This window comes from Cupressus sempervirens, chromosome 11, assembly GCF_028749045.1.
Source record: "Cupressus sempervirens isolate cs-2001-9-10 chromosome 11, ASM2874904v1, whole genome shotgun sequence".
NCBI lineage: Eukaryota > Viridiplantae > Streptophyta > Pinopsida > Cupressales > Cupressaceae > Cupressus > Cupressus sempervirens.
Window position 1 is genome coordinate 199,312,329 of NC_143128.1, and position 144,179 is coordinate 199,456,507.

A 144,179-nucleotide genomic window follows, 5' to 3' on the forward strand; every position below is an offset into this window, starting at 1 on the left:
TAACCTGTGGCCCCAGAAGAGAGTTTAGTTGGATTACCTTCCTCTTGGACCAAGTCCCCAAGAACATCAAACCTGTTAAAAGTATCATCAAGTTTGTCTATCCATCCAGATTCTCTTCTTACTTGTGCCATTGTTACAAAACTTAACCTAAATAAAACCCTCGCTATCAACAGGTCCATTAGATACAGGGACCTTCCCCTTGTCCACCCAAAGGGGGACTAGGGGTAGCCAAGGAAGGGGACTTATTCCTGGGACATCTGCGATTTAAATGACCATATTCATGGTAAATTCTGCATCTAAATGGAAGGGTCTTGTAATCTAACTATTGGATCCAAGAAGATGATCCCATGAAAATCTTCATAGAATCTAGCAATGGATTATTTAAATCAACTTCTACACAAATACAAGCAAAATAAATTACCTTACGATCTTGAGTCTAAGTAGCCAAACCCACATGTTTTCCAAGAAGCAATGATATTGAGTGAAGAATATCTTCCCTCGAAAATTCCAAAGGAAGCCTCAGCAAGTGAACCCACACCAGAACTCGCAAGGGGATCTCCTTAGTAGAATTGAAACCATGTGCCAAGGCTTGATGAAGAGCCCCACCTTGTTAAAGAAATAAGGGCCTCCTTCAAATGCCTTATTCCTATCTGTCATGCTTGAAAAGATGACCAGAAAGTAATTATTAGCCGTAAGCAGAATCTCCATATCTCCTTCCGGGTTCCACACCTGACATGCCTAGGATTCCAACACAGGCAAAGAAAGGTGAAGACTCAGAAGTTTGCAAATAAGAGCATGATTGCACTAGTATTTGACATCTTCCAAAACTTGTGCTAGTTGAATAACCAAGACTGGTCAGTCCTCGGTATTACTTCTTACTTCCATATAAGTCCAATTTTAATATTCAATTTTTATTGATCTCCTAGTTCAATTAGAAAAAAACTCAACTTAAATTATAATTATAACTAAATTATACACACACACACATATATTTCCACTCTATAAATCTACTAACCATAAATAAATGATTCTCTAGATAACTTTACTACAACTTCACTTAAAATATAATGTAGTGCCTGCCCCTAGTTCGCATTTCTGTTATCATTGTCAAATTCTTTAGGCTGATTTTATGCATTGATTAGTTTTAGAGATATTGGATTTACAATATTATGATATTATTTCATGTTTTGGATTAAATATATACTAGTTGATTTCATTTCACATGACATTAATGATGATCATGTTGTATTGATAGAGATGCATTATTATATGTACGCATTTGATATTAGACTTGTGATTTTTACGATACTTACCCCATACTTGCATGTGTATGGTGCGCGTGTTTATTTTATCTTTCTGTCTGAAGTGTTTGATGTGGTTAAGGGAGGGAGTCATAGTCACCTGCTAGTCGGGATCTACACGATGAACCACTCCCCGCCATTGTCTGTTTAGTTTAGATATATTATATACATGTACATGCTCGTCTTTTATGCAGGATGTAGGTACCGGGCATCGACTTCCCTGAATTGCCATGATGAGCGTGCCCTATTACAAATACTCAAATGGTGAGAATGGGAAGATAATGATCAGGTCCAATCCTAGCCATAGCCTATAATACTTGTCCTACAAGGAGGACTCGTAACAGACTGTCTACCCTTTTTAAACCCGTGATTATTTTGTGCGTATGTTATTTTGTGAGTCTTTGATGAATTTCTATTAATTAAGTCTAATTAATAGATTAAATTAATAATTTAATTTAATGGAAGATTATTATGATATTATGAATATTTAATTATATTTAATTAATTGAGAAATTAATTAAATATAAAGAATTAAATTGAAGATAAAAGTTTTAAGATTAAATTTAGAACGTGATAATATTAATTTAATTTAATAATAATATATTTAGAGTTCATTTTTAAATAAATGCTAAATATTATTGTTATTTAAGTTAATAAATATTTTATCAATTAAGTTTCTAAAAATGAAATTAAAAGTGAAAAGATATTTAATTATCATAAAGATTATAGTTCACATGATTTATGCATGAGATTTATAAGTTATAAATTGATTAAAATAGAAGTCAAGTGGATAGTTAAATAAAGTAATTTAACAATTCACTTAAAGTGAATGAAGGAATAATAAAAGAATATCTTAATTAAAAAGAAAATCAATTGTGCATGAAGAATTAATTAAATTAAGTAATTATTATTTTAGAGTTGTGGAGATAGAAACCCTAAAAGGTAATTAGATTCTATATTAGAGGGTTTTGGGGTCATTAAAAAAGACGAAAGTTTTCAGACACAAGTTTTTCACACACAGGTTTGAGGGAACACACTTTTGGAAGGGGAACAAGGAAATCTTTGGAAGCTTTGAAGGGTTTGGATTAGCAAGGGTTTCACCAAATTGTTAGCATCAAATCAAGGTAGGGTTTGTGAACCATTGTAAAAATATTTTCGGATCTCTGTCTTCTTTGTGCTTGTTGAAAATTGATTTCTCAAATTCCGTTGTATGAATCTTGCCACCCTTCGTTCTACATCTTTTGTTTTTTTTGGATTCCATCTGTGAATTCGGATTGAAAAACTATTTAGATAACCTCGTTCTTCAATTGAAAGAGATTAGTATTAAATCGAGATCTGAGTTTTGGATTAAGAAGAAATTAAGAAATTTAAATTTGGAAGGGTTTGTTTTTGGAAATGAAAATCTTAGGATTGAAAATTCAAAGGGTTCGATTTATTTTTCCTATTAGATTGAAGTTTCAATCATGGATTAAAAATATATACATATTTTATTATGAACTGGAAGAAGTATTGTGTAAAAATGATATATATATATATATATATATATATATATATATATATATATATATATATATATATAAGTGAGATAAAAGAAAGTTATATAATAAATTTTATATATACACAAAGCTTTTAATTATAATAATTATAATAATAATAATAAATGTTTTCCGAAATTTTATAAATTATAATAATTATAATAATTTTAAAAAAAACGTATTTCGAAATCATATAATTTTGAATTTTAAAATAATAATAATAATATTGATAGGGTGGGGATATACTCCCCCCCCGTACCTGCCGTCGGCAGAGACTACCGCGACAGCCGGTACCGCTGCTGCCGCAGGCAGCAGTACTGCAGGTACCAGGCCGACGGGCCTTTAAACACGTCGAATTATATACATTTTTATATATATATATATTTTTTTTATAAATTTTAATGCGTTTTAAAATATATTTAATAAATGTGATTTAATAATGTTTTATTAATGATCTTTATTAATATTTAATAATTTAAATATTAATATATTTTAATGTAGTTTTCATAATTATTAATAGTTTTTAGTTAAATATTAATAAATTGATAATCAATGAAGATTTTAATATAAGTATTTAAATGAACAATTATTGATTAATTTAATTAATATTAACTTAATTAAAGTTAATTAATAATGGACATTATTTGTTAAAATTGTAAAATTAGATTATTGATTTAATGGAAGATATTAATGAGGGTTTAATGATTTTAATAAAGTCGAATTTGTTTTATTTAAAATCATTAAGGATTGTTTTTATAACATAAATAAATAAATGATTATCCTTAGCTTAGTTATAAGGTAATTGAACAATCATTTAAATATAGAAATGGGTTAGTTAAAAGGAATGATTGTGAAAACTTATTACCTAGAACATATGTTTAACTGAAAATGAAACCTTATGTTCAACTTAACTACATGAGTTCGATTAAACCAAACATGAAACTTACTCTGGGTATCTGTATTGTTTTACTTGTACTTCCTATGCTTTGAGATTTTGGCATTAATTAGATGTCGACCAGTCTAGGGAGTACACCAGAGGTTTTGTGAGATTTATTTTATACTATTGATGTGATTGGATGTCATGATGTGTTTTGACATTCATATTGGAGATTATATTTATGAATTTTATTTGTGGAGCTTTTATGTGTACTTGGATGGGAGAACCATCTTGTTATCAGGTTGTCTGTTAAGGAACCAAGTTTGATCTTTATGGGTGTTGTGGTATGGGACACAACTGTGTTTTTATGTGCTTAGGAGAGGTTGTCTAGGTACGTGACTTGGGAGTGGCTTGCATAGGGGTCTGGGACCCAAAGTGGTCAGTACCAGGGTAACCTAATGCAAGTTATGTAATAAGTGATAATCTAGTAATTAAAATTTATGAGGGGGAAAACACACTAAAAAGATAAGTTAGAGATATTTGATCTACCCATGCCTTTAGTGCTTGTATAGACTAAGGATTGGAATGAGATGAGTGCCTCGTCTTCTTGAAAGGGCTTTCTAGTTTCCATATGTGTGATGTTGAGGGTCCGGGGTTCAAAGTAACCAGTCCAGGGTAACTCAACGCTTGAGGGTCCGGGGTCTTTTAAGAGATCAGTCCAGGGTAACTCAAGCAACCATGTGATGACACTCCCTAGTATGTAGCCTGAGTCTCCTCTGTAGATCTTTGTAGATTTGTGTACCTCTGGTGGTGTATTTATTGTTGGATGTGTTTATTGTGGTTATTACTTTCATTGATGATGATTGGTGATTCATGGATGATGTACTTTTGACATGTGGCTTTTGACTTGAGGTGATTGTCTTTTGTTGACTTTATCTTGTGATCTTGGTATTTGGTTTATACTTGGTTCGTGTATGATGTTTGGTTATGTGGAGTTGGTATTGGATTGAGTGTTCTTAATTTTGGATTATTCTATCTTCTTGAGCAGCATCTGTTACCTTTGAGGTAGTTTTGGCTATTAGGGGTACCTTGCCTAGGAATGTTTTATGTTTGATAGCCGTATGTGGATTGTTCATTATCTTCCCTGCACGGTGGGAGTGGAAGCCTGACTAGGTAACCACGCGGTCGGGAGGTAGTGCCTTCTTACCATTTGGGTTCCCCTTCACATTGCCAGTTGTTGGATGTTCGTTGCAGAAGATGTACCTTTATCATTCTTATTTCTTATCTTACAGACTTCTTTTCAGATTATGTATATATGTTATCATGTATTATGTTGTACAGTATCTATTTTCACATACCCTGCGACATGTGCAGTGGATGTTATTTAGTGGATGTACTTTTGTTGTATTGTTTATACTTATGCATTTGCTTATGCGATTATGTATCTGTTATTCCTTTATGATCTTGAGACATTGTACTTGGAACTTAAACTAATTAATTTAAAAACATTAAATGTGACTCAGTGTAAAGGAACTCTTGAGGAATTGAAACTATATCTGTAATTGCAAATGTGTATTTGTTGTGTATGTTCATATTGCTTCCGCATTAATGTTATCTTGATGTTGTTTAAACTTCAAAAAAAAAAACATAGTTCAGTAAACATTGTAACATGTTAGGTTTATTTCTCTTGGGTTCCCGAGCGGGGCGTTACTTATAATTAAATCATAAATATATATTTATTAACTTCCAGTTCCCTCTTGCATTAATAAATATAAAATTATTTAGATACAACTAATAGTTCAACAAAACTTAAAGAATCTTTAATACTAACATCCACTTTATAACTAAATGAGTAATTTTTATTTGATTTTCGATATTATTAAATAGATAAAATTATTTCAAATTTATTTTTTCTAATTTGCAGATTTAATAAATAATCCCAAAAAACATTTTTTATTTATTTTTAATAATCCTAAAATTAATATATAAATATTTAAAAAACTAAAAGAAGACTTACGTGCATTATTTTTTCATTGTATGCATATTCCTCATGTCTTTTTACTCTTTCATAAGAAAGGTTATTATATCCATTTTTCTAACTTGCATTTATTCATTTTTACATGCATAAATATATTTAATTATATTTATTCATTTACATGCATAAATACACTGACCTACATGCATATCTTTATACATATATTTTTAAAATATAATTCCTTTCATAATAAATAAATTCTACTTTATTTATAAAATATGTAAATATAATTGACATATAATGTTTCTCAATTTTATTTTTCTTTATTTTCTCAATATTAGATTTAACTTATTCCTTCCTACTTGTTTGATCAAAACAAAACTCTAACTATTGACCTTCCAAATTCGCAGGAAAAGTTGCCCAACAAAAATATTTGTTGAATGAGTAATGGAGTAGGAATGAGAGCAGAACAGGTGGGGGAATGCAACGACTACCTGCAAACTGGACATATAATGAAAGATGGCATCTAAATGCTAGATCTAGTTTTAGACAACACGAGGGACTGGCCTACAGACAACAAAGTCAAAATCGATGGCCTTTGAATTGATGAGATATGAGGAGGTTTCAATAACATTGCTCGGTGTGATACTTTTATCCCTCCACGCAGAAGTAACAAAGTCAAAGGGTGGAATGAGAGGAAATGGAAAAACCACCAAATGGGTCAGAAATAGAAGCCAACCTACATGAAGTTTGATTGGTTTGACTTCACAAAAATAGCACATAAAGTTTATAGGTCCAAACAATAGCCGAAGGGATAGAGAAGGAAGAAAACAACTCCCCAAAAATGGATGATCACATCAAATACGAGGTAACGTCATCCTTACAAATTAATAGCTCTCATTGCCAAGAAGCTAATGTTTCTTTGCAGGAGACGATTTTCTTTTTCAAATGGTTAGGACCATGGCCCTTGGTCACCACTGTTAGATACTGGTGCAAAGAAATATGGGGGAAGGAGTGCAGATTAAACACCCTCACAAATGGATTCTATATGGGGATTTGTTCTAGCAACGAAGAAAAAACTACTATTTTGAACAATGGGTCATATTTGATAGAAGTTAAGTGCCTTTACCTAAAAGACTAGGAGCCAAACTTTGATTCATGCAAAGAAAACTTGAAGGAATATCTGGTATGGATTGATCTTTACAATTTGCCAATGGAGTATTGGGGGGAGGAAACCCTAGCACAGATAGGGAATATGATTGGAACTTTTGTAAGGTGTGAAGAATTTATAAACTTAAAGGATGTCTCCTCTCATGCCATGATTCTTTTAAAGTTGGAAGAAGGAAACCCTATACTAGATCACATCATTCTGAGAATAGACAAAGGGGTTGTAGACACCTAAAATTGTCCAAAACCCAGTTCCTAGCCAATTAAATAGATATTTATTATGTATTTAATTACCCTACCTTTAATTAAATAAATTTACATTTATTTAATTATGTTCGCCTTTCCTTTATTTAAATAAACTAAGGTTTATTTAAATCCTAGCCTTTCACCCATTCCCCTTGCATACTAACCCATTCACTTTAATTAAGTACTTTGTTTACTTAATTAATCCATTTCCTAATCCCACTTGGAATTAAATATTACATTTAATCCTATTTGAGCACATGGCTCCTACTTTTAACCCTCACCTAACCTCACTACACTAACCTAACCCACGCTTCTAAACCTACCCACTTCCTTAATCATGCTTGCTTTTCCTAATCATCCTTGCTAATCACCTTTTAATCTTAAGTGTGTGCTCACACATGTGTGAGGAATCCTCACACATGTGTCAGAGATGTTCACACTTTCCTCATCCCTCATGTCTTCCATTCCTCTTGTACACTTGTCCTCTTGCATGAGAATCAAGTTGTCTCACACATGTGTGAGAAGCCATGCTTCTCGCACCTCTTGCACACTTGTCCCCTTGCATGAGAATCAAGTTGTCTCACACATGTGTGAGAAGCCATGCTTCTCACACCTCTTGCACACTTGTCCCCTTGCATGAGAATCAAGTTGTCTCACACATGTGTGAGAAGCCATGCTTCTCAAACCTCTCAGACATGTCACCATCAGAGGTTTCTCACACATGTGTGAGCATCTTGCCCCTTTTGAATGGTCAAAAACCCTAATCCACTTGGAGTCTACTTGGCCTCCACCTCATAGACACCTCATTGATCCTAAGAGATCCTAGCCTTTCATCTTGCCTTCAATCTCAACCATTCATTGCATCTCTTTCCCTATAAAAGGAGAGCCCTCTCCTCATTTCATCATCTACTATCTACCTCATTGTTATTTTGTTGGATTTGTGAGCAACCACATCCCATAATGTGAAATCATCAATCACTTGGTGATTTCATGAGGTTTGCATTAGTAGTTTGAGTCATTGTGATTCCATGTTATGCTTATTTACATGTTTATCTTGCATATTTTGAGGTTTTCATAATCATGTAGGAATAGATGTTATTTGCTTAGTGTTTATTCCATTTATTACATTTTTATGCAATACAAGGGTGTGGAAACAACTTATGGAAATCTAGGAAGGGAATGATTTTTCTCCAATGGAGGAAGCTAAAAAAAATAACAAGCACACTAAAGAGAAAGACTTAGAAGTAGATAAACTACTAGATGAATTAGAGAAATGGGCACAACAAAAAGACCTAGAAGTCTTAGAGAATTTAACCCTCCCCATTATGGAGCTAAATAAACAAAAGGACAAATCACCACCATAGATTGAAGAAAACATATTAGATGTATTAGAAGTGACCATAGAGGAAAGAATGCAAGAGAATAAGGAAGCTTTGACCCAAATGGTGATGGGAACCCCTTCAGTAAACCAGGGTGTGATCCAATAAAGGTGTGATGATGAGCTTCTAAATGATGCATGCGATCATGAAAATGTGGACAAACCCCCCCTAGAAAACATAAAAAGAAGGGCCCTTATTGATGACAGTCCTCTAGCCAAAAATGAACTACACTTTCAGTGTATTATAGGAAAAGATAAGGGTGAAATAGCACCACGTAGGAAGCAAGTGGATGGGGCAATGAATGTTGACTACAATATCATTTTTAAGGACATAAAAGTCTCCCCAAGAAGAAATTTATGTGATTCCTTTGGGGAAGCTATGGAAAGTAGTGTCAATGTGGAGGCAGAGGAGTCAGTCAATGAAGAAATGGAAGAGGCTGATAACTTGAATGATCTTGGTTTATTTGATAAACTAGGGATACTACAGGAACGATCTTTGGAATAGACATGCTCACCCATGCTCAAACCAAATGTGGGGGAAAAAAAGAAATGTGGTCCCAAATCCAATAGGACTAAGTTGGAAATGACATGCAATGCAGCTAGCCAATAAAAAAAATTAAGATAGGGAAAAGGGTTATCCTTTTCCCAGAAGCCATGAAAACCCTATTGTGGAATGTCAGGGGTTGCAATGCCCCTGACAATATTTGAATTATTATTCGAAACTAGATTTGGTGCTCTTACAAGAAAGAAAGATAATGAGGAGGATTTTGAGTTATTTAGGAAAATTTTTGGAAGATGGAAATGTATCTTGACAAGTGTACAAGGTGCATCAAGGGGTCTAGCTATTCTATGGTGTTTAGACTTTCTCGTGGTAACAGTTCAACATCTGGATTCAAACTGGAAATGGGTGAAGGTTTATGTTAAACAACTATATTTTTTTCTTGGTAGTGAACATTTATGGGCCAAATAGTAATGCTCAAAAAAGGATACTATGGCAGACTATAGCTAGAAAATTGCAAGTTTTGGGGAATGAGGTGGTAATTTTGGGAGGTGATTTTAATGCAATTATGAACCCTGAAGATAAAAAGGGGGACAGGGGTTGGTGCAAGGAAATCCAAAGAGACTTTAGTAATTTTGAAAATGATAGTGGGCTAGTGGAAATCCATTAAAAAAAGGTGAATTTAATTAAACCAATAGACAAGAAGGTTTTCTTAATATAGTAGAAAATATAGATAGGTTCTTTGTGATTAGGAATCGGGTAGAAGTAAGCTAGTCCTGTGATGCAAATATTCTACTCTTCAATGGATTTGATCACTTCCCTATCTGTTTGAGGATCTAAGATGAAAAACTCCAAACTGATGCCCATTCAAATTTGAGGCAATGTGGCTCAAATTGAATGGCTTTGCGGATATGATTTCTTAATGGTGGAACCAAGCCCCATGGAGGAAAGGTGATAAGGCTTTCATTTTTTTTCAAAAAGTTACAATATTTAAAAGAACAATTAAAATTTTGGAATAGGGAAAATTTTGGCAACATTTTTGAAAGGAAGGTAGCAATAAAGGAAAAAAAGTAATGACCTTCAGCCTAAAAGTAATTGAACATGGAATGTTTAATGCTAATTTTCAGGAAGAGAAATAGTTGAGGAAAGAATTGAATGAATGGCTAGCCAAAGAAGAGGTCTATTGGAGGCAAAAATCTAGGGAGGTATGGCTAAAAGATGGGGACAAGAATACAATTTTTTTTCATAATTTGTTAAAGACGAGAAGGGCTACAAATCATATTTTTAACATCCAAAACTAGGAAGGTGTATTGATATAGGACATGGAGGGAATCAATGAGGAGGTGATAAAAAATTTTTCTCAAAAGAAAGTAAATGTAGAACATAATTTGAATGACGTGGAGGAGGTTTTGGGGGTCATTCTGACTCTAATAACTGAGAATAAAAAAAAAAGATTAATGGCCCCTGTAACTGAAAATGAAGTAAGAGAGGCCTTAGGGGGTTTAGGCAGGGATAAAGCACTAGGACTAGATGGTCTCCCAACAATATTTTTTTAGAAATTATGGCATATTTTTCAAAAAAATATTTGGGAAGTAGTACATGAATCTATAGTTCGTGGTTTTGTCTTAAAGGATTTCAATAATACCTTTATTGCCTTGGTCCCAAATAAGGAAACCCAATTAACTCTTGAGGACTTTAGACCAATCTCCCTCTACAATAAAATGTATAAGATTATATCAAAGGTGATGGCAAATAGGTTGAAATAGGTTATGGGGTCGATCATTTCAAAAGAACAAATTGGTTTCTTACCAGGCAGGCTTATCTTCGAGGGGGTGGTGGTGGCACACAAAGCATTCCATTCAATAAGATTTTCAATGATGGTAAAGCTTGACAATAAATGAGCTTATGATGAAGTCAAAAAAAGATTTATGCTTAGTGTTTTAAGTAGGTTTGGATTTGAGAAGGTATGGGTGCAGTGGGTTGAAAGTTGTATCTACACACCCCATTTCTCGATGTTCGTAAATGGAAGCCCTCAGGGCTTCTTTGAACAAAATAAAGGTATTTTCCAAAGGGGACCCTCTCTCCTCTTTCCTATTTATTATCATGGTTGAAGTTCTAGGGCATTTAATAAAGAAACAAAGACAAAACAAATCATGGAAAGGGATTCAATTAACAGAGGAGATGGAGGCTCTTTCCCATATGCAATTTGTAGATGACACTTTCTTAGCTGGAGCAAATCATGAATCTGAAGCCAAAGTGATGAAACAAACATTGGAGCTTTATGGAAGAATATCAAGGAAACTCATTAACTAGAATAAATTGGAGAGTTTTTCTTTTTTTGATACCCCACAAATGGTAAAGGTAAGAATATGTAGGATCCTAAATATGAAAATAGGAATGATGCCAAGCAAGTATTTAGGTATCCCTTTCTTTGAGGGAAGAAATAAATTAGAGCTATGGAACAATCGAATAGAAAAATGCCTTAAAAAATGGAAGGATGGAAATGAAAATGGCTATCCTCTGTAGGGAGAATTTTGGTGCTCTAAACTATGATCTCAACAATGCTAGTGTTTGCAATGATGTGTTTAGATATTCCTAAGAAAGTCTTAAAAATCTTGCAACAGAAAATGAGGAAGTTTTTTTGGAATGGATCAAATGAAGAAGACAAAATTCCTTTAATGGCATGGGAAAAAAAATGTAGACCAAAGGATAAAGGTGGGGTGGGGATCAAAAAATGGCAAATAATGAATCAAGCCCTAGGAGAAAAACTAATATGGGCCATGTATGAAAACTCACATCTTTACTGGGTTAGAATATTAAAAGGTAAATATCTAGACTCGAGCGAAAACCACATAATCTTAATAGTGAGACACCCTCTAAAAGGTTCAACAATATGGAACTTTATGCTCTCATGTAGGAAAGTTATAGTAAACCATATCTCATGGAAAGTTGGTGATGGGAAGCAAGCAAAATTCTACCAAGATTCTTGGGATGGCCACATGATCCTAAATTATGATATGCACCTCAGATCACTTAAGGACAAATTACTTAAGGATTACTTCAAACACAGATGGGGGGAACATATTTATGATCATGTGGAATTGAAAGAGGGACAAGAAGGAAAGGTGTGGTAATGGAAAGACCTTTCTATGGAAGCTCTAAGTGAACAATAAAGACAAGTAATGCAACAAATCTTCTCTAAAAGAAGAGTGAATCTAACTACAAAGAGTGACAGTATTATATGGTGTGGATCACAATCAGGCAAATACTCAGTTAAATTGGGATTCAACATGCTGGAAGTGATAAATGGGGAGATTTTTGCATCTAAAGATCTATGTTGGGAAAAGGAAATCCTACCAAAGGCAGAAGAGTTTGCATGGCTAGCCTACAATGATAGAATTCTAACAACATAAAGGAGAAATAGATTAGGCATTGTAGGCCTAAAAAGATGCCCTTTATGTGAAAGAGATGAGGAAATGATAGACCATATGTTAGTTAAATGCCATTATGCTAAGAAATGTTGGGACTTTGTGCAATACAAATTAGGATGGCAAGGCCCAAGGGCCCAAACAATGAAAAAGTTTTTGATGGCCAAGGACAAAAAACCTATCCACTTTATCAAGCATATGGAAAGTCACCCAATCATTGGTCATATGGGAATTATGGAAGGAAAGAAATAAAAGGATTTTCAAGGGAGATAAAGAATCCCTACGAGGATGTCTAGGTAGAATCACAAATGCTATAGAGGAGACAATAAGTGCCTTAGCTACAAAAAGATAAGCAATGTTAATACCCTACATGTAAGAAGATAAAACTATACAAAATGAATGGTTGAGTGTTAAGTTTAAATCACCTCTAGGAGCTTTAGTCACAAGAAAGCATAAGATAAAACCATCACAAATAGAGTGGAAGGCTTCAAGGGAAGGCTGAGTTAAAGCCAATTTCGATGGAGTTTCATTTGGGAACCCTAGAATTTTAGGGGTAGGGGTCATTTTGAGAGATGATAGAGGAAACACACTTATGATGACAGCAAAATGGTTACCTTTTGGAACCAACAACATAAAAAAATGTATGGTGGCACTATTAGCAATAAGACTAGCCAGGGAGAAAGGCATTAAAAAATTACACTTAGAGAGAGACTCACTCATTATGGTGCAGGCAATATAAAAACTTCAAATAAACACCTAGCAACTTCATAATCTAATTGATTTAATTATAAATGAATCAAATAAATTTGAAGCATTCATGATTTCCCACATTAGACTTGAAGTAAGGAAGTTGACATTTTATCAAAACAGGCGACATCATTCACAAACAAAAAGTTGTGGGTAAAACATTTTGAAAAGGGTGCAGAATGGTGTCAAGTGGAATGATCATTAAAATTCATAGGACCGAATTAAATCAAATGACTCCCAATGATGGTGGTAACCTTTTGGGAGAAGGATGCGAGAACGTCAAGGGTGTAAGAATGAAGACCTTTAAGACTAGAGGCATCTATATTTATTCCTAGTAAGAAAATGTAATGTGAAGGATTACATGTGTGGCTATAAAAAGGATATAAGGTGACGCTATTTGAGAAGGCTCTCATCCCCAATTTAGAGTCTATGCTTGAGTGGGTGCACCTGAAATGGGCCTTCGATTATAGCGAGGGTTTTGAGGATGAAGAAGATGGATGGGTGGAAAGCATTATCCAATTCATGAATTGGACAATAAAAAGGATGGAAAAAAAAGCCTACATAATGGAAAAAAAAGCCTACATAGGGGAGAGGCATGTGGCATGGGAGGAGTTGAAGGAAGCAATAAAGAACTTCTAAATTGGGCAACGGGCAGCCATAGTGCCAATGATTTTTTCAAAGAGGAAAAGATCAGAGAGGAAGAACATAGGTCATTGAGTCTAGGTGATGGAGTCACTTTTTTGTAGGGTGCATGAGAGCCCATTTTGGAAAAGCAAAGGGAAGGGCTAGACTGAAACTACAAGATTAGAGCGGTGTCACTAGCTGAGGGAAGGAAGTTGTAAAGCGTAAATGGAAGCTTAGGGTTGCGGGTGACAAAAAAAATGAAATAGGTAATGGTGTAATGCTTGGGAAGCTAGTTTTTGTGTTTTAGAAATGCAAATATGACAAAATCATAATGTCATTTAATGTAATCAGCTTTTTTGTTAGTCTTTTAAGGAAAGATGGGTATTGTAATCCATGGAGATGGAATTGTAAGGGATTTTTTTTTGGGGTTTTCTAAGCGAGATTGTAAGGAGTTATGTGGAAGCTCTCATATGGGAGAGACTTGTTATCTTAATGTAAGGCTTTTAATATCAATAAAAATAAACCTATTATCAACAAAAAATAAATTAATTAACTTCTAATTTACACGATAATACCTAAATTATTTTTTACTTTCAATTTGTCTAAGTTTTATAAATTATTTGTAAAAACATTTAATCAGACCTTAAATTGGATCAATATTCATATTTTGTATTTATTTTGCCTGTAAATTTTATCAAGAACAACATAGGGTTTTTACAATTTAAAAAAAAAAAAAAAAATAGTAAATCCAAAAATTATATTTCCTAAAAAGAATAGAAGTATGCAATTTTCCATTTTCACATAGCCAAGATCTTCTAAAACATGCAATCATAAAACCTTATTAACTTTCTATTTTAAATGCATTTGTTTTTTAGAAAGATTTTCAATCAATAGTTTTGTTTAAACTGAGGCAAATATACGTTTTGCTTGATGGATCTCTATGAGGGTTTCTGTTGAAGTTTTTGGATAATTTTTCTTTCAAAATCCAACTGATAATAATCATTGTTCTCTAAAATTTAATGTTGAATTTTCTCTCGTTGCTCATATCTAGGTTTTCTAAATCATTTTTCAATAGCATGATTCTACAATTTACATTTGGCTTCAGTTTTCCAAACAATGCATGAATCAATTCAATTTCTTAATTTCAAATCGAAATCTTTTCTTCATATTTTATTACATAAATTTCAATAATATGACTGACACAATGTAGAGAAATATTTTAAAATAATTTTAACAAACAAGTTCTTAGACCCTACCTCAATCTGACAACTGAAATTCTGTATAGTCTAATGAATAGATGCAATCCAAATACTAGCTTTTAAGAAATTCTTTAACTTTGCTTCCCACAATTGCTCTCTTGAAACCTAAATCTGATGCTTACAATCTAGACAATTTGGTGTGAGTTTGGAAATCTAATTCTCCTAAACTTTTGATAATTCCTCTTTCATCAACTGTAAAAAATTCCTCCTCCCCCAAAATCTCCAACTAATTACTCTCCCAAAACCTGTCTCCCTCTAAAATGACCAAAAAACTTCTAATAGAGAGCCCTAACCCTAACTAGGGTTTCCTAATTTTTAGTTTAATAAAAATCCATTTATTTTTAATTAAATATTAGATAACTTAATTTATTAAAGCTTATCATGTACACCCAAAGCACTTTTAATTTAAAATATTCTTTTCTTTTCTCCACTTTATTTATTTTGCATGATACTTTTAAAATCATAATTTATTATTTTAATTATTAATAATAATTAAAGTCCACTATTTAAATGCAACTCTAATTTAATTATTATTAATTAAATACTTATAATAAATTAATGTTTACTCTTAAATATTTTAATTCTCCTTTTTACTCAATTTTCTAATTTAAACTTTTAAATTAAGTCTTTAAATTAAATTAAGGCATATATTTAATTAAATCTTTAATTAATTAAACATCAATATACTTTAATATTTCCCTTTTAAAATTACTAATAAAAAAAAATTCCTTTTAAAATCAAATAATGTTTAATAATAACAAGAAAGTAATTTCTTACTCTTTACTAACAAGACTAATGATTTCTTCTTAAGTGGTCTTCTATTCAGTAGATTAGTAAAGTATGGAGTTTCAGACAAAACAACAAAGAAGGGATGCCTATTAAGAACCTAAAGCCCGATAGAGTGGTTCTTTTGGATCAAAATTATATTGGGCTAGTTTAGGCTTCCTCAGAACTGCCAAAATACAGATTAGGACTCTTGTCCCCTCCTTTTGTAATAAATATTTAATCTGAAACTGGGGTATGCCCCTTTTATAATGTAATAATAAAGGACTAAGGTCTCGAGCGAGATTGGAGGTTTTCTTCTCCGTTCCTTCCTACCAATGCCCATTTGAATGGAGAGACTTATGATGTATCTTTATTTGTTTATATATGTAATCAAAGGCTTCGGTCGTTTACCAATAAAAAAAATTAATAATGTTTAATAATTCTAATATCATATAATTATTTCAAACATCATAATTAAATCATTTATCAAGCAAATCACATAGTCAAACCCACATAGAAGCAACATAAGCAAAACTGACCAAAGTAAAAATCAAACGACATGTAAAAAGAAACATTCATGGGTTTAAAAAAGGTTAGTCAATCGGATAAATGTCCTCCTTCTTAGGATAAGTATTAAGGCTTTGGCTGAGATTGGACTTGAGCATTATCTCCTCATTCTTACCATTGAGTTATTGTGATAGCGCACACTTATCCTGACAATTCAAGGAAGTCGATGCCCAATACTTGCAACCTACATAAAAGATGAGCATGTACATGTGCATATATATATCTCTAAGCTAAACATGTAATGGCAAGGAGTGATACATCATGTAGATCTCAACCACATCAGACGTATCAAATAGAAATGTAAAACAAACACAACACCATACACATGCAAGTATGGAGTAAGTATGATTAATAAAACATGACTATAAATATGATCAAATTCGAAAATGTACAACTCATCACTATGAAGATATGGTAAATATCATTCAAAGACACATCACATGAAATTTTTATGGAAGTAGTTATATTCACAAATTAAGAGCAATTAAAGCATCATCTTTGCAAGTAAGTGACCATTGTTATATGATATAATCAATTATTCTACATAGCAAAGTTTTTCATTTCAAATTTTAGTTAAGGGCTAACATGTCCATAGAAGAGTTAGAAAGAACTTTAACAATGAAGTCAACAATGATAATAATGGAGGGGTGTTACATTTATTGACATTAAAATACAAGGTTGACACAACTTTCCCAATAAAACCATCTTGAAAAAATGAAAGAATCCCTTCAAAAGATAGGATATACAAGGCACCTATATATTTCTAGCCACATAAATTCCCTCTACTTATGGAGTTTTACTTCATCTCAATTTCTTCCCATATATATACCCATAAAGAAGCTTTCATTCTACAAAGACATTTCTACCATACATTTGTTTGAAGGGAAAAAACTAAAGGGAGCATTGTCACTAAAAGGGGAATATCTCTTGAAAAGTATCCAAAAAACTTACACGTATCCACAAGCTCTTCAACTAAACATTTAGAACTAGATTGTTCTTCCTTCAAAATTTTCATAAATATAAAATACACTCAATATCGAATTAAAATAAATACATTTCTACCATATAGTTGTTTGGGAGGGTAATAATTCAGGGGAGTGTTGTCACTAAAAGGGGAATACCTCTTGAAAAGTATCCAAAAACCCTACACATATCCACAAGCTCTTCAACTAAACATTTTGAACTAAATGTTTCTTCCTTCAGTGCTCTCACAAATATAAAATACACTCAATATCAAATTAAAAAATAATATTTATAAGAGTGGAAAGAATTGCTTTTGATCTACACACACCAAACCTTAGATAAATCTATTTGTTGATTAGGAGCACATATATCTTTTTGCACTTCATATCCTTGTAATAGATCACATTAAGAACATTCTTAAGTTGAGTCACTCAAGTAGTAGAAATGCCACTAATAACCACTAGAAATTCAAAGGTAATAAGGGATGCATGAGAGATATATAAACCACACCTAAACTAAACAAGATCAAGCAAAAAAAATTCCTTTATAAGTATAATCATCATCCTCCAAATTTTTTTCCTCCACATAAACTCCCATGATACCATAAATTTCTTCCTAACACATACTATTTTCTATCAAATTGCCATCTTTCCATAATTTTAAATGTAGTGCCTACCCCTAGTTTACTTTTCATGTTATTGATAAATTCTTTTAGGCCAACTTTATGTTTATATTTTATGATTTAGTGGTACTTGGTTACCTAATTCGATTGGATGTTATTTCATACTCCATTTATATATTTGATGAGCTACTTAATACTCAACTATTTCATGTGGTTATGTTTATCCTTTCGATGATTATGCTTCGTATGTTCATATAGTGATTTTAATTATCTCATGGTGATAGTTAGATGGATGATTTATATGCAGTTTTCTGTGGTTACTTACCCCATACTTGCATGTGTATGGTGTACATGTATGTTTTACTTTATGTTTGACATTTTTGATGTGGTTGAGGGAGGGAGTCGTAGTCACCCGCTCATCGAGATCTACATGATGCACCACTCCCCACCATTGCTTGTTTAGTTTATATTTATATGTATATGTGCATGCTCAACTTTAATGCAGATTTTAGGTATCGGGCATCAACTTCCCTGAATTGCTAGGTTGAGTGTGCCCTATTGCAGTATCTCAATGGTAAAGAGGGGAGATAATTCCTGAGTACAAATCCTAAACCCAAGCCAATTGTCCTAGAAAATAGGACAAGTATCTAAGTTTTTTACCCTTTCGAATTCATTAAGTGATGTGAATTCGAGATTTTGACCCTTAAGTTTGATTTAGCACTCTATCTTTAAAATGAATTTTCTTATTTAGGTTTGTGGGTTTGTTGTGCTTTTCAATTAAAAATAAATTAAACTAAGAGAATATTAAATGATTTAATTTAACAAAAGTTTATAAAAAAAATTCAAATTTTAATTATATTTAATTAATTGAGAAATAAATTAAATAGAAGAATTAGATTTAAAAGATTTAATTAAAGTTTTAATTTGGTGCAATAAGATTTATTTAATTTAATAATATTTAATTTAGGAGTTTCATTTTAATTAATGAACTCTAAATATTATTATTATTTAAATAAATAGATATACTATTAAATATGTCTTGTGATTTAATAAAAAAGAGAGAGAATAAATTAAATCAAGTTTATTTTAATTAAAACACAAAAAGTTTGCACACGATATTAAAATAAATTATAATAATAAAGAAAAAGGTTTGTGTGTTTGTCGAACCAAAACCCTAAAGGGAGAAAGCTCTTTATTAAGAAATTAGAGCTCATTTCTCCACACACAAGTTTGGAGGAGCAAATTTTGAGGAAAATAATTTTCAAGAAGATGAGAATTCTTACAATCTTCAAGCATTTTTCTAGTTAGCATCAGATTGAGGTAGAATCTTTGTTGAGATTATCACAGTAATTTCCCTTCGAATTCCTCTTTGTCTTCTTTGTGTTTGATTATGGATATGTTTTTAGAAATAGTTTTGGTTGAAATCCTTGTTGATAAATATATTAATTCTTCATTGTTAAAATGTCTGTGAACAAAAATAAGATTTGAAACCTTTGTTTGAGAAACTCTTGTTGGAAAATTGGATTAATTTAGTAAATTATGAATTGAGACGAGGTTTGGAAAAGAAAACTAGATTTAATTATTAAATTTGGTTATTTCAATTTTGTTGCCCTACCAGATCTGTCATGGAATTATATATATATATGCTATCACCCCCCACCCTTCTCTTCTTCCTCCTCTGTTTTGCTTTGTCGGCGACCTTTTTTGTAAGGTCTGCACTGTTAGAGTAATTATTTGTTCAAACTTATTAATTAAATCATTTTGATTTAATTAATTAAGTTGCCTATTACTCTAGTTTGCTTAAGCTATCTTGTAGGTGCATATATTTAATATTTTATTAATTATATTGTGCAACCTAGCTTTTTTAGGCTTTAAGTTACCCTTTTCAGGTTTCGATCTCCTTTATAAGGATTGATCTATTTGTAAATTTATGAAGAATCCATTGAATGATATTTTTCTTCTTCATCTAAGTTTTTTAGATCAAACCCTTGCCTCTTCTTGTCTTTTTCTTCTCCGTGACAGGTTTTCTGCATGCAAGTTTTCTTGGGTTGCATGGATTTGTTATGCACTTTTGCTCAAATCCTATATGGTATAAGAGCTAGATCTATTGTAGCTTGTTTGTTGTTTTAAGGAAAAGGGAGAACAAGGGTTTGGTGGATTAGATCTAAGGTTTTTTCGAGTTTTTTTGAGAAAACAAGGGGGTCACTGATTTTTGAAGTAGTTTAAGGCCAAACAGACCTCACAGATGGATTCAAAAGGTGTCAAAACCCTCATTTTGATATAAAATTTGTCTGATTTGGACAACGTTGATCTGGGAGGCAAAAAAAAATAGTCCAACAGGGCCATATGACCCCTAGCGCACACTTTGAGGCAAAATTTTCAAGAAAATTGCAAAAAAATTTAAAAACGTGATTTTAAAAGCGCGACAGTTAGCAAGCCGCAGCGGAGCTGCTAGCAGTCACTGCTAGTGGCCACCGCTAGTGGCTACTGAGGCAACTCCACCAGTGGCCCTCGCTGTTGCTCCACCCGAGGCGGCCCTCCGACCTCCCGCCACCCTGGCCACTGCTCCACCGGTGGTGCAGGGGTGGCCGCTTTTTTTTGTTTTGTTTTTTTTTTAAATTTTTTTTTTAAATTAAAAAAAATACTTTTTCATGCATTCTGGAGGCCCTGTAGGTTTTTTTTTCATAACTTGAGCAGACAGACATATTTTTTTGATCCAAAACATGTGTCGAAAAGCTGGTTCCGAGACGAAGATGATGGTATAGGTGTTTTTGGGTTTTGATGCAATTTGGTTGCCTAGTTTGGTAATCAAAGCCAGATGTTCTATTTTGCACTTTGGGAGGTGTATCTTGAGCATCCGATCTCCATTTTTGGACTTCTTTATATCGCTGGAAAGCTCTTTCTGTGCTCTTTCCATCGATTCTAGTTGTTGTTCTAGATTCTATTCCAAGAACATCCTATTTAGTCTTTTTCATTTTAGTATTCTGGTGGATATCCTAATTGTTTCAAGTCTAGGGATCGATTTTGTTGCTTCAAATGCTTCGTTTTGGGCTCTACCTTCTATTGTATCAGCCTTATGCCTTTTCTGATCATTGTTGACATTCATTGTAAGCATATTTATGCAATGCACTAAGATAAAGTGCCACTCTTGCGTTTCGAGATCCTTTTCATCATTGTGATTCATTGTACTCACACTATTTTATAAAGTGCCATGGGGGGGATAGTTGTTTGCCGCTTGTAGGCCCTCTTTCTCTTTTGCCTCATGTAGTGTCGATGACACGTGCCTTTATTAGTGTTTGTACCTCACTCTCGATGTGTCTGGTTCCTGTGTTGTAGGAGTTTTTTGGCCCACCTTTTCAGTTGCCTGTTGCCTCACTTGCCTTAAGGAGGGGTTATATTGTTGTTCTATGCTTCCTTGGTTGATGGTTCGTTAACGTGAGCTATGTATTTAGTACCTGATCCTACATACTAAGCGATTGTAGTGGCTGGCTACCTATTCATTTCGGTGAGATGGATCATCTACCATATAGATAGGCTCAATTTGTGCCTTCTATTTTCGTGGAGGTTCTACAGATCAGCACCTTTTGATAGAGTTTTGCCGCTTTTCATGCTTCAGTGGTTCTCTTCATGATCTCTCTTTGTTCCTTCTTCTGGAACATTCTTTGCTATCTCTTTTTGGAGTAAAGTTTTTCCCATGTGGTTTTCTCTATTTCTCCAGTTTACAAAGATTTCCTTGTATTGGGTACTTGATCAGGCCTTGTTGCCAAGACCCATTTTCTGCTTTCATAGTTGTGCTAGGTTAGCTTACCTCCTGAGCTTCGCTTAAGGGGGGTGTTAGAGTAATTATTTGTTCGCACTTATTAATTAAATCACTTTGATTTAATTAATTAAGTTTCATATTAGTCTAGTTTTCTTAAGCTATCTTGTAGGTGCATATAATTAATATTTTATTAATTATATTGTGCAACCTAGCTTTTTTAGGCTTTAGGTTACCCTTTTTAGGTTTCGATCTCCTTTATAAGAATTGATCTCTTTGTAAATTTATGAAGAATCCATTGAATAATATTTTTCTTCTTCATCTGAGTTTTTCAGATCAAAACCTTGCCTCTTCTTGTCTTTTTCTTCTCTGTGACAAGTTTTCTGCATGCAGGTTTTCTTGAGCTTTGTGGATTTGTTATGCACTTTTGCTCAAATCCTACGTGCACATGACAAACCTATTGTCGTAGTAGCAACAATTGTTGATGTAGTACCCCTGTTATTGTGACAAAAGGGCTACCATGATAGTTGTATAGCCCACGAGCTTTAAACTAAGGTAAGGGTTGTTTTAAATTTTGTTTTTTATTAGTATTTTAAAATATATTAATTTTTAAATATGTTTTTTAAAATAAAAATTAATATTAATTATTATTAAATAAATATTATTTATTAATAATTTAATAATTATTAATAATAATTAATAATTTAATAATTATTAATAATAATTAATAATTATTATTAGTTATCAATTTAAAATATATTGATCAAGAAATTAAAGATATAAAAGCCTGCCCTACAGCTCGATCTTGAGAACTGGAATGCACATCTGGATCTGCAGGAGAAGTCCAACGCAAAACCCAAGTGCAAGGTGGAATTTTGAAGACAAAGTTGCTTGGTGGAGAGAGCTGTCCCACATTCATTTTTGCCTACTGGATAGAATGATTGGAAAGAAAGGAAAACCAAGTTCCTCTTATTTTTATTTTCACTATGTTTTATATGACTCTTCCATGCTCTGCTTCTTTATCGATATGTTATTAAGAGTGTGATAATTTTATTTGTTTAAAATCTATTGTGAGTTGAACAAACTATTATAATAACAATAGAAGCTAATTTTTATTAAAACCACAACATCAATATTTAGCAATTTCTTTGGAAACTGAGGAATAGTTAGACGTGAGATTCCAAAAAGTGCATGTCTTAGCAAATTAACGACAGGCTCCCAAATACCATGCATTGCCTTAGCCACATATCATAGGTGCTCTAACTCGATTGCAGGGCTTGGAAAATACACTCGCAGGCCTCTAGAACAATAATTCAAACCAATTTAATGCTCTGCCATATGCAAGAATACATTTTCGTAAGGAACTTAAGGCTTACAGAGCCTCAATTCATACACATGTAAAGTATTCAAGGACCATTAATTTGTGCATTTGTTGGAACTTCCTACATCCTCAAATTTTGCATCTACATTTTCTCAGGTTATGAAATTTTGAATTGTATATGCCATTGAAATAAATCTTTATTGTTTTCAAAGTTACTGAGGTTTTTGCTTTGATTCTTTAAGATATACATATTTTATACTATTTTATGCTAATAGTTTTAGGTTCTTGCCTGTAGGGATTAGTGGTGAAATAAAGGATTAGCTTAAACACATATGTTGCATAATTACATCTTCTAGTTTTGGGTAATGTTTAGTAATGGTGGGTGACAAGCGAAAAAATATGGCAAGCAGAGCAATTTTAAGTTTTGTGAAACCCTCGAACTTAGAAAATAATGACATACACCATGATTTTATTAAAGGTCATGAAAAGAATCCAAGGTTTTTGGGGAAATCTCAAAACCCTAAATTTATTTCGCATTGCAAGTAGTCGATGAAACATCCTTTGCCTTCTTCGCAAAGAACTAGAGGAGAAACGAACAAGCCTGAGAAACTTTGCATCAGCAACCCTCCTGCAAAGTTGAGGTATGCAGTGAAGATGTCAAATGCATTTTTGGCTCTTAATGAGCCCATTTGTTTGGAACATGCTAATATCCAATAGATGAATTTCAATCATAAGAGCAATGTTAAAAATCCAGGCATGACTATTTCAAATAATCCAGAGAAATCCTCAAAAAGGCTAGGGTTGAGCCCTGTGGTAAAATCGAAAAGAAATATATGTGCTAGGGTGACTCTAGATTCGAACCAAAACATTCTGGCCCAAATCTCACTAGTTCGGTACAAGGCAAGTAAGCATCTAGCAAACCCTCAAACATTTAAAAGTGATGATTTCCCCCATTTAGTAAATTTTTCTACCAGGAAAGGATTTTGACCTAATATCGTATTTTCCACCGAAATTCTTGACAAACAATTTTTCTTTTTTAATCATACAAAATATGCTACCCATAATAGATTTCCAACGTATCCTCAACAACTAGGTTCTCTAACTGAACCCAGTGCAATTTCCCACAATACCCATGAAGCACATTTTTTGTAAGTATGATACCTCAATTTCCAACCCATCAGATAACCCCCTAATACATATATCCCACCTCACGAAAGGAATATTTTTCCCGAATCTCCTTGGCAACCCCTCTCTCATCTCCAAACAACTCCTCACTCCAATATTAATATAATGAAGGAAAAGGTCCTAATTATTAGTAAGCAGGACAATGAAGATCATTGACAAGATTGCTAGAAAGTTGGTGTATTTGCATTTTGGAACGGGCCAAAACATGAATTGATCAATCTCATTAAATGTTAGAATCAATAGTCCACCAAGATAACTGGGGGGGAGAGGTGGGGGGTGGGGGGTGGGGTGTGAATCAGTTATCCAACAATTAAAACATTTATCTTGCTTAAACAAACTTAACCATTCAACCAAAGCAAACAACAACAATACAAAGATGCACATAGTCAATTACACTAGATATGTTGACTAGGGAAACCCTTGATCAGAGGGAAAACCCTGATGGGAGTGATGCCCACAAGATGATGTACTAATATAAATATTCCTTATTAGAGGATAGACCCTATTAGGAGTCTGTTACAACATTTAGTACAATGAGTCTCTATTAGGAGACTTTGAATCCCTATTAGGAGTTGTGGTATAATGTATGCAAGAAGAGGCCACTGCCCAAACATGCAATTTCAACTACAAGAAGAGCTCACTGCTCAAACAAGTAATTTACTAGTATCTTCTTCTTTCCTTTGTCCTTTCCTTTGTCCTGTCAACTAGACCAATCATTGTTAGACCTTGTAGACTAGATCATGAACCTTGAATCCAAATACTAAACCTCAAATCACTCAGCAAAACCTTGGCAATGAAGTTTCCTTCACTTCTGCACTACTCTACTTAACTTTACGTTTCACACTCTCTGCTACTTTCCAAACATTCTCAATTTGCATTCATTTATAACAATATATTTCATGATAAAGGAAAATGTCCTTCCTCTATATCAAGTCCATAATACAATTCCTTGGGTTGGTTGTTAGTCCTTCTCAATTAATTATTATAGGACCTCACTAAGAACACGTTACACTTAGCGATAACCCAAATCTTCCACTTGCAACTTGAATAACTTTTCGAAAACGCATTATTATGATGAGCAACCTTAGCTATGTCATCCTCAATATGTATTCTTCATGTCCTCAACCTTAATCCTCAAGATATCAAGTCTGATAGGAGATATAACAAGTTTACCAGAACATGCCTCTGTAAAAATTATCTCATAATAGAGATCAAAAAACTTACATAACTTCTTCTAGACTTATCCTTTCTACTTCCAATGTTAATTGCATATACCAAATACTCCAAAGTATCTCCCATAACCTCAGGTGGCTATCGTACTCAATTAGCCATCTATACCAACTTAATCTTTATGTTGTTCTTCTGTTAGATAGCACAAAAGACATAAAAAATGCTATGTTGACATCAATGACAAACTCAATCATGAATGTAACATACCATCATCAAACTAATCTCTCCAATATTCCAACATTAAATGGTTAAAGGAATTATGCCAAAATCAGGTAAGTATCTCTCACAATTTGAATAGACTAGTATACATTCACTGTAGTGATGAATATGTCAAAAAAGATTTCCTATTTGTCTCTATATGCTATTTTAAAGGTTATGCTTTTAAATTATTAGAATGGACCCCAGATTGTAAGGAAGAACGGTTAAATTTCTCCATCCCAACCTAGATCTCAATTCAATCCATCCCTTCGAAACTTATGCATGTAGAGATTCTCAGGAATATAGGTGCATCAATTGGTAATCTGATAGGAATAAACACTTCATATAAATATTGTAATAATATTAAATTTCTTATCAACTTAGAGACTAATTATCCAAAAATCCAATCTATTAAGGTCATAACAAATAGATCTATCTATAACTTAAATTTTGATAGATTTGAAGGCAAAATTTGGAAATAATCAGATTAGAGGATGAAAGAAAGATTACTTTCAAAACTTTTTGACCAACTTCGGACCTTAAAGACACCTTCCCTTTGATGAATATAAGAAACAATAAGAATTTCAGGGGAAGTGCATTCATGTTACAGCAGTAAAAGAAATTTCAAATTTAGAAGAGGGTGAAATAAGAAATGGAAAACCAATAGTCATATCTCCAATTTCAGAAACCAAATATAGTTCTACTTCTATCCTCAAAGATTAGAAGAAAGTGTCAAAGCTATTGCAAGTAGTAAAAGAAAAAGAATCTCATAGCATAGAAAAAAGAAAATCTTCAAAACTTGAGAACACTAAAGAAATTATTGATCTATTAGATAGGGAAGAAAAAAAAGGCATTGGCTCACAATTGAAATTTGAACCTACATGTGAAGCTCAAAATTCTGATGTTGACAACAGAAGAGAAGGAACAAAAACAAATCTCTATTTAGCCAACACTAGGATACAAAAGACAACAAACAATTGCAAGAGGCTGAAAAAGAAACCAAAAAAAACACAAGCTAAGGCTGCAATAGAAATGAGTGGGAAAGAAAATGAGTCAGAAAAGGATACTAAATCTCAGGACAAAAATATCATGGTTGATACTAATAGTACTCTTGAAGAAACTGAAAACAAATGTCTCTTCTCTGGTACATCTCTTGAACAAAGCAAGGCTAAATACACAAATGAATTAATGGAAACTCCATTGTAATAGAAATGAGAGTCTATGAAGGACACAATACACTCCAATAAAGAGGTAGTCAAGATGTTCACCAAATTTTGGCAGACACTAAATACCTCACAGGAATCCCCTATGCATAACCTAAGTGGGCACAATGTATGGGAGAAGGAACAAAGTAAGAATAAGGGAACATTAACACAAGATTTTCAGGACTCCTTGAATAATGATATGTCAAAAATTGATGATTTAGAAAGGTTATCTTTAGATGAGGTTGAAAAAGAGAATTTGGAACTACTAATAGATGAACTAATCCAAGTTTTTAACCTCGACAATATTGACAAAAGTAGTGACTTACAAAAAGAAGAACTAATGTTGCAAGTTCTAAAACTAGGGGGAGATAACTACACCTTTGAAGATTTAAGAAAAGATCTATTAATCATTGAGGATGAAGATAAGAGAAGTAAAACTTTACAAACAGTCGAAGATAGAATAGGTACAAGATAATGTGAGGCTAATAATTGGGACACAACATGGAGTACTCTAGATTGTTGTGATGTGGAGCCTAATCAGACTCAAAGGTTTGTTTGGTGCAGTTTCCCTCCAGATTATTTCTATGGGGGTTTGGGGGGTAGTGCCTTCAAGACGAGGTCAAGGGGCAGTGCCCTTGCGAGGTCATGAGGTAGCACCCCAGGTGTGATCCCTATCGTAGTATAGGGTGGGGTCGAGGGGCAACGCCCCTACGAAGGTTTTCAGGGGCAGCGCCCCTAAAGCCAAAAATACCCTTATATTGTAAAAGGCATCAACTACTATTTTTTTCTATTATTGTAGCCCTAATTTTGTAAGTGGCAAAATATTATATAAAAAGGCTTAGGGTTATGGATTTCATAATGTAATGGTGATATTGTAGCTTCTTGTGGTGATATTGAGTTGTAAGGGATTACAGATTGTAATCAGGTTGTAATAACTGGATAATAACAATATTAGACTTGTTGTTGGTGGATGTAGCTCAGGGATTGGGTGAACCATGTTAAATCTTGGTGTCTTGTGTTCTCTTTTATACGATCTACTATTTTTTGGTATTGGTTATATTTGCATGTAACTGTTATTTCTGTTTGAGGTTAATTCTAACACAAATGTAGCATATATTATTCACACAAATGTTTAGATAACCCTCGTAGATCAAATAATGAAAGAATTAGAAATCAAAGAAAGAGATGTGAACGAAGGTCAGCAATTGGAAAGTGTTGTAATGCATAAGAGAAAATAGAACAAATGGGTATTTTGATGAACCGAGAAGGAATAACTACTCCCAAATATGGCATACAGAAAGCTAAGAGAGGAAGGAAGTCCCTTAAAGAACTTAGAGAAGTAGATGGGTAGGCAAAAGAATAGCAAAAGATAAGCCAGTTACTTAATCCTAGGAAAGTGAAGATCCTTCCCAAAGCAGCATGAAGATCACTACCTGGAATGCTAGGGGCTTAAATGCACCTAGCAAGAAATGTTTACTAAAGCATAATTTAAAGCAATTTGAATATGAAGTTATTATATTTCAAGAAACAAAATTAAATAAAGAAGAAGGAATTAAGCTAGAAAAGAAACTAGGTAGTTGGAACATTAACCTACATGAATCTAGAGGAGCCTTAGGGGGATTACGAATGATTTGGAATCCCAGGAAAGTAAATTTAAATATACTTAATTCAAACAATTCATGGATGAGCAATGGAATTAAAAGCATAAAGACTAATTTACAACTAATTCTAATAAACATCTATGTACTAACCCATAACATAGATAAAAAAAATTGCTATGGGAAGAAGTAAGTCTTTTTATTAAAAATCACATCAATGAACTCATTCTAATAGCTGGTGATTTTAATACTATTACGAGTATAGATGAAAAAATCAGAGGTATCCAACAAATTTCCCAAGCATCATTAGAATTTTAAAAATGGATAGATTAACAACCTATTTGATATTCCTATTAATAATGGTAAGTTCACATGGAATAATAGACGAAAGGACTTTGCATTTATTGCTAAGAAACTAGACAAGTTCTTTCTCAAAGGAGAACTAAGTGGATTAGATTTAGATATTCAAGCTTCAATTCTACCTATAGTAGGATCAGACCACTATCTAGTTAGAATTGATTTTTTTGAACCTATTAAACTATTAGAAATCCTTTTAAGTGTGGAAAAATGTGGTTTTTAGACAAAAAATTCATGGAGCTCTTAGAGAATGGTGGAATCAAGGAAAATTTGGAGCTCTTAGAGAATGGTGGAATCAAGGAAAATTTAAACGTTCCAAAATGTTTATATTTGTCTCTAAGATGAAAAAGATTACAGAAAATATACTTAAGTGGAATAAAGAACATTTCAACAATATATTTAAAGAAAAACTAGACAATGAAGAAAGCTTAAAAAAATTAAACATAGTAGTAATTAAAGAAGGTATGAATAATGAGAACTTCCTTTTAGAACAAGAACTACTCGCCAAGTAGGAATTCATCCTAGCAAAGGAAGAAGTTTTTTGGAGGCAAAAATCAAGAGAAAAATGGCTAGAAGAGGGAGATCGTAATACAATTGTTTTTCATCACAACACTTTTTATAACAGACCTAAAAGCAAAATTACTAAAATTAAAGATGCCTCAAGCTCTATCATTGAAAACCCTGATAGTATAGCAAAGACTTTTGTAGATCATTTTAATAACTTATTAAATAATTTTGGTAGCTCGAATTTAATTGCACAAGCAAAAATGCATGAAGCCATACCAAATGTGGTTTCTAGAGAAGATAATAGAGCATTAAACTCACCTTTATCTCTGGAAGAAGTCAAATCTATGGTATTCAACATAATCCCTTATAGCTCTCCAGGTCCAGATGGATTCCAAGCTTTCTTCTACCAATGATGTTGGGATATTATCGAAATTGATCTTTGGAAAGCCATTGAAGCATCAAGAAATGGAGGGTCCTTGCTATCAGAAATTAATAATACCTTTCTTACTTTAATCCCTAAAAAAAATGATCTTGTAAATCTGGAGGATTTCAAACCTACAACTCTTTGCAATGCCATTTATAAAATCATATCCAAAATTTTAGCTAATTGAATGAAATTGCTTCTTCCTAAGCTTATATCAGAAGAACAAACTAGTTTTGTACCTGAAAGATCGATTCTAAATGGGATAATCATTGTACAAGAAACATTACACTAAGCCAATAAGAAAAAAATGGTAAGCATATTCATGAAATTGGACATTCAGAAAGCATACGATGTGGTTGATTGGAGGTTTTTATGCAAAACCTTAGAAGCCTTTAGATTTTCTCACCAATGGATTAATTTTATATATCAATGCATTTCAACAACTAAAATTTTAGTTCTTATTAATGGGTCTCTTGAAGGCTTCTTTGATTCATTAAGAGGTATAAGACAAGGAGATCCCCTATCTCCTTTCTTATACATTATCATGGTAGAAGCCTTTGGGAGAGCAGTTACCAAAGCTCACAATGACGACAAAATAAGTGGAATTACTATAACTAAAAATGTCCCCAATATTACCCATCAACAATATGCAAATGATACCATTCTGCTAGGTGAAAGCACAACAAAAGAGGCCCTAAGCATCAAGTCTATCATTCTACAGTATATGGAAGCTTCTGGTCAAAGAGTGAATGTTGATAAATTAGAAATCTTTTTCATTAACACCAAACCTAAAATTGAAAAACAAATTAGTAATATTATGGGATATAAAAGAGTCACATTCCTGTGTAAATACTTAGGAATAGAGTTAGAAAAAAGGCAATAAAACGAACAAGGGTTGGCATAGTATTCTTGATAGAATGGATACTAGGATAGGAGGTTGGAAAGATAAATGGCTTACAAAAGCTGGTAAAGTTACCAAGATCAAAATAGTGTTGTTCGCTCTTCCAACATACCCTCTTTCCTACCTACCTTTATCTAAACATATTAATAAGAAGTTTGAGGCAAAACTTAGAAGCTTCCTTTGGAATAAATTTGATGACAAGAAAAAATTGGCTCTCATAAAATGAGATAATATATGTAAACCAAAGGAATTTGGAGGCCTAGGTATTAAAACTTAAGCTGGAAAAATGAAGCTCTAGGGGCCATGGCGACTTTTTTTAGAAAGAGAACAAAAATGGGCAAAAATTATGTATAACAAATATCTAAATGTTGCTGACCCTTACTCCTTGTTTAGAATGCAAACCTTTCCTAAAGAATCTGAAAGTTGGAATTTTATAGTTAAAAGCAGGGCCCTGATTAGTAATTATCTCACTTGGGATGTTGGTAATGGTGATGAAGCTCTCTTCTGGGAGGATTTGTGGGATGGGCAACTCCCAATTGATAGCATGGATATTCATTCTATCCTTAAGGAACAATTAGTCAAACTTTGGGGGTGTAAGGTTATAATTATAAAACTAAAAAAAGACATTAATGACATTATTAACTAGGAATGGAAAACCCTAAACAAGATTGAACTTTATCCAACAGTTAAAAAGGTCTATGAAAAAAAAATCATAAGAGGAAAATTAAGCAATTAGAGAGAAATGACAAAATCATATGGGCAACATCAAAAGATGGCAGATATATTGTTAAATCTGGATATAGAGTAATCACTAACTCCCAAAGGTGGGAAGAAGTAAATATCCCCCTTAAACTTTGTTGGGACTCTTCCTATACACCAAAGGCAGGATTCTTTATGTTGATTACCTCACAAAATAGGATTTTATCTATTGACAGACTCAGAAAGTTTGGCATTGAGGGTCCTTCTAGATGCATGCTTTGTAAACATGACAATGAAGATATTGGCCATCTCTTATTTAAATGGCCATATTCTCAATATTGTTGGGAATGACTCCGTCATATGCTACTTTGGACAACTCCTCTGCCAGAATCTCTGGATGACCTTCTTAGGGGTTGGCCAACTATTAATTACGAAAGTATATACAGGAAACTCTAGAATATCTATCCATCCATCCTTGTCTGGGAAATATGGAAAGAAAGAAAGAAAATAATATTTCATGATCAAGACATGAGTACTCTTGAGCTTACTAATAAAATGAAGGCCTGTAATGTGGAAACCTTAAACTCTCACCTTAAGAAAACTTTGAAAGAGGAAGGAACATGTTTAGAATGGGATGGTCTAATGAAAAAGCGCTGGGAAAATCTAATTAATCCTCCACTTATGTATAAAAAAAGAAGAAGATGCGAGGGATAGTTGTAGATGGATTCCTCCCCCCAGTGGGTGGGCCAAATTAAATTTTGATGGGGCCTTGAGAGGCAATCCTAGTAATGTGAGAATAGGATGCATCATTAATAATGACTAGCAAGTGAATAGCTAAAAGAGCCAACTTTATTGGATCGGCCACTAATAACCTTGTTGAACTCTTAGCTCTTCAAGAAGGCCTCTAAATGTGCTGAAATTTAAGTATCTCTAAACTCATCATTGACGGAGATTCACAGATCATTCTAAATGCCATTAGAAAAATGGAAACACCAAACTAGGTTTTAAATTCTAAATTGGAAGAAATCTTAAAACTCATGGACCTCTCTGAAGATATTCAGATTTTCCATATTTTCCAGGGAAGGTAATAAATCAGTAGATAAGTTAGCAAATTTAGGTGCTAATGGTGAAAATATCCTAATCTATAATCATAATTAACTTAAGAATAAATTGGAGAGTCTAAGTATTAACCGAAACTAGATAATGCAACTTTCATTTGTAATAACTTAATTAGATCTGACAAATAATTTAGTCAATAAGGGCTTTATCAATTATCCCTTGTAGCTGCATCATAACTTTTAGATATCTTTGTACACACACACACACACACACACACACACACACACACACACATGTCATATGTCTACAGATTACTCATGTATATATATGTGTTTATAGACTTATTCATGTATGTGTGTGTGTGTGTGTTTGTGTGTACAACTTTATACACACACACACACACATATAGTTTTTCAGTTTTATACATATGTTTTCAGAACTCTCATTTGGAAATTTTTATTTTTTATTTTTTTTGTTTGTCACTGTAGGTTTTCATGTGTCAAATGGGTGTTTTAGTAATTATCTTCAATCTATACTTTATGGTTGCAGGACATGTCTATATTAGCACGTGTACCAATTTCTTTACATATTTGTCCTATTCCTTTTATTATGGTTAGATAGGTAAATGTGGTTTATTTTCCCCTTTCTCACGATTGGCACGTATGCCTCTTTCAGTGAATAGAATTTTAATTTCTTAATGCTCTCGGTTCAAAGTCTGAGGGTCCTTTCAGTCAGGAGTAATCTAATTTACACAAGGTAGAATAATTTTAAATTAAGTCACTTCTAACCTCCAAGTGCTTAAATGATGAATTATAATCTTAGTATTTCATAAGCTATGTCGGTCTTGTATCTTTTTTTAGTACTGTGCATTATATATTAATAGTCTTAGTTGTTGGTTGGGTGGCCTAATCAAGATACGTTATAGTGGAAGTCTATGATGCTATTCTGATTTAGAATTACTCTGATTCAATTCCTATGATTTTAGTCTTATGCTACTAACCCTGCTAGAAGCAAAAGATTTGTTTTGGTTCTGTTTGGCAACCTAGTGTTGTACAGGACAAAGATTTTTCAATGGAACAAAGAGGAGGCTAGGATCTTCTCTCCCCTTTCTCCACTTTGATTGGCCTCAATATTGAATTTGTGTTACTTGTGGAAATCCATAATGTAATCAATGTAAAACATTAACATACTGATGAGCCCAAGCTCACAGAGATATTCTAAGTTGCAAGCAATAAACTAGGGAATGCCCCTTTAAATTCCTTTATAATAAAGGACTATGTCCCGGGCAAGACTTGAGGTTTTCTTTTCTCGTTCTTTCCTACCAGTGCTCGTTTGAACGAAAGAGTTGTAATTTATTTTATTTATTTAATAATATAATGAAAGGCTTCAGTCGTTTACTAATAAAAAAAGATTTAAAAAAAAAAAAATATTATTAGTTAATAATATTGTATTAAAGAATTTTGTTGTTTAGTTTATTGTAAAATAAAAATATTTTAGATTTATAATTGTACTTTCAATTTGTAATTAAGAAAAAATCATTTATAATATTTTGATTTTTTTTTTTAAGGAGAATTTTGTTTTATATGAAATGGTATTATGTACTTAGGTGATTCAAACGGATTGTTGAGTTGTTGAGATATTTGTGAACTCAAAAAGTTTATCAAATGTGACACTCGAAAATGAAAATTTAAACCCATTTGTAAAATCAAACTCTTATGTTTTCAAACCAAATGAACTATGAAACTATATTTAGTGTGGTGTATGGTTTATTTTATTAGGGTTGGGTTTGACTTAGTATGTTGACTAGTTTTGGATGTTTACCAGAGGCTTGGGAGTTATTGCTTTATGATGTTATATGTGATGTCATGGTTATGTGATTTGATCTTTGAGATATGGATTAGTTATTTGCTAGTGCTTTCCAATTGCTTGTATAGGACTGAGGTGAATATTGTAATTTTCTTGATGTAACCCATGAGTTTTCGATCAGTTATCTTTTGGTGCTTTCCAGTTGCTTATATAGGATTGAGGTGAATATTGTGATTTTATGAGTTGTACTTTTTATGAGCTTACGGTAGGTTATCTACATGTATACTAGGAAGTGACTTGCAATGGAGGCTAAAGCCCTAAAGGGGCTGCTTGGGTAACCCATTGTAGGTTGTATTAATAAGTGATAACATTTCATTAAATGGGTTAAAATGAATTAACAAGAGTTAGTGTTTTACCTTGCCCATGCCTCGAGTGCTAGGACAAACTAGGATGAGAGTAGAGAGGATGCTTGGTTGCGACCTTGCCTCGTTAGTACGGTCTGTCTGTAAGAAAGGATATTGATGTTGCATAGAGTGACTAGGGGGCCAGAGTCTAGAGAGGCTGCTAGGGTAACCTTAGAGTTGACTCATGTGATGACACTTGCCCACTTACATAGTGGATTTCCTACATGTCTTTGTTGCCTCTGGGATTAGATGTTATTGGTGTCTTAGTACCTTTGAGATAGATTGCTATCAGGATTTCCTTGACCTAGATGATGGTTATGAATGTTGGATTTGATATTTGTATAGAACTTGAGATTATCTCCTTAGCACGGTGGGAGTGGTCCATTTAGGTTCCACAAGGTCAAGTGATCGTGTTTATAATACCATTGAGATCCGGCAATTGGATGTCATTGTTGGATGTACTCGTGCAGTTGTTCCTTTCATTTTGATCTTGTGTTTATGTTCAGTGGTTATTTTTTGATGCACTATACTTGATTATTGAGAGATCTTTTGAGATGTTATATTTATTCATGATGTATATTCTTTAAGCTTTTCATATCTTGTGACTTGTACAACGAATGATTATGCATTTTGGTTATGTTGTGTGGCATCTTATGTAATTGTATATTATTTGATTTGATTTGTACTTATGGTTATTCTATGATATGGACTTTGTTATGTATCAGATATAGTTTTAATAAAACGTGTGTGTGTGTGTGTGTGTGTGTGTGTGTGTGTGTGTGTGTGTGATTTAATGTCATGGAATCCTTAAGAGATGTAATTTGTTTATGGATTGTTTGTATGAATGTGAGTTATTGCTTCCGCTATATTATCTCTTGTTATTTTAATCGTTAAAAGAAAAATTTGACAAACTTAATGACACTTTAGATTAATTTCTTTTGGGTTCCCTAATGAAGTTACATTAAAAATACCCTCACAAAATGATTACTATTGTACCTAATTCATATTAATTAATTTTAAAAAACAATGCTTTATTGGATTCTTCCCAAAATATGTGAAGTGACCAACATTGGTGAATGAAAGTGAACATTTCATGTGACACCAAGAACATTTTTACTACACTTTAAAAAATACTATATTTATTTATACATATTAATTTAAAATATTATATATTTAATTTAAAAAAAAATATCATACAATACTCTTTTTCCTCAATGTAGCATTGAATATAGAAATAAAACCTCTTTCAACTTAAACCAAGATTCGGGGTCTATCTATGTATTTAACATTCATTTTCTTTTGATGTACAAGCCGCATTACATTATTTGTTTTGGGAAAAAAAAAAAAAATTTCTTTTTTAAAGTACTGAACACAATCTCGCCTCCTCGTATTTTTCAAGTGCTAGAGCACATAGAGATTCGGGTATCTCTTAAAATAATTTGAGCCACAACTTGGCCCAAAGATTTTTCGTACTATAATTATAATCATCATTTTTGGTATAGAAGATCCCCATATATATATATGGAAGTCATTAGGATAAATCTTAAAAATCTTACGATATCGAAATGCACTGATTGGAGGTTGTGTAGGTTTTGTATGCAAAGCAATCTTCTGCTATTGGCTGATTTGGATCTTGTTGCGGCCTTTGGAGCACCAATTTTGTTGCAAAGGTTAGCCAAATTCCTATTCTTTCCTCCAGTCTTTAAATACCCATAGGATTAGCTGTCAACTGGAAAATTTAGAGGATAATTTGAAAGAGATCTTTTAACTATTTTAACAGATTTAGACGTTTAGATGAAAATTTTTGGCCGAATTCTCTGTAGAAAATCAAGCTGTTCTGTGAACTGAAGCATTGGTAGAAGATGCTATTCTTTCCGGTTGAGTGAATGATATTCTATTGAGGACTTTGTCTACACATTTTGTTGAAATTGCGTGGTTTATTAAGTTGTTTGTTATTATATTTTGAATGAAGAAATTGATAATAATGATGATTTTTTTTGGATTGATTAGACTAGCCACTCCTTGCCTTGCGGGTTTTGCCTGTTTAGAGTGTGATTTGGTCGGAAACGGAATTTTTGAAGTTTTTATTTGTAAATATTAGTCCGTTCGAGGGTTTGGAAGTGATATTTGTGTCGTCCAGTGTAATCTTGCGGCAAAAGGCAATTTAGAGGAAAAAATCTAATTCCATGTTTAAGGAACAATTTTTTTTTTCTTGGGGTGATATTTGATGTCTTTTGTAGTTCAAGGGTTTCGGTGGTTGAATTAGTGCTTTTGACTGTAAATTTGGGAGACGTGGTTTCTGTGAGGCTTCAGACATTATTTCCTATGCAAGAAATTCGTTTGCTTGAGGATTTAACTTGAAGTCTTTTGTAGTGAACTCTGGATAGTTGAATTGGTGCTTGACTTCAAATATGGGAGAATTGGTTTCTGCGAGGCTTTGGATATTAGTTTGTATGGAACAAATCCATTTGCATGAGAGTTAAATTTGAAAGCCTGTGCAATGCAAGGGTTTTGGCTTTTGAATTGGTACTTTTAAGCGTAAATTTAAGATAACTGTTTTTTTTAACACTTACGATGTCAAGTGGTAATGCAACAATTTTGTTTGCATCAGGGTAAAAGTTTATGTGTTATGCATTTCAAGGTTTCGGGTGGTTGTATTTATGTTTTTGAATGACTTTTGAGAGACTTGGTTTTTGTTAGGCTTTAGACAGATTTGCGAGGTGACTCTGATACAGCAGCTTTTTAAATTTTTTATGTTTACAATGTCAGAGGATTTGTATTTGGAAATATAATTGAATAGTAAATTTGATGATAATGGTTTTCAATCATGTTTTCACTCTCTTGTCTATCTACAGCAGTGCTTGGGTTATTAACTTATTTGCCATTTGAATTGGGGTTTATGATTGTTAGCTTGATGGAAATATTTTCTCCTACGAAGGATTTATGCATTCAAACTTATTTTATGTTTTTCTTCCACAAAAATGGCTTCTATGAGTGTTACGCTTAATCAGTATAAGAGTTTTGTAGCTTAGAGTTAAGATTTTTTTATGTAAATTTGATGTAAACTGTCTTTATATGGTGTCTTAATCTAAAATTTTCAGCAATCCATGTGTTTTAATAGTTGAAGGGGTGTCTGTGGGTGTGTAAAATTTAAACTTCGGCAAAGGATTCTTCAAAAATGAGAATCTGCTCTGACAGACAAATTTTCTTTTACATTTTCCATGAATCTGATGGAAATAGTCACTTTACAGGGCATCTGGTGTGTATTCTTTTATTGAAATGTTTTTTTTAAATGAAAGTTGTGCTCCAGCAGACATTTTTAGTTTTCTTGTGGTACGGATTTGATAGAAATAATTTCTGAAGAGTTTCTGATATGTAGTGTTTATTGTTCCAAGGGTTTATTGAGTTAGATTTTGGCTATGGTTTATAAACCTGGACTGAAATTCTGTTTTATGTAATATTCACATAGGTAAGGGTCTTGTAGGTATATTTATTATTTTTATTTTTGATGTATATAGAGGGCAACTCTGATTGAAAAATTATTTTTATGGGCCATGAATTTAACTTTTATGCATCCCAAGGATTTCAATTATTGGATTGTCCATTTGTATAGTCATATAGATATGGGAACCAGCACAAGGGCAATTAACTAAAAAACTTTGGTGCTACCAAATATATAAATACAGTACATCATTGGTAATTTTCACAATTTTAGTGTTAGAGGTGACATAGGTAGGACAGTGTTCCTGCGCAAGGTTCTATTATCATGAATGGATAGATCCTTGGCAACTAGTTTAAGAATACATTCAAAACCCTCAAAAATTTAATCTGGATACAAGTTTAAATCTGTGACAGTACCACTTTATGATGTTCAATTTATTTAAGTGATGCAGTTGTTGAAATGATGGTGTTTATTATAAACTGGTCACAAATGAATTTTGCACGATTCTTTATTCTGAATCTTCTGCAATCCAACATACATATTTGAATTTGAGTGCAAATAGAAGGCAACTTTGATTGAAAAATCATTTGTATGGGGCATGAACTTAACTTATATGCTTCCTAAGGATTTCAATTATTGGATTGTCCATTTGCATAGTCATATGGAGATGGGAACCAGGACAAGGGCAATTAATTAAAAAACTTTAGTACTACCAATTATATGAATACAATATATTATTATTATTTTTCACAATTTAGTGTCAAAGGTTAAATATGTAGGATTGTGTTTCTGCGCAAGGTTTTTATTTAATCATGAATGGAATAGATCATTGGCAACTAGTTTAAGGTGGAATACATTGAAGGTCAATTTTTTTAAATGTGGATACAAGTTTAATTGTGACAGTACCTCTTTATAGTGTTCAATTTATTTAAGTGTTAACAATTTTTTAAAATATGGATACAAGTTTAATTGTGACAGTACCTCTTTATAGTATTCAATTTATTATAGTGTTCAATTAATTTAAGTGTTATGCATTTGTTGAAATGATGGTGTTGATTATAAACTTGTCACAAATGGATTTTGCACGATTCTTTATTCTGAATCTTCTTCAATCCAACATATATATTTGAATTTGAGTGCAAATGCTGAGAGGCAGTCTTACATTTTTTAGCATAAACTTGATGGGAAGGCTTCTTTTTTCTCATCGGATGATAGGAAGGCTTCTTGTATGAAGTTTTACCGTGAAAATTTATGCAGTCTGAGCTATTCTATGCATTTATTCTAATCAGTAAATGTTATGGTTCTCTTGGTGGCTTAACATTTCCATTTGATGGTATTTTTTGGTCTGTTATATGAAGGTCAAATCTATAGATTCCTGATAATTCCAGGATTCTGTATATTCAAACAAGACAAAAGTGGATTATGCATCATGCAATCCCTGACTCCATGTTTGAATTTGATTAACAAATTCAGGGAAAAGTCTCATGTATTTGAGTGTTAACTTGATGGGAAGGCTTTTTGTATCAGGTTTTTTACCAAGATCTATGCAGCATGAGGATTCCTGCTATTTTTTTTGCCACTAAGTAAATTTAGGATTTGTCTTCTGTACATTTCTAGTGAGTAAATTTTGTGATTGCATTGGTGACTTCAAGTTTCAGTTTGATAGTATTTTTTGGCATGTTATATGAATGTTCATATCTGTGAATTTTTAATAAATCCAGTCTTGTGGATACTCAACAAAGATGGAAATAATGTTTTTTCGTTTGTCTGGAATAGTTGGTATATGAGATTTCAATAGACAAGTTTTCAGAGTAGAAGGGTTGCCATCTTTGTATTGGTATTAATTGATTCAACCAGTCAGAATTATCAACATTTGGTTTCACGGTGGGGGGTGTTGTGCTGTAAACACACACGCCCCATTGCAAATGGGACCCCCCCCCCCCCTTTTTTTTTGCTTAGTGGGTTAGTGTTGGCTTAGTTTTCTGTAGGTGTTTGTAAGTTTTGGTCTAGCTTGACTGTAGTTTGAGTCTTCTGATCTTGTAAGCGTTAAATTTTGAACCAGAATAGCATAAACAAAGATCAGATAACTTAAAGACACAAAAACACCTGAGATACCCTGGGAAAACCATCCTCCTCGAGGGAAAAACCCAGCCATACCAAGAAATATCAGTTTTTGGAATAATGAATGAGGTCTGGATACAATATTCAAAATACTTAGACAGCAGAACACTTTATAAATGCTACACTATCTTTCTCTTTACAAAAAATGACTCACATGGGATAATGATGATATCTTTAGCACATAGAAGAATGAATGTATTCACACAAGTATCACCTACAGAAAACACACCCAAGACTTAGCACTATGCACGATAACTACATATACACTAATAACAATGCACAATACACACTAATCATCATCTTCTGTAGATACAGATTCTAAACAACACCATATACGATGCCTCAACAATCCAGCCACGATTGCTGAATGACAAGAAATACATACAAGCTCTCATCATGGAGTCGTTGAATGTGATGTCGTCATGGAGTCTCTCAACATTACATCCACTATGGCTACTCCCATGAGTTGAAAGAGCAATACCTCTGTCTCAGAGGCAAACAATGGCTTTGACCTCAAATTTCTTTGGCTCAGAAAAACATGCATTATAAGGGCTTTCACCTCACATTTCTCTGCTACAGAAAAATATGCATTAATAGCAAGTAGCAAGGATCACTGATGCTGGGATTCACTCTCTCAGCAGAAGTAACATTCTCCACAATACCAAGCTTATTTGGAAGATTTGAAAACTTCAATCTAGAAAGTGGCTTGCTGAAAATGTCAGTTGTTTGCCCATCAATGCAAATGTACTTGAGTTGAATTGCTTTCTTTTGAACCATATCTCTTAAATAATAATATTTAACCTCCACATGTTTTGTTCTATCATGAAATGCTGGATTAACAGAAAGTTACACACAACTTTGATTATCACAATGAGTCATAGTTGGTTCTAAAGTTTGCCCAAACATTTCCACAAGAAACTTCTGAAGCCACACTACTTCTCGAGCTGCCACACAGGCTACGATATATTCATCTTCCCCAATACCTAGTGCCACACAAGACTTTCCTGCTGCACGAAGAAATCATGGCAGATCCCAAGTTGAAACAGCAACCATAAGTACTCTTCCTGTTGTTTACATTCCTACTCAATCAAAATTAGAGTAAACTTGCAATATCAAATCTTCCAAGAAAGTATTTTTCAGACCATATGTCACTATACCACACCAATATCTCAATATATGCTATGCTGCGACAAAATGTATTTGTCTAGGCTCACACATGAACTGATTGACAGTGTTTACAACATAACAAATATCTGGTCTAGCATTGACTAGATACGTCAATGATCCAATCAATTGTTTACACATGGTGGGTTCTACTATATTTGAATTGACTGCACAATCATTGAACTTTTTCAAATTTGCTTCCATAAGTGTTGACATGAACTTGCAATTTAGCATACCAAATCTCTTCAAAATGTCTATAGAGTAATCTCATTAGGCCTTTGCCACACTTAGAATAATCACATTAGACATTTGCCACACTTCTAGTCCTAGAGAATAATGCATAAAACCAAGATCCTTCATCTCAAACTTAGAAGCTAAATCTTTCTTACATTGACAATGAGATTATCCATCCCACTAAGAAACAAGCCATCAACAAAAAGAGCTAAAATTAAAACTTTATCATCATATACCTTGAAGTAAAGATTTGGCTCTGCATCATTCTTGTAGAATCCCAAGCTCAATAAGTATTGAGCTATTCTTTCATACTGTGCACACAGTGCTTGCTTAAGGCCATACAAGGCCTTTTTCAATCTGCATACTTGAGATATCTTCTCATGAATCACAAAGCCATCTATAAACACCTCTTCTTCAATCGCACCATAATGAAATGTAGTCTGCACATCCATTTGATGTAACTTCCAGCCTTTAATTTCTGCAATAGCAATGATAGGTCTGAAAGAAGTATACCGAACTATAGGAGCAGATGTCTCCTCATAATCCATACCTTCCTTTAAGAGAAATCTCATCTCAAATCTTGCTTTATACTTTCCAACACTTTCATCAACTGGCTGCTTGATTTTGAATGACCACTTGGAAGACACAAGTGATTTTTCTTTAGGCATAGGATCAACATCCCAAACATCATTCTTGACAATAGACTGATATTCATTTGTCATAACATCTCTCCATACATGCTGATTTGATGCCTCTTCAAAACTTGAAGGCTCAGACTCAATGACATGCCTTATTAATGCATTATAACTTGTAAATTTATGTAGTCTTCTTGCTTTCGAGGAGCTGCATGCTTTTCAGCCTCTTGCATGATATGTCTAGCTAATGAAACATTACTTGGTCCATTGGTTAGTTCTATAAGATCAACTGGAACAATAAATTATTGTAACTAAATAGACTCCTATTGTGAGGTTTTCATACCATCATCCCAATGGAAATGGGGACCCCCTCTTTTATTTTCTGCTTGGGCTATTGTAGTAGTTTGGTTTTAGAGATTTGGTGTTTGGCTTAAGGGTAATAAAATGAGTTTTTTGTTTGGAATGAAACAGGAAGTTGCTTAAATTTGGGAGATAGAACAAAATTTGGGAGTGATGCTAGAAGAAGAGCTAAATTTGGCCAAGTATAAAATTCATCTTGAGCTGAGACATATTTCGTTACCCAAGTAAAAGTTGTCTTAGCTTGGTCGAGACATATTTCACTACCCAAGTAAAAGTTGTCTCACCTTGGACGAGACGTGTTTCTCTACCCAAGTAAAAGTTGTCTCAACTTGGCCAAGATGTGCTTCGCTACTCAGGTAAAAGTTGTCTTAGCATGGCCGAGACGTGACGTGTTTTGCTACCCAAGTAAATGTTGTCTCGACGTGGTCAAGGTGTGTTTCGCTACCCCAGTAAAAGTTGTCTCAACTTGGTTGAGGTGTATTTCACTACCCAAGTAAATTTGTCTCTGCTTGGTTGAGGCGTGTTTCACTACTCAAGTAAATGTTGTCTCAACTTGTTTGAGATGTGTTTCACTACCCAAGCAAATGTTGTTTCCTCGAGTTGAGACTTGATTTTCTACCTATGTTAATTTCGTCTCATCTTAGAGGTGAGCCTAAAAGTTTGTTGCAAATGCATGTGGCCTTTTTATATACGACATTGGGCCCCAAATTTGAGTTAAAACAACCTTAGAAAATAATGTATGAGCATGGGGGGATTAAAATGACTTGGATTAAATTTTTATAAAGAAATTAATTTCAAATTGAGGTAAGACCCATTTGTTTAAAATAAAAATATTAAAAATAAAAAATTTAAAAAAAGAATTGAGGTGACAAAAAATGACAAAAATTAGAAATAGAATAAAATAAATAAAACAAAATGGGCTTTTTTAGGCAAGAGCCTACAACACAATGGTAACTTGTGAGCCTCTCATGTGGGAGGTCTTGTGTTCGAATTCCCTTAACACATAAACATAATTAATTACAACAAATAACAATAATTAATCTAGTCTTTGGTTGTTTATCGAAAAAAGAAAAGAAAAACAAAATGGTTTTAAATTGAGAGGTGATTTAAATTTGCCTCAATTTTGCAAAATATGGATTAATTTAAAAATGAATTAATTAATTCATTGATTGGTGCATTGAAATTATCCAAATGGCATCGATTTTAATAAATGGAAAATTAATCACAAATGGTAATAATTAAATATTTTCTTATCAAATTTACATTCCCATTAAATTTTTCCTTTCATTTAATGAAAATTAAATGACAAGGTTTGTGATAATTATCAAAGTCTTATTGCAATTATTATTTAAAATTTGATAATTATTTACAAGTGGTTGTTTGCTTTGCAGGTTAAGGAGCACATTTCCCAAAGTAAGGAGGTGGCGTTGTCTATAATGGGCTCTTTTCTCATTGCTCTATGTGTCATTGATCCTTATCATTTTGTTATGGATTTGAGTGTTCTCATTTGCCCGTGAGGGTAGTGTAATTTTTTCATTGGCCCACAAGGTAGTGCTTAATTGTAATTGGGGTAAGGAACACATTTCTCAAAGTGATGAGGTGGCGTTGTCTACAATGGGCTCTCTTCTCATTGCTCCACATGCCAATGATCCTTAATCAAGTTGTTATGGATTTGAATATTCTCATTGGCCCATAAGGGCAATCTAATTTTTTCATTGGCCCACAAGGTGGTGCTTACTTGTAATTGGGGTAAGGAACACATTTCTCAAAGTGAGGAGGTGGCGATGTCTACAATGAGCTCTCTCCTCATTGGTCCACATGTCATTCAACCTTCTTAAGTTGTTTTGGATTTGAATTTTCTCATTTGCCAATGAGAGTAGTGTAATTTTTTCATTGGCCCAAATTGGGTGAGCATTTAATGCTTGTAGCAGGTGGTTATGAAGCCTTAAATAGGGCTGATGTGGATTTATCTTGGCTCTTGATTTTAAATCAATCTTGGCCATTCATTGTAATTAGGGTTCCTATATAAATCCCACCTCTCTCATTTGTAAGGGGGGAGACTTTTTGTAGAATTGTTGCTATTATAATGCCAAATTTTCTCTACTTTACATTGTTGTGTATTACATGGTGAATTGTTGTGATCAAGTTTGTATTATTGCATGGTGATCCATATTTTCTCACTTAGCTTAGGATTTCATTTCATGTTGCTAGAAGTAGTTAGTTGGTTGGAAGTTTTTGTGGATGTTCACTTGATTGACTCGAACAATTCTGCCCACTAGCCTCTTGCTGATGGTAAAATGCCTCGTGTGGTAAGTCAATGATTGAAAATACTTAACTTCAATTTATATCCAACCTTTATTTTGCATCCATTGATGGGATTGAAGAGGGTAGACATTGATTTGAAAACCAATCGAGTGTTCTTTAGAAGCTTGCACTAGGTGGGTGGAGCCGCTGGTGAGATTACATTTAGTAGAGTCCAAGTCATCCATGATTTCTTTCATCCTAGTTAGAGGTAGATTTGGTAGTGGAAGCTAAGTTTAATTTGAAGTGGAAGTTAGAAAATCAAACTATATTTTCATTGCACATTGTAGAGTCAAATCCTTAAAAGTGCAAGAGTTGATATCCATTAAATGAATAGCATAAGTCCCTTTGTGTTAACCAATATATCACATCATAAAATTGAGTGAACTCTATGATTAAGAAGGAACCTTGAAGTCATTTCATGATCTTACTTTGCAAGCTTAGCATGAGAGATGACCTTATATCAAGAGAGGATTAAATATTTGGTGTTTCATCTTGAATCATTAAGTATTTGATTTTGCATGTTAGAGTGGAACAAAACTCACATCAACAATTCCATCTGAATCTTAGAAGGAGAATTAGGAGTAGCAATGTCCATATCTTGAGATGTCTCTTGTTCGTCTCTATCTGTCTCCATGGAAGACCCTTTTGATCTTTTAAAGGCTACTTCATCTTCAAATGATACATCCTTGCTGATTTCTTAACTGTTTTTGTCTTGAACTGTAGATCCCATAGGCCTTAGAAGGTTCTAACTTAGATCTTTTATCTTTAGACACATGAATATAAATCAGGCACCCAAAAATTCTGTAATGACTAACTCTAGGTTTAATACTGGTGGATACCTCTTCAGGAGTCATATTTTCCAAAATTTGATGAGGACTTTGATTTAAACATAAACAACTGTTTTACAAGCTTCTGCCCAAAAAAATGTTTGCAGATTTTGATCGTGAATCATAGCTTTCGCTACCTCAACAATGGATCTATTCTTTCTTTTTGTAATTCCATTTTATTGTGAGTTGCATGGAAACAAAACTCCCTCTTGAACCTTGTCTCAATATAGATATGTTGAAAAATTCCAAAAGTATTCCATTATCTTAAAACTTTGGTCTTGTTTTAGACATGTTTTCAACTTGAGCTTTGAACAATTAAATCTAGAAAATGGTTCATCAAACTCCTTAGATTTCAAGAAATTAATAAAGGTCTTACAAAAAAAGTTATCAATAAAAGTCACATAATACCCTAAACTACTCAAAGATGCAACTAACATAGGTCCGCATAAATATGAATGCATCAGATTTAAAATTTCTTTTGCTCAACTTTCAGTATTTTGAAAACGAGCTTTAATATTCTTACCTAGAGCACAACCTTTGGAAATACCATCATGCTCTTGATTAAGCTTTGGAAGATCAACAACTTGTTAGCATGAATGTTGATGATATTCCTATGGGGGACTATACTAGCATTGTTGGAGACATGATTTAGTGGTTATGGGTTGCATTCATGATAGTGTTTGTCATTGATGTCAACATACTTTTTATTCTGTGAAGATTGACGAAGTTTTAGAGGAAGAAGTGTTTAGTGCAGTTTGGGGAGTGAAGCTTAGCTTATTTGTAGTTGAGGATATGTTCGCCTGTATGTCTAGATGCTACAGTTATGAGTGTGTACAAAGCTATGAAGATTGGTAGCTTTCAAACAACATTTCTAAAAAGTGGGTGTTGTTGTTTTGATTCTATCTCCTCATAGGGATGGACTTGGCTTAAGCGGACTAAGACAAAGGTTTAAGACATCACAGAGATGCCTTGGTTAAGAAGGCATAATTAGAAGATCATTGTGTGAAAAGTTATGAAGATTGTGAGCTAACAGTTTGTTGGTAATCTTGAAAAGCGTAAAATCATAAAGTAATGTGTGTTGTAATCATAGTAATGAGAATCACCATGAAATTGCTTGAATCATTGGTTTGGCGACTCGATTCATGGTTCCCGATTTTTTTTTTGGAACCGATGAATCAGTTCAACAATTTCATGGCATGAATTGCTGATTCATGCCAAAAATCACAGGAATCACCTTTGTGAATCGTGCAAAATCGGCCGTGTAGTTAGGAAAAAAGTTAAGTCAAATTTTAATAAAAACACATCTTTTTTTAATGTGTTTTTTTGCCTTTCCTCTTTGTTTCAACCCTAAAAGGCCTTCTAATTAATTGTTTAGCATGAGTAGAAGAGAGGAAAAATGAAGAGCACCAAAAAAGGATACGTTTACAGAGACTAATAGACATACATTTACAGATATTGATAGACTTACATTTCATGGATCTTGATTCTTCATCTTACATACATTATATGATTTGACTCATTATGATCCTATGATTTCTATTTACTTCAGCTACAACTTACATTTTACGTGTAACGTATTTACGTATGTGATGGATTTATCATTTATGTTCCATGTTTATGTATGTTAGCTTCTATTTGATGATTTTATAGTGTGTTTAAGTTATATTCAATAAAGGGTGCATGAAATAAGTTTTAAATTGTTAAAATCTCTAAATTTCAAGGGTTTTTAAAATTTGCCGATTCGATTTTTGATTCATGGCCGATTCACAATTCGGTTTGTCCTTGCTGATTTCGATCCGATTGTGATTCTTGTTACTTTGGTTGTAATACATTATTATTGTAAATTGGAAGAGCCTCAAAGCTGAATCAATAATATACTTTCGGACTTAGTATAAAGGAAAGGTTATTTCCTTGTGGTAGTGTGTGGTTTTTGATCAGTGAAGATCATCGTGCAAACTTCAATGCAAATATCTTTTGAGCAAAGTAGAGATTGATGTACTGTGGGCTTCAAAGGAACTATAATGGCAAAGGAGTTGATGTTTAGTCGGTTTAGAATTCTTGGATATGGTTATCTGGAAGATTGTCTAGTAAAGACTGTTTTTGAGGCTATTTGGACAATGGGTTCAGTTGTCCTCCTTTCAACTCCTAACAAGGTTGGCACAACTCCAAACAGGGTTGAAATCTCCTAAGAGGGATTCAAAATCTCCTAACAGGGACTCATATGTAACTCCTAACAAGGTCTATCCTTTCACAAGGAACTTTTATATTAGTACATCATCTTGTGGGCATCATTCCTACCGAAATGTGAAAATTGGTTCTTGCGGTGGTATTGAGCTATAAGGAATTACAGATTGTAATCAGGTTGTAATCATTGGATCGTAATAATATCAGAGTTGTTGTTTGGTGGACGTAACCCAGGGATTGGGTGAACCACGTGAAATCTTGGTGTCTTGTGTTCTTTTCTGTGTGATCTATTATTTTTTGATATTGTTTATATTTGCATGTAATTGTTATTTCTGTCCGTAGTTTAATCCTAACAAATCTTACCTCTGATCAAGGGATTCCCTAGATAACATATCTAGTGTTATTGTGCATGGTTATCTTTCTATAGTTGTTGCATCTATTGTTTACATACTTTGGAATTAGTAAAGATATTGAATATTGTTTTAAGTTCATAAATGATTCACCCCTCGTCTTAGTTATCTTGGTCGACATTACTTTCTAACAATTGGCATTAGAGCATCAGGTCCTTGAAAGAAAAGTTTAATAGCTTGAGGAGATCCATGGCACATTTTAGAAAAGAAAGTCCGAAGTTTAATGGAGTTAACTATGATTAATGGAGTTTACATAATCTTTTAAGTGTTGGACAACTTGTTGACAAGGGATATTAGTTGCAGTTCATTCAAAAGACTTGCATTATCAAGGATAAAGATGGTAATTTGATTGGTACTAGTACAAGGACAAGAGGTAATGTATTTCAGTTGAACCCTTTTGAAATGACATGTTTAGTCGCTAAAGTGAATGACGGTTATAAGAGATTTTTGTCATATCAACTTTGATAACATTGTGAAGGTCAGTAATACATTTGCAGTAAGAGATTTGCCTAAGATTGTGGAACCTACCAACATGATTTGTAAAGAATGCATATTGGCAAAGCAGAGGAAAAGTTCATTTCTTAGCAAGACATTTACTACTTAAGCGAAATTGGAGATTATACACACATCTGAGTGGTCCTAGAAGAACAAGAGCATTGTATGGTGAAAGGTATTTCATGCTTCTTATTGATGCTTTCACTAGAATAATGTGAGTTGCATTTCTTAGAGATAAATCTCAAGCTTTTGAGAAATTCAAGATATTCAAGAGTAGAGTTGAGAATGAGTCTGGTTTGAAAATTAAATGCTTGAGATCTGATAGAAGAGAAGAATTTATTTCAAATGAGTTTAAGAATTTTTGTGAAGATAATGGCTTAAAGAGAGAGCTTTCAGCCTGTAATACACTACAACATAATAGAGTAGTAGAGATAAGAAACAAATCAGTAGTAGAGGCAACAAGAGCAATGATGTTTGAGAACAATGTATTGCATGTATTTTGGAGAGAGGTAGTGAATACAATAGTATACACTATGAATAGAGTACATAAGAAGGCATTGGTAAAGACACCTTATGAACTTTGGTTTGGTCATGCACCTTCTATGAAGTTCTTTAGAATCTTTGGAAGTAAATGCTATTTTAAAAGAGATGATGATATTGAAAAGTTTGATTCAAGAAGTGATGAAACAATGTTTCTTGGTTATTCATTAAAAAACAAAGTATACTAATGTTTTAATCATAGATCAAAGACTATTGTTGAAAGTGCTAATGTAAGAGTTGATGAAAAGTTTAGAATTCAGGAAAGGATACTTGACTATGATTCTGATGGAGAGAATAATCAAAGAGCCAACAAGCAGAATGTTGAGTAGGAATTGTTTTATGAAATTGACTTTGATTTACAGGTTGAATTACAAGGAAAATACAGAGAGAAGAACCTAGATCTTAGCCTAGAGCAGAAATCGGAATTGAAATTGTTAACAAAGGAGTTATGACAAGGAACAAGGTAAGTGAAGAGTTGTGTTTGATTTCTCAAGTTGAACCTAATAATGCTGATGAAGCTTGCAAAGATGATTATTGGATTAAAGCTTAGTTATTGATTTGGGATACGAATCTGGTTCGGGCATGTGAATCGGATCTGTAGATTCGCAATTTTTTTTCCCAATTAGGATTTGTGGAGGATTCATGAATATATATATATATATATATATATATATATATATATATATATATATATATATATATTTCTCTCAGTTTTTAGAATATATAATGCATAAAAGGGTCATTTTAGGACTAGAAAGCAAAAAAAATATTAAAAAAAGTCATTAAATATCTTAGATCCACTTAAACCCGTCGATCCTTGAGGATTCGTGTAGATCCGGGTGGGATCCTTGTTTTACATAGTGGATTTGTTCGGATTCGTGGTCCACGAATCTAGATGAATCCACTATGTAAAACAAGGACCTTGCCTAGATTTGCACGAATCTGGACCTGAATTGGACCCAAATTCGGATCCAGCCTCTAGGTCCACGAATCCAGATGAATCCACTATGTAAAACAAGGACCTTACCTAGATTTGCACGAATCTGGATCCAAATTGGACTTGAATTCGGATCCAGCCTCTAGGGCACGAATTCGGTAAATAAGGATTAAAGCTATGAAAGCAAAATTAGAGCAGATTGAAAAGAACTAGACTTGGGAATTGGTTCCTAGACATAAAGATAAGAATGTTGTTGGAACTAAATGGGTGTTTAGAAACAAAATGAATGAACAAGGCGAGGTTGTGAGAAACAAAGCAAGATTGGTATGTAAAGTTTATTCACAACAAGAAGGCATTGATTTAAAATAAACTTTTGCACCTATTGCTAGATTAGTAGTAAGAATGTTTTTGGCATATGCAACTAACAAGAACTTTACAATTTATCAAATGGATGTCAATCATCTTTTCTAAATGGAGAACTTGAAGAAGAGGTATACATTAAATGACCTGATGGTTTTCCTTTGACAAATATAGAAGCTATGGGTTGCAGATTGAAAAAGGCACTGTATGGATTGAAACAAGCACTTGTCTAGTATGCAAGATTGGACAAATATTTGACAAGTTTGGGATTTCTGAAAGGTAATGTTGATAGTAACTTATATTTGAGAAAGTATGATAATGGCTTACCGATTGTTGACATATTTGTAAATGACATTATTTTTGGAGGTAATGATGAAACAAGATATATTCATAAGAAATGAAGAAGTAATTTGAGATGAGTATGATTGCAAAGACAAAATACTTCTTGGAATTGTAGATTGCACAAAACAAAGATGAAATTCTAACATCACAAGCTAAGTATCTTAAAGATTTGTTGAAAAGATCTAGATTGGAAAGTTGTAAACCTATTGGAACGCCTACGCTAATTGGTTGTAAATTGTCTAGCAAAGATGAATCCCCTAGTGTTGAATAGAAAAAACACAGATTTATAATTGATGGATTACAATATTTGACACATACTAGACTTGATATAGCTAATGCAGTTGGAATAGTGACAAGATTTCAAGCAGATCCTAAAGGGACACGCTATGCAACAGTAAAAAGAATTTTTAGATATTTGAAAGGCACACCTAATTATGGCTTATGGTATGATAGATCACATGATTTTACATTATGTGCGTACACTAATGCTGATTGGGCAGGAAGTGTTGATGACAGAAACAACACTAGTGGTGGAGCATTCTTCTTAGGAGGAAGATTGTTTTCTTCGCTAAGCAAGAAACAAGATTGCATTTCACAAATCACAACAAAAGCAGAGTATGTAGGAGCAACAAATAGTTGTAATTAGATTAGTTGGATGAAGCAGATGTCGAAGGATATTGGAATAGAGTTTATAGAACCTATTATCATACATTGTGATAATACAAGTATGGTATGTCAAAGGATCTAGTTTTACATTTAAAGACAAAGCATACTTCTATCAAGTATCACTTTTCAAGAGAGAAAGTTGCAGAGCAAGAAATCAGATTGGAATATGCTAGCACAAAGGAGCAAATAGCAGACATATTTACAAACCCTTTGGCTAAGAACACATTCGAGTACTTGAGAGGTATGCTTGGGGTTACTTCCCAACCTACTTCAAAGTAGTTGATGCAGAGATTGCATCAGTTCAACTTGTAGCACATCACTATTACTTTATCTAAATTGGATGCTTGATGCTTCTCCTATGGGGGAGTATCTGTGTTTGAGTTGAGTCCATTAAGGACTCTGGGTTTTGGAATTTCATAGTGTCTTTGGACAGTTGAGCTTGAACATATTATTTTGGAAATGATTGAATTCCGAATTGACATAATGATACCTTTGTCATTGATGTCAATGGAGGAGAGATGTGTACATGAAAAACAACTTTTGGGGGAGAGTGTTGATTGATAGGGAAGAATGGTTGGAAATTTTAATGTATGAGAGAGGTTTGCTGATTACTTGTATGGTTGTGATTTAAACATGAAAAACTCTTTACAACATGTCTGAGATTGAGATGTATGTTTACATTAATGGGCAACATGAATGGGGGAGTAAAGGTAGATGAGAAAGATTGCTATCAATGCCAAAGGGGGAGATTGTTAACATGAATGTTGATGATATTCCTATAGGGGAGTATATTAGCATTGTTGGAGACATGATTCAATGATTATGTGTTGCATTCGTGACAATGTTTGTTATTGATGTCAATATGCTTGTTATTCAGTGAAGACTGGCAAAGTTATAGAGGAAGAAGTGTTCAGCATGGTTGAAGGAGTGAAGATCAGCTTATGTGCACTTGAGGATATGTTCAGCAGTATGTCTAGATGCTACCATTATGAGTGCGTACGGAAATATGAAGAGTGGCTTGAGTAATGAGGATTTTAGTGAAGGTAGCTTTCAAACAACTTTTCTAGAAAGCGGGTATTGTTGTTTTGATTTTGTCTCCTCATAGGGATGGAATTGGTTTAGGCGAACTGAGACAAAGGTTTAGGATGTGACAGAGATGCCTTGGTTAAGAGGGCATAATCAGAAGATCATTGTGTGAAAAGTTATGAAGACTATGAGCCGACAGTTTGTTGGAAATCTTGAGAAGTGTAAAATCATAATGTAACGTGTGTTGTAGTATCTTAAGATTGTCCTATATTAATATTTTAAGTTGGGAAGCCTCAAGGCCGACTCAATAATTCACTTTAACAGTTGGTATAAAGGAAGGTTATTTCCTTGTGGCAAAGTGTGGTTTTTGATCAGTGAGATCACTGTGCAAACTTCAATGTGAATATCTTTTGATCAGAGCAAAGATTGATGTGGATTGATGTACTGTGAGCTTCAAAAGAACTGCATTGGTAAAGGAGTTGTTGTTTAGTCAGTTCAGAAATCTTGGATATGCTTATTCGGAAGATTGTCTAGTGAAGACCATTTCTAAGGCTATTTGAACAATGGCTTCAGTTGTCCTCCTTTCAACTCTTAACAGGGATTCAAAGTCTCCTAATAGGGACTCATGTGTATTGATTGTAATTCATCGGCTCTTAACAAGGTCTATCATTTCACAAGGAACTTTTATATAAGTACATCATCTTGTGGGCATCACCATCGGGTTTTCCCTTTGATTTAGGGTTTCCTTAGTTAACATATCTGGTGTTATTGTGCATGGTTATCTTTCTCTGGTTTTTGAACCTACTATTTACATACTTTGGAATTAATAAAGATATTGAGAGTTGTTTTAATTGCACAACTGATTCACCCCCCCCAATCCCTCCCCCTTTGTCGCCCCTCTCATTTTTTTTGGTGGACTTTATTTTCTAACACAATCATCTTCTCCACGGAAGAAAGCCCTGAAATTTAAGTGAGGAAGTCTTCTATGCCACAACTCACTTGTATTGATGGAGTCATCTGCTAAAGCTTGAATAGGACAAACAAAAAGTGTATGTAGACTCTATTTACAAACACCAATTTTATGAGCTATCTTAATGCTAGTGTTTTTCTTCCATGCAAGCACTTTACCTTCAACAAATGTAACTTGATACCCTTTGTCCTTCAATGCTGAAATTGAAATCAGATTTTTCTTGATTCTTAGAACAAAAGAGTTATTTCTCTGTATCAAGAAGCACATATTTGCTTATCAAGAGCTAAATCTATTTGAGAAGATGATGATTAAATTTATGTATTAGCTTTGACAAAAGGATGGATAAATTACTAAATTCTAGAAGAGGATTATATGCAACAATATAGCTGTACAGTGGCTGACTTAAGTTTTGAAATTTTCAGGCATCAGGTCTGCTATCATTTATGATTAAAGTTTTATATACAATTGGCAGGAACTAGCATGCTTGAAGATTTGTTATATTGCCAACCAAACTATATTGTCGTAGACAATCTTCATCAAGATGCAGCAGTTTATTTAAATTAGCTATCGCATCAAAGCTGGACACTAGGATTACCACAAAGCACTCTCTCTGATATGCTTGTTAGCTGGTTGAGAAATTCTTCACTTAATTGATTGAAGAAGGATTTGAAATCAGATTAATTTTTGATCTTTCAATTTTTGTTTGTGAACAGAGAAAACACCATAATGGCTGCATTTGTTGATTAAATTCATGAGGCCAGAGGCATGTGTGGATTATCTTATGTTGACATAAACTGAATTATACCATCTTTCAGGAGATGGAGAATTTGATCTTTGTAGGCCTCGAATATTGACATCTCATCTACCTATTGATGTTGCTATATTGTTGGGTTTGTTTTATGTTGGCAACAGAATTGCTGTTTTTTTCAAATTTTGTGATTGTCTTAGTTCAAGTATATTCATTTGGAATTATGATTGTTTGGCCAGGTAGTGTTACTAAATTTGTAGTCACATTATGACCTGATTTAAAAGTTTTGAGCTTCTACACATTATCCAGACTGATATCTTTTACAGCCAGAATACTGACTTGTCCATTATTGAATATATTCCTAATGGCTTATTTGTGAGTTGCTTGTACTTTATCACTGAGGCTCATCATGTTGGGATTTCAAATGCTAGGGCTAGGTTTTGAATTTCTTTCATTAATTGTTCATTTAAAATCTATTGATATGACTTAAGATATCTCTCTTATTGCTGTTCTGAATAATAGACTTCCACATGGAATAACTGAAGTCTGAAGGCATTCTATTAGTCTAATAGTTTAGAGTGTAGAAGATCAAGATGCCTATCCACTAGTTCCACTTTTACAGTTTACCTAAGAGCTTACAATTGCCATAAGGCTACTAGAGCATCGTTTTGCATTGCAAATCATTTGACAATTTGTCCTTGGATCTGATCTATGTTTTGATGGATTGTTCATTGACCTCAACTTTGTTATGAATGCTTTTGAGCTATCCCAGGAACATGTCAATGGGTTTTGACCTATCCCAGGAAACAGTGATAGTTCTGGAACTCAAGGTTGGGGACATAATTTCTCTGCTCACTTCCCAAAAAGAAGTGAAAAAATGGGGATGTCTTCTCAATTTAGGGGATTTTATAGAGATCACACCCCATGGAATGCCAAGGGGAAGCCCTAGTGCTCTGGGGAATGTTCGGACATCCCAGATGACCTGCAGTTCAAGAAATAGCCTTCTGACATACATTTGAAAATTTGCCTGTTCGTCGCTCAGGAAAAATGCAATAAGTAGAGTTTAAGCTTATTATGGCAGACATTTTAGCTTTCTTAATTCTGCATCTGTTCTCATTTATTGTTTTTCACTATCACTCTATGCCTGTTTAATGTCTGTGTATTGTGTGTCTTCTGTGTTGGGTCATAGTCAGTGTCTTATGTTTTAACAAATATAATGATTACTGTCAGTAGGTGGTATCTGATGTATCTGCCATGTGGTTGGTGTAATTGTGAGTTCGACTGAATCATTTTGAGTTTTTCTTTTTTAAATTTAGATAGAAATTTCTACATATAGCCATCCCCCACTTTCCACAAACTCATGAATTTTTTGGTCATGTTTACCCATGTTGACCCCTTACCAAAACTGTGTACCTTCATCTCTCCTTCCCTGTTTCCAAAACTCAAAAACACTTAATAAGAACTTTATTCTCTTTTCCAATCTCACATAGTTGAGAGTGATGACTGGGTATAGCAGCCACACATGATATGGTCTACCACTTTTTTTTTCCAAATAATTGTAAATTATTATTCTAGTTAGTTTGTTCGAAGTGGATCGGGGGAGATTTCAAGCTTTTTTTCAGTCAGTCTATTATATGTTTTAATTCCTATGACCGTGTTTCAAATATTTTGATCAGAGTTGCATTTGTGATTCCTTACGAATCGTCATTTACTTTATTGTGTGACTTGAGAGTTTTTTTGAGTGTAACATGAGATATTTGCCCCTTTAAATAACTCAATTTTTGATGACGGAGAGGACAAATTTAATGCTATTATGGACCATGCCATTTTCAGTGGGGCTGCACACAACAACATACAAAGGCTTAGAAAGAATTAGCGGAATTAAAGAAAGAAATTCTAGAGGTTAGTTTGATGGATGAGCATAACTGAACCATTACCCAAAGGTGGATGTCCCTTGTCATTCTTTTTTGAGAAGGCATCACTAATTTAGTACTGTAATCAACCTGTCTCATCATTAATTCAGCATTGCTCCTCAATATATCATATGATAAACAAACACTACTGAGTCTATACTTAAAAGCTTGTTACAAAGCCAAGGCTTGAAGAACTCCAACCACAGCTCACTAAAGTGGCAGGCTTGAAGGACTCCAATCATGTCTCATATCGAGATTAAACAGACTAAAATTGTTAGGCTAACAGCTGGGGAAGTACAAAATTTGATTTCCTTTACAGCTCCGCAGCAACATTCAATACAATGAACCACAAATTTTTGAAACGGCTATATAAGCCAACCTACATGAAGCCAAGTCAACAATATCTCTGAATATTTACTAGAACTAACCCTATTAGGTACATGTTACAGGCATCACAACATTCAAATCTACACTCAATGTACCTTGTCAACACGATCTGTTTTTCTGATGCCATGATCATGTTAATCAGTATTGAACTCTTTCAAAATTGTTATTTACCTGCTTTACTTATGTTGGCAGACATTGGGGTCAAGCAGCTGTCAAATAAGCACTCACTAAATGCATTAAACTACTTGCTTTCATGATACTAATATTATGATGGCAGATTCTCTCTCCGCTTCTACTCCCTTCTGCTGATCTCAAGGCAAAAAAATTATGACTGCCTTAGATGAAGTCACAAGTGTTTTTAGTTTAAGTCAAAAGTGTTATATTTATGCTTCTTCCTATTGATTTTAATGTTTCTTGTGGCTTATGATTTGGCTTATAAAAGCGAAATAAGTAGAAAAATCTTCTTTTCTTGTCTTTTGCAAGGAGCGTGTGTTTGATTTATTGTCGGAGAGCCTTGATTGCATATTTTCACATGGAGTAGGTTTTGTTCTTGAACTTTATCTGGGTTGAGATTGCTTCTGTATTTAACTGTCCAGGAATCTTGTTAATCTGGATTTTTGGTTATTCAAGATGAAATTTTCAAATGATTTCATCCCATTCGTGAATTGTAATATTATAACAAAATCTTTAATGGCTTCTTCATACGGTCCACCTGGAGTTTCCTGATTATGCATAAGTGATGTGTGGTATTGATCAGGTCTGTAACATTCTTAGACCTTGTAAGAAGCCATCAGGGATTGGACAACCCCTTGGATGCTGTTTTATTTTACATAATTAATTTCTGGGAATTAGAAATTAATTTGCGAAGAGGGCTGAGAGGAGGAATGAAGGACATATTTTTAATGCATTCTATTTGACAATTTTATTCCAATTGGGAAAGTTATGCTATTCCCATTAACAAATTATAAATTATACCTCAATGAGCTTAACTCACGGATTGCCTTTTTATGTTAACTGTCAAATACTGTAAGTTATATTACTATCATTTGATGAAATTTAAACTTCTGGATCAATGAATATTAATGAATATGAATGCCACTCATGGTGGAAGGCCCTTGATAGAAGTCTAGTTGGTTTTGTGACTGTTGTGGTCTATGCATAGTGCATTCATTAGGAGATTTTATCATCAGCATTTTTTGTCAATTATTGTTGGCAATATGGCCAATCAGTCAAATTAGGTGAGATATATGGTTGTCATTTATGGCAACATATGTTTTGCTGTTTAATTGTGAAGGAAAATTGTCTAAGTATTAGACAATGTTACAGCAGCATGACAAGATTTGTTGATAGCGGAATATTCCCTTGGAATGTTCCCTTGCGCAGTTAACCATAGATGCATGACATCATTTTGATGATGCATACCAGTGCGCATGTCCGTACGAGCAACCAAGTTCAAGTTATGAAGGAGATACCTATGCAGTTACTTCACAATGCAAAACAGAGCATGTCAGCAAATTGACTTGTACGACTTACAAAATCGTTTTGTTTACTAAATCTTGATGAGCCAACTCTAAGGATGATATGTGAGCCAACTAAGGAAGAATTTATTGATATGATTGATATAAGTAAAGAACTTCAATTGCGAAGTGAGATGTGTATGCAATATTGTGATATGTGATGCAAAGCAATGTTATGCAAGATATAATGCAAATTGATATATGCGCAGTCACTTTTTGTATGAAAAACTGACAATTAGAAGAATTGCGAAGTACAACAAGTGAACCAATATTGTATGTATCTTTATTCTCTTGGAGAACTTACTGTATAGTTGCATGTTAGGGTAGTGGGCTCTTCTTGCACACATTTGTATGTGATCCACCAACTCCTAACAGGGTTGAGGCTTCTAACAGGGCCTAGTCCCCTAACAGGGACTCGAGACACTATACATTCTTCATAGACTCCTAATAGGGTCAATATCCTTAACCGGATTTTTATATATGGTGAATCATCTTGTGGGTTTCATCCCCATCGGGGTTTTCCCTTGGCCAGGGTTTCTCTAGTTAACAAAGTATGGTATTATGAGCTCTCTTTGTGCATGGTTGTTTATATTGTTCAACATTATTGGTTTACTTCCTTATGCATGTATTAAAGTAGTTAATAATATCTAGTCGTGGGCAAAAAAATTGAAAATACTGATTCACCCCCCCTTCAATATTATCTATTTCTAACAGTTGGTATCAGAGCTTAGTTATTCAGAAGAGGCTTAACAACTTGAATAAGATCCCTATGGATATGGAACAGTTGAAGAAGAATCTTCAAGAAGCTCTTGAACAAATTGATCTCCTTATTGATGAAAGAGATGGCCTAAAAGACAGATACAAAGACGCAAAAGCTTATATTGGTGAACTAAAGGACAAGATAAATGACCTGAAGCAAAAAGGACCTAGTGAGCAAACTAGTGATGATTATATTGAAGATGTAAAGAAAGAAAATGAGATTTTGAAACATGAGTTAAAAATAGTTGAACTCAAGCTAAGTCTTAAGAAAAATGGAGGAAAGAATGACTCTAAAATAGAAGTCGAAAATGCAGATCTAAGATCCCAGTTCAGCAAATTAACATTTGAATTGGAATCTATCAAGTTGGAGCATGTAGAATTAGAGAAATACAACACTATTGTGGAAGGTGAATTGGTGCAAACCAAACAACAACTTGAGAAATTATATACCAGTAGTGAAAAGATTGAAGAACAAATATTTGTACAGAGACCTAGTTATGACAAGACTAGACTTGGATTCTTCCTTGGACAATCCACCAAGAAATCTATTGAGAGAAAAGAACCTCATACTCCTGAAGTCAAAAACGATCTACGCATAAGCAAAATAGATGATACATCTAAAGACAAGGAGAATGTTACTCACTCTGAGATATCTAAAGAATCTGATCAAGATGAGGATAATAGAAGAAAGGAATCTCATGCCAAATGTAATGAACTTGACCATACTGGAGACGATTGCAAAGGTAAGTCTTTTAAACCTATTTCAATTTTTTATTGTCATAATTGTCATGGATATGGACATTATGCAGTAGATTGTAAGAAACCTAAATTTGATAATGATAATGCAAATAGTAGAATGTTTAGGAATACTAACCGTGCGGGCAATAGAAGAAGATCTCATAGCAATGAAAGTGGAGAAAGAAGACAAATTGTTTGTTACAAATGCAACAATCTTGGACACATAGCAAGGAATTGCAGAGCACTTGACAACCAGAATAATGACCAAAGAAGGAATGTACCTATATGTCAATTATGTAATAACTTTGGACACATAACTTTGGTCACAGACAATAAGTGACTTTATTGTTTTATTAGGTACATTAGGAAGTTCTCATATAGTTCAGGAAGAAGCACATCCTAATGTACCTGATAAAACAGTAAAGTCACTTATTGTCTGTGACCCAACCTACTTGCATTAAGCATTTTCAGTAAAACAGTGCGTCAATTAACAATAACAGATGTTAGAGAGAATATCACAAGTTGCGCAGTTAACAGGACATACTAGACTTTGAGAGGAGTCTACAGTGAAGTGCGCATTGCTTAATACGACCAATATAAGGTTGTGTAAGAAAAAATAACCTCTGTTATACAAAGACAGTATTTTGGACTAGTGGCAGATACACATTTAATGCAAAGTACAGAGTGCAAAAGATTTAAAGGATGCAAATTGATTTACGAACATCATTTGCTTGTGTGAAATCTTAAACTGCAAGATTGAAGAAAGATTTGAAGTCCTAAAGAAGTTTGCAGATACGTGTGATTGCTGAAAATCGTGAAACACAAAATTAAGGTATTTTTCGAATTCGTTGAGCATATTTTTAGTAATGGAAACACAAGGAGTGTTCAATATCAGTGATAGATCTAGATATAACTTCAAGAAACACCCATTTGTTTCCTTACTTGATGATCCCATTGGAGCATTTTTGAAAGTACCGGAAAATGTGCTTCATGTTGAAGACATAAGAAGTTGCATTCACTGTAAAATAGAAAGCTTAGGAGATACTGAGATTCATAAGGAATCGGAGAGAATGTGCAACAATGATTTGTCATTGAAACCAGAATATGCATACCTAGAACAACTTAACCTAGTGAAGCATATGTTCTATACCAACTTTGATAACTACAAATGGACAAGAATCATTTTGAGGAGAGCTCATGATGACCTTATATGGTTGGGAGATTCAATTATATGCATCGATAATGACCTAATTCACAAGGTCACAGGTTTGAGTAATGAAGGATGCAATCCCGTGAACATAAAGAATGTGCGCAAGTTAGTTGAAACAAATCTCAACACAAGTTTTGATGGCAGAAACATGAAGATCAACACCATTCAAGATGATGGAGTCTGACTTATCAATAAAATTTTAGGGTATAAGTTCAACCATGGATCTAGGATAGATTCAGTCACTGCCAGATTTCTTCATGCAGCTTATGTGATGGCAGTAAAGGGTAAAAAGGTTAATCTATGTGATATTATCCAAAATCAGTTGTTGGATAACATAGCAAAAATTAAGAAGACTAGGAGCCCAGTCTTTAGGTTTGAATCCCTACTAACTCATATATTCTTCTACGCAGCTAAGAAGTTTCCTAGTATCTCAAATTGGGATGGAAATGAGTGCGCAATGCAAACTATCATTCGTGCTTACAGATCTAAGTCAGAAGCAATCAGGGACAATGATATTGACAGAATGATTAAATCATTCCAAGCTGAAATGAAGCAAAGGTATAGGATACCTCCTACGTTGATAGAAAAATATAAGGATGAACTATGTTTCATGGTAGAAACGGATTTCACATGCATGGAGGCAGTAGTTCCTTGAGTGAAGTCTATTGAATCAATGGGTTATGAAATGAGTGCTGAACTAATTGAAGGCTATGCGCAAATGATTCTACACTCTGAAGTTGATTTTGGATGCCCTAGATAAGGTACATATGTTGAAAAGATGAAAGAAGTCAAAACAAATCTAATGGACAAGGATATCAAGAAGAAAGTAGACAAAGTGATTGATTCCATCTTGAAAGATTCAGGGATGTCTAGAAAGGAATTTGAAGACGTAAAAGGGATAGCCTTAGAAATGAGGGCTAGTGGTCAAACTAAACTATTGACCCCTACACCTATTGAAATGGCCGGATCTACTGAAGAGGTCACAGTTGCACAGACAAGTGCCCAAGCACTTGCAGTGCCATATACAGCAGTTGCGTAGCAACAACCCTTGAGGAAACCAAAGAAAACAGGGGAAGCATCAGCACCAAGAAAGTCCACAAGGGTTGAGAAAACTCCTTCTGAGAAGAGAGTCCAGCAAACAACAAGTGGACCAAGTAAGAGGAGGAGAACCTTGCAAATCAGTTCTTCTGAATCTGAAGAAGAATTTGGTGACAGACCAGTAGAGCCAGCAGATCAGGAAGCAAAAACTTCAGCAGGAAGAAAAGCATGGAAGCCAAAGGTAGAAAATCTCAATATGCAAATTATTAATGACAACAACTTTGTGCAATTAAATAAGTATTATGATTTGTAAAATAATATGGATAGGAGACAGCTAGAAAATGATGTAGTTAGAAATATGATTTTGAAAGATAAAAGGTTTGATAGCATAAAAGGTCAAATACTTGAAGATTTGTACAATAGACTAAGAAGTAGAAAAAGTAGAGTAATTGAAGAGGATAAACAAATAAGGATGAATATGGTGAAAAAGCTATGTATAGAAAATAATGAGGAAGAGATGAAGGAAATTCTGAAAGGAATAGCACCATTTTTGAGAAATAAGAAGAGATCTATTCTTCTTATGGGAGGAAATTATGAAGAAGTGAATGTGGAAACTCAAAAGGCAATAGTCACATACATGTCTACTATGCCTAAGGAGTCTAAGGAGAGTGCGCAGTCAGAGAAGACAAGCCCTACTATGGCAACAATCAGTCCACCTCACAGTTCTGAGTAACCAGCTGAAACTTCAATTCCAAGTGATTCACCACACATTACTATTGACAGTGAATCAATGCAAGTGGATAACACCAAGGTAACAGTGGATAGAATTGAAGATCCATTCAAAGATTTTGGCTCTGCCATTGTTGGCAATATTCTTGATTATAGCAGCTCTTCTGATGAAGAAGAAAAATAGGAGTAGAAGAAAGAAGATGCATCTTCTGAAAAGAAATTGGAAACTATGACTGAGGCAGCTACTACAAGTGCGCCCTAAGCTTTAGTTTTGTCAATGGAGAAGACTTTGACTTTAGTTTTGGATAGATTGGAGAAGATAGTAAGCTATGTTGATACATCTGCAGACATTCAGTAGAGAGCAACAAGTGTGTGCAAAACCTTTGATAATGAGTTTACAACGGTTACCAATGTTGCTACAATTCAAGCACATACTAAGCATGATGGTAAACTTCTCAATACCATGTGTACAAATATAAGAAATGATATAGAAACATTAAATGTATGCATTAAGGCATTGAGGTAGAGTATGGAATAAGGGAAATAGATATATGCTAAGTACAATTTAGCATACCTTCACCTTCACAATTTTGATGAGCAAATCAAAGAGAAAGTAACTGAGCTTCAAACGCTCACTGATAACTTTCTGAAACAGAATCAGAAATTAGAAACCTTTGAGCACACAATGCAAGCACTTCATGATAGCATCTGGGATATACAAGCAAAAAAGGAGAAAGCTCTAAAGAGATTTACTCTTTTGAGGGACCATTTATCCCCATATATTACATTGTTACAAAATCAGTTGGAGGAATGCTTGGCAGCTAAGAGCTCATATGACAAGTTTGTGGCTACAGACTTGAATGCAGCAGAGTTAGCAGCATATGCTTTATGTGCGCTAATAAGTGTGTCAGATGCATTAAAGGAAAGTTGGAAAAAACATCTTGCATAGTTGAAGACTAACTTCAGTGATTGTTTTTCCAAATTTTGATGTAGTTTTCAGATTTTGACAGGTTTTTCTTTTTGTTGACACCTTTGTCATTGATGTCAAAGGGGGAGAAATAAGAAAAATTGTAATTGTAAGTTATATAGTTGTACTTTGACATATAGTAGTAAGCTTTGCCTTAAGCAAACCTGGTAATCGGAGTTATAAGGGATGTAATCTTTTTAAAACATGAATATAATTTTTTCTTTATTGTGTTATGTATGGTTATTTACTTTGATTGGTACGACAACATTTTTGGAACTTAGCCAATTTTCCCACAATGTTACCATTAATGCCAAAGGGGGAGACTGTTGGCAATATGGCCAATCAATCAAATTAGGTGAGATATGTGGTTGTCATTTATGGCAACATATGTTTTGTAGTTTAATTGTGAAGGAAATTTTTTTAAGTATTGGACAATGTTACAACAGCATGACATGATTTGTTGATAGCAGAATATTCTCTTGCACAGTTAACCATAGATGTATGATGTAATTCTGATGATGCATACCAGTGCACGTCCCTATGAGCAACCAAGTTCAAGTTATGAAGAAAATACCTATGCAGTTACTTCATAGTGCAAAACAGAGCATGTCAGCAAATTGACTTGTACGACATACAAAATTGTTTTGTTTACTAAATCTTGATGAGCTGACTCTAAGGATGATATGTGAGCCAACTAAGGAAGAATTTATTGATATGAGTGATATAAGTAAAGAACTTCAATTGCGAAGTGAGATGTGTATGCAATATTGTGATATGTGATGCAAAGCAATGTTATGCAAGATATGATGCAAATTGATATATGCGCAATCACTCTTTGTATGAAGAACTAACAATCAGAAGAATTACAAAGTATAGCAAGTGATCTAGTATTGTATGTATATCTATTCTCTTGAAGAACTTATTGTATAGTTGCATGTTAGGGAAGTGGGCTCTTCTTGCACACATTTGTATGTGATCACCAACTCCTGACAGGGTTGAAGCAACTCCTAACAGGGTTGAGGCTTCTAATTCTAACAAGGCCTAGTCTCCTAACAGGGACTCAAGACACTATACATTCTTCATAGACATCTAACAGGGTCAATATCCTTAACCGGATTCTTATATAGTGAATCATCTTGTGGGTTTCATCCCTATCAGGATTTTTCCTTGGCCAGGGTTTCCCTAGTTAACAAAATATGGTGTTATGAGCTCTCTTTGTGCATGGTTGTTTATACTGTTCAGCATTATTGATTTACTTCCTTATGCATGTATTAAAGTAGTTAATAATATCCAGTTGTAGGCAAAAAGATTGAAATACTGATTCACCCCCCCTCTCAGTATTATCTATTTCTAACAAATATTTCAAGGCAATTTATATATCAATTAATATGGATATCGGATGAATCAAATTAGAATGTATATTGTCTGGATTAGAGCTCAAATAAAATGTTCTATATGATTCCTGGAGAACAAGGCAAATGAAAAGAAAGCCACCTTCTTTTTTTCCATGGGTGCTTGATCAATAATTTATTTTAGATGATTCCCTTTGCATTGTCTGGATATTAGGTTAATCAAATTAGAATGTATATTGTCTGGATTAGAGCTTAAATGAAATATTTTCTCTGATTCCTGGAAAATAAGGCAAAAGAAAAGAAAACCAGCTTCTTTTTCACTGTAGTAGCTTGATCAATAATTTATTTTAGATTATTCACTTTGCATTAGTGGAATAAAAATTGTGTAGAGTTCAAATTAAACCAGTTTTTGTATCAATTACGGCAATCTTAGTTTTCTACTTGTCCAGATCAAGTAAATTGCAACTGCAAGTCTGGACAAGATCCAAAAGGTGTTTGGTTCTACCTGATAAAATCGTAAAATTTACCAACTTATATTATTTTTTCTCTTCACAATCATTTTTTGATTGAAGGTGTGCATTGCATCAGCATGATGTGGTCTTCCTGGCTGTAAGATTTGTTTTTTTCATATTATAATATATGCTTGTTAATAGAATAAATATAAATCAGTATTCAGCCTCATGCTTAACATGCACTGATTGACCGATAAAAGGTTGGAAAAATCAAGATCAGAGATGCATTTGATCAGTTGAATTTTCTATTCATCACAAGAGTAAAGTTATGATTAAATTCTATTTTTGTTTAAATTTTGCATGTTTGACAGTTAAGTAAATACGATTGAAACATCATCATTAGAGGAATATGATTGAAATAAGGGACCTAAGCTTCACATGTCTTTCATTTTTTACAATTTGAAACTCCAGTAGAACTGGAGTCTGGAACTCATGTTCATGTATTTATACATTTGCTAGTTGTCATTCCAGCAGGGCTTAAATCCACTTGATCAGTGACATATGATTTGAATGGAGCCACTACCTGCAGCGGAGCTTCATGAGATCATACAACCAGATTGAAGTTGCTAGGTTCTTATCTAGAGATTTCAGTATGGTGGCTGGGAACTAATCCAAGTTCTTCTATGTTCATTTTTGTAAAGGCTGGAGGATACTTGGCAGCGTTGCAGTACCTGTCTGTCCTAAATCTTTTCTCTCTCTCGAAAAGGACCAGTGTCCTAGCTAGCAGCGTAAAATACAATGGCGAATCAACCAAGTCAACTTGGTAATCTAGAACTATCCTAGTTTCTCATTTACAAGCATCAACTTATATATGGAATGTTGATTGATTAAATAGAGTTTCTCTGAACATTTTGTTTACTATTGTGCTTTTTTGGTAAAATAATAGCACGGTAACGTGTAATGCTTTCCTTCACTAAGGAGAAGTTGACATTACTTAAAAGGTTATGTTGCTGAGTTGTTGTTGAAAGTGTTCCACAGGGACCTAGAGAATCGAGAGCTTTGTACTCAGTAATTTTGATTTTGTACCTGGGTTTCTTTTAGGATCTTTCTGCAGAAAAGAGTATTTTTTACAGAGATGGTTAATTTTTCTATTGATTATAATCTGTAAGCATACATTGAAAGGTACATCAGAGAGCTTTCAAACTCATTAACCTCCATGAGAGGTACACACCAAAATATGCATTCAGTATATAATGAAGTAAATGCAATTTAAGACTTAAAAGATGAAATACCACCCCTTATTGGTGGCGGGAGGTTTGCCCACTATTGGAGCATTAAAAATCCCTGCATCTGGGTCCTCTGTGTATGGGGACTCCAGATGATGGAAGCTTCTGCAGCTGGTTCAGTTGAGGTGCCTGTGTCAGAAATGCCAGTTTCAGCTCTGTTGACTGCTATTGGAGGGCTGTTGAGGGAGAAGAAGGTGGGACCCTTGATTGAACCTGTGCCTTGGTGCCTGGTGGTGCAGATGAAGATTGCCCACCCTGCTTCCCTTTCCCCTTACTTTCTTTGATCTGTTCCAGAAAATCTCTGATCGTGATGTCAAATTTATCTCCAGGAGCTTGTGGTTTAATGCCGGTATAACTACAATCAAAATCTTTTTTATATACTTCTGCTCTTCCTTCATTCAACAGCTGAAGAAATTTTCTTCCCACTTAAGCTTTAAAATGGCTGTAACCTGTGAAGCAATGTTAAAATAAACGAGTCTTTGTAGAGACTTAGTAAGGTACCTACCCTTCCCACTGAATAAGCCATCATTCCTAAGTTACTGAAAAAGAATAGACCAAAAGAAATCACTGCATTTATTATTACTCAAGATAGTGCCAGATATCACATGAATAATATTAAAGTTGCCATTAGGAGAAAGCCAAACAAGTTCCAGATCTCTTTAGCAATGAAACAATTGAAAAAAACATGGAGCATGGATTCACAACATCTACAAATTGAGCAGATATTGGGTTCCCCATTAGGCTTCATAAATGGTAGTCTGTGCAGAAGGAGGCACCAGATGAAACTAGTAATTTTAGGTTCAAGGGGCTGGTGCCAAAGGCTAAGAAGATGTTTTCTCCAGGTGGGGTTTGTAAGGTTAAGATTCCACCTAGCATTAAGATGGTCAAGAATGTCAAATTTGTGGGTGAGGAGGTTATAAATGTATTTGGCTTTCACTAAGGGAAGAGGAGTACCATCTGGCCGCCTATAGGAAGCAACTCTGTTTGCCATAATAGCACTGCAATCTTTGGGGAGGTTTAGACAACTCGAGGAGTCTTTCAATACTGAGTAGGTTCCCCTTTGAGATTGAAGGATCCCACACCTTTCCACAAGGACTTACCAACTAATCAGGTTGCCATCCACGATGATATCTTGTAGACAATTGATCCCTTTGGATGCCCATTTTGTGGCTGAACATCCTTGCAGTAATGCACAAGGTTTTGATCAAACAGTTTGTTGTCTGAAATTAGACTTTTCACCCAACTCCAGCCTTTCCAAATAGATTTGAAGACATTGGAGCCTTCCACCTTCAGGTCTTAATTTGCTCCATACAAGTCATTAAGGTGAAGATTCTTCCATAATTTGGCATGAGAGGGGGTGTCTTTGCTGATATTGTTTCCGATCAGATTCTTCCATGGTTCATTCCCCTCCGACGCCTTGGCAATCCATTTCACGGCAAGTGCTATTCCTTGAATTCTCAGATATTTCAGCCTTAGACCACCCAATTTTTTTGCTTCTGCTACACCATTCCCAGCTAACTGCATGGTTTCTTCATTTCTTTTGTCATCTGAGCAGAAGAAAACTTTCACAATTTTATGAATATAGATAATCTGCCCAATGTTAATGGTCAGGCAGAAGAGTAATAGATAGTGTATGATGAAAAGATCTTCTAACATACCAGGTGTAAGGAAGCAAAGGTGAGGGGAATTGCTTCCTACACTAATCTTGAGAGGACAATTATGCAATATCTTAACTATTACAAAACATTCAAGATACAAACAAGTGTACAAATGAAACAACAATGAACATATAATGTAATGATTGATCATGGGGAAAGCCTTACAAGAGAGAAACCCCACAGTGTAAGCCCTGTATAATGCATTATCAAATCAATAGAGATTATAATACACTTGCAATGCAAGTTCTTACAAGAGTATCATCTTAACTTAATTTAGGAGGAACTTCACAAGCGGTCTTCTAGCACCCGATCTTGCAAACAAAACTAAATGCTCAAACTTCTCCCCACGCCCTCCTTTTAGAGGCTTCTCACAACCTGGAAACCACTCGTGGTTTTACAATACCATGTGCAAAACCTCCTTGACACGTCTTGCACATGCATGATTTGTGTTGCCCAGGATAGGCATGAACCAGGTTAAAAATAGTGTCTCACGTCCAAATTCTTATCCCCTATTTTTGACCTTGTTAATTGTCATGACAAGTGTCATATAACATCTAAAAATGGTCCTCCTGTATTATACTATAGATAGGGCATCTTTTAACAACGCATTTTTACATTTTCCAAGGCCTCGACATGTGGAAAACTTCACAACTACTTTTGGGACTAACTAGAAAATATCGTAAGGTTGAGACACATGTTTTCTTAATATTCTCCCACTTGTCGAATATCTTGCAAGAGTCAGGGGATCTATACTATCATTGACTTAGTTGCTAGGGGCTAAAAGACTCGTAGACTCCAAACACCATCTGAAGTCCTTTGTGCTAATGGGCTTAGCTAAAGAATCAACAATATTTGCCAAACTTTCTACCTTCTCCAACTGCACCTTGCCATCCTCAACCATATCTCACACAAAATGCTTTTGCACATCTATGTGCTTGGTCTTGGCATGGAATAGTGGGTTCTTTGCTAGGCAAATTGCACTCTGACAGTTACTATAAATTGTCATTGCACCTTGTTTGAACTCTATATCTAAATACAATCTCTTGCTCATTTGATTGATTGCACCACCAAATAATGTAAACACATATGCATTGGTGGACCTTCTTCTATTAAGATCTCCAACCTAGATTGAATCCACTTAGCTTCGAATATCCAACAAATGCTTATTTCCTATTCCATGAAAACATATAAAGGGAGGTACCCCACAAGTATCTAAACACTCTTTGTACTTCATCCCAATGTGCTATTCCTAGATTAGACATGTAACTGGAGAGAGCTTCCATTGCTTGGGTAATTTCTGGTCTTGTACAGACCATAGCATAAATCAAACTTCCAAAAACAATTTGATGTGGTACTCAACTCATGTCTTCCACCTTTGATGGAGATGTAGGACATTTTGAACTAGTAAGCTTCTTTCCAATTGTGATAGGAACACACAATGGTCTAGAATCTTGTATTCTAATTTTTTTCAGTTTAGTGTCAACGTACTTTGGCCTAGCCAAAGCTTTCTATTTTGTCTATCTCTTACAATCTCCATCCCCAAAATGTGCCTTGCTGCATCAAGATCTTTCATTTCATACTTCACTGAGAGTTGAGATTTTAATTCTACAATCAAACTTTTTCCTTTGCTAATAAATAACATGTCATCAACATATACGGCAATAACCACAAAATGATCACCATCTGCCTTGCTGCATCAAGATCTTTCATTTCATACATCACTGAGAGTTGAGATTTTAATTCTACAATCAAACTTTTTCCTTTGCTAATAAATAACATGTCATCAACATATAAGGCAATAACCACAAAATGATCACCATCAGATTTGGACTACACAAATCCCAAACTCAACGAATATGTATCAACCTTTTGGCACCGCATTCTAGGACTTTGTTTTAAATCATACAAGGATTTCTTCAAATTATGGGACAAATGACTTTTAAAAATGGTCTATGATAGATTTAAGTTATGGTGTTCGGCAAGATCTGGCCCGAGGAACGATATCAAATTGATTTTCATGGTGTTCGGCAAAATCTGGTCCGAAAAACCATGAGGAGTTGGTTATTATGGTGTCCGGCAAGATTTGGCCCCAAGAACCATGATAACACTTGCTCCAACACATTTTAATGTTAGGAGATAGGTTAACTATTGATAAGGTTGTCACCTTACAATGGTTGCCTTCTGGTTGATACGTTCGTTATCATGACTTCCAGCACTCTGGGACAACAACTTAATGAAGTCTGTCATGATAACAAGTCTACCATTTATAAGATCATCACCTTACAATGGTTACCTTCTGTTTATATATGCCAATGAAAGGTCGTCACCTTTCATTACATATCATATGTGAAATAGTAACCACCATGAACCTAGTCAGAGGGTGTTGCAAAGGCTTTCACCTTAGTTTTCTCTCATAGAGAAGAATGTAATACAAAGGAGTTTCACTTAGAACTTCTCCTCATAGAGAAGATATCATTCACAAAGGATTGCACCTCAAAAATTCTCCCTCTGAATAATGATCTTGAGAAGTCAAGTCCTCTAGTTACTCCATTAGAAGCTCTCTTCACCCAAGGATGCCTTTCGAACTCCCTTTATATTTGATATCAATCTTTCGATTTTCTATTGATAAGTCAATACTTCCTCATGATGCACTCAAGAGTAGCCCCATCAAAATTATATAGTCATACACATGTATTTCTAGACTCCCTTTGAGTATTAATCTTCTAAACTCCCATGTTGCCTTAGAAGAAGTGTCATACTCCCTCTTACTGTAGAAGAATCTCATAATCTCAATCATTAAAGATGTTTGCTTCAAGAGCCTCACTTTATCCATCTTGATCATCAAGGTCTTTGGAGCTACTGTCATTAGATTGAGACTGCGCAATATTTGGTAGCATATGTAAAGTACCAACCTTCTTTTCTTGTAAGAATATCTTCAAACACAGAGGAAAAATCAAGGCAAATAACCCTTATAGTATTTATAGAATTACAAATAAAGAGAGAATATAGTGAATAGATAAATATAGTACTCAAAGACAACAAATACTTATTTGTACATGAATGGAACATCTTCCCTTTAATGATGGTTCAAGTGGAAATAGAACATTATTTATCATATTCCTCGACAATGTGAAGTTCTCGCTCAATTAAGAGACTGATTGATTTGACTACTCTTTCTTCGAGTATTTGTCTTCATTCAAGCTCTAGTTTTTTTCCTTCATAATAAAGAGACCTATAGATGATTCAAATTCATCGTCCTCTCATCTCAACCTCAGAGGCGTGGGAAGATTCTGATATGAACATTTGAGCTTAATTTCCTAGTTCAACAATGTTACTGGTCCAACAATGTGTCCTCAACATCTTCGACTATCATATTCTTTGTTGATTGTGTACACACTTATATCATTGACTTATCAATGTCAATCAGGCAATCGTAGTAATCTCAGCTTTGTTTTTATTATTTTATCCATACAATTATGCTCCCAACCATATTTTGTTTGATTTGTAGGTTTTCCAATTAAATTTACCTTTATTCCACTTATGTGGTGACTTTAAATATTCAACACACTCCTATGAGCAAATTAGATCGACTACAATTTGACTTCCATCTTTAATGGAAACATACAAGCTCCTTTCTGTGTGTGTATTCCTTTACTCATTTGGGCACCACTGCCATGTGAATGGGGCTCCCCTTGGTGATATATATATGTGGCTCCACATTATTATTTCAATGAAAGACCGTTAGTCTTGTATGGTATATGATGTCTAACTTTATCTCAATGAGTGCTCTCTAATCTAGCTAAGATATTTTGATACTAATAGAACTAGCTATCTGATCTATTAGTTTCCAAATAGTTGTGGTTCGATGCCTTTGCTGATAGTATCATTGACTAGCCATAGAAGCCAAGACTTTTCTTAATCATTTGCTATCATGTATGTCTCTCTAATTTATAAATTCTTTCTATGGTACAATGGTAGTACACATTTAATGGATTACACAGTCTCCTTTTTTGTTCGATGGCCTTCTTATGATTTTATTGGTTGTTTTTATCAATAATTTATCATTGGTCCTTAGTGGCAATGTTATTAATCCTTCAACCATGCACGTGAACTAGACATATGATGAATATATTTCCAAATATTTCACTCAAGCTATATAAATATTGCAAGTTAAAACTCAAAATGTTAAGGCTATAATGCTTTCCCTGCCAAATATGAAAACAAGTGACCTAAGGATTTGCCAAACCAGACAGATGTTGTTATGCTAACATCGAATAATATTCTACATGCAAACAAGTTTTCGGTTTGAAATTCTCAGGTAACAACTTCTAGTAGTTCACGATCTCTGGAAACAATATCGTATTCTTGAATCCAAATTTGTGCTTCTTCTAATTGTAGAACTTGAAATTAGGCATTCAACGCCAAAGAGGTTATTGATCAAAGTATATCTTCTTTGTGAATTTACTGTGTCATTGTACTAGTATAATGCTGTGATAATTATCCCTCGATAACCATTTCTGTCATTGGCAAAGGGGCCATGACAAGGCTCCAATAAGGAGTAAATGCCCATTGTAGCGGAGCAAACGAAATAAATGAAAGGTGGTCTTTACCATCTTTTTCCAGGATGTTTAAGTTATTCTTGAACAACCACTTTCAAGCATGAAGATTTGGAACTAACGATTTTTCTAGTTACATGTCACTCTTCAATTTGCAATACATTAATGTTGCTCATCAATTTGCAAGGCATCATAATAATTATTTTTTAATTCCTAACAAAAAGTGTACATTGCTTTCTTCCTGATCTTAGCCAATCATCAATAACCCGGTTCCTCATGCAAATTTCAGTTGAGACTACTATTCACAATACTTGCTAGTACTCGCTCTTGAGTGAAGTATGGTCAATAACATTATAATTTTATTCCATTTAAATATTTATTCTTTACCCTTAGGTTTTGTGAGGCTAGGGGTCTTCAGTTAATCTCCTACTGGTCTCTAATATATATTGTAATCTTAGAATGTTTTCCAATATATATTGTGCTTGATCGTATACGCCATTATTCAGAGTATAAACCTTTCAGTGTGTAGTCAAGATGCCTTTCAATTCGCTTCACTCTCTTACATGAATGACTTGTTTGCTTTGATAAAGATAATTGTTGACCATGCAGATCAGAACATCCAGTAGAAGTTTCATGTAACTATCCACCTGGAATATCCTTGTGTTGTGGATCATGTACCATGTGACCTAAGTACAAATCACTAACATCTTGTGCACAGGGTGGCACCAATCTGGAGTATTAAATCAAAATGCACAGGCTTGCTACTAATTCTTCTCTCTTTCAACTAGATAATACGACACCTATTCACTAAGTGCTTGCAGATTAGTTTAACAAGACATGGATGTGGCAAGTGAATTGTTTGACAAAGTTCGATACATGGAATGTGATGATTAAAGGAACTTTCAAAAAAATTTCCAATTTCCTTGATTGTTTGACATACATGCATAATGTGGAAGCATTGATGGAACATTAATATTTGACCGAATAATGAAGATGTGTAATCTTATTGAACGCAATGATTGTTGGGTATGTGCAAATTGTATGCATTGTGGCAGATTGTATGATTACATAGTATAGGCATGAAATCTTTCTACAATGTTTTTGACAGCTTTTCTTACATTTCCAATTTGGCTCTGATACCATGTTAAATAACATGGATCTTTGCTGCAAATGTAATAATATGACCATTGTAATTGATATTTTCCAAATGCAGATTTGGATCTTATATAAATATGAGAGGAAACATGTCTCCTCCAAGGTTTAATCATCATTTAATTAATATATATATATTTCCTAATAATAATTTGTATAAAATATATATGTATAATATGTGTGTGTGTGTGTGTGTGTGTGTGTTATAATATAATATATATATACTATATTATAATATATATTATTATTACATGAATATGTATATATAGAAAATCATGTTTTACCAATAACAACAATGTATCTTAGATTGAATTTATCTGATTGAATTTACAACTTCAACATTTTACCTTTTACCACATTGTGCTCTGGCTGTGTCAAAAATTTCTTCCTCCAAATATCCATTAAGAAAAGTTGTTTAAAAATCCATTTGCTCGATCTCTAGATCATAAGTAGCTGCAATAGAAAACAAAAACTGAATGGATTGCATTTTTGCTATGGGAGAAAAAATTTCACCATAATCAACTCTCACAACCTGGGAGTAACCTTTTGCAACCAGTCGTGCTTTGTGCTTATCAATGCTTTCATCATAACCTATTTTCTTTTGAACACCCATCTACATCCAATAGGCTTTCGTCCCTCAGGCGATGGTACAAGGTCACATATATCTTCTAGGACTGTAAATCATTTATACCAAGACCCTCTTCTACATATCTCAATTCATCAATACTATTATTAAAAGAAAATATGCATCTCCAATCATTAGGTGAACAACCATACCTTTCAGGCAGTTTTCTTTGTCTAGCAGACCTTCGAACAATCTCAGGTTCAAGTTCAAGCTCAGGTTTAGGTTCCTCTTCTTCCTCTGATGATTTTGAACTCGTAGAGCTCTCCTCAACTTCTTGTCTTTTTAAGGGCTTAGATTCAACTTTCTCAAGTGTAGTAGGCAGTTGAATCACATCTTTCTTTTGTTCCATTTGTTTTGGCTGCATTGGAACAAAAAAAGGCTTAATTTCTCTTAAAATAACACTTCTTGAATGAAATACCTTTTGTGCAACAGGTTCTCAAAGCTTGTGTCCTTTCACACCATAATTGTATCCAATGAATATACATTTTGCATCTTTCTTATCCAATTTTGTCTGCTTCTTTGGCACATGAGCATATGCCTCACAACCGAAAACTCTCAGATGTCTAAGTGAAGGTTTGTGACCTGGCCATGCTTCCTTTGGTGTCTTATCAACAAGAGCTGAAGTAGGAAACTTGTTTATCAAGTAGTAGGAAGTGGTTATAGCTTCAGCCTAGAATTTTTGTTCTAGTTCAGCACCACTCAACATACTCCTAGCTTTCTCCATCAATGTCCTATTCATTCTTTTTGCAACTCCATGTTGTTGCAGAGAATACAATCTTATTAACTGTAATGACCCTGCTCAAATCTGATTGAAAACTTTTGATTTTTGGCCTTGGAATATTTTGTCAAACACTTCACTTACAACTTACAAGGGTCATATGACTGATGTAACATTTCAGTTTGCTTTAATGACTCTTTCCTTCACTTAACATCAACAAGAATGCTTGCAAGAAGACTGTAAATTGACTAAACAATGTTCTAACATGAATGTGCAATTGACTTTGACAATATTGAATGCATATACGAGTTCTAATCATGAAAAAATGATCACCTACAGCCAACTGGTAATTTTAACAAACAGTTGGTATGCAACCTATATGCTGATAAGAACATCTATAGCCATTGATATTATGTCAAACAGGTGGCATGCATAAGCTGATGACTACTACTGAAAGTAAATGCCGAACGTAGGAAATTGCTCAAAACCATATGACATTCATATATCAACAATTTGCAACAATGCCATACATATTTCAGCCAATAATATGATCATCAAACCCTAGGTTGGCAATATAGATAGTCTAAAAAATTACAATACCCTTTCACTTGCAAAATCCTAGCCTTCCTTTGATATCAATAATGCCAAATGGCAAACAAAGACAAGTACAATGTAAAATAGTGAAGTGCTGAAGCTATATTTTGTACTCAGCTGAAAACATACATTTCTCAGAAAATATGTCAAATGCCAAATTGTCATATTTGGCATATTTGGCTGAAGAACTTGATTGTAGATGGCTGTAATAATTTTTACCAATGATGAAGATGCCAACACCCAAGCCAAAGTCACCCCAGATCTGAAAATGTATTTCCTTGCAAATTTTTGAAAATGTCTATGAGTTTTGAAAAATTCCTAAAAAATAAATCATGGCATTTTGGAACTCCAAAATGCCCCTATCTTTATCTCCTTGACGATAGAAATCCGATGCAAAAATACCCAGAATGATATGCTGAGTAATGAGGAAGATATGAACAAAAATGTGGTTCCAAAGCCCTATCCTGAAATTCTGAAAATTGGATCAGACTTGTAGCAAAAACGAACCAGCAGCTATAAATCTTTCCTCCACCACAATTAAGCCTTCTAAAGATGTCCTGCAATCAATTCGTGACTAAAAATGAATAGTCCTTAGAAAATGCCCTTCTATAATTTTGGGTCTGGTGAAAGAAGCCTCCTAAAATTTTGGATCTGCTAAAAATGACTTCCTATAATTTCGGACCTACTAAAAACAACCTCCTATAATTTCAGCCCTGCTAAAAATGTTAGAAAAAATAAATTATTAATTATTAATTATTTATTCTATTTACTTTAGCTTACTTAGGTAAATGCATTTATTTAATATTTTGTATTTAATGCATGTAGTGGTTAGTTGTTGACAATACGAGAGTTTGTTCCCTTCTAGCATGTTCCACCTTTTGTGAATGTGTGCTGAGTTGTCATCCTTATCTTCTACCACCTTCTAGCTTGTTCTACAAGCTTGCATGAGCTCTTTATAAGCGAGTTCCCTCTTTGTATTTTCATATCACATCACTTGTTGTATATTGTAAATACATTTTTCTCTTGTGTTTGCATACTTGTGGTCTCTCATGTCCGTTTAGGGTTTTTCCCTTGCTCCATGCTTTTCCTCTCCTTGGCTTCTCTTTGACAGGTTTTCGCATGCAGGTGATCTTGGGTGTCTTCGGAGTTGTTTTTCATCAACTCCAACATAGTATCAGAGCCTTCCTGTTGCTGCTTCGTTGAAGAAATTTTGAAACCATGATTTGAAGTCACAAACCCTAGTTTGTTTGTGCATTTTTTCTTCAAATCGGGGGATCAACGAATTTTCGGAGCACTTTCAGCCCAAACGGACATCACCATTGAATCTAGAAGGCCGTTTCCAGGTAGGATTGATATAAAGCTTTTCAATTTTGGAGACAGAGCTCTGGGAGACAAATTATTTTTGCCCATAGGCCTTCCGTATGGTCGTACGAACGATTTTTTGTAAGAAAAATTAAAAAAATATAATTTTTGTGCGCATCGCTGGGCGGCCATTGCCGCACCACCCAGCGGCCGCCGTCGCGCAGCTCGCTGGCTGCTGCCATTGACAGCGCCGCCGCAGAGCCGTTGCGGCTCGGCCGTTGCCCGTGGGCCACCCTGGTGCTGCCCCTCCTGCTCCTCCATCGGTGCTCCTTTGGAAGTCTTCGCTCCGCTGCCGCCTCCCCGTCAGCCTGCCTTGCTCCGCCTGCGTGTCTGCTTCGTTAGCACCTGCGTTGACAGATTTCGCTGACACAGTGCACAGTTAGTGCGACCAGCGAGCGACACGTGGCCCCTGCTACGTGGCCCCTGCTACGTCTGCCATACCGCCACGTGGCCTCTTTTTTTGCGGCTACGGCCACGTGGCCGTTAAATTTAATCGCGGGTTCTGTTGACATCAGCATGACGTCATCCTTGTATCATCAGACCTTCTTGCACCTCTCCTTCAGGGTCATTTTGGACCTACTCTCGGTTTTTTGGCCATAACTTGAGCATACTGAGGTATTTTTCCGATCCGAAAGAAGCGCTGGAAAGATGGTTCCGAGACGGAGACATTGGTGCAGATATTTTTAGGTTTTGATGCTTTTTTATTGCCTATTTTTTCAGTCAAAGTCCGAAGTTCTATTTTTGACTCCAGCAAGCATATCTTTTGCGTCCCATGCCTGTTTTTTGAAAACTTTATATTTTTGGAAAGCTGGTTCTGTCACCTTTTCAGAATTGTGGTCCTTTTTCTTAGTTTTTGGCTCATGCTCTTTCTATCATAGTTTTGGCATTTTTGCTATATGGTGGATATCTTGAGTGTTCTAGGCCCGAGGATCGTTTTCTTGGCTTGGTTCCCTTTGTTTTGAGCTGTACTTTGTTTTGTTGCAGCTTGTTTTCAGTTTTGATCATTATAGCTATCATTTTGAAGCATTTTTATGTATCGCACTGAGATAAAGTGCCACTTTTGCATTCTGGGGGTCATGAACATTGTTTTGAGTCAGTTGTACATGCACTATTTTCATAAAGCACCATGGGAGGGATAGTTGTTTGCTGTTTTAGGCATTCTCCCTTTGTCAAGTGAGTGTCCCTTCCACGACATTAGCCCCATGCAGAGTCAGTTTGACCGTGTCTTTATGGGTGTTTTGTACCTCTTTCCCTCTCTCGTCGTTCTTGGTTTGTCTGCAGGAGACTTTGGCCCACCTTCTCAATTGCCTGTCATCACACCCCGTCTGCATTAAGGGGGGGTTATGCTGTTGTTCTAATGCATTCGTGGTTCGATGGTTCGATAGTGTGAACTATGTATTCAGTGGTTGATCCTATATACAAGGCGATTGCAGTGGCTGACTACCTATGCATTTCGGTGAGATGGATCATCTAACATATAGACATGCTCGGTTTGTGCCTTCTTCCATGGAGGTTCTTCAGATCAATAGTTTTCTTTCTTGTTGACAGAATTGCGGCTTCTTCTTGCTTCAGTGATGCTTCTACATGATCACTCTTTGTTCTTGTTTTAGGGGACACTTCCTTGGTTGGAGGCTTCTTCAGTTCTTCACTAGGTTCTTACCTCTTTTTGGGGGAGGGTTTTTACCATGTGGTTTTCTCTTTTTCTCCGTTTTACAGAGGTTGTATTTTGTTGCATTGTACATGGGTACCTAACATGGCCTCGTTGCCGGGACCTATTCTGCATTCATCTTAGTTTTGTGAGCTTAAGGCATTTCCTTAAGTTGCACTTAAGGGGGGGTGTTAGAGTAAATAATTAATTAATTATTAATTATTTATTCTATTTACTTAAGCTTACTTAGGTAAATGCATTTATTTAATATTTTGTATTTAATGCATGTAGTGGTTAGTTGTTGACAACACGAGAGTTTGTTCCCTTCTAGCATGTTCCACCTTTTGTGGATGTGTGCTGAGTTGTCATCCTTATCTTCTACCACCTTCTAGCTTGTTCTACAAGCTTCCATGAGCTCTTTATAAGCGGGCTCCCTCTTTGTATTTTCATATCACATCACTTCTTGTATATTGTAAATACATTTTTCTCTTGTGTTTGCATACTTGTGGTCTCTCATGTCCGTTTAGGGTTTTTCCCTTGCTCCATGCTCTTCCTCTCCTTGGCTTCTCTTTGACAGGTTTTCGCATGCAGGTGATCTTGGGCGTCTTCAGAGTTGTCTTTCATCAACTCCAACAAAAAATGCCTCCCGAAATGCTGAAATGCTGAAAATGGCTTTAGGCCCAATGATGCCCTAGCTGAAGTGATTGAAGTATCACCTCCAAATGTGCAACCCTTCAAAGGATATTTCACCTCCTCAGTTATGCAAAATCCTTAGGAGTCTCCTTTCCCAAAGATCAACTAACTATCTGAAGACCAGCTTGGCTCCACAATAGACTATGCGACTGAATCACAATTTGATGTCTCACAATTTGATGTCAAGGGAGAAAATACAAAACTGGATGATCAAATGCAAAACCCATAGGGTCTATTTATTCACTTTTCAGTAGCTTCCTCTAGAAGTCACTTAAAGATTCTAGAAGCATCCAAATATTCTTATGAAATAAAGTGCACTTTTATAAAATATTACTTTATAATAAAAAGTGCATCTCAACATCAAATTATAAAACTAGGCCCGAATAAAGTAACTTTACTTTATGACAAACGTAGGCCCAAATCACTAATCAACTATAAGGACAAAATATTGCCAAATAGTCGATGGTCGACTCTCTCCACATCACCACTAGTCTACGAGAGCCTGTGATAGACTAATCTGGCACGCTAAACGATGTCAGCCAAAATGGGGACATGACATTAACACGATCTTTACAAAATGCATCAGAATAATTGGAGCAATATATTATATATTCTTAAACGTTTGATCTTCTTTCCAAATTGCAACTCAACCATTTCTTTAGATTCTTTGAAACGGTTGAAAACTTCAGCTTTACTCTTAAGAAAATAAACCCATGTTCTTCTATTGAAATCATCAATGAAAGAAACATGATAAAGTGATCCACCATTAGAAGGAACATTAACTAGACCAAATACATCCGAATGGATTAGATCCAAAATACATGAATTACTTATGAAAACTTGAGTAAAATTGAATGCAGTTTTGTTTGTCATAGATATAATGCTCACAAAAATCAAAATCAAGATTGCAATCATTCAACCCATGAACCAAGTTCTTATTTTTTAAGGTTCACAGAACCTTCTCACCTATATGATCGAGTCTCTGGTGCCATAACATTGTCTTCACTGCAGGCAACTTTGATTCACTAGAGAGAGCACCCTTGGGTACCCAAAATCCATGACCGTCTACTGAAATCCTTTTCCAAGGTAGTATTTTTTCGTATACTCTTATTAGAAGTACTATTGCACTTAACATTTGACATTAACACTTACCCAATCAAAAATATCAAGAAAGGAGTTATCATCCAAATACACCTTACCACCATCAAACTTTTCATACTTGCTAAACTAGTTTCTATTTGGAGTAATGTGGAAAGATGCACCTGAGTACATCAACCATGTATTGTCACCTGCACTAGTATCTAAGGCTGCAATAAAGGCATCTCTGTCTTCCTTCTCGGACTCAGAATTGGAATCTTGCTACTTTTTCTTCTTTTCTTCTTATAATCCTTTTGGAAGTGACTAGGTTTTCAATAGTTCAAACAAATTTCCTTGGGCATACTAGGGGATTTTGATCTTCCTTTATTCTTGGACTTAGAATGATCGAGATGCTTTTCGTTCCTGCCTCTTTCTCTTGATCTTCCTTGATCACTCAAAGTCTCTTTGGCATTCAAAGAGACGTTCCTTCTCATCTTCTCAAGTAGAGAACCAATGACATTCTCTATCTTCAAGATAACTGCAGTGCTCCCTATGGCCATGACAAGGCTATCCCATGAGTTTGGCAACGAACATATCAAGATTTGGCACCTTTTGTCTTCATCCATTGGCACCCTATTGAGGTCAACGAAGTCACCACCATATGAAAACTTTCCCGATGCTTAAATATTCGTCCACCTTCCATTCTCAAGGAATACAATTTCCTCAAGAATGTTACAAGTGATTTTGCTTGATATATCTCTCTTAGCTTCTTTCAAAGCTTCTTTGAAGTAGATTCTTCATGGACATTTATCATAATTCAGTTTGCAAGACACAATCTTAGGAGACCTTTAACTTTTCTATCCATTACATCATACCATGCAACTAAAGTTGAATTTGTAGGCCTCTAGATATTTTCATCCATTGCTTCCCGTAAATCCCAATCAATCGACAAATCTTCCATCTTCAACTTCCACATTTTAAAGTTCGTGCCATAAAAATTCTCCACATTAATCCTCTCTAACAAGCTTGCTAGCTTTACTGTCCTACAATATAGAAATTGAAATACTCTGCACAAGCTCCCACTCAAACCTTGATTAGCTCAAAAAACCTTGTGCCCAACAAATAGAACCAAAATTGGCCAGGCTCTGATACCACTTGTAAAGAAGCAAAGGTGAGCGAAATCGCTTCCTATGATAATCTTGAGAGGATGATCATGCAAATAACAACTTAACCATTACAAAGATTTGAAGATACAAACAACTACATAAATGAAACAACAATGAGCACATAACACAATGATTTATCATGTGGAAACCTTACCGGAGAAAATATCCACACTGTAAGCCCTGGGCAATGTATTATCAAATTAATAGAGATTACAACACACTTGCAATGCAAGTTCTTACAAGAGTATCACCTCAACTCAATCCGGGAGGAATTTCACCAACACCCTTTGTTAGTGAATAGATTGTCTTTTCCTACTACAACAACAATTTATTCCATGCCCAAGGCTCGATAAATCCAATAAAGTTCATAACAGTTGGGTAAACGTTGAGTTATTCGTTTCCCTTTGAAATTTCATAGGTACAGCTCCCTTTACAAAAGATTTAGCAATAAATTCAAAGATTGAAATTAAGTAAAGACACAATTTTTCCAAAAAATGCATAAGGAACACTCATGTACTCTTGGGTACTGAGGTAATAACTTGCATATTCAAAGATTCAATGGATGAAAAGCTCATAGTCTTTTCACAAATAAGCAGGATTATTCAAGAGATTGAACTCTACCATGAATTTAAACTGAAACTAGGAAAAGATAAATGAGAGAAGACAACAAGAAACAACAATAGATGTCATACAAAATCGATCACCATAGCTCACAAAGTAACTATGATTGAACCACTTTAAACACTAAGTTTTATAGCATGGCAAAATGTGATAGAGATATATTCAAAAAAACTTCTTTAGCACCAAGTATTTTAATAAAGTATTCTCAAACGTATGACTATTTGTCTATCGCTACTTCCAGATTATTGACTTTAAACAGTACTAGTTTTATCAGAGTATAATTTTGGCTACTTAAAATCTAACCCCTAACTAGCTAAATGCTCTAGCATTTATAGTTTATTACAAATCCGAAAAGGCCTCCATTAAAGCCTAGCCTTTCAGTTAGAAACAGTTGCAAAAACAAGAAACAGTTTTAAAAACAACTTGGAAAATAAAATAGAAAATAACTGCTCCTAACTAAACACTGTGGCCGATATTCCCTCCATTTGCCATAGTCTGCTTCACCAGCTTCTGGCTCTTGAACGCATTCGTAAACTCCTGCATTGCATGGGAGTGAGGATTCTTCAAACTTAGTAACTTCAATTTGCAAGCATCCTTTTGCCATTTTAGCTCCTTGATTCTTCGGCTTTGCCTCGGCATGTGATTCTTGTTTAGATATAACATCAATTTGATGTTTGCCAGGGTAATGAAGTCTCCAGGAGTAGGAGTGTCATTTTCTTTGATTTTTGTCACCGCATCATTGAAGTTCTTGATCAAGACCTCAAAGTCCATATTGCCATCTTCGAACTACAAGATTTTGGTAGGATTGACAACCTGCATGTCCTCTAGGAGTTCTTTGTGCATTCCTATGATTTCGGCTTCTACTAATCGCATTTCTTCAATGACCCCTTTATAAATTGACCACTTCCATCTCATATTATTCTTAAGAATAAAAAGCATGCATGAATCCATGGTCTTCATGGGATTTTCGTTTAGAAACTCCAATACCCCGTATCTCTCAACTTCATGAGCCTGGAATACAATGGCTTGGTAGCGATTCTAGTCGGCTTCCCAAACTAGCACGAGGGTTTGAATTTCACCCAATAACACTTCTCCTTCAGCGAATGTGGTGGTAAAATCTAAAATGAATTTATTGCCTTCCCTCACAATGGACGCCACCCCTTCCTGAACTACATCTGAGAGCAGTTTACCCCTTTGTATCTATTTAACTAATTGCTAGCTGTCGGAGGAATTGGGATTGAAAGACTATGGGGTCTGGACCAAGGGAAGGGCGCCTAAATTCATTAGTGAATATATATAGGCCTCCATGGTGATTACCAGTCCTTTAATTCCTTTTTCTCCTTGTCCCTTTCTGATTGAGTTAGCATATGGTCAGCAAAGAATCTAAAGAAATGATTACCAGTGTCTCTGGTAATAGCCCCTAATTCCATAGCGATGACGTTAAAGCCCTCGGCATCAATTTCCCTCGATTCCTCTTTCTGTTTGTATGTGGTCACTTCTGCTATTACCCTTCCGGTCACTGGATCCTTGATCAGTCGAGTGTCAGTCTTCATCTTTTTACTTTTAGAACCACAAGCCGCATACTTGGTGACAATATCCTTAATAGGCGTATACACAGACTGCAGGGTTCGCTTCTTATTGACACAACTAGATAGCCATGATGGTATAGAAGGAGTAGCAGTCATCCCCTGACTTTCTCTTGGAGGAGTCATAAACTTATGCTGATCTAACCTAGGAGCTTCTACCAGTTGCACATCACCATCTTGAGTGTCTAAGAAACTGAGTTCTTCTCCCAAACCTTGACCTTGAGACATCATTTTCTCTTTTTGAATCTCTTGCTGCATGAGTGCCTCAGACTAGTCTTTAACCTGGTTCTAGGGGCCGTGCTTTGCTTAGGGGATGGTGTTCTTTTCTGCTTATTAGGAGCTGAAGTACCCCCTGCAACATTAGAAGAAATTGATATGTCAGAGGTCAATGTCTCAGAGAGAGAAACCTTCTTTGGAGATTTTCCAATTTGTTTTTCATTGGTAGCTTTCATGTTTCTTCTTCGTAACCAATTATCCGTGTGAGTAAGAATAGATATGGTTCTCAAATTTATATCATCATCTTCCCCTTGGTTCCAGTCTACCTCCAATAGTTTTAGCTCGCTTGCGTCTTCCCATCCCAGCTCAATAATATCTAAACCATCTTCAACTACTCCTTCCAACTGGAACTTCAATTTGAGAGAACTTATTTGCGGGAGTGTTAGTCTTGAATGGTCTTTCTTTATCACTTCTTCGTCGTGACAATCTTGCCATAAATGTTCTAGATGTGGAACCGTGGGTGATTGACCTTTAAGACCAAGTACTTTAGCTGCGAATCTTTTGCTATCAAAATTTCTTCTTCCATTATAGGGTCCAACATTAAAACAAAGCAAGTTTCTCCCAACGACTGAGGCATTGACCATGTTGCTACAAGTCAAAAGACCAAGTTTAATAGGGAAAAAAGACTCCCAGTTTTCTTGGGGCAGATTATCTTTAAGTACTAAAAACAACTGTCTACAAATTTCAGCTATGACAAAACAATCTAGAGCATAATGAGGCAACTTTATTGGTTCTTCCTCAAATCCCCCTATTCTTAAGTATGTGAACTTAGGAAATTGAATAAAATAGCTCCCGTAAATCTGAATTAGCTTTTGGGCCTCTAGAGATAATCTGGGCATGGGTGCCTTTTTTGAGGTTCAAGTGCACACTTTCTATTAGCATGTCATGTGTTTTCCTAGAATCCTCCAATACTCTCTCTTTGGAGCAAAGGACAATATTGGTAGATAGTTACATCTTCACTCCAAGTTTCATGGGGGAGAGAAGTAATATTGCTGACACAAGCAATGCAGTAGGTCAGGTAGGAAGACATGTAGAAATCTTCTCTAGACATCTTAGCATGTTTTAGTTGATTTCTCATTGAACTGGCTATCAATTATGCCCAATCCAACAGTTGTTCTCCCTTTAGAATGATTTCTACATAATGGTATATCCACTCTTCAAAGAGAAAGACATCCGAAGAAGCCTTGACATTGTGTAGTAAGACTATGAGGTTTCATATGGTCTTTGGTGATTATTTTGGGGAGTCTTGAATTGCCTTTATAATTTGTTTCTGTCCACTTCCTAGCCAACATGTTACAGTATTTATCTGGGGTTTCATGATACTCAACCAAGGACTGGGTAGGGCTAAAAGTGGCAAAAGTGCATTCAGACAAGTGCAAGACTGATGAAATGGTCTCTCTAGAGATGGATAACACCGGTTCTCCATCTTTATTTAAAATGCTCTTATTCCTCACATCATAGTGGTCAATACACAACTGGAGTAATTTAGGACTCAGAAGGGTAGGGGGAAAGGCCGTAGCTTCAACCAAACCACTTGTCAAAATCTCCATACAACCATTAACTTCATCTGCTTGTTCAAGAAAATTTGCTTATATTTTGTCAACCTTGACACCCTCTAAATTAGTATCAGTAATAACAGGCCTCCTACACTCCAAACTGGAAACATTCCCGAAGAAATGTAGAACAGACTTCATTTTAAACAAAGGAAATTAAAAATCCAAGACTGCTTTGTTCTTCGAAACACACACAGAGGAAAGAACAAGGGGTTTCTTGTGTTCTAACCTGTGATTTGCTAAGAGAAAACCAGACCTTTTTCCTTCAATTATGTCTGCTCCTCCTTCAATTCGCACTTTCGCATAATAAAGCAATGAAACAGGAAACTCGTACTTTAAAAGGAAAGAAGACATACTAGCGAAAGTACCGCCTCATTATGAGGCATTCATGGCGATTTAATTGCGGCTTGGTTTGCACGCTTGAAGCTATGATAAGACACCTTCATTAAATGAGCATTTTCTGTGGGTGACCTTGCAATAATTACAAGTTTCTGACAAATAATCCAATTCTCGGGTGAAAGATTTGCCTTTTTTTTTTAATCATGATGATGACTGATCTCGTGCCTCAAACAATAATTAAATCCGACATGACCCCTAATCATTACTTCTGTCACTTAAAAATAATTTCTCGGGAACCGGTTGTCCTTGAAAGATCATTAATGCTTGCCCAAAAATCTTCAGCAATTGAACTACTTTGAACCACTTTGAACGGAGGTTCAAAGAGGTTCAAACAAACATCCTCATTATGCTTAGTAGGTCCCACCTGTAGAAAATAGTTAGTATTAAAAAACCTTTGATTGAACTTCTTTGAACTACTTTGAACTGAGGTTCGAAGTGGTTCAAAGAGGTTCAAGGCACAAGAATCATGACGGACAACACAAGGCTGGTTTCTTTATGCAAGGGTCGGTGCTATTTGTAAGATATGAGATCGATAAAGGCTTGTGTGATGCAAGACTTCGGATTTCAAGGGAACCAGAGAAAATTTAGGATATGGTGACTCAGATTAAGGCTAACACCCTTCTAACACCCGATCTTGCAAACGAAACTCAATGCTCAAACTCCTCCCCAAGCCCTCCTTTAATAGGCTTCTCACAACTTGGAAACCACCTGTGGCTTTACAATACCATGTGCAAAACCTCCTTGACTCGAGCATCATGAGGATGAATTTCCGTTCAATCCTATCATAGGCTTTTTCATTGTTTCCCAATAGGTAATGAGGCTCTCCATAATTTACCTATTCTTTACAAGGCTTGTTTGGGATGCGCTAATGATATGTGGTAGGGTATTCTATATCCTCATGGCTAGGACTTTAGCCAAAATTTTGTAAGACACATTCTAGAGTGTTATAGGTCTCCTATTTTTTATCAGTGTTTTGTCCCCTTCCTTAGGAACGAGTTTGATAAGTCTTGAGTTAATTTGAGAATCCAGGGATTTGTTTCCAACTGCTTCCTCATACACCTTCACCAATTCTTCACCAATCCAAGAAATGTTCACTTTGTAGAACTCAACTGGTAGACCATTTGGTTTAGGAGCCTTACCATTGCTCATTCTCAGAATAGCTTTATTATTTTCCTCCACAAAGATCAGATTACCAAGCATTGTAGCTTTCCTCATTATAAACCTTCTTAGGATCTATCCGTTGGAGTTTCTCTCTAGAGAATTCCGTAGTTTGACCAACACCCTCCAAGGAGAAAAGTTTGGAATATTATGAGGCAAAAGCTTGCAAGCTATTCTCGTGAGATTTAAGCATGTTTCCCTCCTTGCATAAGCAGTCAATTCTATCTCCAAACTCTTTACCTTTCAACACATTGAAGAAAGATTTAGAGCATATATCCCCTAATTTGATCTAGTTTAATCTTGCCTTGGTTCTAGCACCTTGTATTTTTTTGTTTTGCAATTTTTGAGGGAATACCTAGAATGGGCTAAAGCTTTTACAACGTCCACATTGGTAGGATCCTCTTGCACCTCCAATTTAGACTCACAAAGTATGTTGTGGAGACTAGATTCTTCCCCCCTAGCATCCTTGGCCAATTTCCTCCTAGTAGTTTGAAATGAGGTTCTACAAGAGGCAATATTCTGATTCTGTTGATCAATAGCATTATTATTTTTAACAATATGAGAATTAAACCATCTCACTACTGAGATCGCAACCTTAAGATCATCATCCTTTAAGAGGGAGGTGTTAAGAGCAAAGCATTCTCTCTTCCTAGCCATTTGGGGTGGCTTGTCAATAAGAAAGATAGATGCAACAACAGGATGATGATCAGAAAGGGAAATTTCATTGTCCAGGTAAAACTTGTCAAGCCTACAGCGAATCATTTTATTTCCTTTTTGAAGATTGGATCATGTGCACCAGATCCCCTTGTAATCAGATATGCATCCAGCTAGTGAATCAAACAATTTAAACCTATTCAACATTTTAGCCCAAAAAAATCTCTCATTGTTTTTCCATTCAAATTTTATCCCTCGAGCTTTATCTTGGGCTTTTCAATCATGTTAAATCCCCAACAACCATCCAAGGAATGCCTTTTAACTCACAAATTCAGAGTCTCGGATCTTGGGCATGTGTAATGCTACTCAGTGGGAGGTAGAGGCAAGGGAGGGGGAGCCGGGATAACAATCAAGGTGAAATTGCTAAATGCTAAGTTTTATCTTCATTGTGATAAACTTATTTGATTACACTTATTCCATCAATGGAATCAACAGTTTTGACACAATCCTGGGCAGCATTAGTCTCCTTGTCCAAGGAGGGCACTATCTAGTGGACATATGGGGCTATAGGGCTGCACATTCACCTTTGTCTTGGATCACAAATGGGTGTTGGGTTCGAATAGGAGGTTGTCAAAAGACAACTTATGTGACTTGAACAAATTAGGTCTAGAGGAGGGGCTAGAGCCTTTAAGACTTGGGGTTCTGATTTTTTTCAAGGGCCACTTATTGAGCATTCTTGGTTCTGCAATTGGTTTTGGTGGAGGAATTAGTTAGACCATAGTCTAAAGTACGTGGTTGGGGAAGATTCCTGAGAGTGTTAAGATCTATAGTGGTTGTTGGGGGAGGGTCCATTTTATTGTAGAACTTTTGCTTGAGAGCATCTAATGAGGTACAAATCGCTTAAAGGCATGGAACTTCAACAGAGAGGTAAGTTTCCAACATTGTGATATTGTTATCAGGATTTAATTGTGTAGTTTTTGAGTCAAACTCATTGACCCATATTTCATGAGTAGTGATTCAACATGAATCCATCTCTCATGAGAACAAATGGAACACTTAGCACTCATTGGATCTAGGTGATGCTCCCAGAGGTGAAGCACCGGGATTCCTGGGAGGTCACCCATCCTAGTACTACTCTAGCTTGAGCGTGCTTAACTACAAAGTTTCCTTCATGGTTAAACCTATTCTGCTTGCAACCCCATTTGCAAAACCTTCACCAAGTGTGATGCCTTATGAACCCTTATTAGAAAGCCCCTTAAACTCATTAATTGATAAGTAGGAGATAATTTTCACAAGTCAAATTGTGATATTGCTATCAGGGTTTAACTATGTAGTTTTTGAGTCAAACTCATTGACCCATATTTCATGAGTAGTGATTCAACATGAATCCATCTCTAACGAGAATAAATGGAACACTTAGCACTCATTGGATCTAGGTGATGCTCCCAGAGGTGAAGCACTGGGACTTCCTGGGAGGTCACCCATCCCAGTACTATTCCAGCTTGAGCACACTTAACTACAGAGTTTCCTCCATGGTTAAACCCACTCTACTTGCGACCCCATTTGCAAAACCTTCAGCAAGTGTTGTGCCTTATGAACCATTTATGTTACATCCCAAATTTTGACCTAGTTTTAAAATTGCTCATAGCCATTGGATTTAACGGATTTTTTCTTTCATGATCATGTGAAGTTGGTAGTTGTTTATATCCATTGTATTAACTATTAATGGAGATGGTCATTAACCATTATTTGTTATATGATGTTTAACAGTTGCTTGATTTTGGAATTATGGTTAATAATTTAAAGTCTTTTAAATGTTTATATGAAAATTATTATGGAACTGTTATTATGGTGGAAGTGTTTCACAGGTGATTGCAGGAGAAGATGAAGGGGGGAAGCATTGCTAAACAGGATCATCGAAATGGAATACTTGCTTAGTCCAGTCAACAGGTATGACCTTAAACTTCTTTGGTAAGGACCTAACTACTTGAACACAGGATACATCTGTGGGACCCACATGAGCTATTAAATACATAATTTAAGAAACATAAAATAATTTAATTAAAATATAAAACGTACCTCAAATGATTTTAAATGATCTTTCACCATATTATTATTATATATATATATATATATATATATATATATATATGTACGTACATATAGATATAAAAATGAAGTGACACCATTATATTATTTTCTTATAATAAAATGATGCCACCTCACGAATATATTTACATGAACGTATATAAATATAAATTATAAGAATATTCGAATTATACCTTCCAACTCATTTTCCATCTTTTATTCTTTTCCTTGTTTGTAACCGATTAAACACTTGGCATTTTAAATTGACAAATATTCTTATGTTACGGAAGCCAAAGAGCCACCTTTTTATGTTATAAGAAATCGTGAGTGAGAGTCGGAGGCATCATGCACCCGACTACCTTTCGCTCTCTTATTTGCTGATTTTCTATTCAAAGACGATAACCTACAATTACCATCTGAGAATCTTTGCCATCCATAGTTATTCAAGTTCCTTGCTGTAGTCCTGTTTGCAGAAGAAGTGATCTTTTTATACTTTGGATATTTGTGCCTGGAGAAATGTTTGTGGAAGAGGCCGAAACATAGTGGCCAGCTAGGCTCAAAAACTTCTTTCTTTTCCAGATTACTCTCAAGTTACGTTATAAGCTTTGCTGAATATTCCATGTCATTTGTTACTGTTTTTTTTTAACTTTCATAACAGCTAGAATCATCATAGATAATGTCAGATAGAACATCTTAAGAGAGAGAACTTTTTAAATGCAATAAAACCTGAATGAAATATACTATATGGAAATCAAAATTCAATAATATTTTCAGCTGGTCTCAAGAACATATTCTTCCAAGTCACGGTTTGTGATAAGATATACTAATCAATGAATCCTTTTAGAATTTATGCATAGAGCAGATTGCTCAGAATTTCCAAACACCTGGGACTCATCGGCTATATAGCCATGTAAAGGTGAAGAGGTGGAATAAATCTGCAAGAACACATAAGTGAAATTAGATATGATCAAATTAATTAATTAACCATACTTAATAGCTCATGCTCGTCCCTATAAATGTTTCCTTTTGTCAAGTCGAGTGGTGGTGATCGGGTCGTTGAACCCATCAGAGACCTCCACTTGATGTCAGTGGTGCCAGTTATGCAGACATGTCTGTTTCATAATTGTGCGGACATTCTAAACACTAGGATGCTCAAGTGGCTGGACTAAGAACATCCGAAACTTGATCCCGAGGTAGGGAGGTCCTCTCTAATTCAATAGATTGTGTGGGGATAAGTATGGTTCGAGGTTGGGAGGTTAAGCCTGTGTCAGTGCTTCTCCTCTTACCAAAAGCCAAGGCTTGCAAAACCAACTAAAGACACTCTGGATGATACTTGTATGTTTCTTTTCTTCTTTCCATGATAAGTATTTACTTACTTGTATGTAGAAAAGATAGTTAATCGTTCATCTAGCTATTTCAGTTGATTATAGATACAATTATTTTCAGTTAATCATTAACCTAGTTATTTCAGTTAATCATAGATACAGTTATTTTCAATTAATTGTTAACCTAGTTATTTTAGTTAATCATAGATACAGTTACTTTCAGTCAATCGTTAAACTAGTAATTTCGATTGATCATTGATATGGTTACCTCAGTTGATCATGGTTATTTCAGTGGATTGTTGATAGTTGAAACAGTTAATGTAATATGAAAAGGAATTTAGTTGTCTATTTCAATGAATCTCTTATAAACTGTCTTTGTTTTTGTTATGAAAAACCATTTGTTACAATTTATTAGAGAGCCCCTTAAGCTCATCAATTGATAAGTAGAAGATAATTTCTACAGCAAGTCAAATTGTGATATTGCTATCAGGATTCAACTATGTAGTTTTTGAGTCAAACTCATTGACCCATATTTCATGAGTTGTGATTCAACATGAATCCATCTCTCATGAGAATAAATGGAACACTTAACACTCATTGGATTTAGGTGATGCTCCCAGAAGTGAAGCACTAGGACATTCCGGGAGGTCACCCATCCTAGTACTACTCCAGCTTGAGAGCACTTAACTATAGAGTTTCCTCCATGGTTAAACCCACTTTTCTTGCAACCTTATTTGCAAAGCCTTCACCAAGTGTTGTGCCTTATGAACCATTTACTAGAAAGCCCCTTAAGCTCATTAATTGACAAGTAGGAGATAATTTCCATAGCAAGTCAAATTGTGATATTGCTATCTCCTACTTATCAAGTTTTCAAGGGTTAACCACCTAGGGCGTGAAAGGGCCAATATCTCTTCTTGGACGACTTCAGATGACCAAGGAATGGCTCGGAAAGCATAGGAGCCAATCTTCCAAAACTACTTCTTAACCACTTCACTTTGGTGAGTTGGGTTAACAAAAAAAACCTGAAAAGACCTTTTTGAAGCATGTGGAAGTAAGAAATGAAACCCTAATTTCTTACCCCAAATATTATGAAGTCAGTCATTCATAAAATTTCTAGATGGCAACTTAGATATATCTTGAACAGCTAAAAATACAACAGAAGATTTAAGTCTACCCTTCTCAATGTCAATAGCCTCAGCCATAAGGGCATTAGTTTTGATAATGAATGCAGAGGAAGGTCGGTTCTTACCTTCATTCCTCCTCTTGGAATGCTTGGTTGCGCCTGCTTGCTTCTCCAGAATTTTAATCTAAGCTTGTAAGACTTGCATGTCATTACTTATAAACATGATAACAAGAGCAAGTAAATTGGAGGCACGAGTGCTTTCATATTGATTGAGTAGCCTCTAGAACATATTCATACATTGGATGCATAATATTATTTGAAATAATGATGGGTGGGGGGTTTACCCAAATTCATTCAAACTATAGATTTAGAAGAGGAGACTGCTAGGACAATTGCAAAGCCATTAATTTGATCTCCATGTCGTTGGCGTTTTAAAACTACAGATCTTAAAACAACACCAGAGTACAAAATAAAGGTATACCTAGGGATTAGCTACTTCCCATTTTCAGCAAAAACCATTTAGATTTGGACCAACTAACGAAGCAAAAGTGCTTCCTACACTTTAGGCTCTGCTAACCAAGGCGGGTTTACCTAGGGATTTCAATATTTCTTCCTATTTTCACACCACACATCCCTTTAGAGCAGATTTGGTCTTTTAATCTTCTTGGAGTTGAAATCAACTGATGAATTATAGTAGTCAACTACAAACTAAAGAGCTATTACAATAAGTGAATGACCAACATATAATTTTTTGTTAAAAACTTTAGATATTGATTTGATTTTAAAATGATTTGTGCTACTGAAAGGCTGCTTAAATTTGCATTCTAATTGATGATCAGTGCCTTATCCATTGTCAAATAGAGTCATATCGGTGAATTTTGATCTTTTTAATTGACTTGCAACTAAATTTATCAATTGTTTATCCCTAAATCCCATTCTTATGATATCCCTCCCATATAGTTAGAAACCCTATCAATTCACAAAAGCATTTACTTAATTACTTGAATTAAAAGCAGCAATGAATTGATATACAATAATTGCTCATTTATTCTCAGAATAACAATTATATGAAAAAGGAGACAGAAACTCAGGACACATATTTAGTAATTCCCCTCTTTGTATTAGTCTCCTTGAGAATGATACATTTATCTGATACAAGACTCAAAGTATAACTCAGAATATGACAAGTATTTCATTCATTCATCCCTTTGTTCGTGAAATACAAATTTGAAACAACATACATTTGACAAAAATTGGACCGACTGCAAAATAGCATTATCACTAAAGAAAACAAAATTAAACTTGATTCAAAACCAAATACAAAGACATCAGATACTTTTCTCTTGCAAAACATTCTTTGTACTTGGACAAACTGGCAGGTGGTGATCTCTCTTCAGGTGTCTCCAAGATGAGCATGTGTACAACTTTAACAACCTGTCATAATCACTGTCTTTTCTCTATTTTGTCCTCTTCTGCCATACAACCATGATCTCTAACTGCTTTTCGTGGGCAAAGCCTTAATTTCTTCCGACTGCTTCCCACACACAAATCTCTCTTTTTGTTGGCCATTTAGTGCCTCTAACTTCATCCAAATCACTAACTGCCTTGTTCCCCTTGGCATCTGTTATGGCTGTTGACTCTATTACAAACCGGTTCGTGTCAATTTCTACTTTGAAAAGAGAATCAATCAAATCATTGAAAGCAACATTATTTGTATCATCATCAAAAATGGCTGTTACTCCTTCTAGAGCTAATATTGAGTCAAAAGAATTTCACCATTCCTGCCAATCTTTGAACTTATTGTTACCATCCAAAATTGGTGGGATATAAGAATCAATTCCCTCAATTAGAATCTTCAATTTATTCTGCACTATTTGCAACTTACCGGTAAAGAAACCAATTAACTCAATTATTGTCTCCAACCTTCCTTTACTGTGAAAATTTTAAAAACCAGATCAAGCTTCTTTGCCATTGACAAAATTATTCTTTCAAAAAATTGATTATATGGCCCCCATTGGTTAAAAATAGGTGACAGCCATGATAGTGCTTCATTGCATATATGCTCAACATTTTGCAAAGAAATGAAAAGGCTATGTGCCTGTTGAGAGATCTTCTTCAAAGTACCTATCCTGTGGCCTATCATACCTTTTAAAACATTTGTTTTTATCTCACCACCTTGCTATGGAGCTTCAACATCAATACTCACCCTCTGAGACTTAGGATCAATCTACACTTGTTTTGTAGTCTGAGTTGTTGTCTCTAGAGTAGTCTTTGCTGGTTCTTCATTTTTGACTTCTACTCTGCTCTCCATTGTTGCCTTGAGCCGATCTTTTAAAGATGCCACTTCAGCTTCTAGCTCCTTAGACTTTGAGCTCAAAAAGAGCTATGTCATCCAATCTAGTTGCTGTCAGCTGTAAATCGGTTAGAGAATTCTCTGCTGCTGTTACAATGTCTTGAAAATAATTTTGCCCAAGATCACCGGGAGATGAGGAGACTTCGAGGTCTCCGGTACAGCAATTTTTCAAATAGGAGACGGGGGTACTTGGAGACGGCAAATTTTTTTTAAATTTTTTTTTAATAGTTTAAAGAGTCTAATACTAAAAGGAAATACAAAATTTGAAAATAGTAATACTGTAAGACTAAAGACTAAAGTAAATAATAATAGTAATGTCACATTAAAAATTAAAATAGACTCAGAGAGTCAAAGATTTCAAAACTCACATGATCAGAATATTGAATCTCATAGACATTTGTTTTTCGAATATTGCATATGATCACCATCATATCAGATTGATAATTGCTGAGATTATCATTACATATTCAAATTTTAAATTCAAAAAAGTATAGTTTGATGCTGAATTGCCGATATGCAAACAAAAATGAACACTTCGTACAATAAACAAAAAACAAAAATATATCTAGTATTAGTATGTCGATGGTACTATCATCTACTCCACAAGGTTGTGATCATCCATCTCAAGGTCTTCAGCTATCATGCTCTCCAAAAAATCATCTCTCCAAATTTTTTTTAAATGATTTAATCATTTAAATTGTCAAATAAAAATAATTTTTAAAAAGTGTTTCTAATGTTTTTAAAGTTATTAATTTATTAAATAAAATATTTTAAATGATTTAATCATTTAAATTGTTGGTGGTCTTAATTTTTGCATTAAAAACATTAAAACGAGGGCTAAAATATATAAAATTATTTAATATTATATTTTACATTTATATTTTATCGGGAGACTGCGGGGAGACTTCACTTTTTGGTTTAGGAGATGGGGAGACTTCGTCATGAAGTCTCTAACCATTTTTGAGGTCTCCGGAGACGCGAAAAGTCTCCGAGACGCGACTGTTAGGGGGGAGATGGGTCTCCCGGTAACCATGATTTTGCCGTAAGTCAGCAAAATATTGATTTTTTTCTAGGCATCAGTTGTAGTGCCTCTATTTTACCTTATTAGGTACTTGGATCACTTTTTATCTTTTGTTGCCCTTGGCTACCCATGCCACTACTACCAGCTCCTTCTCTTCAACTTCCAAAAATACGTCGAGGGGACTTAGGGTTTACCCTCCCTTCTTCACCTATTGGTTCCCCAGACATTTGTGCCATGATATCATAAAAATTTTCAGTCATCTTTCGTAGCCTATAGGGGTATGGGACATCTAAGTAAAAACCCTTGAAATTTGGGTCTGTCCTCTTTAATTCTGTCTCCACCCTTTGGATGTCATCAAATTTTCTCAATCTCTCAGTGGCTTCCCCTTCTGCTATAGTGTTTGTAATTAAATCGTCAAAGGGCAATTTCAATGTATTAGGCAATACATAACCTCTGATCTCTTTCAAGGTATTTTTCATGAAATTTTTTGGATCATAGATCCTATATGGGGCAGTAGAAAAATTATAATGCCCAAGGAATGCATGAATTTGATCTAGAGATTCTTTCCCAATTGAAAAGTCTCCTATCCTGAAACATCTACACAAAAAAATACCTTTGTGCAATCTTGGCCCTAAGTATTCCCTATTGACCATGATCAGCTGCCATAGAAATGGCAATATAGGAGGTGTTTGGGGACGTGCATAAACTCTCATAAGAAATTTTTTTTTGGAACAAGAAGATGCCACCCCAATTGTGATCTAATCTCTTCTATTCAGGCAAGAGGGTTGTTCTTAATAAACTTTTCAAAATTTCAGGGGCCCTAAAGAAACTGGGGTCTAACATTTTCATTATTGCTACATTGAAATTATTGAAAAAAGCAACAAAATCAAATTAATGGTAATATCTATCCCATACTCGTGTCCATAGTTGTACTGGGAGCTCTCCATTCTCATCAGATGTCTGATCAATGAATTGTGGACTGATGTATCCCACATTCTTGTACAAGATAAGATGCATCAACAATGAATAATGGTGGAATCTGAAATTCCCCAATTCTCCTCTCTATGCTAACTCAATCTGTTCTTGCATCTTCTCAGTGATGTAACCCACGAATCATACTCCTCGTTGTGGAAAGCATTCTGCACATCTCAGGCTATAATGTATATTGATCCATACATCATATTAGAGCCATCACTTCCCACTACCTTGTGGACACCATACACAGTCTTCTGAAATTAATTCTTGAACTTGCTCACAGGCATCATTTTCTCTACCTTCTTAGGAAAATCCCCTACCCATTGAGGTCCATAGGGATATGATGCATCATTGCACATCTCCTTTTGAAGTTGATGTTTTTGCAACTTCCATGTCTTTAGCTTGAATCTCATCTACCTCTTTCTCTGACATCTTGACAACAAATAAGATCTGAAAGCTCTACAACTTCTCAAATTCTTCGTGCTTTGTAAATAGTATTTTGTTTCAGTCTAGAAAATGTCTTTTATGCTTTGCGTATTTCATTAACTTCTTTGCTGCATTGATTCCTTGCATGCATGAGCTTTAATTCTCAGAATTTATGTCACTTAATAGAGCGTCGACTTAATTATCTAGCTTAGCACTTTATTTTAAAATCTTATTGGTCCAAACTTTTTTGTCCTTTTCCAGCGCAGAGAAAGCAAAAATCCTTTTCATGTTGTATTTAGGGCTTGTGATCTTACGACTTTTATTTGAAATTCAAAACCTTCGTAACCCCATAGACAAGAATAAATACCCTTACGATCTTACGCTCAATCCCTTTTCATATCAGTGGAGAGCCCTTTTATATTCCTTATGGCCTTACGCTCAACAATTTACCGTAAGATCAAAAACATCACTTGCAGTGTCATTTTCAAACTGCGAACCTACGCCTAGTAGTCTACAACCGTCCGTGGAACATTGACATTGTGCATTGAAAACTTTACGATCTTACGCTTAAATGATACCCGTAGCATTGGGGCTTCTCTCCTACTGACTCATGATCTCATGCTAATAATTATACAAACCTCCACTGTAACTCCAAGAGCTTTTCTTCTAACTGTCGTCTTAACCATCCAACCATGCGCTAATAGATACCTTTATTGTTTACTGTAACCTCGGAGGTCCTAACTTCAGCTTTACTTTAGCCTCTCGATCATATGCTTGACTCTTTATCGTGGCATTGGACCCTTCTTATTTCTATCCTTCAAACTTATGCTTTGCCTTGTTTTGTAGCTGTGGGAGTCTTTATATCTCACCTTGCTATCTTACGATGCTTTATTTTTTGTATCCCCAGAAGACTTTATTGACGTGCTCAATTCTGCTATGCTTATGCGCTAGGCCCCACCTCGTAAGATCGTAAGCATCAAAAGACTTGAAACTCTACACTTTACAATCTCATGCTACTGATCTATGCGTATGGTCAAACTTCATAGAAAAGCACTTATGCTTTTACGCTGCTCCTTTCATCGTAGGATTGTAACACTTGCTGATCTTCATGAAAAACACTTTCGATGCTACGCTCTCAACACTAGCGTAAGCTCGGAACCTATGTAAAGTACTTCTACGCCTTTACGCTTGTGTTGAATACCGTGATATCGGGAGACACATGAATTGCCACTTCCGAACTTGTGCTAAACCCCTTATCGTAACATCGGAAGACTGAAGACCCATAACTTAAGATTCCACACTAATGACCTTGATTGTAAAAAAAAACAAGGAAAGTTTGAAAATCAATAGTGGTCTCCCCGCTAGACACAAAACCTAGGGTTAAAACCAACCCGACCATGGAATAAGAAATTTTTCAGATGTTAAGCATGGGACACAAGTCTTAGAACATTTGTATGATCCTGGGTTAGGGCAAAATTTCAAAATGAATTAGGGCCCAAACTTGCTAGGTTAGAGTTTTTATGGAAAACTTGACAACAATATACGAGAAATTCTAATTGCACAAGACTCTTCATGACATTTTCACAATATATTTTCAGCATTTTAGCATAGTGAAAATATAGGCTATCACATGTAAAAAAACAATTTATTGTTTATTGCATGCACATTGGGAGGGCTCAAGAGATCGCCAAAGCATTGGAAGCCTATATCATAGCTGGAAAAAATGAAGGTTGGGTAAGCTGTCAGAATCTATGGAACATCAATCACTCTTACAATTAGAAACCATTTGGACAATTTTATTGAATCCTAGATTTTTAACATGTACAAACTTCCCTCTGTTCTTGTTAAGTGTGTGAGATGCATGGAATGCCAATTGATTAGTTGGTAGAACATCAATTGTATATTAAACATATTTGATTTGTCTAACCATAATTAACAAATGCATTGTGAATATCAGCTCAGCTGATGAGATCTACCATTCTGCCAGCTAGAAAATCTGACCTGGAAGCTTGTCTGCTACCATCACTGCCCTGCCCATCCACCCTGACCCAGCATGATTTGAATCTGCACTCTGCAGACTTTAAGCTTCAGGGCTTACCAACCCAGTTGCTTGATTTTCTTTCAATATTAAAGGCCATAGGTTTTTGAATGACATGTTGGCAGGTAGTATTCATAGACCATGTAAATGATCTTTTGATATCTATATAGTCCATAGGTACTGAAATTATGCTTATATGGCAGTTTTATATTTATGCATTGAGCAGATACACCTGATGGAAGCTTAGTCGAAGTCAATAGAACATGAGAAATTGGAGCAATATCTGTTAAATCGATCCTTTTCTTTGGGCAAACCTATTTTTTAATTTTACAGCTGTTTGAAAGTGCATGGCAGTTATGTCCAACCATTTGATTCTGGAATCAAAATCTGTAGTTGAGATTTAAATGTCTATCGGGCAAATCTGTTTTGCATCTGTCTTCTATCATTTGTTATTTTATGCTCGGAACTCAAAAGCCTGTAAATACTAAAAATGATCTTCAAGATAAATAATATGAGACCAATTTTGTATTGAAGGATATGAATGGCAAAATAAGTTTGATTTACATTTCTACTTACTCGTTTATTCATTAATGATTCATAAGCCAGAGAACATTGCTGTTTGAATATATGTAGTCCTGATCTGTCTAAAAGTTATTTGCTATCAATGTTACAACTGAGGAAAAATAAAAAGTTAAAGCTTCCCAGATTTAAAAACATTGGGAAAACTAAACCTCCCATATGCTAAAATGTAATATCCTGGTTTTTAATATGCAGGTGTTGATGAAAGTGCTCTAGATGAGCAACAACAGCAGCAGCAAAAGCAGAATGAGACAAATCAACAGCAGGTTTCGCCAGCTATAATGGCTCCAGTACCTGCTGTGCCTTTGCCACATCCTGAACTCATGATCCCTCACTCTCAACTTGAAATAGGACAATCTATGGTATGGCTCCATCCTCCTATCTTGGAGCTATTTATTCCATGCTGTCTTTTCTTAGTCTCGGGTGTTATTTTGAACAACAATCTGAAGATTCTGCTTTCAAAAGTAAATCGAGTGAAAAGGGAGATATAATAGGTTATTTCACAGATAACATTTTATTTTCTTCAAATCAGGTTTCTGGATACAACCATTTTTAGTTCTTCTTCCTCCAAATTTTTTGGTTCTACCATCTGGACCCCTCTACAGGGTGATTTAGAAGACAAATGAAATGTAGTTGTATCCAGATACATGATTTGAAAGTTAACATGTGAAATCGCAAATCATTTCATTTTCTTCCTTAGATAAGGATCATTGGGACTTGATTTCCAAACACAATTGTTATGCAGTTCATTTGTTTAGTTCAAATGTCTGAAAAACAATACTTCTATAATGACAATGTTTTGCAGCAGGTTAGGGCTGCATATCATTACCCAGATCCTTATTATGCAGGCATGGTTGCAGCTTATGGACCACAGACAATGGTAAACTTTAGTTGAACAATCTTTATGCTTTTTGAGGGACATTTTGTTTACCTTTGTTTCTTTATATTTGTCTGGATGGGATAGCCAGCTTTTGGATTGAAATTCATTTTTTGACTGCTACCTGTACTATTTATTTGCATTTATGAAAATGAAGTATTGTGAGTGATACAGAAGGATTTTTCTTCACATGCTACTGCAAATTATGTCTGCAATGATCAAATGTTTTATTATTAGCATATTTGTTTGTGATGACCTCTAGCATAACTATCACCAGATGTGCAGGTTCATCCCCACATACTAGGTGTTCCACACACTGGTGTTCCATTACCATCAGATGCAATTGAGGAGCCAGTTTATGTCAATGCCAAACAATATCATGGAATTTTGCGGCGTCGGCAATCTCGAGCAAAAGCAGAATCTGAGAACAAACTCATAAAAAGCAGAAAGGTGAATATAATCACCTACTAGACTCCATGTCATGTGACAGTGAAAAAGGTCTACATTGATTTTAATTTTTTTTCCTTTTGCACATTCGACTTTCTGAGAGATCCCTTGAATTTCTTGATGTTTGGGATCCTTGTAGTGTGTTCAAACTTCAGCTTTGAGATCATCAATATAGAATTTAGTCTTATATGCCGATTAGGAGTTCTAGGATATTTTTAATATTTACAAGGATTTGAGCATATGTTATCCTTTTAATATGGTGGCAGTTAACTCTCATAAAAAATGATACTAGAGTGGTGATCATGTACTTATTTCATGCTAGTAACTGTATACTTCAGTTGTTTGATGTCTTTTTAATATGGTGGCAAGTCACTCTCATAAAAGAATGATGCTAGAGTGGTGATCATTTGCAATTTTATGGTAGTAATTGTATACTTCAGTTTTCTGGACCTTTACTATGGCCATTGTCATGTGGAACTGAGTGAACTTGTTCAGAAACAAATGCTAATATCAGCATGAACAGCTTTTTAATTTCTCAGTTCACTGTAAGTTCTTTTAAGCAGCCCTTTTACAAGGTTTTCAATCTAGGGTGCCCATTCAGGTACAAAGGACAGGTTCGCTAGTATGGCAAAATTTTGAAAAGGGTTTGGGTTCATCACATAGTATCATAAAGCCATTTAAACACCATAAACTTATAATCATAGCATTATGAAACATGATCGTACCAACTTAGCATCATATTGACATATACTCAAGTTCAACATTAAAGCTTCAAAACATTAAAATGTCAAGTGATAAATCATAACATCAAGCTCAAGTATCCCTGTTTGAAGGTCAACTAATGGATTAAAAATTTGTTAATATTCTTCCTCTTCATCATCATCATCATTTTCTTCTACATTGGCATCAGTTGACTCACAAACAGAGCTAAGGCCAATAATCAGCTGGACCAATAACAGTATTGGTGTCAGAATCTTCAAATTCATCAAGTGTATGCTAAGAAGTGGAAGCCAAAATAAGTTTTTAGAATCTATTTTTTAGGGTTGTGGATGTTATATGGAGCCTAATTAGACTCGGAGGTAAATTTTTCCCCACTTCAATCATCGCAGTTTGCCCCCGAATTTTGTAATAGGGGTATGGGGGCAGTGCCCCTAAGATGGGTCAAGGGGCACTTTGAGTTATTTTCCTATTTGTCAACATATTCTAATTCTAAAAATGGATGCCAAAAAATAATTACATTTGCAAAAAAAAACAACTTGGTTGCTGACTTTGACAGCCTGCAGGACCAATTTCACTGGTGCTTCAGTGTTTTCAAGCCTGGTCTGCCTGGGTCTGAACTGAGTGTGGTCTGGTTCAAGCCACCCCCCCTGTCCAGACCAGAACCATGGACCAGTTAGTACCTGGGGAACCTAAGGGGTGAACTTGACATCCAAGGTTTTAAAATGTATCAGGCCTAGTCCAATTGTCAAACCTCTCAGATTTAATATGGATGGGTTGAGAAATAAAAGTTGGTAGGTTAAAATCCTACAAATATGAAAAAAGTGGAATATATGCTTAGTAATTTTTGAAGTGCAATCATATTTATACATCTGTCCTGTAGCTATAAAAGTTATATATCTGGTTAGCATAGTAGTTTGGATCCTTTATGTAAGTACAAAAGTTCTGTACATTCTCAGTGAAATGATCACTAACTTGTAATATTGACTGAAGTGCTTAAACCCTAAATATGGGTATTCTGAAGATTTTACAGTTTTAAGAATGAATGTTTCAAAAAACCTAGGGCATTGTGTTTGAAATCAAAACTACTAGAAGAACAAGTAGATTTCCACAATCCATGAGGTTTACAGCTTCTTGTTTCTGGATTCGACTGTGTAAAAGTGTTTGCAACAACTTTTCAGATCACACTCTGTGATCCATCATAAGGATGAACATAAAAGAGAGCATGAGTAAGTGAAAAGAGTGTACTCCTTATGCTCTCTTTCATGTTCGTTCTGATGATGGATCAGAGAGTGTGTGATCTGAAATGTTGATGCAAAAACTTTTACAGAATTGAATCTAAAAAGAACAAACTACAAGTCAAAACTACTGTCTTTGTCAAATTGTCACCCATTAAGTGTGATATCATCTAAATTAGTGATTTTGGGATTAATAAAATTGTTGGTTCCATCAAACGCTCATGTACAGTTGTATCCGTTGCCTTAATTGGTATAATTGATTCTGAAAATTATATTGTTGTTTACAATTTTTTTTAAATCTTCTTTTAGCCTAGAAACCTCAATGTGTCATTGATTTTCCGTTAATGGTTTTATTTTTTTGCAATACTTACTGTACAAAAAGCCATTCTGTTCTAGCAGTTTCCAACGGCATTTGTTGAACCATCAACCCATACAGTAGCATAAAATGATAAATGATATGCAGTCACAAGGTTTAGTCTCCAGAAACAGCAAGTATATTGCATTTACAGGGTTATGTTTATAAAGTAAAGTGGAAGTTCCAATTTTGCTAAGGCAAGTTGCGACTTAAAAATCTTTGCCAACAATGACACAAAAAATGAACTTTTTAGTGTTCCTTTCCTTGTACCATTTTAAATGTAGAACACATTGTAGCCTATGATTCAGAGGATGGTTTTCTATTTTTATCAATTGTAGTATTTATTTTTTGTGACCTGCAATGGAAATGTAAGTTCTAAATTGATGTGCAATACAGCCTTATCTACACGAGTCGCGACATTTGCATGCAATTAAGCGTGCAAGGGGGTGTGGTGGCCGGTTTCTCAATTCCAAAAGTAATAGTCAAGATGGGATGTCACAGGAGAACAACTCAAATGACAATATTGGACAAGAATCAGGCCTTGATAAATCAGATTCTGGGAAGGAAGCTTAAGCTTCTGCACAGCATTAGGGTAGTGTAGCTAGAAATTTTTGCAGTTAACAGGCAATCTTCTTGCGGAACCAGTACTTTCAACATGTGAAGATGTAATGAGTTATTCAAATGACACATATCCCAGCTAGTTCCAGTTGACAGTGCTGAAGACAATCCAATTAGGGAGAGCTAATGTAGCTATGCTATTTCTCAGGCAGGGTATCCATCTCTCTTGTAGTGTTTGCACAGTTGTGTATCCAGATTCAGATTAGTTTCTTGTACTCTAACTCACTGCTGAGATGCCACTTCATGTATTATTCTTTATGTAGTGCTCCAAAAATAATTGTGTGTAGATTAAGTATTGTACTTTGTAGAGGCTACTAAAAGGATGTCAGTTTCCTGCTATTTTCTCAATCAGCAAGAGTCATCTGTTGAGCATGAGGTTTTCTCTGTGTGAAGATCGTATAAAGAAAATGACAGGATTATGTACAATTTCATTTGGAACTGTAGCCAACTTTTAGAAACTGACCTCTCTGAGTCATTTGTTATTGAACTGAATTGACTTGTAAATTCTTACGAGGCTAGAACAATCACTGTACAGATACTTCCATGTTTTCAGTAGGTTCTATAGATGCAAGACAAGGCTGGAGCTGTTCCACAATTATTAACAATAATGAGGTGATGGTATTCAACCTTAAAATGGAATAGTTATGAATTAACAAATTTAATGGCATAAAGTTGTTTGTAATATTTCATCTGTTTAAAGATGTCTGCCATTGTAAGAATTAGTTTTTTCGTGGTGAATATGATGTTGAACTCTAGTGTAAACCTATGAGATCTGCATTGAAGGATGCTTACATTTGCTTGCTATAGTTTCTATAGTGAAGTTCTTCATTTTCTTTGCTATCTAGTTAGAAATTCTCCTAACCTTGACACACTGAGATCTGGTTTCAAGTTTATAATTATGTCGTATCTTTGTTACAAGTGCATAATTATGTCATATCTGTGTTACATGTTATTGATTACCGAAACATTGGCATGAATGTTTGCAAAATTATTGAAACTGGAAGCTTAGTGAATCATGGAGATCTGTTTATTGTGACTTTTCAATGTTGTATAAGATGCCATTTTTAAAGGCTAAAAAGAACATCAGAACCATAAGCTATCCCGCAGAGTTTTCTTGTTTGCCATATGATAGATTTTTTCTGCTGTTTAAATCTTGCAGTTATAACACAGTATAAAGGTTCGGCATAGTGTCAACCTTCACTTACACCCATATTATTGTAAACTTCTTTAAATAGTAAGAAGATAGTTTAGCTTGGGTAGGCTTACTTGGAGAATCACTAGTAGCCCATCTTATTGGAAGGAACTTATGAGGAATCATGGGTATATTATATCCATCGTTGCATAAGATATTGTTAGACCTCTTGACGGCAAGGTGCAAAATGATGTAGATTGAGCAGTTCAACTCGGGGAGTACACTTTTGTCACTTTAAGCTGATAGTGTGCATAAGTGCTATGATACGATAATAGATTGAGGATGCAATAAATATTATGCTCTAATATAACTTCCAGCTTCAGTTAAATACCTTCTAGAAAGATACCTTTGATGTATAATTATTAATATAGTAGAAAAATATTAATTTAATAATTTAAGATGAGAAAGATGCTATCTTAACGTATAAAATATAACTACACCCAAGAACGGAGGTCTATATATATTTCAATCTCACGACAAATATATTGTACAGGAAGATTACATGTGCTACAAGATAGGGGAGGCACTCAGATTTCGTGTTATTGAGTAACTCCAGATTTCAAATGGCTTATTTATTAGCTGTTTAAAAAAAAAAAAAAAAACAAGGGCCATCCTACATAGTTTTTGTGCAAAGATTACAGATTGTTGTTTGAATGTTGTATGTCAATTGTTGATTTAATTATGAGGTTTACAAATTTGGAAAAAGGTAAAAAGAATGTATGTATTGAAGACCTAATTTTTGATTTCAAACAAGTTTCATATAAATTATTTAAAGGACTTAGGTCTTTAAGAAGCCATAAGTAAGGGATTTTATTTTATTTTATTTGTGTGGGTATTACCTTTATGCTATCAAATTAGTGTGCAAGAAATATAAAATTGAAGTTAAACATCCATCAAGCTTAACTAACAACAAATAGGATAAGATTGAAAGAAAGCCAAAACAATAGAAATGCAAATCTTACAAATTCTCGTAGCCTATTTGATGCTTTTGATGTGGTCCAATTATTGTGTATGTGTGCTCAATGGGATGTTAAACCTTCAACAATTGATGCAAATGATGGATGGATGTATAAAAAATTGAGTATAGTAATGATGCTTTGAGAGTATTCAACTCTCAAAATAGCATAGTAAGTTTATTCAAAAGGTGGATGAATTGTGAATGATGGAGGGTTTAATTTATAGGCCATGGGTAGAGGAAATTGACGATTGAGATGCAAAACATGAGTTTTGTGAGATAGGGCTAGGGTGTAGGGAGAAATGAACACATAGATTGTGCTTTAACAAATCAATAGCATTGCGACAAGTGTGACAAGGAGAATGAGTGTGAGGCGGAAGGGATTGTGGAGGATCAATTAAGTGAATGAGGTGTGAAATGGACTTAAAGTGTTCTGAGGTGGGAGAGGGAGATGTGGCAGGAGAGTGGACATGGGCTTGAGTCAAGAAGACTTGAATCATGCATTGATTTGTGCAAGTGATCTAGGGGAGATGATTAGACCCAGTGAAGGGGGGTGATGTGGTGGAGTCAAGAGGGTGATGTGGTTAGTTGAGGGGGTGATATGACTAGTGAATGGATTTGTTAGAAAAAGATGTGAATTAATTAAATAAATAATTTATTTAATTACAAAGGTTAATTATTGGTGCATGGGTTGGATTTTGGCTAATTGTTGGGTTGAAGGTTAGTTTGTTGTTGAGGGATTTAATTAATTAAATAGAAGAGAGAATTTGAGATTAAATTAAATAGGTTGTGTAATTTATTTAATTAATTTGAAGAATGAAGATTTAAATAATAAATCAGAGTACTAGTTGTTTGATTATTAATCAGACATATTGATTAATTAAGGCATAACATAAATTAATTTAATATTTAATATTTAATCAATAATGTCTTAGAAGAGGACTAAATTTGATTATGTATTGTTTGATCATATTTAGGTGTCTACATTTTGCCCATTTTTGACAATGTGTTGAGACAACACTATTTCAAAGGTGTTTTTAAATATCGATGACACGAAGAAAATTGTTAAAGAAACAAGGTTGTCTTAGTCTTGAAGAGAGGATATAGAGATTGGCCTATGTGATACTTCCTCGAGAAGGCGAGAGGGAGAGAAGACGAGATAAGACAACATATCGAAAAGTATGAAAGGCGTGGAGAAATTGGGTACATAAAGGTTTAGAAAGGGTTAATTTTTCGATTATGATGTAAAAGTAGCTAGGATGGGGGGACAAGGGTCATAGAGAAAAGGAGCATAGAGGGGTCTTATGTAAGGTCCTAAAAGGGCTAAAATGTGTTATCTGCCTTCATTTTTTTTGATAGTCTATTGATTTTGGAGGTTTGAATTCATTGTCGAGATGGTTGCATAGAGACATCCAGGGCATTAAGTAGATGTGGTTCGACATGTATAGGTGTGAGCGACCAGAGCGGTAAGTCAAAAATCTATTTTGTTTTGTTTTGCATTTTGTTATGTTTTAACATTCTCTGTGAATTAGATTCATGTTCTTGTAGACTTAGGTTCGTGGGGATTGGGTATAGGACTCGCAGGATTGTAGATCCACAAAAAGGCCAAAAAGAAAGGGTGAATTGTGGAGGTATTTGATGGGTTTGTAGGATTATGTTCCCATCATGAATTTATCGTGGGAATGCTCGCAGGAATGCACTCTCGTAGGTGAAAGGGAACATGGAGTTTGGTCAATGCAGGAATGATTTTGGTTTTGATCGAGGTGGGGAAAATATTAGAATGAGTTCTTGATAGAATTTTTAAAGCAAAGCGGGTTGCGGGATCATGAAAGTGGGTCATCGAGATTATAGGCATTGTTATGTTGAGATGGGTTAGGGCTTGCTCTTGGTTAACTTGGGTGTCAGAGGAGGGGGGTTCAAAATTTGAAATTAGAGGATTGGGTAACTAAGGTGTTTTGACAATGTGGGAAATGATTGACAGTGGTATGTTTGTGGATGCAGTGGTCGATTGATATACTTGTGTCATGGAAGATAAGATAAATTTATTAATGTTCAACAAGAGACCAACGAGGGTCTAAGGGACTAGAAACAATACAAAGGGCAAACACTAGTAGAGGGAGCACCAAATAGTGTCCGCAAAAAGAACATGGAAGCAAAATAACAAAATAACCAGGAAAAAGGGAATAACAACATCTAAGAACTCCTCATAGGTGAGAAGTAGTCCAGAATGGAAAGGTAGACATTAGGGCAATCAAGGACTCTAGAAGGTTGCCTCTGAGGTCTATTAGAAGGACGTTGTCGAGTGTAATCTGCGTGGGGTCTCACAGATTTGGTGTGAACCGAGATAGTGTAGAGAAGCCGCTTCGATCCTTGGGCAGGAACTGTAGGACTGAAGAAAGAGGTGATAAGCTGCATAGGGGTCGATGTCGAGAAAAGTTGGAGTTGTATAGTGTGCTCACGAAGCTACATGGTCTCCTGAAGATAGAATGCAAGACAATGTTGGTCTCTCTTGAAGATAGAGTGCAAGAAAATGTTGGTCAATATATCTAAAGAATGAGGGAAGAGACTAACACTCTCTGAACAGACAGTAGAATCTCTCTCGGACCTCATAGTAGATGGGACAATGAAAAATAAAGTGAGACTCGGTCTTGACCTCCTTGAGGTGACAAAGCCAATAGATCTTGTCCTCCCTATCAATTTGGTGATCAGTCTGAATACATAGCCAGTGAGAACCCACCCTGAAAGATCCCAAGGAGATGTGAAGAGCATGAGTCCAATGATGGGTGAGGTACTAGGGATGTAAAATGATCCCATCTTGGATCTCAAGAAAGTGCTTAGCATAGAAAGCCATGTGTGGACGGAGCCCACCTGGGGGATTCTTCCAAGTCATGATAACATATTGTCTGTAGATGTCATGTCTAACATGCACATTCAACTCCCGCTAAGGTGGACGAAGATGAGCTGGAGTGTTCAGAGAATACTGGAAGGGGGGAAGATGATCCAAACTAATACTAATCAAGCCCAAGAGAGCAGAGACCTAGGTGTACCAACAAAGAGACCTGTGACTAGACTCTAAACTCGTAACCTCCATAGAGGAACAATAAGCCAAGTAGGAATATCTATGATGATCGTCGGAGGAATCAGTGAAGCTCCAGAGCTGGTGAAGAAGCCAAACTAAATCAAAGATGGTTCCCAATCTGAAAGGGTGAGCACCAAACTCAGCCAAAACGATGCTATGTGGTGTGAACCGGTGACATTTGATAATGCGCTGAAGGAAAGGAGTTTGGACTCTCTCGACAGAGGCCTGGTTAGACTCCAAGAGGGAGGGGCCCCAAACAGTAGAACCATAGAGGACAATCGGCTTGACCAGGGAGTCAAGAAGAGATATATTAGTTGTGGTGTCCTGGAAGTGGTGTCGAAAGCACTGTCGCTCAAGAATAGCAAGGGAGCCAAGCCCTTTGTTGACTCTAGGTTGCATGGCTGGTCTTAGGCTGAATTGAGGTCCAAAAAACTTAACCCCCATGTAAGTATATGAAGATGCAATCTCAATCTCAGTACCATGGAAGTAAAAATGGAGATGGGATGTCGTCAAACAATTGAAGACCATAACCCGAATCTTGCCCAAATTTACAACTAGCTCATGTGAGTCGCAGAAAGAGGCCAAGCCATCAAGGAGCAACTGAAGACCATCGCAAGAAGATGCTAGGAGAATCACATCATCAACAAATAGGAGAATAGAGATCAATACCTAGTGTAAATAACAACCATCGCTAGGGAGCGAGCAATCACGAAGAAAAGCCTCAAGCTTGTTGATGTAGATGCCAAAGAGAGTGGAGGAGAGAGGACAACCCTATTTCACCCCGATAATGCTTTGGATAGGATCAGAGAAGCCCCGTGGAGTCCTAAATCTGCCCACAATGCACTCGTATAACCTCATAATAGCTGTAAGAAGAATCTCTGAGATCCCGATGACCCTAGGATGCTAAAAGAGAGTTGCTCGAGGAACAAAGTCAAAAGCTTTGCAAAAGTCAACAAAATAACAATAAACTTTTGTCGAGCGATGGAGAGCCTCCTCAATGATGTCCCATAAAGTCAAAATGTGATTAGTGGTCTTAAAATCTACACGAAACCTAGCCTGACCTCTAGCTCGACAATATCGTTGATCGAGTTCACTGGACAGGATATCGTTCAACACAGTCACATAGAATTTGGCAAAGGTATGCCCAACCATGATGGTCCTGTAGTTTCCGAGGTTAGAGGTTGGCCTAGATTTATGGATTGGATAGTAATATGTTGTGACCAAGAGTCAAGGACGTCGACACAAACTGCTCGATTAAAGAGCACTGTAAGAAAGGGACCTAGGATAGAGATACCCAACTTGAAGAATTTAGCTTGAAATCCTTCCTTGTTTGGAGTTCTGCTACTGTTCATAACTCTCACTAATGTGGGAGAAGGAGAAGAGGTGACAACGGGTGGGGGGGAGGATGAGATGGAGAGGGGGCTGGCTAGGAATATCATAGAGTGTGGAGGTGTGGGAGGCAAGGGAGTGAAAGTCCAGAGTTGAGGGAGGGGGGGTAGGGTGGCAAGGAAACATGGTGTGCCAAAAGAGCTTTTGGGACTGGAAGAACATGGCACAAAGAGACTTACACTGCATTAAAGTGAACTTCCATTTCTTATGGCAAAGAAAGCGGTGATAATTGAGCCTCAACTAAGAGGAAGAGGAGGAAGAAGTAGTGGGTGGAGCAAAGCGAAGCATGCAATGAAAGGATTTGCAATCCTCATCGAACCATTGATTCATGGGGCAAGACCTGCTAGTGGGACGAGGGGTGAGCAAGGAGGTGCAATGGGGAATGGAGAGAAGGACAGACTCACACAAGGTAGATGCAAGTAAGTGGAACATGGAGGTGACATCCCCGGAGTCAGGGAAGGGGTCCTGGGGGAGAAGTAGTTTGAGGTGATGGATGAAAAGCTCTGTGTCACCATCGAAGAAGTGAAAAGAACTGCGAGCAAGGGGGGAAGGAAGAGGGGGGCAAGAAGAAGCGATAAGCAAGGAGGAGAAGGTGTCAGGGGTCCCCGGAGGGTGATGCTAAGGAGGGCACATTTAGCCAGAGGAAGGCGAGAGATGGTAAAGTGACAAATGAGAGGAATGAAGGAGGCAATAGAGAGCCTGGGGGAGAAGTAGTTTGAGGTGATGGATGAAAAGCTCTGCGTCACCATCGAAGAAGTGAAAAGAACTGTGAGCAAGGGGGGAAGGAAGAGGGGGGCAAGAAGCGATAAGCAAGGAGGAGAAGGTGTCAGGGGTCCCCGAAGGGTGATGCTAAGGAGGGCACGTTCAGCCAGAGGAAGGCGAGAGATGGTAAAGTGACAAATGAGAGGAATGAAGGAGGCAATAGAGAGAACATAGTCAATAATGCTAGCACTTCCACCATGTGGCCAACAAGTGAAGAGTTTGGATCTAGCAAAACAAGAGAGTCAATTCAAGATCACTAAGTCAAAAGACTCACAAAGCTGTAACAAATTAAGAACATACTTGGTGAAGGGCCCTTGACAATCCTCGAAGAGTTGAAGCAGACCCACAGAACTAGGATTAGAAGTAGTCGTACACATGGGATCAGACCTATGATCATGGAGAGGTGGTTGTAGGTCTCTGGTTTGCACTTTAAAGTCTCCTAAAATAATGATGTCCCCCATGGCAAAGAATTTGGTAATGTGCTCAAGAAGGTCCTCATAGGGGTCCCCAGCCTCAGTGCTGTGAATTGCATCATACGAAGATACTGACAAGAAGTAACAGACATCAATATAGGTATCTCTATAGAGCAAGGTTCCTTGATCAATGCGGATCCACATGAATTTGGCATAGTTGTCAGAGTGAACAAAGGAAATTTTATTGAGAAGGTGGTCTCGAATAAGACAGGCGACCCCACTAGAAACTTGACTTCGTCTCTAAAAGAGGAGAGCCACTGATAGCCAAAAATACTAGGAAGAGGACGCATGGGGCTCTCATGTGTCTCTGTAATAAAAAGGTCGGCAGAACCAATAACATCATTAAGTAAGCCAGGCATAGTCCAGAGGATACCATTACCGTTTCAGCAATTGAGACACAAAGAGCTTGTGCTCAACTGTCGTTGTTCCAATCATTTGGCCTTAGAGACCGCCCTCGAAACCCATCCTGTAGGAAAGGTGTTGCGGATTACTGCTTTTAAGATTTTTTATGACTGCATATTTACCCTCTTGTCTTGTTGCCACAACGAGGGCACAAGCTTGCTTGAGTTCTGCCACTTGTGATCGGGTGAGGTCCTCGTCTAGGTAGATCTTAGGGGAAAGAGAATAACTTTTTCTTTTCCCTAAGAGCCCGCAACCTGTCAGAGAGGGAGAGGAACCAGATGAAGGGAGTACCATCAGGGCCTAACCAACACCTATCAAGAGTGATGTCTGAAATGTCTAGCTGATTCTTGAGGAAAGAGTATCCAGCAGTTGAGGGATCATCAATGGAGGAGAGACCACCGACTTGTAAGTTTAGTTCACGGGTGCGTCTAACTCACTCATTGTCCATCTTCCCTTAAACTAACTTCTCGACGCCTGAAAGAGGAACCTCAGCTGCAAAACTGCATAAAGAAGCCCAAGACTTCACCTTCAATTTAGTCTCTATTAATAGTGAAGAATGCCTATCAACGATCTCCAATTGTTTCTCCTTTATATTGTCTAACTCCTTGAGTTGCATGGTAGCAAATTCTAGATGAGCTTTGAGGCCTATATTTTAGCAACTAGAGATTGCACAATATCTTGTAGAGTGTGGTTCTCAGATTCCAACAAAGCCAACTATTCTACGATTTTAACATAGAGTGAAGTTGACTGAGCAACAACACTTTGTAGAACAACATTAGCAGACTACACTATAGCCAAGCGATCAGTGAGCTGCTAAAGTGTAAATGTATCAGATAAGGGTGCCATAGCTTGTAAAAGAAGGTGTTGCTAGAAGCTCACAACCTTACCACAGACGGGGCATTTTGTCAAATAGTTTATAGACAGTTATGTGATGCACAATTCGTCAAAGAGTTGGAACCTATTTGAAGACGTTGGCACCAAACCAGTTCTTGACAATTTCCAAAGGTGCACCAATTGTTGTATTAGACTTGGACATCCAATATATTGTGTCTGAAATGATAGCTATTGTTATCTTGGGCCTAGATTGATGTGTTGGCAGAGATTTGGAATGATTTCACTCAAATTCTCCTGTCCTATCTAGAATCATAGACCTCTCCACAATTCAACTTCAATCAATGCATGGTGGATTGGTAGAAGAATGGACAATCATTTCAGCAGAATATACCTTCGCAGGAACCTCCGTAGCTGAAAGAGAGCTTTGTTTCAACAATATTTCTGCAAGCCTCCAATTCAATGATGCAGACCTCCCAAATTGTAACTATGGATCTCTAATGAGACATGCAACAATTTTACAAGCTACAGAGCACTTTGGACCTATTGAGGGGGCACAAGTGGATGTCATTGGTATATCGTGTAGATGCCCCAAGGGCACATGTACATGACCATGGTAATTGTATTATGTGAGAGATGTCTCTTAGAGATGACCACTTTCCATCTTCCTAATAGGAAGATGACAATTACTCTAGAGGATGCATACAAGATATTTAGATTGCTTGAACACGGAATTGAGGTCTTGACGAATTGAGACATGATTGGGGAGTAGATAGTGTTGATGCTAGTAGGTCCAAGTGTGCCTTTCAGGATCCAATAGGGTTAGTTTTCCTTGGATTAATACCTTGATATGGCATTGACTAGTCAAGTATACTTCTATGTATGTGGAGTGGTGTAGGGGTACCTTTCCCAAGACATAGGTGAGACAAGCATGACTTCAAGCCCTATCTCCACCATAGTGTTGATCATGGATGTTGGTGTTCCTACAACATGGAGCTTTTTGGTGCTGGTAGAGTTGTAATAAAACCTGCACTAGATTATATATCATGGACATGGAGCTCAAGGGATGACTATTGGATTTGCAACGCTCTTGCAGGTGTGGGCCTAGGAGCACATAGTGGTGATCAGGTCAATTCGATGCCAAGATAACGAGCAAATGAGCTTGTAGTGTATAGTTGGGCATAACCCTTGACTTGTCACCATACAAACAACCTGAACTATTGGAGGGTCATCTTTGATTATATTAAACTGGTTGTATGGAGGTTGTATACGAGGTTAGGTCTGTGGCCTGATAAGTAGTTGCAACTTCCTTACACTATTACACCAAAAGGTTTGTGTTTGGTTGTTGGGACTACATAGTAGAGAACTTCTAACTAGAGAGGGTGTTGGGCCAGTTTGGGTGGCCACAAGATGTTCCTGCTAATCTTGTGTGATACTAGTGTGTGACACGCAAGCCTGCCACTATTTTGCATCAACATTGCAGACAAACAATTTATTGGGGGAATGGCAAGATATGCAACAACAGGTGCAGGACTCGTTCAAAGGATAAGCGGATGCAAGAGATACACAAGCATATATAGCTCAATGATAGAGGTCCCAACTAGTTGGGAGATCATGGGTGACATGGGTGGTTGTGAGGGGTAGCAAGGAGGCATATGTGGAAAGGCAAGGTCGGTATGCGACTTGCGTAACCAGATACGTAGAGGCTTCAACTCTAGAACATCGTAGGCAGAGCATGGTAGGAGAGGAGAGAGGAGAGGAAAGAGGAGAGAGGAGATGAGAGGAAATGTTCCCAATCTACGACCAAAAAATTAGAAAATCATTGCTTCGAGAAATGTGCCCAATTTGGGAGCAATAATTTTTAGCCTCGGGAAACTCCAAGTTTGACAAATTTTATATGAAAATAGGGGTTTTTGGGCACTTTGAGCTCAAGGGTGAGGTACATTTAGGCTCAAAGTGTACCGAAAAATTGTGACTGCACAAATTCAATGCAAAAAAAACTCTGAAAAATGAAACCCTTTGAACAAAAAACATAGATTTGAAAGCCAAGCCAAACTTCTCATAAACAAAACAGAGGCATGAAGATCTAGAGCTCTGATACCATGTTGAAGTTGATGAAAGATCAACCCCACAACTCTCAAGAATCACCTACATGCAAACACCTGTCACAAAAGAGAGAAGCAAAAAGCTATGGATGTTGGAATCACCAGATCCATGGATGAGACATTTTTAATAAGCAAAAAGAGAAATTGCTATAATCAAAAGTGAATGAATAAATTACAAAGAGATTAATCCTTATAAAAGGAGATCAAAACCCTAACATGTAAAACCTAGGTTGCATGATAATAATTAATTAATTATATGCCTAAAGTTTGGCTTAAGTAAACTAGTGGTAATAAGTGACTTAATAATTAAATCAAAATTATTTAATTAATAAGGCAATATCTTATTACTAGTAGGATGTGACATGTTCTATTATGCTTTGTATGAAGGATTATGATACTAACGTGTTTGTGCAGGATGTGATGCATCGTTGTCCTTTGTGATATATGCAAGTTGATGTGATGTTTATGGATGTGACATTACTTCCATGATGCAAAATGTGTTGTAATGATGGATGATGTGTATGCACATGTTTTATTTTGATATGGATGAGATGCATATGATATATGTCTATATGTATGAGGTGCACATGGTTTATTTCTATATGTTGTATGAGATATGTATAATGATGTTGATGCAAATGTCATTATCTATTTGTAACAAAATGCAAAAAGTAATGGATAAAATGTTAAATACAAATGAGATGAATTTTTTAAATGAAACTAAGTGAAGTGACAAGATAATGAAATAAATGTTATGAAATGAATGAACTGATGATGACAAAATTAAAGAAAATGCATTTATATGATAATGGAATGATAACTTGTTTTAAGTGAAACAAATGAATCTTAAAGGAAATTTAAAATTTATCTAAAAGGTGTGAATGAAATGAAATTGAATGTGATGTAATTATAAGGAAAGAACTAATGTACATAAATGATAACATACACTAAGTGGAATGAATATAAATGAAAGGCACCTAAAGATGATAACACGATGAAATGAACACAATGAAATAATGATGAAATAACCAATGTACTTAATTTGATAATGCATATAAGTGGATTTTTTATGAATTTTTATGAATTTAAATGAAACAAAATGCAACTTAAATTATTAGAGTGATAAAGTATTTTCTTGTTAATTAAATCACATTGATTTAATTATTAAGTCATGTATTATCTCTAGTTTGCTTAAGCTTAACTTTGGGCATATAATAATTAATTTTTTTATTAATAATTATCATGCAACTTAGGTTAGTGTTAACCTCAGATTGGTTTTGACAAGGCAGTGACAAAACACTAGTAGAGAATGAAAATCATAATAATCAGTTGCATGTCATGACTACCTTCTTGATAGAAGGAAGATATCCCCAAGGCCTAGACAGAGCAAAGAGAAGACAATTCATATTACAATCTATCTCTTATGTCTTTGTAGATAGAATATTGTTTAGAAAGGATTCTGATGGAATCCTATTGAGGTGTATCGAAATTGATTAGATCAATAGGTTATTAAAAGAGTTCCATGATGGCCCTATTGGTGGTCATTTCTCAGCCAGGATTACATCCATGAAGATAATGAGGGTTGGTTATTATTGGTTGACCTTGTTCTATGATTCTCATAAGTGGGTGAGGAAATGTGAGAAATGTGCATTCTTCTCAGGAAAGCAAAGATTGGCTACCCTTCCTCTTCATCCCATTTAAGTGGACCAACCTTTTGCTCAATGGGTTTGGATTTCATTGGTCTGATAAATCGACCCTCTAGTTCTGGTTACAAATGGATCTTGATAGCCAGAGATTATTTCATAAGTGGACATAAGCAGTATCTTTAAGAGACACAACAGAGACTTCAGTAGTTGAGTTCCTTGATAGTGACTAGATTTGGTGTCCCTTCAACTATCATATCAGACAACGCTAAGTATTTTGTTGGAACTCGTATATGCTCTTGGGCTCTTGAACATGGAATATATTTGAGCACTTCCTCAAACTATTATCCCCAAGGGAATGACTTGGCAAAATTGTCTAACAAGAACCTCATCAAAATAATAAATAGGACAATTGAAGATAATCAGAGGTGTCAGCATGCCAAGTTGAGGACTGCCCTTTGGGCTAACAAAATTACACCCAAGAGAGCAATTGGGAGCTCACCTTTTATGTTGGTATATGGACGAGAAGCAAGGCTTCCTATTTCACTTGAGTTCCCCTCTCTTGAACTAGCTCATCAAGTGGAGCTAGCTGAGAATGATGCTATGATAGTCAGGTTAGAAAAACTAATTGAATTAGAAGAGAAGAGACAACAAGCTATGCATACACTTGAGGCACGTTAGCAACATGTCAAAAGAAGTTTTGACAAGAAGGCTACAACTAGAGTTTTCAAAGGAGGAGACCTTGTCCTCAAGTGGGATGCAAATAGAGCTAAACCAGGCAGGCACTCCAAATTTGATGCTATGTGGAGCGGCCCATATGTTATCACCATTTGTAAGGAGGCCAACGCTTTTTAGCTATCCAAGCCTGATGGTGATATTCTACCAATTCCAGTTAATAGAATTCACCTTAAATCTTGCTTTTAGAGGAGGTTACAAGGTTCTCTATATATAATAGAGTAGTTTTCTATTTTCAATGAGTTCATAGGCATATGTTTCTCTGTGAGATGACAAGTTTTGAAGTTTTGCAGTTGTAGAAGAGACAAATTTTTTGAGGTTATAGGTGGAATGATGGACCTCATTTTTTGTGACTCTATAGCCCAATGGATTTCTTAAGCCCACTATTCCATGCTTAGCAAGCAAGCATCCCCTTTAAGTCACCACAAATGGTAACCATTTTTGCCTCCCTTCCTAAAATCTAAATATCCAGGGTGACAACCATATGTCTATTGACTATTCATTAATTGCCACGCAAGCCTAATAGGAATACAAAAAACCTTATTTATTATTTTATATCCTTAAGTCTTTATCCTTTTGCATCAAATGAAAGATTTTGAGTTATGACGATGCAAATTTCCCTCTATCACTCTGTTGCCCTAGTTTAAGGCTTAACTGTCCAAGGGGTCGCGAAGGCAAGACACGGTTAATCTTATAGTCAGTGCTACTTTGCAGTTGTCTGGGATAGCATTCAGTTTCAAGCCACAAAGATGTGACTAGCTATGGATTGCAATGTCACAGGAGTTTAAGAGCAAACTAGGGTTCCATCGATCACACCATTGTAGGGTTAACATTAAGGTTTTAATTTTAAGTTGTGATAGAAGTCAATTAGATGGCTTCACATGGTCACACTAATTAGATGAAAGGAGTAGATGACAATCACGATGGAGTGATCACAGTTAAGGGGTTATTTCTGCAACTTTGCAAGGTATAAGCTATGGTTAAGGTAAATGGTTGCGATGTTTGAGGAGTATCACACGATCAATTTCATGTGGTCTTTGCACAGTCATAGGTTTTTGGGCTACAGTCAAGTTTTAAGTCGTGATAGTGTGAATGGCAATGTTGACAGTAAGGTTCATGACAATCGCAGTGTCATATGCATTTTATGTCAACCTGAAATCAAGGTTATGAAGTGGTGATAGGATAAAACAATGGCTTTGCATCATCACGCAGTTAGAGGGTTATTAGATCCTAACCATGATGATGGTGCAAGAAGGCTATTGTCATGTTGTTTGCAAGGTTCTCATAGTTAAAGGGTTAAAGTGATAAAGAGTTGTGAAGCAAAAATGAACATAAATTAGGAGATCACAGTTTCGTAGGACCAAGCAGTTAGTGAAGAAGATAAGTTGTGAAGTCGCAAATAGATGTAGATGCATGTCAACAAGATAGTTATAATGGTGGGAAAGGTGGAAAAATGTTTCAAGGATATAAGGCCATGTGGCAAATGGAATGGTTGAATTCTGTTGATTTGTTGATGTAGCTGATCTGGCATGATGTAAATGTAATCCATGCAACAAAAGATCAAGGAGAGATGATTTTTTATCTGCAACCATTTTTCAATGTCCTCGACACCATTGCACTCCATGCTTCTTAAATGCATATCATGATCTTTTCTATTTTGATTTGATCTCTTGTCGCTGAGTGCACTCTTTTCCTTGTTCTTTCTGTCATTTCTTATGGACAATTGCACTTCATGATTAGATTTTCTTTTGATTCTCAGTTATTGCTCCCATCTCTAATCCAATCTCAGGGAGGTGTGAGTTTAAACTCAAGGTTGTATCTGGATTATGCTTGCACCCTATAAAGACAACTTTTTTGTTGTTCAAGGGATATCTCTTTTCTGGTCTTCTATAGATATTCTCTATAAATGTTCTTGCCTCTTATTCAATAGAAATCATTGGTGTTGTATCCATTTTCAACTAGTTAAGTTTGTGCAATTTGTTATGCCTCATTTTCTTAGATGTGTTTCAATAATTGTAATACCATATGATTATGTTCATATCAACTAACTAATATATTAAGTGAATCTGTTGTATTCCTTGCATGGTTATGTTAATTTTTGGCTTCTCTATGGTGTTAAGATTAAAGGAATGTAGATAGTGGTATATCTTGTGGAGTCTATTGGATTTTAGTGCAGTTATTGGAAATAAGTAGATCAAAATACTATTTGGTGTATTACCCCCTCTAGGTTATGATAGGTAGTTTGAATTTCATGCATCTCCTTCTCCCCTTTATTATCAAGAAATAGTTAAGTGCACCCTAATAGTAAGGAAGTTGGCATTCTCTGGAGAATCAATCTTTAATTGCAAAGTCCCACACTTTTAAGATTGTTTCCATGTTACACGAGGTTGCCTTTAGATCGAAACTTTAGGCAGGTGTACCAACTCTCGCGTCAACAAGAATCACAAGGACTTAATAATGATATTGTTGAATTGGGATTCACTAATACTGAGGAGGGAGAATCATCTAAAAGTGGTGAACAAAGGAATAACAAAGGTAATAACTAAAAACCCACTTGTCATAAATGTGGAAAATTGGGTCATACAACAAATGTCTATAGGAGTAAAACTATCAACCAGAACCCTATGCAAAAATACAGAGGATACTGCTACAACTGCGACAAATAAGGACATCAGGAAAATGAATGCAAAACCAAGACCATGAGCACTAAGAGATTTGAAGGATACTACTATAATTTTCTGAAGTATGGACACAAAGCATGTGGATGCAAATCTAAGGCCAAGTGAACATCAAACAAGTAGATAAAGGCACACCAAAATGGAAACTCTTATGGTTGGGATTACAACACAAGGTACATCTCTCACTATTGTCAAGTATATGGACATGTTCCTAAAAAATGCATAAGGACGCATTTTAGAGGCAACTACAATAGATGGTTGAATGAGATTACATGCTTCAGTTGTCTCAAAACTGGTCATGTCAGTAGAAACTGTCCAACTAGATCACATTTGTCGAGTAATAAAACTAGAAAAAGAAAAGAAAATGTCAATGTTGAGAAGGTAAAGGTGGAGATGAATAAGACATGGAAAAGGAGAGAAGATTGCACTACATCAAGCTCACATGAGGCCACTTCATCCAATGTATCAAGTGATCACATCACCCCCAACTAGGCAATAAAAGGTATGTGTGGGATTGATATTTGAAAAGTTGTATTATGCATCAGTTCCAAGAATCTAAGATATGAAAAGATCATATATGCATGAATTAAGATGCAAAGTAGTGATTAGAACCTAGAGAAATATATAGTTTTGTTGTTTTCTATGTTGGTGTCAAGCATAGAAGATTTCATTGTTGTTGTCAAGCAAGGAAAGGAATTGTAGTTATAGACAAGTTAAGGAGACATGGTAGCAAGTGTTGAGCTTTCTATGTTAGTCGAGTGTGTTGAAAATCCTATATTGGTCTAGCTTACAACTGTATAAGCACTGAGCATTTAATGTTGAATATGAAGGGTTATATAATAGTCAAATTTTGACTCATTTTCACTTACCAGAGTTTATAGAGCACACAAAAATTTGACTCATTTTTACTTACCAGAGTTTATAGAGCACACAAAGAGCATTAAGGCAAATTCCAAAAGAAGATTCAAGTGTTTGTAAACTGGATTTACTTGCCACTCGACATTGTTCATTAGATTTAAAAGGTATTTAGCTATTGTTGAGTTACGTTGTTTTATTTCTCTCAAACCTTAGGTAATAAAAATGGTAGCTAGCTCTTCTGCAACTGTTAGAAAAGAGAGGGAATAAGTTTTTAATGTTCAATTAATAAGTAACGATGTTAGGCAACCCTCATTTTGAGCTATTCTAGATATTGCATAGAAGGGAGATCCATTTGGTGCACTATCTATGATACCATCAAAGGTTCTCATGATCTAGGATGTGAGATGTTGCTATATTGGAAAGATTGGAGAGGTAGGAGATATGGAGATAAGAGATGCCTATAGTAAACTATGTGATAATGGAGTTTTGAGGGAAGAGAGTAAAATTGTTGAACGGAAAGGGTTAATTTGTGCCCTAGATTTTGCTCAAATGTTCAAAGACTGAATGGATTCATATTGTTCTAAGCTGCATAAATGACAATTATATTTGGTTGGAAGGTGAACCAATTAAGATCACAAAGAGGATTATAAACAAAGTATTAGGGTATCCTACCCTAGATCGACCTAAGAGTATGCAAAGTGATGCAAAGAAAACTATTGAAAATAATACAGGTGTCATGTGGAATAAGAGAGGGATGTCTATTGATACTATTTTAGATCCCCTAGTTGCCTTTGTAGTAAGAGTGATGCCTCACAAGTTCTTTCAATCTAGCTGACTGAATAGCCAACTAAATAGTGTTTCATGTATGGCAGTAGATTTGGGTTATAAGATAGTAAAGAGAGACCATTCCTATGACCTTGCCGAGTTACAACTACAACAACTATCAGAAAACTTGGAAGCCATCAAGATAGCTAAAAGTGCATCATGCAAGTTTGGTTCTCTACTTGTTTGCATATTCTTTTATGTACAAAACACTTTCCCCACCTTTGGAAAAGTTGCTTGGAAGACCAACAAGTCAAGTGCACAACAAATTTTAGAATTTATTGAGCAACTTGGAGATAACTAGGACATCCATGAAATAGAGATTGAGGATTCCTCTATCATTAGTGGAACAACATTATAATGATGTTTGTTTCCTAGTGGATGCATACCACACATATGTGCAAGCAACAATATCCGGGGTTAGATGGTTGAAACCCTTGCCATAGGAGATCAATGTGGATGAAGCCTCTGCAACAATAACAACTTTATAATCAGAAGACATTGGCAAGAGTAAAACCTCATTTGGAAACTATGAGGAAGCCAAATCCAAGATAACAATTGATTTAAAGACAACTCCAAATCTTAGGAAGAAGAACAAACTGGTTAAGAAGATAAAAGAGAGATTTGGTGAAGGTGGAGAAGGAAAAGAAGAAGATGATGATGATGAAGAGGAAGAACAAGGCCAAGCCCCATTAGAATTAATAGAAGGCCTAGGTGAAGATCAAGGTAAAGATGCAGAAGGTGTTGAGGGAGAAGAAGTCAAGGAAGCATGCAAGGAGAAGACCAAGAAGAGGAAAGAAAAGAAGCAGACAATAGAGAAAAATGAGAAGCATGTAAAGAAGCCAATTGTAACTATAACTAGGTCAAGCACAAGGGCAACCATTTTTTAGGCTACATAAGTGATAAAGCCTCAAGGAAAAAGAGTCATTGATACAACAGAGTTGAGTGAGCCTATTAAGAAGACCTACAAAAGACTAAGGAAGAAGTACACACCTCGAAAGGATTAAGATGAAGAGAAGACAAAGTCAGATGACTTGATTCAATACAAGGTGGTAAGCCATAATCCCTCTTTTGATATTGATAATTTGTGTAGAAACATTACTACAAATGTAGATTTATCTGGTTTCACACATGTAGATTTTGATAAGTTAGGAAAATTTGATAAAAATAAAGTTAAGGAGGCCATATATGATAGATGGCTACATTCAAGACAAATCCTCTAGAAATTTCCCACTCTCTACCCAAAAGCCTTTATGATTGAGTTGAGCAGAAGTGTCAATTCAACTTACAAACTGAGAGACAAATCAGGGAAACAACATTAGCCTAAGTGATGCTTGAATTAGATAAAAAGATGATTGCCAAAGTTATGGAAAAGCATAAATGGAAATTTGCCCCCAAATATAGAGCTTTCCATATTTTGAAGAAGAACATAGAAGATGTGGTAACCAAAAGTACATCAATTTGGAAATCTATCTATGGGTTATCCAATCCAACAATTACTGAAAAAGGTGAGCAAGAAAGACAAGAACCTAAGAAGAATGAGGAAGAGAAAGACGAGGATGAAAACCCATTCAAGGAAGTTGATGTGGAAGGTACTAAAGGAACAATAGAGGAGGCCACAACTGAAGATGAAAAACAAAATGTACAAGTGTCGAGTGCTAGTCCTCCACATATAGACAAAGAGAGTCAACAAGAATCAGTTGTAATTATCAAGGATGTTTCTGATAATTCAACAAAAAATGTGAATCCTTTGATTGAGGATGACTTGAAGAAAATCCTACAGGACTCTACCAATGTAGCAATGCTATGTAGGAATCCTATATTGGTGAGAGTTGATGAATTTCAAAAGGCAAAGCTTGACTGTATAGGTGAGAAACCAAAAGACACATCAAATGTGCCCCCACCATCTATAGAGGTGAAAGAAAAGGAATCACAAGATCTATCAAAAGATCAAAGTGTAAACTGGGATCAATAAGAGGCTACGCAACTGAGACCATCTACAATGCCCATAGTTGTATTTCAGATGAAACAGGTAGAAGCACAACCTATAGACACATCAGTGCCAAGCCTCAACAGTTCAAGTTTATCAGAAATAGTAACTATTGAGAAGGATGGAATTGAAGTATAGATAGGTTAAGAAGAAAGTCCTATACCTAATCCACCATCTCAAGGTGTAATATAGAAGGAAGATGACAAATATGAAGAGTTGAAATTGATTTCTAAACCTGAGGAACAAATTGCTATACAAACATTGGTCACATTGCCAGTTTCTATATCTCCTCTAAGCAATCAAACTCTTCAGCAGTCGAGTACCTAGGATACACCACTGCAAATATCAAGGTTGAGTTTCAGCACACCCAAGAGTGTTGAACTTACATCATTTGAGGATGTAAGTTTAGATGAAGTGATTGAGCTCCCAAAGTTTGATTTAAACACAATCACTATTGAAGAAATGAGTATTCTACAAGAATCTCTACAAAAGAAAAAGGAGGCAAGAAATATTGAGGAGGCAATATACGCAAAAGAAAGTCTTGCATGACGTCAAAGACAAATTCATTGATGCTTTCAGCCTCCTAAAACCAAATGAAAATAAGTGTGAGGCCTCACCATGACCCATCATAGTACAGTTGATACATTATTATTTTGGTACATTATGACTCGATATGTTGAAACATTGTCAGACAGACTAGAAATTATTATGTTATTTTATGTCATGTGATGTTTTACTTTGAGATGTTTAATCATGTTATTTAATTTTTTATGAACATGTGTACTGATGATGTAGTACAATAAGTGAATGCAAAATTAGAAATATGATTAACGCCTTGATTATGCAATTTTTAATGGTTAAATATATGAGCAGAATTGAAATAAAAAGTTATTTCTATGAAAGATTGATGTTTTGATTTATGTGATTATTCAGATAAGTTTTGAATATATATGCATGTGATTTTTCTCGAGCTACTGATGTGTGAAATGAGTATGCAGGATTATAAGTTGGGAAATCTAACAGAGAATCAGAACTAGGCCCTATGTACTATTTGTGAAAACGAGGGTTGAGTCTAATGAAAGATGCAGACCTTGTTGTTTCATATTTCTTTAGTATTGTAAATTAAATGTGTGTATCATTATGTAATCATTAAGTGTTAATGTTTTGTAACAATGATTTTATAGTGTTGTTTGACACTCGTAATTCATATATGCATTTCAACATGATAGTTAGGGTTAACTGAGTAACCTAAAAATCTAAGTTGGACTAGGTTAGTGACCTATTACTAATCAGTTAGTAATCAAGATTAATTACCCTAATCAAGGTTTAGTAATAAAATTGCATTCTTAGGGTTTTTAGAAGGTCCAAATATTTCAAGCATTTTAACATGACATTAAATAGTCCTAGAGGCCATAATTATGAAAACTAAGTACCTAGGGGGTATATGTATGGGTTGGGGGCGTTTTTCATCCCCCTAGCCTCTTTCATTGACTTTTATGACAACCTAAATATCCCATTTTTCTTTATTACGAAAATTAAAGTTTCACCTTGAGTTTGACAAGTTATACTCCACAATGGAGTTTTCTTTAGTGATGAGGTTAAGTTAGAAGACTCTAAAAACCTTAGTCAAGTGAGGGAGTTATTGCATTTTCTAAGTGGTTGAGTTGGAAGCCTATTTAGTGGTAGATTTGAGGGTGGAAGAGTGTTCACCCAACCTCTAGTTTTAGAGAGCAAAATTAGGATTAAAGGAGAAGGAAGGAAAGCTCTTCTCAAATTTTAGTTTGCCACAACCTTATTGTGAAGGTAGGAATCCTTCAAGCTCTTGCCTTCATGCTATGTTTCATTTCTTAAAGTAGGTTTTGCATATGTGTGTTTGTGTGTTTGATGAACATGTTTGGGATGGGATTGAAATGGGTTCTCTTTAAATTTTTTCCTTCATGATTTACATTTGATTTTTGAGAGAATTATAAGGGTTGTGTTGGCATTACTCACCCTTAGATAGGGTAGAAGTGGCCATGTACAGGAAGAGAGCTTCAGTTGGACTTCGATAGTGTAGAGTCTCTCCTCATGATGAGGAAAAGGAAATAGTAGGGTGTTATGGGCCCCTACTCATCATTACAAACCATGTTTTGTGTTTTGAAAATTGAGAAATGAAAGAACAAAAGTTCTTATGATTATAGCCTCCAAAGGGAATCTATTATGGTGTTGTGACCAACTTCTCTTGTCAAGAAAAATCCACCTTCTCCCTAGTCTAGTTCGATAATGAACCTATTGTACAAACTTAAATTGAGAGTAAATGAGTTGAATGTGTCTTTGTGTTAAATCTATTTGTCTCCCAGTCAGTTTTGTTATCTCCATGGTTACCTTGATGAAATTGCAGTTTTCGTAGTGGCTACCTTGTTATGGAGCCAAGCAGGATCTTAGAATTGTTGTTTTCATTTCAAATGTGTTGGGAGATTTCTTGTTGGGATTATGGTCCTATTGTAAAAATGTTATTTATAAACTTACCTTTGAAATGATTATGATCTTGGGTTTTCTTCCCTGGTTCTTTCCCGAGGGAGTCCTTGAATTAGATGATTGAATAAAAATGGAGTATTTCCATTCATATGATATTATGTGTGATTAAATTTATATGTATATGTTTTTTAGTGAATGGATGCAATGATGTTTTATATTTTTTGTGGCATTCTTATAGTTCAAAATTATATTCATTTGATTAATGTTAATTAGATAAAATGATGATATATATTGAGTTATGCAATTCGATACCAAAATATGTTAAGAAAATTCTACGTTATGATTGGTACTTCATTTTTATTTTCATGATTATTAGAAAGTAAAATATTCCTACATTGTTGTATCAACATAAACATTAAACCCTAAGTTATAATCCAACTAGAAAGAAAGAAAAAAATATTCCCCTTGCCATGTAAATTCAATTTGAAAATCTAACACCTTGAAAAAAAATATAGACAAATTTTTTTTTATGCATTTGGGAGCAAAAGCTCTTCGGAATTTGTATGAAGAAAAAATTAATTCCCCCTTTGATCAAAGAATAGTGTAGGGATTAATGTATTATAAATAAATGTTGCAATCAATTAATCAAGGAATGATTAAATCCTATATGAGTTGTTAAATCCATTGAACCAAGTGTGAAGGTATTATTAGGGGAACCTATATTTGCCTTTCAACATACTTGTACTTTAACTTGTGAAACAAACATATAGATTTATATCAAAACCTAATGTGTCATGTGAGTCACAATCAACCATATATCAAACTTAGTGGATTAATTTAACTTTTAAAAAAAATTACATGTGTTTTTGCCTTGTATTTTGGGTATGACATTTTGGTATTAGAGCTCGTGTTTCAACACTAGGAACCTAAAACCATTACATTTCTACTTAATCTAAACCCTAATCTTTGTAGGATGCCTCCTATAACACGAAGCAACCGATGAGGTAGAGGTTGTAGAGTAAGAGGTGCTAGGACAGAATAGGAGGATGGACCACCACCTCAACCACCACAACCACCTCGACCACCACCACCACCAAACCTGAATCAAAATATTTTGGATGCCCTTTAGACCCTGATTGGAGTAGTCTAGTAGAGACTACCACCCATAGTTCGACCAGAGTATCAAATTCCTGAAGAGGAAGCATAGGGACCCAGAGGAGGTGGGGCTGGTGGCAGAGAGAGGAGTAGGAATCCCCCATTGAGGCAAGTTGAGGGACAAGGCAATCATGAGGGTGAGTCAATACATCAGTTAGGACCACCACTCGATAGACCTCCTAGACATGTAGGAGATGAGATCAGGGAGTTGATATGACTCCAACCACCATTAATTATTAGTTCCACTAACAGAGCAGTAGTAGAGGCCTGGTTACAAAGTCTGCAATGGTTTTTTGGATTACATCCTTATGGGAGTAATTTGAAGGCACAACTAGTAGTCCATCAGCTAAGGGAGATTTCCTCCAATTAGTGGCAATAGGAGGAAACTATAGGAGGAGTGAGGATGGATAGCCTCACATGGGAGACATTCTTGGTTAAATTCTGAGAGAGGTACATTTCCAAGCACTTCAAACAAAAGCAGATAGAGGAATTCCATTCTCTACTTAGAGGGGCCTCACATTAGCTCAGTATGAGAGCAAGTTTCTTGAGCTCCTTCCATATGTTGAATCCATGAAGGATGATAAACTACGAGTTCATCACTTTATCATAGGCCTAAATTTCTCACTCTAAGGTGCAGTTCGTTTGGCCTTTCCTACCACCTTTAGACAAATAGTTGAGATAACATTAGTTGTTGAGGATACTCGGGGTAGACAGGAGTCTCAAGATTGGTCTCAAAACTAAAACTCTACCCAGTAGTTAGGACAATAGAAACCCCCTTGGAAAGGGAATCAGAACTATGCAGTAGGGTCCTCTAAGGGCCAATAGTCTTAGTAGTAGAAACCATAGCAATAGCATCAGAAACCCTCATAGGGTTATCAGGGCTCCAAGACCAAGTAGTGGCAGTCATAGGGTCCTAGATAGGAATAGAAGGCACAAGCCCCATAGTCTTAGTCAGTGAAGACTCAGCAGTCTTCCGGAGGTGGATACAGTGGATCTAGTATGCTAGGAGGCCCACAATAGTCTAGATCACAGGGTGCACAGTCTTATACCCAAGGACCATGCTACAGTTGTGGTGGCATGGATCACATAGCTAGAGAGTTTTAGTAGGGATAGTCATTCGATGGTTAGAGAGGGGCTTTCTCAAAGTCTACAATTGGTGACATGGGTAGATCCCATAGAGTTTTTGCAGTAGTTGACAACCGCTAGGCTAAGCATCAGGCCACAAGTAAGATTCAAGGTAGTATGGTTGTTGTTTTATTTGATTCCGGAGCTACTGACTCTTTTATATCTCCATATATAGTGGAGCATTGCAGGCTAGTGGCAATTAGACAGGATGTTAATTGGGAAGTAGAGTTAACCTCAGGAGCCAAAGCATTAGTTAGTTCCATGGTACATAATTGTCAAATTTAGATTTGACGTAAGGAGAAAAGAATAACTAGGGCCAAAGGCACACTTAGCTATCGAAATCCAACCTGCGAGAGTTAACACAATGGAATCAAACACAAAGAACAACAACCAAAGTAGGAAGAAGAGTGAAACACTTTTATTGATTCATCAAAATATCTTCATACGTGCCTAGCTATAAGGCCTTCTAGTTTATGACCAATACAAATTACAATCTTCAAATTCTCAACTCCAAACACATATCTTCTTTTTGCAATCTCACCTCTAGCTTCTATTTGCCTATCCCTGTGTCACTACCTAAAACCTAACCTTAGACTTCCTTAAATACTTGTGAAAACGGCTTACAGAAGATTCTAGAACATAGAGAGGCCACAAGTTGGCTCTTTACAAATATTAACTACCTAACAGAAATTAAATGCAAGCAGAGTCGGCCCAAACTGGAACCAAACACAAACAACTCAGCAAGTGAAAAATAGCACTCGACATCCACATGAGCTCAACATCCAAAGGAATCACTCGACAGTGACTATGAACTCGACATCCTCCAACACTCAACAACCAAAGGAAATCACACGGTAACCAAAGACACTCAGCAACCAAAGGATTCACTCGGCATCCAAAGAATTCTCTTGGCAACCAAAGGAACTCAGCAACAACTAAGAATGATGGCATCTAAAGAGTTCACTCAGCAACCAAAGGAACTCAACAACAACTAAGAACTCGGTAGTCATTGGCAGAAAGAGCAAAAGTGCAGAATTATTATATGCAAACTCAACTTGTGCCAATACCATCTCCTAATTACTTGGCTTATTCCCAACTAAACATCTCAGCAAATTACCCAAGCTTCTATTCACAACCTCTATGTGTCCATCTATCTATGGATGGAATATAGAACTAAACTTCAACTTAGTACCCATCTTCTTCCGCAAAGTTTTCCAAAAATAACTGACAAACTTACTATCTCTATCAGAAATAATACTTCTTGGTAATCCATGCAATCTCATGAACTCTTTAAAGAAAAGTTCAGCAACATGCTCAACATTTGATGTCTTCTTACATGGTATAAAATGAGCCATCTTAGAAAATTTGTCCACTACAACAATTATAGAATCATACCCCTTCAATGTCATAGGCAATCCAAGAATAAAATCCATATTGATATCACTCCAAGGTTTTTGAGGAACAGTAATAGGTGTATACAAACTAGTATTTTGACTTACTCCTTTTGCAATTTGACAAACTCCAAAACTCATTACAAATTTCTAAACATCCTTGTACATTTGTGGCTAGTAATACTTCTCTTTCAACAAACTCAATGTCTTATCAATTCCAAAATGTCTAGCTAATCCACCACTATGCTTTTCTTTAATCAGATTCAACCTCATAGAACTTCTAGGAATACACAACTGAATGCCTTTGAACAACATACCTTCTTGAATGAAATACTCATCATACTTACATATGTGATCTGTCAGATTTGGTGCTCTGCACCCTCTCCACACCTCAAAAAAATTAGGATCAACATCATACAACTCTTTTATTTCATCAAAACCAAGAACTTCAACCTTTATTTCAGTCAACAAAGAACGTCTTCTACTCAATGCATCAACAACTTTGTTAGTAACTCCACTCTTATGCTTAATAACAAATGTGAAACTCTGCAAATACTCAACCCACTTCATATGTCTCTGATTCAATTTATGTTGACTTCCCAAGTATTGTAAAGCTTTATGATCAATATACAAAACAAACTCCTTAGGAATCAAATAATGTCTCTACTTCTTCAATAATTGAACAATAGCATAAAACTCTTGACCATACACAGAATACTTCCTTTTAGCATCATTCAACTTTTCACTAAAGAAAGTGACAGGCTTACCTTCTTAGCTTAATACAACTCCTATTGCATTACCACTTGCATTACATTCAACTTGAAATGCTTTGTTGAAATCAGGAAAATCCACTATAGATAATTCAAGAACCTTTTGTTTCAAAGTCTCAAAACTCTTATTAGCTCCATGTGTCCACTTGAATACCTTTTTATCTCCCCTCATTGTCTCAGTCATAGCGTTACAAACAACACAAAAATTCTTTATAAACTTTCTGTAAAAATTAGCCAAACCATAAAATGATCTTACCTCACCCACATTCTCAGGTGTAGGCCATTCCAAAATTGCTTTAACCCTCTTAGGATCCATCTTCAATCCATCAACTAAAATCACAAATCCCAAATACATAATCTCCTCTTGCATAAAAGAACACTTTTTCAGATTAATCAGCAACTTTTCCTCTTTCAACCTCTTCAATACTTGTCTAGTATGCTCAAGACGTTCTTCCTTACTCTTACTAAATATCAAAATGTCATCCAAATAAATAATCACAAACTTACTCAAAAAAAAATTTAGAACTTCATTCATCAACCTTATGAAAGTATTAGGTGCATTAGTCAAACCAAAAGGCATAACCAACCATTCATACAAACCATCTTTTGTCTTGAAAGTAGTCTTCCATTCATCACCTTATCTGATTCTAATTTGATGATAGCCACTCTTCAAATAAATCTTGGTAAAATACTTTGATCTACTCAAACAATCCATTATATCATCCATCCTCGGCATAGGAAACCTATATTTCACTATTATCTTGTTAATGGCTCTGGAATCAATACACATTCTCCATTCTCCATTCTTTTTAGGTGCTAATATAGTAGGTACAACACATGGACTCAAGCTTTATTTGATCAAACCTTTCTGCAACAACTCATGCACTTGTTTGTTAAGTTCTTCATTCTTTGTAGGTGTCAATCTATATGGTGCTTTGTTTGGCAAACTAGCTCCAAGAGTCAGATCCATACAATGAATTATACTCTCATTAGAGGTAAACCATTAGGAATATCCTCAACAACAATATCCTTATATTCATTCAAAAAAATTTCAATTTCTTCTGGTACTTAGCTTCCATTAGTTTCTGTTGTCACTCGGCCACCACTGACTAGTGCTCAGCTAACACTGTTTATTGATACACAACTCGGTCCTCTATGAATTATAGCAAAACAAACTTGATTCTTCTTTACTTCCTTTTCAAATTGTTTTCCATTAACCACGTAAACTTTTATTACAGTACAAATGACCTCATCTGGACTTTCAATCAAAGACAACAATATTTATTTCTTCTCATTCACCCAAATAGTGTATTGATTCAATCTTCCATCATGCACAACATATCTATCATATTGCCAAGGTCTACCCAATAAAATATGACAACAATCCATAGGCATAATATCACACAAAACTTCATCAAAGTAACCAATTTTGAACTTCACAAGGCATTGCTCACTTACCAATATCTTATGCTCATCTTTGATCCATGAAGCATGATAAGGTTTGGGATGTTTTAGCCTCTCCAATTGCAACTTTATAACCAACTGTTCTAATGACAAATTTGTAGAACTTCCACTGTCAATGATCGCTTTGCAGCATTTTCTAGCCATCTTACATCTTGTCTTGAAAAGACTTCTCCTTAAAATAGGTTCCTCATCACTTGTCTTATTACATAAAGTTCTTCTCACCATTAGATTTCTCCAGCCTCAAGTCCACTTGGTGAACCCTCATCACCTCCTTGAATCACAACATTTCAGTTATCTTGCCCACTTTCAAAGGATCTACATTCAAAAGATCTATGCCCCTCTTTACCACATCTAAAACAATTACCATGAAATTCACTACTAGAATGAGAATTACCTCTTCCTCAGTAAGAATTAGTACCTCCTTGGTAAGAATTACCATTTTTCTATTCGGTCTTGCCTTTGTCATTATTCTTCCATTCAGATTTGTCTTTATCCTGTACAAAATTGTCAGATCTACCACCTTCACCATAAGATCTACCTCTGCCTCTCTAGAATCTACCACCTTTACCTCTTTGTCTTTGTCCATGCTTCTTTGTCAAGATCTCCTCAGCTTTCAAGGCATATTGATATGCTTTTTCTACACTTTCCAACTTCATAAAATTTATTTCATCTTGTATTCTAGATCTCAATCCATTAATGTACCTTGCAATTTTCTCAACATCATCATCCACATGTCCAAATTTGATGTCCAATCTATAGAATTCCTCGGTATACTCTTTCATAGTCATGTCCTTTTGTTTCAAATTTTGGATCTTTCTCAACAAGTTAACTTGGTAATCAACAGGGAGGAATTTGTTCTTTACCTTGTTCACCATCTTTGGCGAAGTTCTTATCTTCTCCTTTCCTCTCCTTTGTCTATCAGTTTGCAAATGTTCCCACCATAGTGATGCATGACCTTTCAACCTAGTAACTGCAATCTTCACCTTTCTATTATCAGAAGTATTTTCATACTCAAAGAGCTTCTCCATATTAGAGATCCAATCCAACACAACATTGGTATCCAATTTTCCATCATAAGGAACAACTTCTACAACAGGCTTTGAATTTGCCCTAGACAACACTCTCAACAATCTTTCCTCATCTTGATCTTCTTCAAGTTTTGGATTATGGTTTGGTGTTTTTGCTTCATCATCACTTACATCATCAAGATGTGCTCCTCTCCTCTAGGTTGTCTCCATAATATCTAATCTAGCTGTAATTTATCTCAACTAATCCAATATAGGATCATCGATATTTCTTCTACCACGAACCATCTTTGCAAATCAGGTTCCTACAAGATCATAACCCTCTGTAAGTTATAGGTCAAATTCATAAATCTACCACCCTATAACCAAATTTGAATTAGGATTCTACACAATCCAATATCTATAAGGATGAACCTCAAGCTATGATACCAACTGACACAAGGAGAAAAGAAAAACTAGGGCCAAAGCACACCCAACTATCCAAATCCATCTTACGAGAGTTAACACAACAGAAGCAAACACAAAGAATAGCAACCAAAGGAGGAAGAAGAGTGAAACACTTTTGTTGATTCATCAAAATATCTTCATACATGCCTAGCTATAGGGCTTTCTAGGTTACGACCAATACAAATTACAATCTTCAAATTCTCACTTCCAAACGCATATCTTCTTTTTGCAATCTCACCTCTAGCTTTTGTCTGCCTATCCCTCTCTCACTACCTAAAACCTAACCTTAGACTTCCTTAAATACTTGCCAAAATGACTTACAGAAGATTCTAGAACATAGAAAGGCCACAAGTCATCTATTTACAAATATTAAGCAGAGTCAGCCTAAACTAGAACCAAACACAGACAACTCGGTAAATGAAAAATGACACTTAGCATCCACATGAGCTTGGCATTCAAAGGAATCACTCCACAACAACTACGAACTTGGCATCCTCCAACACTTAGCAACCAAAGGAACTTGACAGTATAGTAAGTTAATGCAGAATTAGGAATATGATTAACACTTTGATTATGCAATTTTTAATGGTTAAATATATATATACAAAAATGAGATAAAAAGTTATTTCTATGAAAGATTGATGTTTTGATTTATGTGATTATTTAGATTAGTTTTGAATACATGTATGTGATTTTTCTCAAGCTACTGATGTGTGAAATGAGTGTGCAGGATTAGTAGCCAGAAAATCTAATGGAGAATCAAAACTGGACCCTATGTATCGTTTGTGAAAACCAGGGTTGAGTCTAATGAAAGATGTAAATCCCATTGCTTTGTATTTTTTTTGTATCATAAATTGAATGTGTGTATCATTCTGTTATCATTTAGTGTTAATATTTTGTAATAGTGATTTAATAGTGTAACTTGACACTTGTGATTCATATATACATTTTAGCATGATAGTTAAGGTTAATCGAGTAACCTAAAAATATGAGTTGGACTAGTTTAGTGACCTAATACTAATCAATTAGTAATTAGGATTAATTACCCTAATCAAGGTTTAGCGATAAAATTGCATTCTTAGGGTTTTTAGAAGGTCTTAATATTTTAAGCATTTTAACAGGACATTAAATAGTCCTAGAGGCCAAAAATTATGAAAACTAAGTACCTAGGGGGTATATGTATGAGTTGGGAGCATTTTTCAATCCTGTAGCCCTTTTTGTTAACTTTTCTGACCACTCAAATATCTCATTTTTGCTTTATTGCAAAAATTAGAGTTTCACCTTGAGTTTGACAAGTTATACTCCACCATGGAGTTTTCAATAGTGATGAGGGTAAATTAGAAGATTCTAGAAACCTTAGTCAAGTGGGAGAGTTATTGCATTTTGTAAGTGGTTGAGTTGGGAGCTTATTTAGTGGCCAATTTGAGGGTGGAAGAGTGTTCATCCAAACTCTATTTTTAGAGAGCAAAGTTAGGATTGAAGGAGAAGGAAGTAAAGCTCTTCTCAAATTTTAGTTTTCCATAACCTTATTGTGAAGGTAGGAATCCTTCAAGCTCATATCTTCATGTTGTGTTTCATTTCTTAAAGTAGGTTTTTGCATATGTGTGTTTGAAAAATATGTTTGGGATGGGATTGCAATGGGTTTTCTTTAAATGTTTTCCTTCATGTTTTACATTTAATTTTTGAGGGAATTGTAAGGGTTGTGTTGGCATGACTCACCCTCAGATAAGGTAGAAGTGGTCATGTACACGAGGAGGGCTTCAGTTGGACTTTAGCAATGTAGAGTCTCTCCTCATGACAAGGAAAGGGAGAGAGTAGGGTGTTATGTGCCCCTAATTGTCAATACAAACCATGTTTTGTGTTTTGGAAATTGAGAAATGAAAGAATGAAAGTTCTTATGATTATAGCCTCGAAAGGGCATCTATTATGGTGTTGTAGTGCCTACCCCTAGTCTACATTTTTCTAGTTACATTCCTGATATCATTGCCAAACTCTTTTAGGCCAAGTTTTATGTTTGATAATTAGTAGCATTATCTTGAGATTATCAGATGTTGTCTTACACTCAGTTTATTATATGATGAGATTACTTGGTACTCTATATTTCATGCATGTATGATGATTATTCAATGTTTTCAGTTATCGATGATGATTAGTTAGATGGTTTATTATCACATGTGCTTTCTTATGGATACTTACCCCATACTGCATGTGTATGGTGTGCGTGTTTGTTTTCTTTATGTATGGTGTTTCTGATGTGGTTAAGGAAGGGAGTTGTAGTCACCTGCTAGTCAGGATCTACATGATGCACCACTTCCTGCCATTGTCTGTTTAGCTTAGAATATTTTGTTTGTACATGCATGGATTTTATGTAAGTTGCAGGTACCGGGTATCGACTTCCCTGAATTGCCAGGATGAGTGTACCCTATCGCATTATCTCAATGGTAAGAGAGGGGAGATAAACTCTAAAGCCCAAATCCTAAACTCTTTAGCCAATTGTCCTAATTGATAATTAGGACAAGTAATTGAGTTAAGTACCCTCCGAATGCATCAAATGATGTAATTTTGTGATTATAACCCTTTTGTTTGATTTAGTATGTGTTTTTCTATGATGGGTTTTCGTATGTTACCTTATGAGTCCTTGATGTGTTTTCTATTAATTAATTCTAATTAAAAAGATTAATTAATTATTTAATTTAATAGAAAATTATTATGATATTTTAATATTTAATTATATTTAATTAATTAATAAATTAATTAAATAAAAAGAATTGAATTAGGAGATAAAAGTTTTAAGTATAATTTTAGAATGTGATAATATTAATTTAATTTAATAATAATATATTTAGAGTTCATTTTTAAATAAATGCTAAAGATTATTATTAATTGAATTAATAAATATTTTATCAATTAAAGTTTCTTAAATAAATTAAAAGTGGAAAAGATATTAAATTATTAAAGGTTTCTAGATCGCATGATCTAAGCATGAGTTTAAATATGAGAAATTAATTAAAAAGACAATATAAGTGAAAATAATAATGTTATTTTAATTTCATAAAGTGCACATGAGATTAAAGTAATAAATTAATTTAAAATAGAAGTCAAGTGGAATATTAAATAAAGTTATTCAACTTAATGTGCATGAAAAGATGAATGCAAAATAAAAGAAAAGATAATAAAAGTTAATTTTGAGTTAACTCAGTTGAGCAAAGAGTCTTCTCAGGTGAACACACAATTAGTGCCCCAATTTGAGGAGAAAACTTCTTATCACAACTTTGGGGTTCATTTTTGGGGGGGCACGAATTTGGACGAAAATTTTTGGGAGACAACTTTTGGAAGCGAATTTCAGAAGGCTAATTTCAAAGAAAGATTCTCGGAAGAAGGTTATTGAAGAGGAGCGAATTCTCTTACAGTTCTTGGGGATTGCATAATAGCATCAGGATCAGGTAGGGTCTTGTGTTTTGATCATCGATTAAATACACAATTATCCTTTCCTGTCTTCTTCGTGCCTGTGGATTGTATATCCAAATTCTTTGTGATGAAAGCTTAAATATTTCAATATTGTAAATTATTAAATGCTTGTCAATATATTCGACATACGTAAAAATTAGAAGATTGATCAGGAATTCTTATTTAATAGATTAATGAAATCTGAATTTAATTGGGGAAGGGTTAAATTCTAAACTCATAAATGAAAATTGTAGATTGAAATTCGAATGGTTAATATTATTTTCTCTATCAGATTATATTTGTGAATGTTATAAAAAAAAAAATAATAAAAATAATTATAAATAATTATTTATAAAATATTTATATAATAATAATAAACATTTCTTATTAAATTTTAAACAAGAATGAATTAAGAGACGATTTTAATTAAATTTAAAAAGTTTCTTTTAAAATAATAATAATAATAAAAAAATAATATAAAACGCATGGGGAGGGGTCTTACCTTCCCCCCCCCCCCCCCAGCGATTTGAGACTACCAGCGGCGACCTATGTTAGCAGGGGACCGCACGACTTTTAAAGCCTGCGGTACCTTGTGACGGGTCCGCACGGCTCTTTTTTTTTAAGGGCGTCAATTATGTCAAAAGTAACTGTATTTTTTTAATTTTTTTTTACAATGTTTAATAGTATAGTTTGTTAATAGATATTAACAATAAAATTTGCTTTAATAAATTTTTAATTTATTAAAATTTGTTAATAATTTTATAATAATAAATGTTTTTATATTTAAATAAAATATTAATTTAATTAATTAAATATGGTTAGAGCAATATCTGAAAATAGTAAAAGAGTTATTATTAAATGAAAATTAAATAATTGATTTTAATAAAAACATAGTGATTTTGTTTAAAATCATTATTGATTATTTTTATAACTTAATAAAATAAAGATTATTCCAGATTGATCTATTTTAGAAAATTTGACTTTAAATTTGAGAATACTTGTATATTCATGAAAAATAATTGGGTTAAATTATAAGGGTAATAGTGAGAAACCTTTACATTAAAAACGTTCATTGAAACTCAAACTGAAAATTTCAACTTAAACCTTAGTGTGTATTATGGAAACAAACCCAAACTATGAACTGGATTATACTGTTTTGTTTTCTTTATGCTTCTATGATTTGGGGTTTTGGGATTGTCTTAGTGTTGACCAGTTTAGGACGTTACTAGAGGCTTGGGCGTTATGCGATTGTGACGTTATGATTATTTGTTCTCGATCTTTCTAAACCCAACCATAGTGATGTGTCAATATGCTCTCTGATGGATGTATTTATTGTTGTTGTTGTTTTCCAGTTTCCTTGTGTGAAGCTGAGGTGCTTTAAGTGATTTGTTCTTGATGATGTCATGTTGTGACATGTTTGACTTGACCATTTTGGAGTCTTCGATCAGTATTGTGTTTTATTTTGGGATAGTTTTTCCGGTTGCTTGCTAAGAACCGATGGATATTGTGATTTATCATTGATGCCTTCAGTTGCTGATAGAGAACTGTTGTGATCATTATGATTATCATTTGATGCTTTCCAGTCGCTTGTATAGGGCTGAGGTGATATTTGTGATTTGTGATTTCATGAGCCTAGGGTAGGTTATCTATGTGTAGTGTCGAAAAGTGGCTTGCAATGGGGGCCGAGGCCCTAAGTGGTTGCCAGGGTAACTCATTGTAAGTTGTTTTAATAAGTGAAAACATCTCACCTAAATACTGACTTAAAGGAATCTAATAAGATAACTGTATGTTCTCTCCCATGCCTTAAGTGCTAGTATAGATTAGGATGGGGTAGAGAGAACGCTTGGTTGCGACCTTACATTCCATAGTATGCCTCGTTAGTACAAGAGGATACTAGTGGTTGCAGGATCACAGGGGACCCGAGATTCCTAGGGGATTACTCGGGTAACTTTTGACGTGACTTTTGTGATGACACTTTCCTGCTTGCATAGCAGGTTTCCTACGTTTCTATGGGGTGCCTCTGGGTCTAGATGTCTATCTATGTTGGAACCTTTGAGTTAGTATACTTTTAGGATTTCCCAGACTTAGAGAGTACTTGTGTTTCGTGTTTTGGATACCTTGTTTGGGACTTGAGACTATCTCCTCAGCGCGGTGAGAGTGGACCATTTAGGTTCCACGCGGTCGGGTGGTAGTGCTTTTTACTCTTACCATTGAGATCCGTCCAAGACACCGTGGCTGGAGTATTACTGTTGGCTTATACCTTCATTATGTTCATGGATCATTATGATAGATGGTTATATTATATGTTGGATGTAGTATCATTTTATTATGTATGTATATTTCTTGATGTATGGATTTATTATGTATGATGAATGGTTTCATTTATTTGATGCACGCATATCATGGATCCGAAGAGGATGATGTTTATTTATCTTGTTTCTATATATTCTTTTAAGCCTTTCATACCCTATGACATGTACAGTGGATGAATGAGCATTCTGAATTAATTTACCAAGAGGCATTCAGAACAATTGTATATTTTACAAACATTGGACTTTTCATTATTCTTTCATATGGATGTATTAAATGATGGACTTGGTTTTAGATTAGATTTTACATGTGATTCAACGTCATGGGATCTTTAAGGAATGCAACCTGTTATGTATGTTATTGCTTCCGCTACTTTGTGTTTGATGTGTATGTTATACTTTCTTTTTAAAAAAAAAATGTTTAGCAAACTTAGTAAAACTTTAGGTTAATTCTTTTGGATCCCTTGGCGGGGTGTTACAGGTGTTGTGACCAACTTCTCCTATTTGAAAAAATCCACCTTCTCCCTAGTTTGGTTTGATAATGAACCTATTGTGCAAACCTGGATTGGGAGTAAATGGGTTGAATGTGTCTTTGTGTTAAATCTGTTTGTCTCTCGGTCAGTTTCGTTATCTCCATGGTTACCTTGATGAAATTGTAGATTTCATAGTGGCTACCTTGTTATGGAGCCAAGAAGGATCTCGAAGTTGTTGTTTTCATTCCAAATGTGTTGGGAGATTTCTCCTCGAGATTATGGTCCTGTTGTAAAAATGTTATTGATAAACTTACCTTTGAAACGATTATGATCTCGAGTTTTCTTCCTTGTTTCTTTCTCGAAGGAGTCCTTGAATTAGATGATTGAATAAAAATGGAGTATTTTTGTTCATATGATATTTCATGTGATTAAATTTATATGCATATATTTTTCAGTAAATGGGTGTAGTGATTTTTTATCTTTCCTTTGGCATTCTTATAGTTCGAAATTGTATTCATTTGATTAATGTTAAATATATAAAATGATGATATATATGAAGTTATGCAATTTGATACCAAACTATGTTAAGAAAAATCGATGTTATGATTTGTACTTCATTTGTATTTTTCGTGATTATTAGGAAGTAAAATATTCCTATGTTATTGTATCAACATAAACATCAAACCCTATGTTATAATCCAACTAGAAAGAAAAAAAAAAAACCCTTGCCATGTAAATTTAATTTGAAAATCTAACACCTTGAGAAAAAAATATAGACAAAAAAAAATTTATGCATTTGAGAGCAAAAGCTCTCTAGAATTTGTATGAAGAAAAAAAATAATCCCCCTTTGAACAAAGAATATTCTCTAGATTCTTTTATTGACCCTTGAAATTTTGTTATAAATTAAAATAAGCAAAAAAAATATATATATATAAAATACCTACTACTCTATGTAGTGCCTACCCTAGTTTACATTTTGTTATTATTGCCGAACTCTTTTAGGCTAGTTTATGCTTGATGATTAGTAGCATTATCTTTCAAATTATCAAATATTGTTTTACACTTGGTTGATTTTATGATGAGACTACTTGGTACTATTTATTTCATATATGCATGATTATACCTTGATGATGATTATTAAAGTGATTTTAGTTATTTGGTGATGATTAGTTAGATGGATTATTATATGTGTTTTCTTATGGATACTTACCCCATACTGCATGTGTATGGTGTGCATGTATTTTTTTTCAATGTATGATGTTTCTGATGTGGTTAAGGAAGGGAGTCATAGTCACCTGCTGGTTGGCATCTACATGATGCACCACTTCTTGCCATTGCCTGTTTAGTTTAGTATATATGTGTTTGTACATGCATGGATTTTATGCAGATTGCAGGTACTAGGTATCAACTTCCTTGAATTGCCAGGATGAGTGTACCCTATGGCAATATCTCAATGGTAAGAGAGGGGCAATAAATTCTTAAGTCCAAATCTTAACCTTTAAACCAAGTTGTCATAGAAAATTAGGACAAATATTTGAGATGGCTACCCTTTCGAACGTGTTGTATGACGTAAACTCGTGATTATAACCCTAGAGTTTGATCTTGTATGTGGTATTTTATGATGGGTTTTCGTATTTCATCTTATAGGTCTTTGGTATTTTTCTATTAATTAAGTCAAATTAAAAGATTAAATTAATAATTTAATTTAATAGAAATTATTATGATATTTTCAATATTTAACTATATTTAATTAATTGAGAAATAAATTAAATAAAAAAAATTAAATTTATCAAGAAATTTATAGTTTACTTTTAGAGCGTAATAATATTTATTTAATTTAATAATAATATATTTAGGAGATCATTTCTGAATAAATGCTAGATATTATTATTACTCAAGTTAATAGATATTACTATTAATTAACGCTTCAAAAATAAATTAAAGAGTGAAAAAGAAATTAATTTATTAAAGATATTTAAAATTGCATAAAATATGCATGAAGTTTCGAAAAAAGATAATAAAGAGTTAAAAAGTTGTGATCAAGGAGTTCCCTCAGGTTATCACACTATTAGTGCCCCAAATTTAGGAGAGAATTCCTTATCAGCAATTGAGGGTCCATTTTCCAGGGATTGGGAATTTTGGAGAAGGAATTTTCAGAGAGAAGGTTTTGAGAGAAAAGATTTCTCTCACAATTTTTGGGTGTTTGCGAAATTTAGCATAAGAACTAGGTAGATTCTTGTGTTTTGTTCACCCAGTTAAATTATGTTATTTAATATTTTTGTCTACTTTGTGATTGTGAATTATTTATCTGAATTTCATTGTGACGAATCTTTCAATATTGTATTTTGGAATTACTGGTATGCATGTGGGTTTCTTCTGTATACATGAAGATTAAAATATCATTAGAACCCTCTTTCAATAGATTTAAAATTGAAAATTAAACTAGGAAGGGTTTTGAACGGAATGGATATTTTAAATTGAATATTTGATTGGTTCATTGTATTTTTCTTATCAGAGTATTGATAGAAATTCATAAATTAAAAAATTTATATAAATTTAAAAAAGGTGTTTTGTGTGAGGGATGAGAATTGTTTTAGAAAATTAAATTTTATTAAAATAAAATTTAAAATAAAAAAATTAATAAATAAAAGTTTGGGGTGGGCGGGGCTATCAACCCCCACCTCCCTTTTTCCTACTTACCATCCCCACGTCGCAACAAATATTATTGCTGCAACAATACTGTGATAGTAGGTACTGCTGATGCATTAGTACCCTGCTGCGACAACAGGTATCGTTGTCCCTATTGCGGTAGCATATAAGCCGATCGTGCGGGCCTTAAACATATTCTTTTATATATGCATTTTTAAAATATATTTTATTTTTTAATTATTAAATATTGTTATTATTAAATTTAATTATTAATTATTAATAATTTTTAAACTTTGTTAATTTTATTGATAAGTTTTATTAATAAATTTTATTATTGATTAGTTAATTGATGAATGAAAGTTTATAAAGTGGTTTTAAATAATTATTAATCGAAATTAATTAATTTAGTTTAATTAATTATGAATATCATTAAATGAAGTTTTAAATTTATTTTTTTATTATTATTAATATTGATTTTTAAAATTGTAATTATTTTATTTGAAAATCAATAATTATTATTTTAATAATTTAATAGATAATTATCTTTAAATTATTTTGCAATAAATGACTTATAACCGAATAAAGGTAATTGTGCATTTTGTTCAAATTCAAGAAATGGGTTATATAGTTAAGGGTAAAATGTAAAATTCATATGTTTGAAAACTTACATTGAACGAAAATTCAAACCTTACTGTTAACTCAACTATGTGCTTTCAAAATCAAACCAAACTATGAAACTACACTATTATTTGTATGTTGTCTATGTTTTGGCTTTGGGTTGACTAGAGTGTCGACTAGCTTTAGGATGTCTACCAGAGGCTTGGTAATTTTGTGTTTGTGGTATTATGATGATTTAAACTTGATCTTTTAAACTTAACCATGGTAATGTGTTTGGTATGCTCTATGATGAGTCTGGTTATATTGTTCATTATTGTTTTCAGTCTCCTTGTATGATTACAAGATAAATCGTATGACATATTTGTCTTGACCTTTGAGTCTTTGATCAGTTACATTTGGGATACTTTCCAATTACTTGTAAAGAACTGAGGGATTATTATGGATTATCTTTGATGCTTTCTATTCACTTGTATAGGACTAAGGGAAATACTATGATTCTTTGATTTGTGATTTTATGAGCTTAGGGTAGGTTATTTATATG

At 35.0% G+C, this 144,179-nt stretch overlaps 1 protein-coding gene across 5 annotated transcripts; it reads left to right on the forward strand.

The window, feature by feature from the left end:
- Positions 1-35,915: 35,915 nt before the first annotated feature.
- On the forward strand, positions 35,916-105,077 carry LOC149528872 (nuclear transcription factor Y subunit A-7-like). Of its 5 annotated transcripts, none has more exons than XM_089809017.1 (6): positions 35,916-36,274; positions 65,966-66,254; positions 100,337-100,503; positions 100,947-101,021; positions 101,304-101,468; positions 104,172-105,077. In XM_089809017.1, exons 2-6 carry the CDS (start codon positions 66,230-66,232, stop codon positions 104,346-104,348), a joined length of 609 nt encoding a protein of 202 aa, XP_089665143.1. In that variant the 5' UTR covers positions 35,916-36,274; positions 65,966-66,229; the 3' UTR covers positions 104,349-105,077. The 5 variants fall into 5 exon arrangements, with proteins under 5 accessions (XP_089665143.1, XP_089665142.1, XP_089665144.1 ...); XM_089809016.1 differs by having other exon boundaries at positions 35,920-36,274; positions 65,963-66,254; XM_089809018.1 differs by having other exon boundaries at positions 35,920-36,274; positions 65,963-66,254; positions 100,950-101,021.
- Positions 105,078-144,179: the final 39,102 nt, after the last annotated feature.

Excerpts from the sequence above, each read along its gene's own strand:
- LOC149528872 (XM_089809017.1), top strand. The coding sequence starts at position 66,230 with ATGGCGAATCAACCAAGTCAACTTG. Across the intron at positions 66,255-100,336 it reads GAATCAACCAAGTCAACTTG|GTGTTGATGAAAGTGCTCTA; the intron begins GTAATCTAGAAC and ends TTTAATATGCAG. Across the intron at positions 101,469-104,171 it reads AACTCATAAAAAGCAGAAAG|CCTTATCTACACGAGTCGCG; the intron begins GTGAATATAATC and ends TGTGCAATACAG.